Below are 139,577 nucleotides of genomic sequence, written 5' to 3' on the forward strand. Positions count from 1 at the left end.
TCTTTGGTACTTATGGCAAGGGGAAAGGTTCTCAGACTTGACACTAGAAACATGATTCATAAGTGAAAAAAATTAATAAATTGGACTTCATTAAATTAAAAACTTTTCCCCCACAAAACACTCTGTGAAGAGGTTGAAAAGACAGTCTACAGATTGGAATAAAATAACGGCAGGTCAAATATCTGACAAAGGCCTTATATCAAGAATCTATAAATAACTCTCAAAAGTCAACATTAAAAAAAATCCCATTTGAAAATGGGCAAAAGATATGTAAAAGCATTTTGTCAAAAATGACACATGAATTGCATGCAAATGGGCACATTTAAAGATGTTCAACATCATTAGCCATTAGGAAATGCAAATTAAAACCACAATGAGATAATATTATATATCTCTCAGAACATCCAAAATACAAAATAATTATATAGTTGGCCCCCCATATGCGACACTTCTCATTTTATATAAGGGACTTGAACATCAGTGGATATGGTATTAGTCAGAGAAGGAGTCCTGGAACCAATCTCCTGTGAATAGGAAAGGCAGACTGTAATAACAAATATCAGTGAGGATGAGGAGAAACTGAATTTCTCATGCATTGCTGTTGGGAATGGAAAATGGTGCAGTCACTCTGAAAAATAGTCTGCCAGATTTTACAAACTTAAACATGTAGTTATAGTACAACTAGGAATTATTTTGGGGGCATTTATCCCAGAGAAATTAAAACATGTTCACACATTTATTTGAATGTTAAGAACAGTTTATATAGTAAAATACTGGAAATTACACAAATGTCTTTAAATGAGTATATGGTTGAAAAATTCTGGTACATCCATACAATAGAATACTACTCAGCAATAAAAAGTAATGAACTATTGATACTATGAAATAATCTGAATGAACTCCAAGGGCATTTTGGTTACTGAAAAAAGTTAATTTCAAAATATTACATACTGTATTGTTCCATTCACATAATACCCTCAAAAGGACAAAACTACAGAGATGGTGACCAGATCAGTGGCTGTCTGGCCAGAGCACAGGAACAGGTGTAGTGGGGAAGAGGAGACACAAAGAGGTAGTAGAAGGGAGTTCTTTTGTGACGCTCAACAAATCTGTATTTTGACTATAGTGGCGATTACACAAATTTGTACATGGAAAAGGGTGCATAGAAACACACACACATGCACACACACACACAATGAATGCAGATTTTTAAACACTAATGGGTTAATGTTTATTTCCCAGTTTTGATTTTTTACTACACTGATAAAAGATGTCATCATCAAAGGAAGCTGAGTGAAGGTTGCATGGGACTTTCCCAGTTTTACAACCTCTCATGAGTTTATTCTCAGTTCACAACAAAAAGTTTAAAAAATGTGTTTGGTATATGCCAACTCAATGAACCTAAGAAAATTTTATTTTCTTTGTTGGTGAATATTGTGTTGTTTTTATTTAAGCCTGGAAAGCAAATTTTTTTTTTTTTTTTTTTTTTTTTTTTTTGAGACGGAGTCTTGCTCTGTCCCCCAGGCTGGAGTGCAGTGGCGCCATCACGGCTCACTGCAAGCTCTGCCCCCCGGGTTCACGCCATTCTCCTGCCTCAGCCTCCCGAGTAGCCGGGACTACAGGCGCCCGCCACCAAGCCCGGCTAATTTTTTCTGTATTTTTAGTAGAGACGGGGTTTCACCGTGTTAGCTAGGATGGTCTCGATCTCCTGACCTCCTGATCCACCTGCCTCGGCCTCCCAAAGTGCTGCGATTACAGGCGGAAAGCATAAATTTTTATGTGCAATTGCTGATTAGAAAATTTGGCACTTCTGTGCTTGGAGAATAAAGTGGCATTAACCTTGCACTTCCTAACAGTTGATGTGGGCAAGCTACTAGTGGAAGAACAGCATGTGCTGAGGTTGCTCATGGCACTGGCCACCAGAGTAAAAGAGCTGAAAATTGTGATGTCTTCATGTAAACTCAGAGACCCATACAGCCAGTGTTTTGATAAATTATTTTCCTACTGCAGGAATCACTGTTTTAGATTACACCCCTCCAGAAGTCATGGATTCCAAAATGGAGCTTAAACGTTTCTAAGTTACTCTCATTGTATACTTTGTTTAGAAGCATGTGATTCCCATTAGTTCTACTTCCTACTAATAGCAGATAAGTATCACCCTTGTCACCCACTAAATATTCTGCTTTGTGTGTATAGTTACCATTTTTTTCCATTTATACATTTAAAAGTGTAATAATGTTAAAATTATATTTCCAATGGGAAACACATATTGTGATTTAATACAAAAAGTTTGGATCATAAATTTGATATTGGGTAAAATAGGAAAGATAATTTAAAAATTTCAGTACAATCAGAAATCTGCAAAGATTGGAGAGATGAGGCTTTCCCAAAGAAATTGATGGTGAAAAATATCACAGACAATTCTCTTTACTACTGGTAGTAGGTGGATGCCGTCTAAAAATAGTAGATATACTGAGAGGCATATTTAAAACAGCTTTAATATTGTGTAACTGCCAAAGGTTTGATCCTTTATATCTTTCAGTGGATAAAATCCTGAGAATAATTACATAAATCTTCATTTTTTTTGTAGGTAACATAAAAATAAACTATTCAAACAACCGGAAAACATTGTATTAACAAAAGAAAAAAATATTCGCTAGGAATGAAAACCACAATTGAAAAGCCAAAATTACTTGATAATTAACTTAAAATCTATTTACAGTAACAACAATAACAAACCCCAATCAAACAAAAACTTGGTAAATTCCACACTGAAGTTAAGGTCAAACTTGTGTGAAGCTTAACAATAAACTGGTAAAGGCCGGGTGTGGTGGCTCACGCCTGTAATCCCAGCACTTTGGGAGGCCAGGAAGAGGCAGATCACGAGGTCAGGAGATTGAGACCATCCTGGCTAACACGGTGAAAACCCGTCTCTACTAAAAATACAAAAAAAAAAAAAAAAAAAAAAAGCTGGGCGTGGTGGCGAGTGCCTGTAGTCCCAGCTACTCCGGAGGCTGAGGCAGGAGAATGGCGGGAGGCAGAGCTTGCAGTGAGCAGAGACCGTGCCACTGCACTCCAGCCTGGGCGACAGAGCTAGACTCTGTCTCAAAAAAATAAAAAAATAAAAATAAATAAATAAAAAATAAACGGGTAAACTGAAAAAGCCATACTTATTAAATGATACCCAATGAAACAATTCTAACATTGAAGAAGGATAACCTGGAATGATTGGCTGAGAGAAGAATCACCTTGGTATTTATTTTACATTGGAAATAATGGACACAAATAATTTAGGAATGTAGTTATTGATCTTTGTCCACTAATTTTAAAGTGATAATTTATACTGATATAACTGGTAAAAATCATTTTTTAAAGATAAATGAGATTTAAAAAATGAATGTAATAACGCATATAGATGGGTGTATGATGGAAACAAATCTGTGATGCTGACATTGGCAGGAAAGGTGGCATTTCTGTATCCTGCATGAGTCAGCAGCTCTGCAGTCACTCACTAATAATATCTCCTCTCAAAGAGTTTGTCTCTTGGTTTTCTTGTTTTTTTCTTTTTTCTTTCTTTCTTTCTTTTTTTTTTTTTTTTTTTGAGACGGAGTCTTGCTCTGTTGCCCACGCTGGAGTGCAATGGCATGATCTCGGCTCACTGCAACCTCCACCTCCCAGGTTCAAGTGATTCTCCTGCCTTAGCCTCCCAAGTAGCTGGGATTACAGGCACCCACCACTAACTACGCCTGGCTAATTTTTGTATTTTTGGTAGAGACTGGGTTTCACCATGTTAGTTAGGCTGGTCACGAACGTCTCTTGGTTTTCTTTGTGCTTTACTGAGCTGGAAAGAAATGCTGGATTTCGTTTAACATTAGTAGAAAAAAAATTTAGATGCTTATCTTTTTAGATTAATCCATAAGGAAATGGGAGATGAGGCCAGGCATGGTGGCTCATGCCTGTAATCCCAGCACTTTGGGAGGCTGAGGCGGGTGGATCACTTGAGGTCAGAAGTTCAGGACCAGCCTGGCCGACATGGTGAAACCCCGTCTCTACTAAAAATACAAAAAATTAGCCAGATGTGGTGGTGGGAGCCTGTAATCCCAGTTATTCAGGAGGCTGAGGTGGGAGAATCGCTTGAACCTGGGAGGTGGAGGTTGTAGTGAACTGAAATCCGGCCACTGCACTCCAGCCCGGGCAACAGAGCAAGACTCTATCTCAAAAAAAAAAAAAAAAAAAAAAAAAAAGAAAGAAAGAAATGGGAGATAAGTTTGAAAACTTGCTCTTTGACATATGTATTTGCTGGTTTAGGCAGAGAAAAATACTGATCAGATTTTCAATTATTGGAATTACTCTTTTTAAAGTGGAGAACTAAAAAACTTTCCATAACAATGCCTAAAACATAGGTTAAAATGCCTAATTATTGTTTTGCCTAATGATAAACTGGTTCTCAAAGTTGACTTACTCAGCCAAGACATTTTAAGGGTAACTTCTCTGTGAAAGGGAAATTGTGAAAGTTTTCATTAGTGAATTACATTTCACTTTTAATTCTGTGCAATAAGATTGCAACAGAATTAAAGTGTGAGAGCTGTGAAGAGTTTTTATCAACAATAAAATTTTGAACACTTAATTCAACTACACAAAATTAAAGTCTATGTAATTTGTTATTTTTCCTCCTTCAAAAAGGCCCTTCAACTATTGTTTTCCTAAGACAATAGAAGAGACAGCCTTATATTTCACATGTTGCAAGTCCTTTAGCCTTTCGTTATTAATTTAATAATAAAATTCATATTATTTTATTATTAATAAATATTAAATAAATATTTAACAAGATTAAAATCTTTAATTCTTCTTTAATTCTGTTAAATAACAGACTTTCTACCAGCAGTCATCTGAAATGTTACAGTGTGCTATCTCTTTAATAGTATTCTGGTCATCTTGTCTTAGCGATTATATTATAAAAATTTCAAAACAACAAGAAAACAGTTTCAATTTGTGTGCTCATTTTTCAGTGGATTCAGGTTCTGAAAATATGCTGACACCAGAACAGAAATTACTGTACCATATATATTCAGGTCAGCTCAAGTTTTGAAATAAATAAATTTAGTGGAGCAAAAATCCTGCACTCTTAATCCAGCTGTGACTAAATGAAGAGTCAGAGAAGAAAAACATTTTTTTTTTTTTTTTTTTTTTGCTGATAACAAGTAATTAAAATATTTAAAAATTTCATTAATTCACTCTTCTCCTAAGTGGCCTGAGGTGATCTATGAAAAAGGTTTGTTATTCACTTGACCCAGAAAACTCTACAAAATCATGCAAACCAAGAGGTTCAAATCTTTGTGTTCATTTTAAGAACACTCATGAGTCTGGCCAGGCCATCAAGGGTATACTTATATAAAAAGCCACTAAATATGTCACTTTATAGAAACAGTGTTCACTATTCTGATGTTACAAGGATGGAGTTGATAGCTGTGTCCAGGACAAACAGTGGGGTTGGACACAGGGTCAGTGGTCCAAAAAGAGTGCTGAATTTTTGCTGCACGTGCTTTAAAATGCAGAGTTATGCTAAGTGAACCTAAGGTTGTAGCAGAGATTCTCTGGTCATCGAGCATATCCAGGTGAACAAAGCACTCAGGGTGCACCGTTGGACTTACAGAGCTCATGGTCTGATTAAATCCATGCATTAATTCCCCTGCCACACTGAGATGATCCTTACATAAAAGAAACAGATTGTTCCTAAACCAGAAGAGGAGGATCCACTGGAGAAAAAGATATCCCAGAAGAAACTGTAGCAACAAAAACTTATGGTGTGAGAATAATAAAATAAAATACATGCAAACAAAAGTTAAAAAGAAAAAAAGAAATCTTGTTAATTTTTTTTTTTTTTTTTTTAGACAGTTTCAGGCTGGAGTGCAGTGGCACGATCTCGGCTCACTGCAACCTCCCTCTCCCGGGTTCAAGTGATTCTCATGCTTCAACCTTCCGAGTAGCTGAGATTACAGGTGTGTGCCACCACACTTGGCTAATTTTTGTATTTTTAGCAGAGATGGGGATTCAGCATTTTGGCCAGGCTGGTCTCTAACTCCTGACCTCAGGTGATCCACCCACCTCTGCCTTCCAAAGTGCTCAGATTACAGAGGTAAGCCACCGTGCCTGGCTGAAATCTTAATTCATTCAACGTAATCTCTGCTGTCATTTTTCTAAGTGCTTGGCATAATCAGTGAAAGAAGCAGATAGAATCCTGGTTTGTTTATAAACATTTTCAAGTTAAAACCCTTCAAAGTTAAAGAATTTTCTCTTAACAATGGGCTGCTTTAGATACTATCAGAGACCTTTGGAGGACTATTTTTCTCTCCAGTTAGAAAAAACTTTCTGGAAACAGTCAAGAAACACTGATTTAGATGCTCTTTAATTTCTCTGAGGACCTAGGTAGTTAATCTGAAAATCAGAAGGCTCTTAGGATGAGTGTGAAAGAAGTCAGTCGATAGAATTGGGTGACCTGACCTCCAGGGATATCTGTCTGGCACAGATCCATCTGGAGGCATCTCCTGTTCCCACAACAGAAGGAAGTAGCTGTGTGGCAGAAAGTTTGTGTTCTCAGAGCCTGGTCTTTCTCACTGGACAATAGTGGGTCAACACTGGATATTCTTGCTATTGGGGTTCCTTTTCCTGTGGTGCATGCAGCCCATCACCCCACCTGTAGCTGGAGCTCAGGATAGGTCGATTCCATTTCACTGCCTTTACTTATACTCACATGGCATTTCTTTCTCCATGAGACTGTATTTATTCTTACCAATGCAGTACAGGTGTTCCTTATGCTAATCTACTTCATATTTATAATGGCAATTTTGAGTAATTTTATAAGATATAAAAATCGTCCTACTCTTTAATTATGTGCCTATTTTTGATTTTAATTGAAGAAAAATATATTTTCTAATTTTTGTTTTTATTGTCAATTATATGAAAGTATAGATGGTTTATTTTATTTATTATATTATCAGGTAAAGTTTTAGGTTCTGGGGATAGAGTCACAAGAAAATGGCAATAAATGGAAAGTGGAGAGAAAAGAGAGGATCAGTCCCCACCTCATCATCTTTGTATCTTTTCCAGTCTCTCACAGTGAGGCCTCTGATGGTTTCCTATAATTTTTTTTCCTGAAAATATCCCAGATGAGGGCTCAAGCTGCATGGAGCCTCCATTTATTTCAGCTTAGTGGCGATTACTCTCCTAGTTGCCTACAAGAGGGTCCTCATTTGCCACTGTAGTCTTTTTAGGTTCCAACTTTAGTAAAGATGTGATGTGCTGGTAAAGACCTCTCAATTCCTATTTCCAATGGGCCTGCCTCCATACCTCAGGCTGTATCTCTTTTCCTACATGCTGGTCCCCAGGACCGGGATTCTTGATCTTGGATCTTGCATTTGCTATTTTTTTTTTCCCCCTAAACTCTTTATTTCTACCCTGGCCTCTGCAGAGTCAGGTCTCTGCTGTTTTAGGAAGAGATCTCCTTGAGGACAGACTGCGTGTCTGACCTTTGAGCGCCGTCCACCCTGGAGTCCTTGATGTAGTGCTCTTCCCAGCCCCTGAATCTGTCTGGGAAGTCAGGCAGGTTTGGCTTCAATTCTACTATCTAGAGATATTTTGGAAGAGGTTAGAGTGAACTGTGTACATATTTGAGTTTAGATTTCATAACACGCTCAACTTTACTGGAGTTCACTGCAGAAAAGGAGGGAAAGAAAAATGTTCTCGATGTATACAAATGCCACAGACAGTTGTTTTTACGCCTACTTTATTTGATAGCTTCTAATGGCTGAAGGAGATTTCAATATCAAGTAATTGTTTATCACAAATGTGCCTAAAAATAATTTTAAAGATCTTTGTAGGGAAGCAGAAACTCTTTGAAGTCCAGATGTTTTCTCAAGATAACTAAATCTGGTAAAATCACCTATGTAGAAATAAATAATATTTTATGGCCACATCTGCAAAATGAAATATTATCATCTTCATTGTCGATATAAAAACAAATGAAAGTTATGGGTAAGTTTTGATAAAATGAATTACACAAAGCATCATTTATATTTTTATATTTGGCTTTGGGACATAAGGCAATATGGAGAACTTATGTGACACACAAACACAAACACACACTCGCACACACACACAAACACACACAGAAACTCAAGTACTCCTCTCTGCCTCATTCTTATTCCTTTCTGAGATCAGCCCATAATATCAGTAATCCTCTGCTGAACTAAAATAATATTTTTGCTCCAAAAGTCTGCTAGGGAAAACATCTATTAATATATGTTTTTAAATCAAATATTTCCAGAAATGCTTAGAAGCCCCTTTAAATCTAGCAATGATAGCATAATAAAGGGTATATTCTAGGGAAGAAAATGCCCACCTAAAGTAGAAAGTTACCAGTTAAAAATCACAAAACATCAAAAAATATTTTCAAAGATTATTTCCATTTACCCAACAGGTTTTTCTATTTAAAAATTATAAAATATTTAAAAAGAGAAAACAGAACATTCAAATGATCTTAATTCAGTTTTACAATCAACGAGTTGGACTAGATGCTATTTTTTTTTTCTCAGCTCTAACTATAACTTTAGTCAACATAAAAAGATGTTAAAATGTGTCCCACTGGTTCATTCAACTGTTAGTAGAAAAAAGTGGCTTAAAATTTTGAAGCCTGAAAGTATAGCCATTCTAATTTACAGACAACAAAGGCAAGTCCTAGGAAGAAAAGTGATCATTCAAGGGCATCCATCCATTCAGAGATCAATCAATGTCACTGTTTTCAAATCTGCCTGATCATCAATATTTTGCTTTGTTTTGTTTTACTTTATTAATGGCTCTGGAGTCCCCATTCCTACCCCTGGAAATTTTGCTTTAGTGATTATGGGGTGAGATCAGAAATTTCATTTTTTAAAAGAGATCCTCAATATCCTAAGGAAACACAGATCATACCAGACTACTTAGGAAACAGTGGTGGAGAGGAACAGATAGGTTGCACAGTCCTTGGGCAGGCTCTCCACTGTCACACAACAGCATTTTCCTAACACGTCCGTCATTTTATGACCCAGGGTTCCACTTTCCTGGTGTTTTCTCCCCTCTAGCTGGAAAGCATATTATAAGAGTGATATTACTTGGTGTCTAGTTTACTTTCCTTTGATACTCCTGTGGAAAAGGATCTTCCTGAAGGAAATAAGAATTAAAAGAGTAGATTTATAGACCTTAGTTATCATCCAATCCAAATCACTCTAGATCTTTAATTCCATTTAAGTTCCGAAACTGTCCTTACAGTAAAGTATGAATCTACACATCACCATGCTACAGTCTTGAGCCTTTCAAGGAGGTCTGCAATTTGAAAATTATTTTCTTTACCTCAGGTCATGGGGTACAACGAAGTGAATTTCTCTAAATGGTTCAAATACATCATAAGGAGATGGCTCTTGGAATACGTTTGGCATAAGAAGTTCTTAGTAAAAGAAAAGCTTAAATAGAATTAATATCTAATAACATAACATAATTGGTTTTACATAGTGACAGTAGAGAGCAAAGTTCCTTCTAAAATCTTCCATTTAGAATTCCAAGCCCCTCAACATTCATATTTCTGTCAGTTTTCAATATAGATTGTATGTGTTCGCTGTATGCAAACTGTAGCCAAAATATACATTTCTATTCCTGATGCTACTGTGGATGTCAAGGTTTAGTTTAAGCCTTTTTTTGTAGCAAATTATGAGAAGTATAATTCAGCTCTCAATGAAATATTATTCCTGATCTTCCTTGTTAGTAAAAAAGTAAATTATTAGTTTGTTATCTATTAATTTTAAGGAAAAGTTTAGAAAAAAGAAGAAAATAATAAATGACTTACCTCTAAGTATGTATGACTCCATGTTAAAGCAGCTAAACTAAAAGCTTACCACAACTTTAAGAAAAACTAAAATTCAACATAATTCAGTTTCTTTTTGCATCCCATTTAGGAAATGTTTGTCACTGAGGCTGACAAAATAAATTCATTATTTAGTCATGTCATTTATAATGCAGTCTCATGATACTGTCTCTGAGGATCAAATGTTCAGTTAAAGCCATACTAGACTACCAAATAATATATAAAACTTTATGAACATTTTATGCTTGCTTTACAAGGCTGATCTATTAAACTTGTGACATTTTTATTTAAAAAGAATAAACAAGGATATCAATGGTATTATTTTATCCTTATATGGTTTTATGTGTGCCATAATCTACCAATGTTAGATGTGTGCATAATTCTTCTTTTTCAATGTAGCTGGGGGCCAAGGAAGTGGTTAATTAATATTTGTACTGCAAATGCCTTAAGTGGATACCTATTAAAAGGTATACAAAATATAAACAGTACTGTATATTTTCAAAACTTTTAAATAAACACAAAGAATATATAGGTATACATGTTATAATTTCAAAGTCAACACTAGCACATAAGTTTTTCCTATCTAAATACATACTAGGATACTTCCTATTTCAACACATGCACCTACAAACACATGGCCATGCACATAACCTTACTTTCTGCCACTTGCAAGAAAGAATATACAATATTGTACATTGTTTCAACTTATATCATATTGGAAAATTAATGAGGATGGTATTAAAAAATTCTGACCTAAGAAATCAAAATACAGGAAGATAATTATTCCTTAGATTAAAAACACTGAAGACTGATGGAAAGTTAAGATTTAAATTGCTTGTCGGAAGAGAACAGGTCTGCCTGTAAACGCTCAGAATGCTCTGTTTGACAAGTGGACTAGAACTTCTGCAATATAGCAGTCCAGGCCAAAGACTTAAGCCATTGATGCTTCGGATCGCAGAGAAATGGTATAGTTGTGGGTAGATCTTCGCAACGCAGGGGGTGCAGATGGAGATCTGGATGCCCATCTGGAGGGGAGACGACGATTTGCTGGTCTAGCAGGTCGGGAAAATCCTTTTCCATGTGAGGCGTTCACTGACATGGATTCCTAGGACGCAAGTGAAAACATTCCTCACTGTCTGGCCACCAACAATAGGCTTCATATATGATGAGCTCAACTGTAACATTAGTCTGTTAGTAAATTTACAAGAAAGAAAAAGTATTGAAAACTAAAGAAGGTACTTGTCTAATATTTGTGGTTTTGAATGCTTTAAAGCAATTCAATTTTAATACGGAATATGCCATTTGATAATCTTGTCCCTTTCCTCACACTGACAAATTTTAATACAGTTAATCTCTTTGTAGAACTAATGGATTTAAAATTTCAAGTTAAGTAACTTGAATATCATGGAAATACAGATGTTTCTTAGTGGGCGATGAGGAGGTTACAGTGTTACTTAAAAATAAAAAGATAATTTATAGAAGAAACCATTCATGTCAAGTTATTGACACTTTTAGAGGTGATAAGCAAAAGGCACACAAACCAAATGATTAATCTGATGCTTTTTTCCACTCGCACTATCAAAACCTTAAAATTATCATTAAAATGCTTTTAAATACATCTTCATTCTAATTACTAATACAAAATTCCTATCTCTTGGGCATGTTCTGATGGGAGAGAACCTTTTCCTTCACTTTTCTTCTTTTTCTTTTATTTCCTTCCTTCTTTCCTTTTATTTTAATGGAAAAAAAAGCCTTCCTTGGTCCTTAAAATTAAAACGAAAGTACAAAGCTTCCATGACACACTTTATACACTTGGTTCTTATTGACCCTTCTTAGACCCCACAAAGCCTGTGCTCTTTCATATGAGCTAGGCAGTGAGGATGGCCTCCTATTTTTACTATTTTAGCCATGGTCTGACAGTAACCTGCAGTTTCTTTTTCTTTTTGGAGACCTATTTTTTAGATTTGTTCCTACAGGGGGAAGAACAAAAAATGAAAACAAAAGCTGCTCCTAAGGATCTCGAGTAGAGGAGCTCCCTGCCAAACTCCCAACGAATGCAAAAAGGGAAATCATTTAGTATTATTTCTTGTTAGTTAATGAGAATTTTGTTTGGTTATCGTACAGATATATGTATTTCCCATCTTTAGCTACAGGACCTTGCAGGCATTGATGGGCTCAACTAAAAAGCAGAGAAATACAAAAGCAGAATATTTTTTGCACCTTATAAAGACAGGCAAGATTTCTCATAAGATGGATGAAAACTGATATTTTTGCAGAATTTGAAATCCACATAGTAATTTTTTACACCAGAAGGAAGCAACTTGCACAATAGTTTAAAACCATGCTGCATACCCACTGCATTCTATGAAACTAGGAGTGTTGAAGTATTGGTTAATAATAACAATATGTCACCTCATAACTTTTTGTTAGGTTCTTAAACATTATATGAGTAAAAGAGAGTGTTGTATAACTCTTCTTTGTAAATACCAATTTCTTCGACTTCTTTTTCTCCTATAACTGATGAATATTAAACTCTCATAAATAGACAGGAACAAAAAAGATAACAGTTTACTTAAAATGTCCATTTGAGTGGGGGTTTTTTGGTCAATTTCTATGCTAAGAATACATAGAAATAAGAATAACCTTATTTATATATACTATCTTTTAGTTCCACAGATAAGAGGACTCTATTAGGCACTGTTAAATGATGTGTATTTCTCATATTCATATTAATGTGACTAATCCTATGAGAAAGAACATGAGTCAAATGCTGAGAATGACTGAACCAATCATAGTTAATAACTGAAAAGTGAAAATGATTTTTAAAATATTTTCCACACACTTAAAAAGAACCTTTAAAAGAATGAAATTCTACAAATCAAGAAATGTCCATTCTGAATATTTTTTCAAGAAAGAACAAACATTTGATCTTCTTCAGTTTCCTAAATCCACTTACTGTATTTATGTTATCTCATTTCAGAATTTTTCAAAAGTTACAATGTACTATTCTCAGTCTTAAAAACTACACCTTCAAGGTTCGTGTTGAGTTATATTTATTTACAAACAGGGTCAAGAGGCTAAGAAGAGTCCAAAACTTGTGCCCCCATTCTGTTTATATGAATGGCACATATGAACAGAATTCAGAGCCATTATTAATATGGATGCTACCAAATTATGTTATTTGCTTTCTCACCTCTGTTATCTTTTTCCGATCTATTCCTTGCTTCACTTCCTGTCCCCCCCACACAGCTGTCTTTTGCTGAAACTCTTGTTCCATTTGGAGCATTTCTAAATGCTGACTTAATGTGGCACCACCACTGACATCAGAATTACATTTGGTCCAGTTATCCCGGAAGCACGTAGAATTTTGCAGTGCAGACTCTGTTGCTGTCTCATAGGTTTTCAGCAGCTTTTCCACAACACCATAATTTGACCTGGGATCAGCTGACCTTGGACGGCCAGACAAATTACTCGGTCTCCAGTCATGCTCGTGGAGCATATTCCGATAACTGCGAGGACTTAGGTGTCCCTGCATTCGTCTTACTAGGCCTGTTGTGGATTTCTTGGTGGGATTATCAGGCACATTTTCCGTGGGCACAGGCATGTGGGCATTGGTTTTCCAAATACCAGACACATCATTATTTTGTGATATGCTACCTGTGTGAGCAGATGAAGTATCACAGGGCTTGAGATCCTCCGATAATTTTGAGCAGCTTTGATTTTGCTGTATTGCCTGACAATTTCTATCTGTTCTAAATACAGTTCTGTTAAATTCATCAGTCTTTGCTGCCAACTTCTTGTTCCTTGTAGTCCTTTCAAAGCCACAGCTGAAGTTTCTAAGTGGGCTACTGCTGTCTGCCACTGAGGAGTTACAGTCATTACTTACATGAAGATCGGGATGAGATTTAGCAGGGTGATCTGGGATCACCATTTCATATTTTGGATTACTGGGGGTAGAGCAGGTTTTCTGAAACCATGAAGTAGAGGGGCTCCTTTTTGCACCTATCCCAATGTCATATGACCACATGCTAAGTCCAACATCCTCATTAGTTGAAGGCTTGCTATCTATTTTGACTTCTGGTACCAAAGAGGAAAAGATGATACCATCTTTCAAAGTTTTCCCTTCATTTGGATACAAAATAGACATCTCATGTTGTCTCAAAGGGAAGTGAGGGTTGTAATTCCTTTCACTTTGACCCTCATGGGGCACCCAGCTGTTGTGGTCTAACCTTTCCTTCCATCTTTCATAGGCTTGTTCAGAATCTGAGCTGGGAATATTTCGAGAGGTGCTTCTTGGAGGAGGAACTGGTGGAGTTTCATTTATTTTCAAATCGATTGTATCAATTCCACATTTTTTCGCAGGATTGCTCTGGAGCATATTGGTACAGCTCAGATTCTTCCTATTTTTCTGTTTTTCTTTTTCTAAACTACTTGGAAGAATGCACGGGTCATTGCTGATCATGGGGTCCCCATGAGGTATATCAGTTACATTTGGCATTTCCTGGAGAAAAGAATCTGACTTCATCCTAAACAACAATGAAACATGGTGTATTAGTTATAACTTTATTTAGAATAAGCTCTCTACAGCAACCATGGCTAAAGCAATGAGTTTCTGCTATAATAAAAGGATTCACAACTCCCTCATACATCATTTTTATATAAACCTCCCAGTTAAAAACTTCAAGTCCTTTTATGGTAGAATGAAGTCTACCTTTCAGTGTTATATTCAATGCCCTACATACTCTGACTCAAACTCTTTCCAAACTCCTCTCTCATTTTCACTATTACCTGAGACTTCACCTACCCTGAGATTGAACTATGTAGTCTCCTGGGTTTCTGCTACTGGCATTTCCCTTTCTGTAGCTTTTATCTTGCCATTCCCTTACCTCCTCTCTGCCTGCTGAATTCTTATTCATTATGTAATGTGAGCTCAAGGTCTTCTCCTTGAATGTGAAATAACATTTTAAGTAGTCAGATAGAAATCTGAATAAAAGTGCAATGAGGCATGAGTAATTCCAAATGGAAAGTGTCATTTGGGCTTGAAAAAAAAGTAAAATTTTTTTGGATGACTTGAGTAAAAAGCATATAGGATTAAAGTAAAAGGCAAAAGGAGTAAATACTATGGCTATTCGAAGGAAAATGAGTACTTTGATATGGATGAATTATAAAGCAGAGTGGGGAGGATAATGAAAAATGAGAGAGAAACATCAGGTCATGCCAAATTGTAATGTCTCTGAATTACAAATATCTTGAACCTTGTTCTAAAGTCCATGGGGTGACAATAAGAACTTTATATTAGGTGTGATTTGTAAAAGAAAATTGTTAAGTCTTTTCTGGGTTATATTAAATAAGCTAAATATCACAATTCAAACTTAATCACACTGATAAATATAAATCATATTTATACCTCTTCAAATTATAAAAGATTATGGTATAGCTTACAATAAAATGTGGATAAATACCTATTAACAGAGAATAGAAACAAAACTAAATGGGCAAATAGAGGACAAAGTTATGTTTAAAACAAGACTGGCTAAAAAAATCTACTGTAAGTCAGCACAAAAATTCTTTCTGAGCTTCCTAACAACTAATGAAAAATAAGGGAATGCATTTGTGTAGCTTTCTAAATGAAGCATACTGCCCCATGAGGACAGACAAATGTTGATCCTAGAATAATCCATCTTTACTTAACTTGTAGAGAATTCCAATGTATTTGTTCATTTGGCTAAAACTTACTGTTGTAAGTATATATTGTTTCCAAATGGAAACAGCATTTTTTTGTGGCATGTGTACATGTGTACATGTGTACATATTTATAATATGTTGTTCTGAAAAGTATGTAGGCCTCCATTATATAAATACTAATTGAAGTAAAATAAAGTACTCTTAAGCATTAAATATTTTAGAACATGATTATATAAGCAAAATGCCACACTGTTAAATCTGACATCGTTCAATGATACGTTTAACTGAATTAGTCCAGTTGCACACTCTCATTGCTCAAATGCTCAGAATGAGAAAGAACTACTTTAGAGGTTACTTACTGATTTTTTTATAGAGGGTCTTCCTTAATTAAACACCAAAAACAGTAAAGTATTACTAATAGATTACAAAGGGAATTGGAAGATTTGCTTTAAGAATTAGTGAACAGAGAAATAGACAATTACAGTTTCTGGCCTGGTGTGGTGGCTCACGCCTATAATCCCAGCACTTTGGGAGGCTGAGGCAGGGGATTATTTGAGGTCAGGAGTTCGAGACCATGTTGGCCAACATGGTGAAATCCCGTCTCTATTAAAAATACAAGAAAACTAGCTAGGCATGGTGGTGTGTGCCTGTAGTCCCAGCTGCGTGGGAGGCTGAGGTAGGGGAATCGCTTGAACCTGGGAGGCAGAGGCTGCAGTGAGCTGAGATCACACCACTGCTCTCTAGCCTGGGAGACAGAGCAAGATTCCATCTCAAAAACAAGCAAAAAAAAAAAAAAAAAAAAAGAAATTAAAGTTTCTATCTCCCACCCTAGATAATACATTTTAATAACTCATTAATTCTTACATGTAAGGAGGAGGCAGTTTGGATTCATTAACTAAAAACAATATTCTTTTTATTTACCCATCTAAAATAATAATATGTACCAGCCTACCTTCTATGGTTAGACCGCTTTCGAATTTCCTCTTGAAAGCTGCATAATTCTTCACTAACCTTCGCAAGTTCTTCAAGAGCCTTTACACATATAAGCAACAGCCCGTTAGCACTTTGAAATGTAAATATTTCTTTAGAAACAGTTCTAGGCCAATCACATCTTACTTACTGTATTGAGGGCGCCAGAACAGCTCTTACTCTCTTCCTCAGAAGTCCTCAGGACAGGCCAGGCCTCACATTCCTTTTGGTTGTCTGTAGCCAGAGGATCCAGAAACCCTACTTCTGATTTTTTTGTTGCTTTTTGTTCCTTACACATTTGATTTCCTCCACTGACTAAGCTCTGCTCTGTTTTATTTTCTTTTCTCAGACCATCTTCGTGATTTGTCCTTATAAATTCACATTGTCCTAAATCGGAGTAATTTGGGGAAGATTCTATCATTTTGTCTGGAATGGTCTTCTCATGGTAAAGATCAATGATCTTAGCACGTTCATTCATATTGATTTCCCTCCGAAGCTTTACTTCCTGGCAAAGCTGTACGAAAAAGAAAACAAAATTAAAACTTCTTTTCCCTTAATTCACTTTGTTAATATTCTTGATACTAAGCAAACCACTTTGAGTTCTCTTTGCCATATTAAAATATACTTCCTAGGTATTAATGCTTCGGCCTCTAAATAGTGCCTCTAAAATATGGATTAGCTGGAACAAGTTTGATGAAACATAAAGGCTACTTTTATTAGGGCAACACATGGATGCTAATTCTTTCTGACTAGCAATCAATCATTCAAAAAATGAAATAAATCTGTATTTGTATATAAATACAGAAACACTGTCACAAAATTAGAATGACCTGAATCAACTACTGGCCATACTATATAATTGCTTTCAGAGAAAAGCAAGAATTTAACATTCAAGCCATAGTTTCCAAACGTCTGGTCCCACTTGTACACTAACATTTAATTGTCTAAATGCTTGACAATCTCATATAGTAAGTCAACTTACTCTGTTCCTTAAATAGTCACTTGTCAGTCAAAAGATGTTTCCTTTGGTTGGTCAATTACATTGGTGAGGGTTAGACATTACTGAGATTTTAAAAAAATGTCAAGGTGATACACATTTTTAAAAAGTTTCTCATCCAGATTAAAACAAATATGACAAAACCCTACGTGATATAATAGAACTGCAAGGCTTTGATCATCTATTAGTCTGTATTAAAGCAGAACCCAGATGACTTCTTTATGAGATCTTAGTTAAACCTGCACACACTCATTCAGTTCACTTCTGAACAGAGGAAAGAAATGGCTTTCTCTTTAGGCTTGAGTCATGTAAAAGCTTGTCAAACTTCAAAAGACTGTCAGATGACTATCAAAGCAAATGACTCTATATTTAACAGCCACAATCAATATCTACACTACATGTATTATTCAAGTAATATAACAGATTTATTGCTGCTTAATAAATACCAGTAACTCAGTTGAGAGAAGCACTAGAGTTGATGCCTGAAATATATACGGTGCATTTATTTTTCTTATGCTTATAAATTTATTAGTATTTATTGTATGAAATCAGGATAGCATCAAACTGCAGCCATGAATCGATTGTTTGGTCCCTGCCAAATTATTTGTACTGAACTTCTGTGGGCATTATGGTTTGAGCTGACCTTGAGGGTTATAAGAAGCCACCCTAAAAAGTACTTTTTTTTTTTTTTTTTGAGACGGAGTCTCACTCTGTCGCCCAGGCTGGAGTGCAGTGGCCGGATCTCAGCTCACTGCAAGCTCCGCCTCCCGGGTTGACGCCATTCTCCTGCCTCAGCCTCCCCAGTAGCTGGGACTACAGGCGCCTGCCACCTCGCCCGGCTAGTTTTTTGTATTTTTTAGTAGAGACGGGGTTTCACCAGGTTAGCCAGGATGGTCTCGATCTCCTGACCTTGTGATCTGCCCGTCTCGGCCTCCCAAAGTGCTGGGATTACAGGCTTGAGCCACTGCGCCCGGGCTAAAAAGTGACATGTTAAATTTAAGGATGTTGTTGGTGAAACTGTCCTGTTTTTGAGAAGTCATGAGTAAAAACAAAATTGCTTTAGTTGCAAAACCAGGGGAAAATGTGCTATTCCTGGGAAATAAGTTTGCCTTATCATTTGAATTTGAAAGTATATGTACCTGATAATTTTTGTTAGTTACTAGAAAGACTCACTGGTACATTTCATATACGATCCTTCCTCCTGTCTTCAGCTCATCTTTCTATTTTTGTTTTTGCATATTTTATATTATACCTAATTTTATGCCATCTTAAATTTTCTTGCGGACTTATGTGAGGTATGAATAACCAAATAACAATGTTACTGATGGAAAACTATTTTGTACAAAAGTAATCTAAGTTACTTGGTACTCAGCCCTTGTCAATGGTTACCTGATTATTCTACCAACGGATACAGGCAGGAGACTACAGTGTGGGGAAAAAAAAAAAAAAAAAAATCCCAGATGTCTATAAGTTCTATCCAGAATTTCTATCTGGATTATTTCAAATTATTTCAAGTATGAACATTTTGGTTTTGCCATAGCAAATGCAATGACTGTGGATAGTGGCTGAACAGTGAACTATGAGCATTTTAATAGCCAATACTGTATCCTCTCATTAGATATTAAAATCACTGAAGATATATGTGCATACCTGGGAATCTACAAATCTCTAGTACATGACTTAATAATTTACATCTGATTTAACATATAGAACTTTGTGATAAATGTTAAACAAATACAGTCTTTTATGCTTGCGGTATGAGATTATTTTTCCAAGTGTTGATTTCTTAATTTTAGTTTAAAAAATTATCTTGATTCTCTGTGACATGTGAAGAAACTTTCCTCTTGTTTTCCTTGATCTTTCTACCCCAGCTTTGAAGCCTGTAAGAAGGTACCTTTGATACATGTTTGGCATATATATTAGTAAGGGTAGCACAGTGCTGGTATTCAAGTCTTTATTGAAAAGCATCATCTGTAGGCATTAGGGGTAAGCACATTATCTAAACAAATTCCCAGCTATGGAGCTGTATAGCACAGGCAGCAAAACATAAACAGCAGTACAGCTACTCTCCAAGATAAAAAAAAAATGACAGCTTTTCTGTCTCCCTGATACGGAAAGAGATGTTATCTCTCTGAGGTATAATTTGATGTTTAAAACATATTTCGTGCCTGCTAATTGATAAGGCTAATATTTACCTTAGATGAACTCTATAGAATTGTCAGAATCATTATTGGACAGTAATAAATTTAATCAGACAGCAGTTTCTTTTAACTACATGGCTTTAAAAATTGGTAGACTAATCCTGCATCCCTTAGTTATTTTGCTTGGATGCTAGAATTGTCTGAGACTGTTACCAACTGAACTTCCCAAACATTTGGGAGGCAATGACCTAGGACTACGGGTCAGTTTCTGACTGAACTTGAGTTTTGAATTCTGATTTGACCAGGGAATCTCTTTGTTGATCCAATCTGAGTATGGGTAGAGGGGTTAAAGGAGCAAGTAGGACACATTTTCCAAACTATAGAGGGACAAGAAGTATATATTCTCCTATAATCCCTAATCATATACTACATGCCTGCCTTCTCAGCTCTACTTTAGAGGAAGGGCTTAATAGTTACTTTTCTTCAGCTTTCTTCCTACTGTGCCAATTCATATTTTATTCACAGTCAATTACACGGCTGTTAATAAGAAACATGACAGAACTATAAACACATAAAGCACTTACTTTGCCTGCAAAAAAGGTCAAGAAGTCTTAAAGTAACAACTTTGGTAATGCGCATAAAACCATATAAAGTCAATACTATGTATGCTACCAAAAGAAAGCAAGATAAGCATAAATTATTTCCAGTTGGTGCAAAAGCTTGAATATACATCAATGCAAATGCTTGAAGGAAATATTTCAGGGTCAAAGGACTGAGGGAGGGTTAACGGAAACAAAATGACTGTGTCAGAGTCATGTTATTTTTCATAACCCCTTTTCCAATAAATATGCCACTAAATGTGCACACCTTAATATAATAAATCTCATGTCTACTGCCATTTTCTGTTTGATATATGATACTCCTTTTGATTATACTGAGCTATCTAACATGTAATTTCCTTTAATAGACATTACTCATAAATCTTCTTAGGAAAGATCTATGTTCTAATGCCCAATTATAATTTTACTAATCTATGTCCCGCCAAGTATATCTTTCTTGCATTTTAGTCCTGGCCCTGGTATTTGAAAACTCATACAAAATACATACCTCACTTTTGATAAAAAAGCTCTCTCATCAGAAAATAATAAGTTGAAACATTTTAGAGTGACATTTCAAATGCTTAATTTTCATGCAGTGATATAAAATAATCCTTACAATGCCACTGGATAAGATTATGCTATTTTTGTTCTAGTAAATATCACTGAGAAATGCACCTCTTAGGTGGAATAAGGAAAACAAAAGAGTTTCCAATGCAAAACAGTCAACAGAATTTTCATCCTGCACTTAAACATTACAGTACATCCACAACAAATTAAAGTGTACCTCTTCTATTTTCTTCTGCATAATCTTCCATTGACTTTCCCATTCCTTTCTTTCATTGTCAAATTGGTCCAGTAATTCCATCTTTTCCTTATGCCAGTTAGTCTCTGTGTTCTCCCACTGCTTATGTAGGTCCATGGCAACAGTGTAAGTGTCGGTGAAGAAGTGTTTCTGCTCTTCTCTGCCTCCTCTTAACCGTTTCTTGGAAGCTTGAAGTTGTTTTATTTGAAGCAGTCTCACTTGCCTTTAAAATAAAGCCTAATATAAACATAACAAGAGAGAGTTCCAAATCCATGTGCTTTCTGGAAATATATTTATCATTTTGTCGAGCCATTCACATAAACAAACTATAGGAAAATTGGACTCAAAAGAAAAGAGATGACAACAGTCTACTTAAGAAGAAACTAACACAGTCAATAAAGTAAAAAGTATAGTCCAAAGTTTTTTCCCCTTTCTGAGACCAGACAGCAAAATTATAGTGGACAAGATGATTAAATGCACATGTGAGATATAATCATCCCTTTAACCACTTACTCTAAAAGTAGATTTTTTCATGAATATCTAAGAGTGGAAGTATATAATTCAAATGTATGGTCACTTCTACAGACTGTGACAGATTCTGCTGCAATAAAATTATTCTTTCTGTTCTGATGCAACCATACTCTTATGACTTAAATTCCTGAAACAGAGCTTGGTTGCAGTCTTAATTCTATGTTCAGAGATCAAGCCTGTGCCAAATGTAATTACTGTGTTACTTATTAAGACCCCAAAGTTGGTAGTCAACTTGGGACTGATTTATCATCCAGAAACTAATCTAAATTATAAAAAATATATTCATTATGTCACTTCATCAAGGAAAATCTAGAAGCATCAAAACTATCCTGTGAAATATATGTTAAAATTTATCCATGCTCTCTTTTCCTTTGAATAGACTATATACTATAAACTGCTTAGGATATCGAATACAGAGAATTGAAGAAAACATTTTGCTCGGTTTTCAGGGAATCCTCTATTACATTAAGTAGTGACTGAAATAATTAATTTTCTAGCCTTCAGGGATGTGTATTTAAGGTTTGAAGTCACAATTTAAAATACCAGCTATGTAACTCTGGTATAAGTCTAAAATTTCTGAGATTTAGTTTTTTGCATTAAAATGGGGATAGTCATAGAACTGTTAAAAAGATTAAATGGCATACTGAATGCAGAGTAGTTTGAGAAATTTAAGAAAGTTTTCTATTTTTTGCTTTACAAAATTTCATTTTGACTTCAATTAAAAATACTTTTGTATTAAATAAGTCATGTGCCTTTTTAGGAGGTAGAAAAACATGTTTAAAATGTTTGAATCTCTGTTTAAGACAATTGTGCCTATAAGATGTTAACTCTTCAGTCACTAGGCCATTATCAAAATGCTATAACTTACTGGTGGCAGCTAATGCTAATTATGGACAAAGATCCCAACAATCAATAGCTTTGTGGGTGCTGGCATTACCAAATTAAGCCCACATACCCAAGCAGCAAGCGCCAATTTTGTATTCACAGAAGATAACTGCATATTTCATATCCTAAAAGTAAGATAAATATCGAAGACTAATTTTATTTTTGTCAGACTGTTGTGAACATACATATCTGAGTGGTAAACAGTTTTGAACATAGATTTTTTGAGTCACAATCAATGAATTAGAATAGAATAAGAATAAAAAATGTTAGCTATACATGCAGGGTTCTGCCTTCAAAACACCCTAATAATTTAAGGATCTATATTGTTACTCTACTCTCAAACTATTTACTAAAGATACTTTGATAATTTTTTCCTATGTCTTTGGCAATAGTACTATTATGATTAATTCAGTCAAGAAAAATACATAATTTTAGATCCAGCTATTAAAGGTGCTATCATGTCTCACTTGTCTTGAAACTAGCAGACTGCTTTAAAACTATATGTAATTAACTGTGTGGTGAAACTACCTTGCTGACTAGAAAGTATTTGCCACTGTAATTTCTTAGGAAGAATGGTGTGGACTGAGATAATAAGACATAACTGCAGATTTAACCAAAGAAGCTAAAAAAGGATGCAGACTAATTTCAAGCTACCTGGAAAAGAGGAGCTATGATAAATCCATGTTTTATCCCAACTGTCTTTAAACACTGGAAATGTTCCGAAATCACCATAAAGTCTTTTCTACAATTATGTAGCAAATGGCTCCAATTTTTCCTTCTATTCCTAACTCTTCTCGAATCGTTTCCACACTACTGTTGAAAGATGCCAGGCCTTTCTCTTTTTAACCTACCAGAAGATCATTCAGGAATACCCTAAATCAGTCTTGCTCTTGATAACAAGACTATATGTAAACCCAGGTAACAGTCCTGAAGCAGAATGAATCCTGCACCTATCTGCAAAGAGCCAAACTGATCGCTTAATATGGAGAAGGGCCAATGTATGGAGCTTTTCCTTTCCAGGCCCAGAGCACTTGCTAGTGCCAAAATATGTAATAGTTATGGATCAGAAACAAGTCTTTACAAGAACATTTCTATAGAGCAATATCTGTGCCAATTTTTTGTGGAAGGATTTGGCCTCCTTAGCATCTCAGTCTTGTCATAAATATAATGTTAGATGTTAACGTAGCCAAACATATTGCTTCCACCTCTAAATATAAAGGGGGAGGGGCATAAAATTATTTTGGAGATTAAGTGAGCAAAAGGGAAAAATGCTTAAAAGAAGTGCCTAAACCCTGCTCTGGATCATAGCAAATGCCTGATAAATACTTGCTTCTTGTTTTCTTCCTTCTGTCCCTTGTTCCCTCCCTTCCTCTCCTTGTCTTTCCTCCCTCCTTCCCTTTCTCCTCTCTTTTCTTCATCTATCCCTCTCCCTGTTGTTCTCTGGAAAAAAAAAAACCTGATTATTTTGATCTTTATTTAAAAACGAGATAGAAGCAAGTATAATTGTGTGAACTCTCATATTCTCCATGATCTTCTTTTGCCTTTTTCCAAGTATTTTAAAGATACATGTCAAGTATTTAAAGAAAAAGTTTTATTGTTAGTAAAAATGTGAACAAATCTTATGTAAAACTGCTTTTGTTATAAATCTGACTTAAATATTACAAAAAAAAATCAAACTGAAGGGGCAACTTTGTAGAGACAGAATGTTTCATAATGAGAAGTTATGGGGTAAAGTGGTTCAGCAGATTCAAAAACTCAATTTAAGTGCTCTCTACTGGGGCAAAAATAAAAGTTCTTTTTGTTCCTAGTTGTCATTCATTTTCTCCCACAGATACTGGCATCTATGTGGGAGAGAAGGAAGGATTTCTGCTGTCTGTGTCCCCTACCCCATATCTCTTTCGCTCCCCAGTTTATGTTGTTCCTTCTAGAATTCCATTTCAGAATAAAAATTTATTAGAGCAAATGTAAGAGGACAGAGTGAGCTGCAGTACTTAGTCACACACCCCAACTCTAAACCAGCATTGCATAATCCCTTTTAACTTACTTCCCCTTTCCAGGGCTGAAAGCCAGAATTATAAAGAGTTGTGAGTGGGTTGCATAAGTATGGTGATGGGAGGCAAATAGTTTTGCTAGCCTTCCGGCCCTACCAGTAAGCAAAGTTTAAGAGTAACATACAAGTCTCACAAGAAATTTTCATCCCCCAGATTAGCCTCCGTCTGGTCATGGCAGCAATTCTTTCTCCGAGGGGTGCTCCATTCTTAGGAGACCTTGGTCACTACCCTTTCAACCTCCACCTTGCCCATTGAAAACTGGATTGCAGCCAAACAAACCAAACAGCGTTTCTTAGGGGCAGCTGCTCCATTTCTACTTCTCTCTTTTTAGATTATTGTTTAGAGTACTTGTTTCTTGCTCTCCTTATTTCCTTTTGCTAAACATATCACTTTTCATATAATTAAAGATTTTTCATTTATAAGAGGTTACATATTCCAATAGAAATGCCACACACAGTAGGTACTGCTAATCTCACAATTCCCCTAGAAGACTCATTTGGCCTGAAGATGCTTTGCTTCTGATTAACTTTGATGGACTAGGAATTCCCATGCTTATAACCTATCAGAGTAATGTACCATTTACCTCCTAAATTCTCTATCCCTTTCTCCAGGCTATTATAATCACTTGAATTATTTCAATGAATTAATAAATCTCATTCCTCTCTATTGTTCACTTGCAATTGAATCTTTCCGAAGACCACCGTGATTTGACTGTTACAGGGTAAAAGGGAAATTTTTTTCATTGCTGTTTATTGCCGTTTTAGCACATTCCTCATGCTCCAACAAGGTCAAAGAGACACTACCACAATTCCGAATGAATCAACTTTACAGTCTCATTTAATAATCTTCTTTCTTGTTTTCTTTACAGTTATTTACTCAAATTAGAAAACATCCAAGCTGTATGCACACTGATTTTACTTAACTTATAAAATGCAACCTTTAAAGCAAACATTTGGTTTGAGTAAACAATGTCTAAAACTAACCATCGTGAACAAAAGACATAGTGGTAAGTTTCCCTCCTAACTGTAGATTATTCAATTATGAATGGCATAGACTTCAGCTCAAATTACAGAAACACTAACTCTACAGAGAGTCCACCACCACCTTAGATAAAACTAAAATATGTTTTTCACCACAATTTTCAAATACCAACAATCTCAAGGATTGTGAACTTTAATTTGCAAATGTTAAAAGTCTTTATATGAATAAAAAAAATCACATTTGAATAAATATACTTAGTGAAAATCAATGATGGGCAAAGTGCTTTTCAAACAACTGAGAAGCAGTGTTGGAAAAACAGTCTCAAAGAGCGGATGGTACTGTCAGTCCAGAGTTGGGAAATCTACCCTGAGCAGCTGAACAGCCTTTTTCCTAGGAGTCAGTACAATCTGTTAGGCACCCCGCCCACTGTTTTTAAGCCCAGACACAGACAACAGCAGAGACAGATGTTGAAATTACACTCCACTTAAACAGTATCCACAGTTCAAAACATCTCACCAGCAGCCCCTCTGTAGCCTGCCCTAATTAGTCACTTGCTTGTAAACTTGCCGGAAAGAAACATACCTTTCACACTGGGGAGAAATCCTATGGATGCTCGACCACTGGTCAATCTAGCAATGGAAGGAAGTGGATGGCTAGCTGTCTTAAAGAGAAAAGTCTCAACTCGGTGAATCTCAATTCTTTACAAGAAAAGGGGATGCAAAATAAGTCCAACCATTCCACAGAGCAGTACTGACAAGTCCCTTTGAAACCTTCACCACTTTTACAAGTCAAAAAGCTGCTCAGCTTAGTGTCACAGCAGCAGCTGAGACTACAGTGACGTCAGTTACTTGGAGGCGGCCTTCAAGCCACCTCTTCCAACCAGAGCTCTGTAACTTTAGAGCAGCTCCTGCTCTGGGTAAACAACTCCAGGTCCAGGACATTTTTAGCTTTTATAATGGAGCCCAGTATTTTCAAACTTGCCAAAAGAGCTGGTTGTTAACATCATACGATGACAATGGCCAATTTTAGATTTATTTTATTAGGAAAGTAAACTCATTTTTTTTATAGGCAAGAATTATCTCGCTCCTTCCATACTTCTTTCTCCTTCTCAGCTGGTGGTAGGATGTACTCTGCTGCGCCTTTAGAAGTTTGCATCTGGATGTGGCAGAACAGCATGTGTAGCATAATTATAAATACTACATACTCTCAAAAGATCTGTGAAAGTTACCAAACTTCTATCTTCAAATAAAATAGAAATGGGACATAAAGTCCAACCTCTTAGCTCTCTGTGATTCTGACAGTGTGTTGCTTTTATCTACAATAATAGCGATGTCTTTACATTAGAGAAAATCAGAGCCCATGGGAAAGGATGAGATTTCTTACTGTGGGAGGACAAAACACACACACATACACACACACACACATCCCCCCCAAATATGAGATACTTATGGGCTTATTTTCCACTGAAGTGTGCCGCAGCCATAGGAAAAGAAAGCAGCCTAAGCGTATGGAAAAGTTCTCTAAATCATGATCAAATCAGCCTGTTCTGAAATGCTAGGAGATCTTGCCTCCCCAGCGACATTTCCAGGTTTATTGTGGCTTTGTACACACACCCACCTGATGGCATTTGGTTTAATTTAGCCAAAAAAGTCTCTAGAGTAATTTTGTGCCTAACTTAGCAAATATACAAGTTTAAACAATAAGGTCTTATCTTCAGGTCTGAAGAGCGTCCCTGGTGTGGTCTTTAAAGTAATACATATTTACTGATATTATTTTCACCTGCTTCCAGATAAACATTTCATGAGGAGCTAAAGTTTAATAATAGTAACCTGCTCATAGTAGGACTTTAATACATGTAGGACAATCAAATGAAACCCTACTCTGTGTCTGGAAAGCCTGACATCATAATCTCAATAGCAAAAACAACAACAACAACAGTGATATTTACAGTAATAATAGTAATTATTCACTGAGGGGCAACTCTCTACAAGGTTCTGTGCTAAGTACTTTGAACAGACCTTTATCTGAGTTCACCCTCATAGCAATTCTGTCTGTAGATACTGATAATCTGATCTTACTGATAAAACCCAAGGCTCATAGTGGTAAAGCAACCTGCAAAGATTCATAGAAACACACCTATGTGGAGGAAAAGGGTTTGAAACGGTTTTTTTTTTTTTTTTTTTATTGCAAACCATGGAATTTTGTCATAGAGATCTAGGTTTCAGTTCTACTGCCACCACTTATCTGTGTGATCTTGTAGACCCTGATTCTTCCTTAAAGAGATAATTATATTTACTTTAAGAGGCCGTAAGAATATGAGGGAATATATACAGCGCCAAGCAATACAATAATATTGCATACAGCGCCAAACTACAATAAAGGGTAGTTCATGTCTACCTCCATACTTATGAGGCTAGGAAGAAGATTCTTTGAGAGAGGGAGAGGGAGGAGGGAGTTGCACAAAAACATCAATACAGAATTATCTTAACATTGTTTCCGGTCGGGCGTGGTTGCTCATGCCTGTAATCCTAGCACTTCTGGAGGCAGAGGCAGGTGGATCACTCGAGGTCAGAAGTTCGAGACAAGCCTGGCCAACATGGTGAAACCCTGTGTCTACTAAAAATAAAAAAATTAGCTAGGCATGGTGGCGCAGGCCTGTAATCCTAGCTACTAGTGAGGCTAAGGCAGAATTGCTCAAACCCGGGAGGTGGAGGTTGTAGTGAGCGGAGATGGCCTCACTGCACTCCAGCCTGGTTGACAGAGCAAGACTCTGTCTCAGAAAAACAAACCAAAAAACATTGTTTCCTTTACCTTTTCTTCTACTCCAAACGTCTTAACTTCTATGTATCACTTGTAAATCAAATTAAGACTATTTTCTAAATCCTATTGAAAATTCAGATAGTATGTGTCTAAGTTACAAGAGATGTTACGTTGGACTATACTTCCTAAGTGTCACTCAGTAGTACCCATTTCAATCTTTTTTCATGGATGTCCCGGTGTGATTGTCCCAGGGCAATCACAAATAATTGCCCTATGTTTTAGAAAGAATTACATCATTCATACCTGATGACATACTAATCTTATAATTTCAATGTATAACAGATTCAAGTGCTTCATCTGCTTCTTGTCACGGTAAAGCTCATCTTAAATTGTACACAGAATCAAATACTAGTGAAAGTCTTTGATAAAAAGTTTACTCCAAGTTTACCACTTTTTCTAGTATTTACCAACCTTTTCTGTTGAATTTTATATATATATGTAAAATTTATATTATATGTTATTTATGTATAATATATAATTTCCATGCCATATTTCAAACCCCAAAGACAGAAAGTAAGTCAATTAGCTGATACAGTGCAAAGTCAAGAACTGTTCAGCACAGCTTTTGAGATTTTCCCTTGAAAACTTTTTGTTTTTTAAGAAAACTTTTAAAAGATAGTTCCCACAATTATGTACATAAAATGAACAGATTTAAAAGGTTGATGCTGGCATACTCAGCCCTAACAGTTATATTCAAACATCTTGAACTGCCTGAGGTTTTCAAGCAGGTGTCAGAATGACTGAAAACCTTATGGAAAAAAAAATGCAATTTGTTTTGTAAAGCGGTTTATCTCTAAACCATTTGAACATTTAAATCTTCAAATATGAAATTCACAAATGATTGTCCTATGTTTTAGAAAGAATTACATTATTCATACCTGATGACATACTAATCTTATTTCAACGTAAAACAGATATGTAAAGAAATGTACATAATAACACTTAATGGAAAATAAATGTAGAAACACCGCCTGCTGTCAAGAAACAAAAAAGAAAATTCTAAAAAGGATTGGAAAAGATCTATATTAATAATAATATTAAGGCACAAGCAAAAACATTTTGAAAAGCGTAAAAGAGAAATAATGCGTGCATAAATGTCACTAGCAGGTGTTTCCAGACTTACAGAATTTTACAGTCAGAAAGAACTTCTGAAATCATCTAGCTAACCTTCTCATTTTACAGTTGAGGGAAGAGGCCCTGAGGGTAACTCATCTGTTCAAGGTCACAAAGCCACTTACTGGCCATTCCAAGAATAGAATCCCGGTCTCCTCATTCCTGGTGGAGTGCCTTGAAGTTCAAAATTCCAAGAAGTGCAAGGGAAGAAAATTGAAATAAGAATGCTGGATATGAGAGGAGACTGAGAAGTTGACTTCTGGCTTTGGCAAATTTTAAATTCAGTTTTCTTCTATGTCCAAATGAGAGAGATGATACTCTGTCTTCCAAGTATGACCTAAGAATCATATAGCTGAGTATTTATTTATTTATTTATGTCGTTAAAATAAATAGTCTCACTCTGTCATCCAGGCTGGAGTGCAGTGAGGTGATCTCGGCTCACTGCAACCTCCACCTCCCAGGTTCAAGTGATCCTTCTGCCTCAGCCTCCTGAGTAGCTGGAACTACAGGAGCACGCCACCATGCCCAGCTAATTTTTGTATTTTTAGCAGAGACAGGGTGTCACCATATTGGCCAATCTGGTCTTGAACTCCTGACCTCATGATCCGCCCACCTCAGTGTCCCAAAGTGCTGGGATTACAGGCGTGAGCCACTGTGCCCAGCCAGCTGAGTATTTATTACCGTCTAAAGAGGCTTATGTCCTTAGCTAATTGTAAACACTGGGTCAAAATAAAAAGGCAAATGGATTTTATCTTAGCAGTTAAAAAGATCTGAAGATAAACACAGCAACATGGCCTTAAGCATGCCAGTACATATTTAATCTATAGTTTCATTTGCAGAATGATCTTGAAGTATTACAAAGCAGTTACTCATTTGTTCTCTTTATGCTATGACAACCTGGTTGTTATGAGACTGGAGAGCTTCTGATTTCTTGCTTACATCATTTTTCCATTGCTTATTCTTTTACCCTTTAAACATATTTAACAGTAAAAGGGGTACTGTGTTTCTATTTTCATCGGAAAGAAGACAGAAAAGATTTAAAAAACTAAATTTGTTATTTTTTGTTTGTTTTAGTTTTGTTCTTGAGATGGTCTTGTTCTGTTACCCAGGCTGGAGTGCAGTGGTGTGATCATGGCTCACTACAACCTCATCTTCCGGGGCTCAAGCAATCTTCCAGCTTCAGACTCCTGAATAGGGGACCACAGGCACTTGCCACCATGCCCAGCTAATTTTTTGATTTTTTTTTTTTTTTTGAGATAAGGTCTTGTTATGTTGCCCAGGCTGGTCTTGAACTTCTGAGCTCAAATGATCCTCCCTCCTTGGCCTCCCAAAGTGCTGAGATTATAGGCCCAAAACACTATGCCCAGCCTAAACTCATTCTTGTGCATGTTAAAGTTCAAAGGCTACTATAAGGAATGTTATTTTAAGAAATTCTTTCTTCTTGAATAATGTCTTCCTCTTGCAATTGTGAAATTACTTCAAGATCATGAGATCTCGGTTGGTTAGCAGAACTCTTGAATCTCAAATTATCTTCAATTCCTAAGGTCTTGGGTACTTCAATTAACATTCCATGTAACAAATATTTGTGAATACCAATTCTATGCCTGGTTAGACCAAGAGGGCTCAAAGAAGAGTAAGAAGTCCTTGTCTTCAACAGGTCTGGTCAGCTCTGAAGATTCCCTGAAATGTGACATGTAGCATGACTGTTTACATTCTGAGTAGCCCACTACACTGGTATAAATTCACAAATTTGGAGAGTCCCTCCTAGGAGTACCCACAGCATTCCACCAAGGAGATCACGGTTTAGTGTTACTCTCACTCAGCCCTAGCTGCACACTATAATCACACAGCGAATGAAAAAGAAAAATAGCCACGCTGGAACTCTCCCCAGACTTCTGACTCAGACCATCCAGTGGTGAGGTCCTGGCTTCAGACTTTTGATAAAGTTCCACAGCTGATTCTGTCAAATTTGGTCCTGTGTTATTTGAGTTCTAGAATGGCAATTTCAACTGTGTGTTAATAAATATAATTTTGATCCTCCTAAAGTACTGTTTTGGGATATAAAATTATGAAGATAACACACAGAATATTTACTATCCACAGAAGTTACATGTTTGGATTATTACTTGCCAGCTAATGTACTATTTTTCCAGTGGGGGATGTTTATCCTTAGAATCATGGGACACTGGCTCTCTCTTCTATTCTGAAGGCTGATGACACGTCAACAGGTTTTTTAGCCAAGCACATCCATCATGGGGCTTATACACAGGCATTTCCAGATGACAGAAATATTCAAAAGACACACGTTTGAATGATCTGTTCTTTTCAAGTCGTGGTCCAAATTCTGAACCAAACAGTAACATATTTGAGAAATGTGGGCTATTTTAAAACTAGAAACAGAGCTTGCTCACATTTTTCAAATTTGCTTTTAGCATCTCATTGTATTATTTACAGATTCTTGACTTGAAGGATACTGATAATGATGAGAATAAAATCAAAATAATAAAAAGGACCGCTCGAGGGCTACCTTTTCTTTAGTGACCAGAAGAGTTCCGGGAATGCTTGTCCACCACAAGAGGGCCACCCTGAGCCACTTCTCTCTGCTGCGCTGGTTCAGCAGTAAAGCATGGCTCAGGCTTGGTGAGTGTAATTTGAAGGACACAGGAACTAATCTATATTCCCCCAGGGAGTAACTAATCCACCTATATCTTCACGAGAAATGTTAGATTTATCACTACTGGGTGACAGCATTCTATTTCCAATAATTGCCTAGTAAAATACCACTGATAGAGGAAATAATTATTGGCTAGTCACACTTCGGCACAGAAAAGGAGAAGAGGTAGCACATACTAAAGACTAGAAGGAACAAATCAATATGGGTAGGGCTTTGATTAGAGGTCGGGAAAGCCATCTGTTTCATTCACAGGGCATGGAGTAGGGAAACAGGTGGAAGATCTGAATGGGGAACAGCATGGGTGGGTGTTAGATTTTGAGCACTTGGAGTTCAGGTCAAAAGAAATGTGGCATCATCACATAAGAGGGATACGGTAAAGGATTTGGAGGTAAAATTACAGAAAGGGAGGCCTAAATTCACACTTCAGTGTAGCCCCCAGGCCCACTCTAATCAGAAGACTTCTGCAGAACCAGCCAGAACCATTTTCCATGGCCAAGGTCCCTCAGTAAGTCCATATCAGCCTATAAGCACAATACCTTGATGGGTAATTTGCCCATGAACATCTCAAAAATTCATAAAGGAAAAGGGTTTAGGAAAAAAGAGTCACAAAATGGTGATATCGTGCAGGGCAAAAGCTATTCAAATGCAGGAAGGAGGCAGTAGGTATTTAGTACCTCCCCAAAAGCAGCTGTGTCTGACCCTTCCACTGTATTCTGTTGTTGTTGATGCTATCAATATGTATTGCAAAATAAGATTTCTGTAACCTCACTCTTTTTTTTTGTTTGTTTGTTTTTGTTTTTTTGAGACGGAGTTTCGCTCTTGTCGCCCAGGCTGGAGTACAATGTCATGTTCTCAGCTCACTGCAACCTCCACCTCCCAGGTTCAAGTGATTCTCCTGCCTCAGTCACCCAAATAGCTGGGATTACAGGCGTCCACCACCATGTCCAGCTAATTTCTGTATTTCTAGTAGAGACAGGGTTTTGCCATGTTGGCCAGGCTGGTCTCGAACTCCCGACCTCAGGTGATCCACCCAACTCGGCCTCTCCAAGTGCCGGGATTACAGACGTGAGCCACTGTGCCTGGCCAACCTCACCCTTTTTAATCCAACTCTTTTTAATCACCGCTACTACTTTGAATCCAGTCACTTTCTACAAATATCAGGTATCTTCAAACTAATAGCTGCATCTGAATCAAGTACATTCCCTCTGAAGTAAGGAGGCTGAACAGAGGCTTCAGTTTCCCCTCTTGGACAGTTTTTCCACATCAAGATGAAGTCCAAGGCCAGGCAGTCCTCATTTTCCTTGACTACCTCAACTAGCTTCAATGTGGCTTTTTCCACCAGATGTAATCTAAGCTTGTTCACAAATGCTAAGGCCCTCTATGCAGTGGCCCGACAGCCTCAGCAGGTACACATTTCCTTTCAGGCAAAGGCTCAGAAGATACACATTTCCTTTCCTGCTTGGATTCCCAGGAGTCACCTAATGCCCGGAAAAAAATTAATTTCAGTACCTTGTCATGTTGAAACCCAGTTATAAATGACTGATCTAGGCCAATATACAGGATGTTCTATTTAAGAAGTCTCACTCTATTTTGTCTGTTCAGGAGTCAGAGATACAAAAGGAGTAACAAAGAATGTGAAAAAACTGTTTATAAGAAAGAAGGAAGGGAGTTATAAACTACGAACTAAACTGAATGTTCTGACTTTAAGAAATAAGAGTATGTAAGTCATTTCTTTAAAAAAGCTCTTAAATTACCTTCCCTTACTAAATCACTTGAGGCAAGTTAAGTAAACTGATGAGTTGCTCTCTGCCCCTCATACTCTCTTAATATTTGAATACACAGGTTAAAGCAGGTACTTTTGAATAAACTTAAAGAGCTGGCTTTAAAGGTACATCATGTTGGCAACCTCAGAAAGAAGTGATGCCATTTCCCAGCCTTCAATAATCACTTATGCATCATGCTTGTTAACACAAGCAGCTCAACTAAAAGCATTCAGAAGAGACTACAGAAAATAAACACATAAAGCACACTTTCTCAGAGTCAGTAATTTCCACAGTTCCACATCTGGAGTATGCATGATATTATAACTCTTCAAACAGTCAAGATATTGCACCACTCATGAATACCTCACGGTGGTTTGCATTTTCTTTTTTTTTAATTTTTTTTTTGAGACGGAGTCTCGCACCGTCGCCCAGGCTGGAGTGCAGTGGCACGATCTCGGCTCACTGCAAGCTCCGCCTCCCAGGTTCATGCCATTCTCCTGTCTCAGTCTCCCAAGTAGCTGAGACTACAGGAGCCGCTACACCTGCCTAACTTTTCATATTTTTAGTAGAGATGGGGTTTCACTGTGTTAGCCAGGATGGTCTCGATCTCCTGACCTCATGATCTGCTCTCCTTGGCCTCCCAAAGTGCTGGGATTACAAGCGTGAGCCACCACGCCCGGCCTGCAATTTTCTTAAGTGAGTTGGTGTTCTAAACTTTTCTGAAAAGTTCTAGTTTTTAAATTAGTGTAATGCTCTACACTGTTAACTGTTTATTTAATGCTTATTTTCCTAAAAAACAAAAGTTGCTTAAAATCATTTTTAAAATATATCTAAAACTTTACTGATAATTTAAATAAAAATCATCAAAACAAAGGCAAGTTTTTATTATCTGAGTTTAATATATGCTAAATAGGAATTTGGATTCAAAAACATTGAAAAACACCAAATATGCAAGTCAATAAAATTTTATGAACATTTTTGTAAAGGCTGAATAACTGCTAACAACCACTGATTATGTATTATCTTAAACTAAATGTTTGCAATTTTATCTTCAGATGTTGTGTTTTGTTAGTACCTTATTTTGAAAAATAGTTACAGAAAAATACGTACAACTCTGAACTAAACAAGTTTTATAATGGTAACAGTGAAATTGAATAATCAGGAAATGTCAATAGACTTAAGTTTATTAATCATAAATATGTGGGATATAAAAAGATCAGATGGGGCTCTTTAGGACAACATGGCCTGGCTTAACAGCGAGCAGTGCAAGGTAGAAGTTTCTGAGGTTTCTCTTTACATCTAAAAGGTGTTATATTTGCTGCTCTTATTTTTTGATCAAGTGGTTTATAACAGTACTCTACTCAAAAGGTTCCCCAGAAATATTTAAAATACTACCCATAACTTCACTAGGACAGACACAGGCTAGAACTGCCAGTGAGTACAGAAAATACACATTTAAGCAGGGAAGACATGGATGAAAATGTATTTAAGTTACATGGAAAGGACCTTTAGAGATTCTGTGATTTGCACACACTTTCAAAATGGCAAACATGAAAAACAGCCACTACCACTTTCCCTTCTCTCAACTGATCAACACAAAAGTACAGTTCAGAAGCATTTAAGATATTCCCACATTTATTACTGTAACTACAAAGGTGTTCTGCCATCTCCAGGCCATGAAACATTCTATTTTGTATGAGTTTTTATCTGAAATTCTACAAGTAGACTGCTGAGAACGTCAGGACCTACCCATGAAATGTGTTTCATCGAAATGTGAATGATATTACTTTACCTATCGAAAACCAGATCAAAATTAAAACCGCAGAAAGTTTTCTATCTTTCATTAGACCTAATTGGTTTACAACTAGGGTTTAAGCAGTTATGTCTTCATGCATACTATGTTTTAACTGTACCATGTCCCAGTAGTTCAATAAATGGTCGACTTTTCTTTCTGGTACATTCTCCACTACCTTCTCTTCAATCTCTACATTCACTTATAGTGTCTGACACAAAGCATGACTCTGCTAGATGAACTGGACTGTAGTTCTATCAGAATGCAGTTACAAACACTGCATGAATACTTGGAATTAAGGCTGAGCTACCAAATTGACAGTCCGAACGTCGTTGGCAGCTAATTAAATAAGTATATCCCATTCTACCACACAAACTAAAGTTGAAGATTAGAGAATGCAGGCCAAAACACATTCCAGGCTCAGGACTGAATTTTCCTTTGTTTTATGAGTTTAGTTACTTATGCTTAAAAATAGCCAACTGAATTCCTTTTTTTCTTAGATCTAGGCCAAATTAACAAGAAGACACTTCTTCCTATGGCCAAGAATGTGCATACAAGAGAATTTTCTAGAATAAGGCTTGCTCTGTTGAGTTGAGTTTAGTGTGATGTTTAAATAGCACCGCTTCAAAGGTCCAAACAAAAGACAACGCCTTGTCTTAATAATTGAGGGTCTTCTCTCTTGGTGAATGAAGAAGCCTCGTTGTTCCTCTTTCAGAAACAGCTTAATACAACAAAAATAATGCAAGCAACAGGATCAAAGGGGATGATGCTGGGGATTCTCTTTCTGAGGTTTTGGGCACCATCTTTGTTAACTTATAGTCCCAAGTTTATGTTCTATGCTTTAAGGTGCATCCTGGATACTGGGTGCCCGCTGAACAGCTTTAAGTTACAGGGAAAAGACGGCAAGGAAAAAGGTCACTTCGTGCCTGCTGGCAATTTTCTGACCCCACCTTCCACCAACTGGTCCCCAGCATGTCCCCTAAGATAGAGGCAGGTCTGAATGCCCTGACCCTGGATGCATTTCTCATTATACACCGCAGTGTGATGGATCTGTGTGTGTACACACAGGCACAACTGGGAGGCTGGTCTATGCAGTGAGTGGGGCAGAGTGGAAAAGAGCCTCCCTGGAATTCAACTGTTCAGTAAAGTTGATTCACTAACTTCAGAGGAGCTGTTGGAATGATCCCATAGCCCCCAGAATCTGTGAGCAGTAAAGTCAGTCCTGCTTCAGCCGACTTTCCTCTCCCCAATATTTCACAGGAGTTTCACATATGGAGGATCTGGATGAGGTTCAAGAGTCTCATGAAATTCTATAAAATCACTGCCTGTATTAGTCTACTTTCACACTGCTATAAAGAGCTTCCCTGAGACTGGGTAATTAATAAAGGAAAGAGGTTTGACTCACAGTTCTGTATAGTTAGGGAGGCCTCAGGAAACTTGCAATCATGGTGGAAGGGGAAGCAGGCACTTTCTCCACAAGGCGGCAGTGGACAGGAGTGAAGGAAGAACTTCTAAACATTTATAAAACCATCAAATCTTGTGAGGACTCACTTGCTATCATGAGAACAGCATGGGGGAAACCACCCCCATGGTCCAATCACTTGCCTCCCTCTACATGTGGAGATTACAGGTCCCTCCCTCAACCCATGCGGATTACAATTCAAGATGAGATTTGAGTGGGACACAGAGTCAAACCTTATCACTGTTTTAGGAATTCACAGGTAAGATTAATACCACTGTTGCCAGAAGGGCAACATAAGGAACATGACCACAGTTCCTAAAATGAGATCTACAGTTGAGGCTGGTGTTTTGGTTAGCCCAGACAGCTCTCCTTCCCTATTCAGGTCACAAGTTATCACTGAGGTGTTTGCACCACCCTTGCGTATTTATGGTGTCAGTCCACCTAAGAATGCCTAGGGATTTTGTTGTAATAATGTGTTAGATCACTGTCGGATCATCTTGAGCCTGAATTCAGTGTGCACACGTGCCTATGTCTCTCAGTGGCTGTGTGACGCTGTGCCCACACACTATTCACCTTGGTTCTCTTTTCTGTTGGGTACTATTCCTATTTACCTTTGATTCTGTGTTTTTGAGAACTTGTATTAATGCAAGCCAAGTTTTCTGGCACCATAACCAGTGCAGAAATATAACTGCTTTATCACTGGAGGTGATATCCCTTCTGGCAAAGGCTGTACAACTAAGTGGAAATGCTCTGGAGAGAATTCAGACATCCACTGAGCAGCTGAAATTTTAAAGTCGACTCAAACCTAGACAACTAATGATCCTATATCTTAGTATCACATAGTTTACTGTAAGCTTTGTTGGGGCTATATCAAACGTGCATTTTAGACAATTCAAATATCTAAAAGTAGTGGTTCTGGGGTGTTTAAAAAAATACAGATGCCTAGGTCCGTACATTTTATTTCAATTAGTATGGAGTAGGTCCCCAATTAAAAACTTCCCAGAAATTCTGATGTGCAGCTAGCATTGACAACTACGATCTAGTTATTTCATTTTTGATTCATCACATGATAAAACTAAAATCTAAAGCCAGTTTCTTAAAGTCACACAGGGTAGTGAATATGCATGATGCTTCTGAAGTGAGTGAGTGCATGCCATATCACATTTATCTGCAAAGATAATATCAGCAATTTGGACAAGACAATTCTTTGTGATGTGGGATTTCAGGGACCTTGAAGTTCTGATCCCTTCCGTCTAAATGCCAGCAAGCTTCCCAGTCATTGTAATAACCTGCAACACTCCACACACTTCCAAATGCTCTGTAGGTGGCTGAGAGCCTTTTAACAGGTGTAACTGGCTCCAAAGACAATAAATATTTCAGCTAAATTTCAGCCCTCAAACATTTACTTTCAGTTCCTGAAATGGTGGCCTGGAAACTTACCACGGATCTAACAGACAAACTTTAGGTTTTAAAGTGTTTGTTATCCCTGAGATGAAAAATTTTAAAAAGTAAACACCTGAGTTATATATAATTGATTAAACATGGCATTTACTCATTTCATTCATTTTTGTAATGAAGTTTTACCTAGCTCTCTGAATCTCTAAAATGAAAAGCCAGAAGTGCATACTGACAGATTCCAACCATTGGTTAACAACTCCTCACTCTAAGTCTCTCCTCCCCCTATCAAAAAACAAACAGAACCAAAAACCAAAACCAAACAAACCCTGTAGACAGTAAGAGCAGTTATTCTAAACTAAAGTTTTAGACTATTGTGAAGGTTTTTTGTTTGTTTGTTTAATTAATATTCAAATGGATGTGTGGGAGGATGTGATGATAAATAAATCAGAGTCCCTTGAAAGTTAAATTCCTGGAGATTCCAAGGCCCATTACCAATAGCAACTTTTAGAACAAAGTTTTCCACATATTCTTTTTGCAGACGTGCAAGATACTTCACTTTCCACAGATTTTCATATCCATCAACCAGCCTGTGAGTATTTACAAATATGTGACTTCAACAAGTGTGGAGACTGCTGACTCTTGGGTGGCACTGGATAAACTATCAATGAGATGGACAGAATAGGTCTTTTAGGTAGACAGAGTCTATCCAGGCCACTTTCGGTATGAGGAGAAAGGGGGATGCTCAGGTTTACTGAAGTTAGTTTATATCTCGAGAACACCTCCCGCCAGAACTACGCTACCAGTCTTGGATTGTGGTCGAATGATTTCGAGAAAATGACCATATTTTAATGAAATTCTAGAGAATGACTGTATTTTTTCCCTATTCAAAACAATTCATATATCATATTTATAGAGCATTTCCTGCTCTGGAGGCATTCTATTATGGAGGATAGGACGCCAAGTAATAAGTTCAATTAGCAATACATGAATTCAAGTATAACAAGTAAAAGCAGGAATGGCAGGTTTGGTGGGAATCTGGTCAAACAGAGTAGGATGGGGATAATTGTTTCCTAAATGAACTAAGACCTAATCCAATCTCATGCTTCCAAGCATATCTCTGTAGACAAAACACATTGGCATTACAACACATTACTTAGTTTCCATGAGGGTCATATTTATTTCCCATATTTTTTTTCAGATATTTATTGGATGTCAAAATTATCTTGCTAGTTTGATGTAACCTGGCAAAGGTACTTTACAAATGTATGTACTTTTTGGAAACGTGACCAAATTGTGAATGTTCGTCCAGCTTTTGAATAATAATAGTGAGCTACTGAGAAATAATTATGAGACATGTAGTCCATTTTTATATTCAATATGCCAATTATTTATCAAGAGGAGACAAACAGGATGAAAAAGCAGCAAAATTAAAACAATTCATACAGAAAAATGTCACACTTACTTTCTTACCTGAAATATTTTAGTGCTTGGGCTTCTTATTGAATTTGGTCGTGGTAAGATGAGTTGTGTCTTTTTAAAGAAATAAGCAGTCTTCAGTGTTTTTATAGCATTGGTTACTACAGAAATTATACTTCTTTTACTTCTTGTCTTGAAGGGTGAACAAAATAAACAAACTGAAAATACTACAATGAATGGTAGATGGTGAAAAATTTACAGTACAAAAAACAGTGTAAAAAGGAAGACAAGTTTAAATATTGTTGTGTAAGAAAGTGATGAAAATAATACAAGAATGAGAATAAGTAAAATGATAGGCTGGAACATCTGGGAAGGTAAATGCAAAGACAAAGAGAAGAGTTAATTAATAATAATCTTTAAAACTTAAATTCATATCAACTAATTTAAGCATTCATTCAACTTAAGATACAAAAGAACCCCCACCCTCCCTTAAGCCTATATCTATAAAATCTGAAAGCCTAATTTTATACACAGCACTTTCTCTCACTCTAATTTCTATTATTTTCCCTGAGGGTATAATTGAATACATATCAAAATTCAACAAGTTTTATCATAAAACAGTATTTTTCATAGCAAAGCAGAGCAACATGCAAGATAAATAAGCGATAGGGTTGCAATTTTTCTAGCTGTACCAACAGGCAGTTAATCTAAAATCATGCTTCTGTACATAAACTGGCTTTTAAATGTCTTGCGTGTCTTAAAAGCCATGCATGCTGTTGTACTTCCGTGGGTTCTCCAATGGATACAGGACACCAGGCTTGCCAGAGGAAACAGCATTGCCTGTTTTGTTTCATAAATTATCTTTCATGTGGTTAACTCTGATAAAATGCATTGGTCTTTAAATGGCCACCATACCTGGCCAAAGCAGCTCAGTCCAATTCATCCGGTGTGCCTCTACAAATCAGGATGGAGGAAAAATGCTGGTTTTCCCTGTTCTGGAATAGTTATTACTATTTCTCTGAATTAGTGTTGCCTTCAAGCTACCGTATAGACTCCTTCCCCAGTACTGAGATTCTCCACTATACAACTGAGAGTGATTTTTCTCTGGAAATAATGATCATGTTATTTAAACTTATGGTAAAAAAAAAAAAAGTGGCTTTCATTTGTTCCTTTCAGGGGGCTGCAGACACAAAATCATGTCCCTTTACCACTGGTTTCTACATTTACCAACAGTTATCCATCAGTTCTATTTAATTAAATTAATTTTTTTTTTTAAATTGAGACAGAGTCTCCCTCTGTCACCAAGGCTAGAGTGCAGTGGTGCAATCTTGGCTCACTGCAACCTTCCTCTCCCGGGTTCAAGCGATTCTCCTGCTTCAGCCTTCCGAGTAGCTGGGATTACAGGAGTGCGCCACCACACCAGGCTAATTTTTGTATTTTTAGTATACACGGGGTTTCACCATGTTGGCCAGGCTGGTCTCCAACTCCTGACCTCCCGCCCTCCTCAGCCTCTGGGATTACAGGCATGAGCCACAGTGACCGGCCATCAATTCTGTTTTAGCTTTTTTCTTTCTTTTGAGACAAGGTTTCACTCTTGCCCAGGCTGGAGTGCACTAGTGCAATCACCACTCACTGCAGTCTCCACCTGCCTGGGCTCAGGAGATCCTCCCACTTCAGCCTCCGGAGTAGCTTGGATTACAGGTGCATGCCACCACAACCGGCTAATTTTTTGTGTTTTGGAGAGACGAATCTCGCCTTGCTGACCAGGCTGGACTCAAACTCCTGAGCTCAAGCGATCCGCCCTCCTCGGTCTACCAGTCTAGTCATTTTTAAAAAAATCCTAAACTCAATATGGATCTTGACTCGAAAACCACAAATCAGCAGCTAAATATTCCTATTCAGGACCATCTTGCAGTTCATCTGCTAGCAGAGTAACAGAAAAATATTGACCTTCTAAAATAATACTGTGCCTCAAAATCTCAAAATCCTTTACTCTTTCCACAAAAATTGAGGGTGATGAATGGTGTTAACTTTTCCTTTTAAACAAAACACAGGAAGAAATGGTGACTACATGATGGAGTCACAAAAACCTCATCCCTGCAGGACAGTGTGGAAGAACGGGTGGGCCGGCTGGGGGTTTCAGGCCCCACTGCGGCCCTGAGCGGGTGCTTCCCTCAAGCGGGGCGCGGCAGTCCGGGCGCCGAGACGCCCCCCTGGGACGCGGCTCCGCGGGCCAGCCTGGCCACCGCCGTGGCTCGCAATAGGCAGAACTGTACCTGACTCACGGAAATGGGCTCCTCGGCGCCGCGGTCGTCCGCAGACTTGGGCACCTCGAGGCGGTCGATGAAGGTCTGCAGCTCCTTGCGGAAGGCCTTCATCTGCGCGTTGATACGGTAGAGCAGCTCGTGCTCGCGGATGCGGCTGCCGTCGTCCTCCTCGTCCATGAGTCCGAACAGGTCCCCGTTGGCCACGTAGATGCGCGCCTCGGTGATGATGGTGCTCGTGTCGGCGATGAGCCGGTCGATGGTCTTGCCCAGGCGCTCGGCCTCCGACCGGATGTCCTTCATCTGCTGCCGATCGGAGAAGCTCTTGGGCCAAGGCCCGGGCGCCGGGTAGAAGGAGCGCGTGGGCGTGAGGCAGCGGATGTTGCGCACCTCCTCCGAGTCGCTCTCGCCGCCGATGGGCCCTTCGCGCTTGCGGTGCGGCGGCCGCGAGTCGTCGTCGCTCTCCTTCTTGCCTGCGTCGCTCTCAGCGTCGCTGTCGCGGGGGCTGCCGCGGATGCCCAGGTGCGAGGCCAGGTCGTAGCGCTGCATGTTGGACATAAGCACGCGATTCTCGTACTGCAGCTGCATGACCTTGCCGCTGAGCTCGTTGATCTGCAGGCGCGCTGCCTTCAGCTCCTCCTGCAGGGCCTCGGTCTTGGCGTTGTCGTGGTGCCGCGCGCTGTCGTGACCGCCGGACTTGTACTTGTACTTGTTGAGCTCCGCAGTGATGCGCTTGTTCTGCTCCTCCAGGTCGGCCACGTTCCTCCGCAGCAGCTCCGTCTCGTCTTCCACCAGCTGCAGGTGCTGCCGCAGCTCTGACAGGGATTCGCTCTGCTCCCTCATGAGCGGGTTGGCCGAGCCGTTGAAATCATCACCCCTAAGGTCGTCCAGTTCCGCCTTCAGGCCTCTGTTCTCCACCTCCAGTTCGACGATTTTCCTGCCCAGGATGTTGGCTTCTTCCTCCACCAGCCTTAGCCGTAGCTTGAGCTCGGCCTCCCTGGTGCTGGGAGGGCCTCCAGCTTCTCCTTTGGGCAAAGGACTGTCCAGATCCCCATAAAAGGATCTGTACTTCTGAAGCTCGTGTTCAAATCTGTCCTTTTCTTTATCAATCTTGGCCATTTTCTTTCTCATCAAAGCGGCTTCTTCCTTAACGAACTGCAGCTGGCACTTCAGATCTTCATTGTCCTCCTCATTTGGGGGAAAAGAGGGACAAGGATAGGACATCATTTTTATGTAAATCAAGGAAACAACCAAAAGAGGACACCTGGAAAAATAATTTCTTTTTCTTGCAATACAGATTTAATGACAGACAAACAGAAGCAGACACTGACTATTTTCTTCAGATCACTTAAATTCTTTGGCAAATTAAAGATTAGAACAATGTTACATCCTGGAAGCAAAAAGGAAAAGGAATATGAAAAGAGACAAACTGTGGTCATCACTATTCAGAGATTATTATATGTTGTAACTGCATACAACTGTTTGGTGATCATTGCAGCAGTGTTTCTTTTGTTTTGTTTCATTATTGCAGTAATAAATATAAAATCTGTTCAAGGAGCATGTGGTTCCTTTGCATTCGCTGCCACTTTTTTGTCACTTACACTGAGCCAAGTGCTGAAAAGTGTTTTACAAATATGAACCTAATTTAATATTCAGAGTAAATTTAGGAGTAGGTATTAAAGTTCCTGGTTTAAAGATGTTCAGTAACTCTTTGAAGGTTACACAGCTAATGAATAGCAAAGGACAAAGGTGAAATTTGAATCCAGTTCTGTCTGAAACTAATGCTCAGGCTCTTGATTGCTGTGTCACTTAGAAAATAATCTGTCCCCTGTTTTTATTCAAAGGAGAATTGTTTTAGAGGCCTGTAAGTCAGGAAAGTTTGACACTGGAATGGTCCATCCAAGGAGAAATTGTTAGTTTTTCCATCTAGATCACATTTTAAATAGGATGTACTCCCATCAGTCTGAAATGGATAAAGCTGGTGCAGCCTGGCGAAAGGATAGTGGAACTATAGAAGTTCTTCTCACACATTCTTATGACAGCCTCAGAGCCCAGTCATTAACTAAACTGAAAAGTACAAAAGGACTAGTGGAAATCTTTCTCTGAGGGATATTACCGAAGCATGTTATTATATCTATGGACATTTCTCCCAAGGACAATTTCTCAACATTATCTTTTAAGTATGTATTTTGAGCCAATCATGTAACTTCTGTGAACTTTGGTTTCTTCATTTAAAAAAATGAAAATAAAAATTCTTTCCTTACCTAGTACTTAGTCATCTGTGTTTGAGATGCATTCTGGTAAAAAAGGAGCAACCACTGGTGAGAAGGTGAGGAGAATAATGAGCTTCTGCCAGAGACACTCAGTAAATACCACACAGAGCCTTTCAGATGGAAGAGATGGAGAACAGGGGACAGATCTCTTGTCTTCCTATCTACTAATGGGAATATGAAGGGTTTGAGAGCTGCTGAGTGTGCAGAACCTGAACATTACATTCCATATAGTATTGAATCCTTATATCAGCCCTTCAAGATAGGTGATGCGATCTCCCCTTTACCGATGGGAGACATTTATTAATATTGCAGTGCACAAGTTAATAAGTGACAGAGCACAGTCTATATTCTGGCTGAGTCCCAAACTCATATTCCTTCCACTGCACATGCTGCCTCTAGAAAAGAAGCATAAAAGAAAAAAAAATAGAGCAATGTGGTAAAAGCAAAGATATAAGATGTGTTGTCTTGTACACTTTCCTCTAGAAGAGGCTTAGAAGAAAGAAGAGAAGGACTACCAGAAGAGATGAGAGAGCCTTAGTAGCATCCAGAGAGGAGGAGAAGAGGGTATGTCATGGAAAGCTTTGATGGAAGAACTCATTTCACAAGGGAAGAGAGAAGCTGCCTACAATATATTATACTATGTGCTGGGACCCTCCCACTAATTCAGTGAGGATGAGACCAAGGATATGTTACAATGTTTTGGATCACATCAGCAGAGGAATCAAAGATGACCCTGAATTTTTAAGTTGAGGGGTCTCATTGGATTGTATGGCCAATAGCAAGGATAGGGAATGAACAAAGAGGAGCATTCCATTTAAATAACTTTTAAAATAGGATGTACTCTCATCAGTCTGAAATGGATAATGTTGGTTCTGCCTGCTGAAAGGATAGTGGAATGAAACTTACAGAAGTTCTTCTCATACATTCTCATGACATTCTCAGGACAACCTCAAAGCCCAGTCATTAACCAAATTGAAAAATACAAAGGAGAAATGGAAATGGTTTTGTGTGAAGAATATGGGTTTAAGGTTTTAAGAATGCTGTCTGTGAGGTGTTCTGGTGGAGGGACACGAGGTGGAAACATCCATCAACAGTCATGTAGAATGTCAGGCTCATGATTAGATTACTAAGATTACATCTTGGCACTTATAGCTCAGGTCTAGAAGTGAGGACGTGTGGATGAGATACGTAGAGGTGATGGTTGAACCTATCATAATGGTCACAGACACAACCAATGAGGAGAAGAAAAGAAAGGGAGACAGATGGCTGGAGGCGGTGGCTCATGTCTCTAATCCCAGCACTTTGGGAGGCTGAGGTGGGTGGATCACGAGGTCAGGAGCTCGAGACCAGCCTGGCCAATATGGTGAAACCCTGTCTTTCTTAAAAATACAAAAATTAGCTGGGATAGTGGCATGCACCTGTAGTCCCAGCTGCTCGGGAGACTGAGGCAGGAGAATTGCTTAAACCCGGGAGGTGGAGGTTGCAGTAAGCTGAGATTGCACCACTGCACTCCAGCCTGGGTGATGGAATGATAGAGCAAGACTCCATCTAAAAAAAAAAAAAAAAAAAAAAAGGAAGGGAGACAGGTCAAAGGTTTGGGAGGGGAAATCTAAGGTCATGTAGGCCAATAATTAGAACAATGTTTGAACAGAAACATGACCAACAATGTCAAATATGCTTTTATATAGGCTAGGTTTTATTTGACATGCAAGAGTAGATGAGACTGGGAAGCCAGCTAGGGTTGCATGTGTGGTGGAAGTCCTTGATTGCAAGGCAAGGCCTTTATTTGCTAGTATAGTTGGCACATACTGCAAATTGAGTCTAACCAAAACCGCAGTGGTTGTGATACAAGGCAGAAACTGAAGCAGAATAACACTTCACTGGGTTATATTAAGCAAATAAAAAAGAGAATATCTGATGAGTGTGTATGTAAGCTCTCCTGCCCAAAGGAATGAAAACAACAATTATTTTAACACTTGGACAAAGACTGCATGTAATAGAGGCATTATGAGGGAAGGAACTGCATCAAGGGCTAATGGGCATGGTAATTATTTTATTTATTTAAAAATAAATCTTTTCAAGATACAAAATGCGCAGTTTCTGCAATGCCAAGAGTTTACAACCCTGTATGCCAATATGCTTGCATCCTCATCTTGTAACCCAACTATTGTAGGCTGCATTGGAAACTTGGCATAGAAATATCATACATAATTATTGAAAAAGACAGGAGATTGCATGCAAAGTGCCTAGTCTACAGTAATTGAGCAGTAAATACTTGCTCCTATTTCCCACAGTGAACAGTAGGCAAGAAAAATTAAAATGCTCTGAGGTGTGAAGCAAGTTATTTGTTATTTTTGTGTATGTTAAAGACTCACTCAATTTAAGATGCAAATTACATGTGAAGAGGGGAACATAAAGATATGATGAAGGCCAGTAATAAATGAGCTAAGCCTGGCTTTGACTTTAAGAGCCACTGCTAGAAACTAAATTGCATTCTAATTGATTACATATATTAACTCGTTTACTCCATGCAACAACTCTCTATTATGATTCCCATTTTATACATGAGGAAATAGAGGCACAAAAAGAATAAGTAACGGGCCCAAGTTCATACAGTCGGTATATGCCAGAGATTTCAACCTAGGCAACCTGGCCCTAGAGATACAGTTCTTAATTGCCGTGCAATATAAATTCTCTGTAACTAAAGTCACTGTGCTGCTGGAGGATCATGTGAGGAAGAGATCAAAGATGCGGAAGCAAATTAACAAAATGAAATACAAAGCTAAATGAATAATAGAGGTTTGGACCATATGAAATTGCCATTTCTGTAGATCAATAGCATGTTGGCACTTTTGTGTGGTTTAACATAGAAAAAGGAGACATGGGAATATTTAAAAGCATGTATTGAACATGTCCAGAGTGCCAATCACTAGACACAGATGATTCAAAGCTGAATAAGATGAGTCCTGTCTACAAAAATGCCTGGCTAAGTAGGAGAGATGAATGCATAAACAAGAATTCAATAGAATGGTATATTTTCAGTAATTCAAATATGTGGATCAATGGCTTGCAACCTTGACTGAACATTGGAATCGCGTTATAATTTTGTAAAAATGGACCATTTTATAATTGAGATATACCATCGGAGATAGCCTGATCCATCTCCTAGGGTGGGTTTTTGTAAAGTGACAGGTCATAAGCTCTGAAAATAGATGTGTTGGAAATGATAGCAGAAACTTGAAATGCTGCAGTATATATAAATAAGAAGTTTTTGCCCACGAAAACTGGGCGAACTGGGCAAACTGGTGGATTGCATGGCATCCTGACTTTTGTAAGGTCCCAGGCCTCACTGAGAAACTGATTAAAGTTGTGGATGTTTTTGCAGAAAGTTGCCCACATGCATAGTGAGTGGAGGTCCATAAAGCCAAGACTAAACGGTTAAGAATTCCTGCATCAGAGACTATGGTTGAAAAGAATAAATAAACTTTTAACACAGAAAGTGTAAGAATAGGAAAAATGTAGATACAGTGTCTACTCCATAAACAAGGTAGGAAAGAAGATTCATGGCAACACGTGAAATGATTCACAACAAAATATTTAGAGTGAGTTGAATAAAGTGACAGCAAAGACAGAGTGGAAAAGCTGTAGTGACAGAGTATATTTGGACTTACTAAGGGAACAGAGAGAAAGGTACAGAAAAATGATATCATGGTCTTGGCTGTGAGACTCTCTGGGATTCTAAAAGTGCTGAGGTCTATACACATTCTGGTGCAAGTACCAGAGAAAACAGAGCAGGAATAGAGCAGGTACAGAGAGGAAAAAGGAAAATAATATACAGTTAATATGTTATGCTTTAAAAAATGTCTGAGATCAACTTTTTCAAATTTTGAATATTTAAAATCACTTTAGTTAAATTATCTATCGAATGTGAAAAAAACCTTGTAATCATAAAAGTATACTACAGTACCATAGAATCCAATGGACATAGTTTAAAGGTTAATATCCAGCCAAGTGCTTTTGGAGAGTCATAATGTCAAAGACATGTGACCCAGAACAACTACATCTTGAATAGGAGTTGGGTAAAATGAGGCTGAAACCTACTGGGTTGCATTCCCAGATGGTTAAGGATTCCGAGTCACAGGATGAGATATGAGGTCACCACAAGATACAGGTCATAAAGACCTTGCTGATAAAACGTGTTCCAGTAAAAAAGCCAGCTAAAACTCACCAAAACCAAGATGGCCACAAGAGTGACCTCTGGTCATCTTCACTGCTACAATCCCACCAGTGCCATGACAGTTTACAAATGCCATGACAACATCAGGAAGTTACCCTAGATGGTCTAAAAAGGGGAGGCATGAATAATCCACCCTTGTTTAGCATATCATCAAGAAATAACCATAAAATGGGTAACCAGCAGCAGACCTCGGAGCTGCTCTGTCTATGGAGTAGCCATTCTTTTCTTCCTTTATTTTCCTAATAAACTTGTTTTCACTTTACTCTATGGGCTCGCCCTGAATTCTTTCTTGCGTGAGATCTAAGAACCCTCTCTTGGGGTCTGGATCGGGATCCCTTTCTCTTGGGGTCTGGATCGGGATCCCTTTCCTTAACAATAGTGTCACTTTTATCCCAAATGTTTCCCCTTCCATTTTAAAATCTTCTTCATTACAACCATTGGCACCTCTTTTTACCTTGGAAGCAGAGCTAGTCTTTACTGTGGCTGTGTTTCTAAGGTTTTTAACAAGCCCATGTTGAGTACATCTTTCAACTTTCATTTTTATTCCTTTGTCTCCTTTATTTTGCTTCTCCAATCACTGGTATGGAGAATTACTTCATTCCAGGGGTCTCTAAAGATATGACGAGCCTTTCTCTCCCTTCTGACTTCCCTCTGTAACATTCCTTTCTTTACTTTCTCCTGACACTATAGGAACAGCCTTTCTATTGACCTTATTAATTATAAAAGGACAAGATTAGCATCATGAGTATAGTTCTCAAATACAGCAGCGTATAAAGTACGAATGACATTTTTCTGTGTGCTTACAATGTAAAGCAATTATAATAGGGATATTACGGCTGGCTTTATTAGTAAATATCCTGATTTATACTGCCTGTATCCACAACTACATAATTGATAAGCAAATTTGACTTTGTTTTCCATAAGTTTATCTGGACATTATATCTATTTATAAATGTAGCTTATTATTATATACACTTAGAGGTACTTGATGTACTAGTTGAAATTTTATTTCCACATACCTCTGTGGGAGTCTGTTGAGCCTTTTTTTCAGATTTTGGCAAATCTTTGCTTCCTCTTCTTTTTAAGGATAACTGAAACAAAGCACGAATATATTTAGTTGGATAAACTATAATTTTAATTCAATTTTATGTTTTTAAGTATTCTAGTCTCAAATGACAAAACCAAGACAAATAAAAAGAATTAGTTCAGTAATCATAAAAGGAGGAAAAGAATTCTAAACCAGATAGATTTAGATATATTTTTACTTTGGACTAGGATACACATTACAGTAGAATGTAGCTGGCAATTATTTAATTTGAGAAATACAAGAAACCTACTGTGAAAATACAGAAAAACAACAGACAAAATTTAGATTGTTTACTCAATATGATATATAGTTCAAATGTAAACAAATGCTTGTTAGCATTCCACATCACTGAAGGAAAAAAGTAAGTTATTATTTACAGTGTTGGGAGTTAGGTTGCTATAAGCTTATGAACGCACACTTTCAGTGAATTTATGAAGAATTGGAAGAACTTCATTCTCCCTTCACCACACATCACCCCCCTGCCCCTCCCCGACATGTGCAAAATGATAGGGCATGGTAAGGGTTGTAGTGAAATGGAGAAGGCATGCCCCATCTCAAGAAGCAGGTGGACCAGCCACAGCTTCAGCTCATTGTGTGATACAGGAATGTGGGCTTTTACAAGAGAAGCTGGAAATCTGGATTCTTATGTAAAATCTCCCACATTTTACTGGCTGATCCTAATTAAAATTCAAACTAACACTTTGGAAGTCAAAGAATACACAGCTCGTGCCAAACTGTTTCAAGGACAAGCATTATATGATCTCTGGTGCTCAGTTCCATTTCTCACACCAGTATAATGAAGGGTCTCTGTATGTAAATAATAATTATCCATAGATATGAATGTCTACCATATACTAGACATTGAGGGGGAGACTCAAAGTTCAATTAGATACTGCATCTACCATCAGGAGGCTGAAACTTAGCAGGGGAGGAGACAGAGAAGCATCACCACCATAAAAATAGTGCTTGCCACATGGCACTTGGTGAAAAAAATACTCGCCGAACTAATAATATATGAATATATGATACCAAATACGAGGTTAATAATATATGAATATAATATACCAAATACGAGGTTCTGAGGTCAAAGGGGTATAGACTGACAGTAAAAATAGGAAAGGCTTTTCCAAAGAGGAGGCTTCATAAATTTGCAAAGAAATGAAAGTTAAATTCTTCACATGTTAATTTCTAACCCATATCCACTGTTAAGTAAAGGCATATGTTCAAGCACAGAAGGCAGGGGAATACTTTTATGCAATTGCTTTCATTCAGTATGAAACCGAAACTACAGGGACAAATGAATAGCCCACGTGGTTATTCATTTCTAGTTCTTTACAGGAAGAAGTTCTTTCTGTTGCTTGTATAATCTTCTTAGAAAGGAAAGCTTGGGGACTGACTCACCATAACCAAAAAGTAATTTAGGTAATAATCAACAAAACAGTCCCAAGAATACCAAGAATAAAGTGAGCTAAATGGAGAAATCTGGAACATTCTAGGTAGGGGCTACCTACAAGAAGCATTAAATTTGTTTCACTAAATACTTATTGAATGCTTGTATTTGAATTCACTCCATTGTATGTTTATTTACTGACTACTAACACACTTCATAAGACACCTGTGACACAATAATAATAAAACCAATCTTTGTTCTTTTGGGGGTTCCTAGCTTACTTGGCACGATCTGTTCAGTTTGGAATTCAACACAGTGTTATGAAAGCAAAGATAAAACAAAAACAATATTAACTGTCATTGAGCCCTAATTCATGTCAACCCCTTCACATATGTTATCTCAACTAATTTTTAAACACTCCTTTTAGCCTCACTTTGCAGACGCTGAAACTACAGTTTACAGGGGCAAACAAAAGTAGATGAATAAATTATCAAAAGCATCAGTTATCTCTGTGCTCCTCAGAACAGCATCATCAGTGTCACCCAGAAAGCTGTTGGAAAAGCACATTCTTGAGATTCATCCCAGACCCACTGATTCAGAGACTCTGAGGATGGGGCCCAGTGATCTATGATTTAATAAGCTAAAGTTTGCGAATGTCTAAAATCTATGACTTAATAAGCTAAAGTTTGCAAATGTCTAAAATTACTAGTAACAATAGCTTCAGATCTTGACCCAAGTCTTTCTGATATCTAACTGTTAGCTATTAGATCACTAAGGAGAAAGAATTTATCTAATCTGGGGCTGGAGATGTTGTGGGAAGCTAGGGATAATTTCCAAAATGAGCAACATCTTATCTAGAATCTGGTGCATGAGTAGCCAGCCAATGGAAGATGAAGAGGAGGAAAAGGGAAAAACAAGGCATTCCACACAGAAAACCCATTTCTGGGGCAGAAATTTCGTATGGATGTTACAGAGTGAGAGGAGAGGAGTGACATGAGATTTGCTGATGGCATAAGTCAGATCTTGAAGGACATTGAATAAAGATTGAATTTGATCTCATTCAGGTCAAATTATTGTCCTAGGGTCAACTTGGAGCAGTAAATGCTCCTAATTGAGCAAGAAATGTCATAATTAGACGTCACAGAAGACATACAAAGAAGGGTGGCAGTACAAATGGCTGTGAGATAAAGAGATGACATGCAGGGATTTCGAGAAAAGTACGTTCTAGTTCTGGAAATGTTTTTTGGTCTTTGTGTTTCATTCATTTCACAGGTATTTAGTTTCTGGTCTATATGTGGTACTGTATATATGCCAAACACATATGACTAAGAAATATTGTACTCTTTCCCCAAAGAGCTAACTGTTTATTATGATAAAAGGATGATAAACGGTGGGCAGAACTAAATCAGGGCAATAAATGAAGAACAAGGGACTGAGAGAGCAAAGGAAGAAGCTATAATTCCAGACCTGGGGAATCAGAGAAAATCATCCAAGAGAACTGACTTTTGAAGGATATGCAAAATTTCAACAGAAATAAAACTGAACAAACTGTTTTAGGAGTAAAGATATAGAGAAATGAGTGTGCCTTTCAGATGCACTAACTCCTGAAAAGAAGTGATGGAGGTAGGGCCACTGTAGAGATGGGGTAGAAGAAGATGCAGAAAAGATTGAGGTCAGCTTGTGCAGCTGAGAAATTTAGACTTTATCCTGTGGGCAATGTTAAAATGAGACCTCTAAATTAATATAAGAGAAATGCTGAAATTAGGGCATTCTTTCCTAAGAGGCATTTTCTATTTCACTTTTATTTAGATATCACTGAAGTGGGGTGTTAAGCTCAAATAAAGCTCTGAAGTAAAGCCTTCCCCTTGAATAAAGATACATTAGCTTTCCGGTGCCTTTAGGGCTGCTAGTACCTGTAAGTATCACATTTGCATTTTCAATAAATATTTCATCATATTTTCATATTCCAGTAAGTTTTTATTAGCTTTCTGAATCCTATGAAACAAAGATGAGACATTTATATGTATAAAGAAAGTTAGAGAAATAACGTGAGTCCAAGTAGTCCCTTTCCTGTGAGGATGAAACTGTGTAACCTCCCCCCTTGTCGTCCTCCCCCACCATCATCCACTAAATCTTGTAACCTCTGCTAGGGGAGCAGTTTGGGAGGCCACAATGGAATCTCAGATTTTCATCTTTGCTGGCAAAGCAGGCACTTCTCTAGATGGTTCTCTAGATAAATATGTTGAAAACATTTCTTGTTCACTTCTTAATTCTTTACATTCCCAGCCTCAGCTTGTCCAAAAGAGGCTGCTGTTCTTTCTGACCATGAGAAGGCCAGGAATTAGAGAGTTTTGCCAGTAATTATTTTTGCACAGCAATGATATAAAATGGGTTGTTTGTTTTCTAAAAATGTTTTGAGATTACCTTCCTTTTCTCAGTTGAAATTTACTCCACTTAAGATGTAGCATCTCTATGTTTTCAGCAATTAAACAACAGAGAAGAATGTGCCTAACATGCTACCAAAAGACGTATTATGCATATAGAAGTCACCTATGCTGTTGATAAAATTAAAGAGAGATTCATTTGTGTGGTAATTAAATCAAGAAGGAAACTATAGACACATTAATATTTAGATTTTTTGAGCCCTAAATATGTGTCATGCACTTTTCTAAGCACTTTATATGTATCTACTCATTCAGACTGACAACAGCCTTATTGACACCATTGTCTGAAGCACACAATGGATTTGTCACTCAGCTAGCTAGTGTTAGAACCAGGATGCAAATTAGACAGTTTCAGAGTTCCCACTCTGAACAACTACATTATACTGTTACTTCAAAGGAAAAAAGGTGCAATTTAGATAGCAGGCTTATATGATTTCTGAGCATATCTTTTATGGTAACAGAACATGACTGCAAGGTTTGGGGTACTAGGTTACATATATGACATATGTGCAGGAGTTTTAATATTTTCATCATAGGGATCAGCAGAAGTGACATACACCACTTACTGGTTCTTAAATCAATCAGTAAATACTGTGACTAACACTGGGAGGGAGGCCCAGGGATTGCCTGCTGGAAGCAAACTGAAAAAGGTAGGAGCTCTGTCTCCAACTTGTCTTGGAAGGGGACAGGAGGGGCTTTTGTTCCTAGAAGTCTTCCTTTTTTCCTTCTATTACATCCTTGACACTTACCCAGACAACCTGGCAGAGGCAGAACAGGTGAAGTGCCCAGAGAGCTTGCTTAGGTCGCATTCACTCTCTTCTCTAAAAGGGTGAGGAAGGATCCCAAGCTTCATACTAAGGCATGATCGTAAGGTCCAGAGGGGAATGTGGGTGAGGAAGAGGCACATGCCAGGGTGATCAAGCTGTGTCATTCTGTGCAAAATCTTTCAGTGGCTTGCCCTCTCACTCAGAGTCAGAGCCATGCTTTATTTACTAAGGTATACCAGACCCTGACTACACACTAGATTTATTCTGGTAATGTTTTATAAAGACTTGACCAGATTTCAACCCAGACCAATTAAAACAGATTTTGGGATTGGGCCCAGACATTTTTTCAAAGCTCCCAGAGTGACTAGAATGTGTAGCTGGCTCTGTCAACCACCAGCCCACTCTATGTGGTCACCCCACCTGCCAACTCCACATCCCAAACAAGCCCTTCAACCTCATCTCCCACCACACTCCTCACTGCTTTCTTTGCTCTAGTGTCACAGGCATCCTTGCAGTTCCTCAAACATGCCAAGCATGCCCCTGTTTGGGGCCTTTGGACTATGGCTTCCTCTGCCTGCAACATTCTTCCCTCATACACTCTCATGACCCACTTCCATAGTCTCTTCAGGTTCCCTAATCAGAGAGACCTTCCCAGGCCATTTCATATCAAAAAGCAAATCCTTCCCCCATTCTCTTCCTCTGCACATTCCTTGTCTTCCTAATTCTGCTTTTCTTTTTCCCCATAGCTCCTCTAATCTCACCAACTTACTTGTATATTTGTTTGTTTCATGTCTGTTTTCTCATTCTGCAATGTCAGCTCCACAAGAGCAGGCTCCTAGAATTGGTCTCTGTTAGAGCTCCTGCTCTTGGAAATATACCTGACACAAAGTAGGTGCTCAGTCTATGTCAGTTCAATGAGGAAACAGCTACTGGAGCTTTATTTCTTACCTAGATTTGTTTTGGAAACAAATTTGTTTTGGAAACAAATTTGTTTTGGAAGTGTTACTAAAAGTTGATAAATGATAAAAATGGGTAAACAAATAAAAGCCCATTTGAAAAGATCAACTTTAAAAGTAGACCTTTAAAAAGCTGGAATATAAAATGGAAAGAAGCTGGAAAAATAAAAATGTCTTAGGCTTTTCAACAAAAAGACTAAAGAGTAAAAATTGTATGAGCCGAAAAGTATTTAAAACAGGACATATCACATATAGCTGGCCCTCTGTATCTACAGGGTTCACATCTGTGGATTCAGCCAACCATAGATTGAATTTTTTTTAAGTACAATAATAAAAAGTAATGCAAACTTAAAAATGATATAGTAAAACCACTATTCACATAACATTTACATTGTGTTACGTATCATAAGTAATCTAGAGTTGATATAAAGCACAGGCATACCTTGATTTATTGAGCTTCACTGTATTGTACTTCACAGATACCACAATTTTTACAAATTTAAGGTTTGTGGAAACTGCAGTGAGCAGGTCTATTGGTGCAATTTTTCTAAAAGCATGTGCTCATTTTGTGTCTCTGTTACATTTTGGTAATTCTCCCAATGTCTCAGACTTTCTCAGTATTATTATATCCATTATAATAATCTGTGATGAATGATCTTTGATATTACTCTTGGAATTGTTTTGGGGCACAATGAACTGCGCTGATATAAATTGGCTAACTTAAATGTGTGTGTTCTATCTGCTCCACCAACTGGCTGTTCTCCCATCTCTCTCCCTCTCAGGCCTCTCTATTCCCTGAGACACAACAGTATTGAAATAAGGCCAATTAATAACCCTATAATGGCCCCTAAGTTTTCAAGTGAAAGTAAGAGTCATACGTCTCTCACTTTAAATCAAAAGCTAGAAATAATTAAGCTTGGTGAGGTAGGCATGTCCAAAGCTAAGATAAACCAAAAGCTAGGCCTCTTGTGACAAACACCTAGGCCTCTTAGCCAAGTTGTGAATGCAAAGAAAAAGTTCTGGCCGGGCGCGGTGGCTCAAGCCTGTAATCCCAGCACTTTGGGAGGCCGAGACGGGCGGATCACGAGGCCAGGAGATCGAGAGACGATCCCGGCTAACACGGTGAAACCCCGTCTCTACTAAAAAATACAAAAAAACTAGCCGGGCGAGGTGGCGGGCGCCTGTAGTCCCAGCTACTCTGGAGGCTGAGGCAGGAGAACGGCGTAAACTCGGGAGGCGGAGCTTGCAGTGAGCTGAGATCCGGCCACTGCACTCCAGCCTGGGTGACAGAGCAAGACTCCGTCTCAAAAAAAAAAAAAAAAAAGAAAAAGAAAAAGTTCTATAAATAAATTAAAAGTGCCACTCTAGTGAACATACAAATAATAAGAAAGCAAAACAGCCTTATTGCTGATTTGCAAAAAGTTTTAGTGGTCTGGATAAAAGATCAAACAACTCACAACATCCCCCAGGGCAAGGCCCTAACTCTTCAGTTCTATGAAAGTGAAGGAAGAGAGGTGGGGAAGCTGCAGAAGAAATGTTAGAAGCTAGTGGACGTTGGTACATGAGGTTTAAGAAAAGAAGCCACCTCCATAGCACAAAAGTGCAAGGTTCAGCAGCAAGTGCTGATATAGAAGCTGCAGCATGCTATTCAGAAGATCTAGGTAAGATGATTGGTGAAGGTGGCTACACTAAATAATAGATTTTCAATGCAGATAAAACAGGCTTCTATTGGAAGAAGACGCCATCTAGAACTTTCATAGCTAAAAAGGAGAAGTCAATGCCTAACTTCAAAGCTTCAAAGACAGGCTCTCTTGTTGGGGCCAATGTGGCTGATAACTTTAAGTTGAAACCAATGCTCATTTACCATTCTGAAAATCCTAGGGTCATTAAGAATTATGTTAAACCTATTCTGCCTCTGTTCTATAAATGAAAGAACAAAGGATTTATGATAGCATATCAATTTCTAGCACAGTTTACCAAATATTTTAAGCCCACTTTTGAGACCTACTGCTCAAAAGAAAGGATCCCTTTCAAAAGATTACTGCTCATTGATAATGCACTTGGTCAAACAGGAGCTCTGATGGAGATGTGCAAGGAGACTAATGTTGTTTTCATGCCTGCTAACACAAAATCCCTTCTGCAGCGCATAGATCAGGGAGTAACTTTAACCTTCAAGTCTTATTATTTTAAAAATGTATTTTGTAAGGCTACAGCTGCCAGGTAGTGATTCTTATGATAAATCTGGGCAAAGTAATTGAAAGTCTTCTGGAAAGAAATGGCATTCTAGATGCCATTAAGAATATTCATGATTGGGCCAAGCGCAGTAGCTCACGCCTGTAATCCAAGCACTTTGGGAGACTGAGGTGGACAGATCATGAGGTCAAGAGATTGAGACAATCCTGACCTACCTAGTGAAACCCTGTCTCTACTAAAAATACAAAAATTAGCCTAGTGTGGTGGTGAGTGCCTGTAGTCCCAGCTACTCAGGAGGCTGAGGCAGGAGAATTGCTAGAACCCGGGAGGTGGAGGTTGCAGTGAGCTGAGATCATGCCACTACACTCCAGCCTGGGTGACAGAGCGAGACTCCATCTCAAACAAACAAACAAAAACACACACAAAAAATAATAGTCATGATTGATTGGAAAGGCAAAAACATTAACAGGAGTTTGGAATAAGTTGATTCTAACCCTCAGGGGTGACTTGAGGGGTTCAAGACATCAATTGAGGAAATAAATGCAAACGTGGTGACAATAGCAAGAGAACTACAAGTATAGCCTGATTGTGACTGACTTGCTGCAAGCTTGTGATAAAACTTTAATGGATGAGGAGCTGTTTCTTATGGATGAGCAAGTGATTTCTTGAAATGAACTGTATTCCTTGTGAAGATGCTATGAACTTTGTTGAAATGACAACAAAAGATTTAGAATATTCTATAAACTTCCTTCATAAAACAGTGGCAAGGTTTGCAAAAATTTACTCCAAGTTTGAAAGAGATTCTACTGTGGGTAAAATGCTGTCAAACAGCATTGCAGGCAATCTTTCATAAAAGGAGAGTCAACTGATGTGGCAAATAACACTGTTGCCTTATTTTAGGGAATTGTCATAGCCACCCCAACCTTTGGCAACCACCACCCTGATCAGTCAGCAGCCATCAACATCCAGGGAAGACCTGCCACCCAACAAGATGATGACTCGCTAAAGGCTCAGATGATCCTTAGGATGTTTTAGCAATAAAATATTTTAAAATTAAGGTACATACATTTTTTTTTTAGATATCATGCTATTGCACACTTAACAGACTACAGTATAGTATAAACATAACTTTTATATGTACTGGGAAACCAAACAATAGTGTGACTTGCTTTATTGCTGTGGTCTAGAACAGAGCCTGCAATATCTCTGAGGTATGCCTGTAAATGGGAATATGTGAATAAACCAGCCTGGGCAATACAGTGAGACTTTATCTCTACAAAAATTTTTTAAAAGTTAGCCAGTCATGGTGGCATGCAGCTAGTCCTAGCTACTTAGGAAGCTGAGCCAGGAGGATAGCTTGAGCCCAGGAGTTTGAGACTGTGGTAAACTATAAACCCACCACATACTCCAACCTAGGTGACGCTAGACTCCAGCAAGACCCTGTCTAAAAAAAAGAAAAAAAGAAAAAAAAAAAAAAAGTGGAGTCTACTTCTGTACCTCTTCTGAGCTGGCCTTGTGACTTGCTTTGACCTGTAAAATGTGGTGGCAGAAATGGCATGCTGGTTCTGAGTCTATCCTTGAGAGATTATACAATTCTGCTCACTCTCTCTTGGAAATCTGCTACCTTGTGTTTTAAGTCTGGGCTGGCCTGCTCCATGAAAAGTCATGTGGCCCAGTTGCTACTATTGCCCTAGTGAACAGCCAGTTAATCCTCAATGCAGAGCCTTCTAGCTGTTAGCTGACCATAAATACATGCATGGACCTACCTGAGACCAGAATGGACCATAGAATTATGAGCCACATAAATGTTGTTTTAAGCCACAAAGTTTTGGGATGGTTTGCTACGCAGCAAAAAACCACTGACACATCTACCAAACATTTTTCACCACTGGGATTAAAAAATACATTAAGCTAATGAATTTAGTTCATATTTATAAAAAATATCCCTTATTCAAATTCCATAAAAGCAAAAAAACGTGAATGTAAAAGGCTAAGAGGAAGAGTTGAGGTTATCAAACATAAGAAAAATAAAGCTTAATGTATTTTCCTTGTTTTTATTTCTCCCCTGCCTTTGCCACTATTTTCATTCCAGAAAAAAATTTTAATGAAACTGAGCTTAAAGAAATTATTTTTAGGTAGGGTGCGGTGGCTCACGCCTGTAATCCCAGCACTTTGGGAGGCCGAGGCAGGTAGATCACAAGGTCAGGAGATCGAGACCATCCTGGCTAATACAGTGAAACTCTGTCTCTACTAAAAAATACAAAAAATTAGCTGGGTGCAGTGGCGGGCGCCTGTAGTCCCAGCTACTGGGGAGGCTGAGGCAGGAGAATGGCGTGAACCCGGGAGGTGGAGCTTGCAGTGAGCCGAGATCGTGCCACTGCAGTCCAGCCTGGGCGACAGAGCGAGACTCTGTCTCAAAAAAAAAAAAAAAAAGAAAAAGAAATTATTTTTAAAGTTCACTTTTCCAGTTCTAAATTGTAGATGCTTCCCTTAATAATAGCAGGTGTTCAATTAGCACCAAAGGTATATATGAGTTAAAAGCTAATAAATTTCATCCTAACATTTAAGCTTATTATTGGGTGTGAATCAGCACATTTTTGAAGTGTTTCTTCTATTTGAACTTAGCTTTTATTCTTCAGTTTTAGGAAGAAGTGATATATACATCTTCACAATGCCTTTATCTATGCTTCTGATTTATATTTGTCCATCCCACCCTTAGTTTTAGCAAATTTTATCATTCTGTTTCTATAGTTTTTCTAGGCAAGAGAAGAAAAATAACTTTAAATTTTCCAAAATTCCCTACTTATGTAAATTTATAGAGTTGAAGCACAAAGACAAATACAAAGGGAACTATACCCAGGAAATTCTCAATTTTAATTTAAGAATTAGATTTTCCAAACTTACAGTGATAGTTTAAAAAGCCAGACTTTAGAAAAGAATAGAAGCTGGTAGTGGTGGCTCACACCTGTAGTCCCAGCACTTTGGGAGGCCGAGGTGGGTGGATCACGAGGTCAAGAGATTGAGACCATCTTGGCTAATACAGTGAAACTCTGTCTCTACTAAAAATACAAAATATTAGCCAGGCGTGGTGCCTGTAGTCCCAGCTACTCAGGAGGCTGAGGTAGGAGAATGGCTCGAACCCGGGAGGCGGAGCTGATACTCAGTCTCAAAAAAAAAAAAAAAAGAATAGACAAAGGAAGAAGAGAAACATTATTAATTCATTAATTCTAATAAATAATGTTGGAAGATATGGGAAGGAAAGTTGACTGGCAATTTAAATCTGGAAATTGTTTCCAGACGTAATAATAAATTTTAAAAGTCCTGGATTTTTCACTCTGACTCCCTTCTAAAGATGATCACAGAGGCACATGTCAGAGGTGAGGAGGTGTATCTGGCATACAGATGTTCATGTCATGAAGGCAGAGATCTGAATTTGCCAATAAATCAACCAACCCTCTTCTGCTAGACAGCGAAACCCTTTCTCCATTCTGTAAGTCCAGATACCATTCCTATCTTCTGAGTTATGAGGCTGCCAAACTTATTTTATCCTATCTCCAGTGAATGCCTAAATAAAAGCAAATTTTAAAAGCTGAGAAAACTATTTTTCTGCTCTAAAAACTAATACAATGCCAAACTAAAATAGCTGTGATCAAGGTATTATTATTATTTTTTCAAATTAAAGAATGCAATAAATTTTCCTTTTCTTAGTTCCTCTATTCTTTTCCCATGTGATAAAGTAGATACGTACAGCAGAGGTCAGATTGACTACAGAGTTATGTGAATTCTTTATTGTTAAGGAATATTAGTGAATCAATCTGTAAAGCATACCCTTGAATCAGGCTACAAATAAAAGAGAAAACTTTTAAGTCTTTCTTGGTATGGGAATCAGAATTGTCTTCACAGGGTCAAATAGGTTTGAATGACCCTTCAACTGTACGGTGTCTTTTTAAGCCATTCTTTGGTGCCAGTAATTACTTTAGAACATCTCTGCCCTTTTCCTAGTGCATTATTTGGTAATAATGCTTAATGTCTTTAAACTGGAACCCATGTTTTGTAACTATTAGTGGCATTAAACATTAAAATGGCAAAACCACAATTACTTTTGCACCAACCTAAGAGTACAGTGAAATTTAGGCACATCAGAAACTTAGAAAGTAAAATGCTGAACTTAACTCCAGAAAATCTAAGACAGCTTAAAAACCATGGGATATCAGAAAGAAGGGGAAAAAAAAAAAAGTAGAGGCTTCTCTTGTTAATGGGATGTGGTTACAATAGAACTGGAGGAGATAGCATTGATCAGAAACTGTAATAGTTGAGGCCTACAAGATCTTTGTGAAAACATCCCCTTTAAAAGTCAGGTTAGAACTCAATATTGGCTGTCTTCCATTATGTAGTTCATATCATATGATGAAAACATTTCCTGGATCCTTAGGAAGAATTGGCCTCTGTATTTACTAAGCTTCTCTGGGATTTGTCAAGGGACTCAAGGCTACCACTGAAATAGTGTATGATACAAGTAATCCTTTCATCATTGTAGAACCTTCTTTTGGAGCAGGGTATGGGTTATTAGAGGGTCTGTCAAACTGCCAATAATAAACTGATCACAAAGCAACACGACCTTGCTTTAAAAAATCAAAGCCAACATGCTAAGTGCTTCTTTAATATATCATGTATTACACTTGGATGGCACCATGCAAAAGCCTCAGGGAACTCCACCCAAGCAAATGGATTTAAGACTGGGATATTTCTCAGCTTACAGTTTAAAAAATCTGAGAACCTGGTGGTTCACGCCTGTAATCCCAGCACTTTGGGAGGCCGAAGTGGGTGGATCATGAGGTCAGGAGATCAAGACCATCCTGGCTAACACAGTGAAACCCTGTCTCTACTAAAAATACAAAAAAGTAGCCGGGCGTGGTGGCGGGCGCCTGTAGTCCCAGTTACTCAGGAGACTGAGGCAGGAGAATGGCATGAACCCGGGAGGTGGAGCTTGCAGTGAGCTAAGATCGAGCCCCTGCACTCCAGCCTGGGCAATAGAGCAAGACTCCGTCTCAAAAAAAAAAATTATTTTATATCTTAGATCCACAGTAAAGATAGGTTTATTAAACTATGGATGATAACAACAAATGCAGATATGTATTCTAATTCACTCTTGTTAATGGATTGGGTTCTAACCATTATTGCATTGAGTAATTAAAAGACATTTAGAAAATTATGTCTGGGTAGTGACCACAGTTCCTTAAGGCCTTTGTTTATAATTGAGGCAAAGAAAAAAACTGTGGCCAACATGTATAAAGTAAAAGGATGAGCTGTCCAGTCTATTCTACACTGCATCTCAATCAGCTTCGAACTCATTAATGCAGTGAAATTAGCAACATTGTTCTATCAGGTTTAGAATCTTGTAAGAAATATGCTTGAATGTGCCATTACAAGATGGCAGGACACTAAGGGGTGGGCATTATGTGAGTGTTTAAAAATTGTTCTTTACACAATTACATAATTAAGATATTTCATAACACAAATTTAAAGGTCAGAGTATTCATTAATTTCCAAAATGCACTAATAGGATGTAGAAGCAAGTTTCTGAGGGTAATTCCCGGACTAGGTTAAATGTGATAGCCCACAATTATGCTTTAAAATTTTTGGAATTAGTTACCAAATTTAAAAATGTAAACCATTTACATTAGAAAAATCCAAATTTCCAGTTTAACTTGAAACATTTGAAGAATGGGTAAAGTTGGGTTGAGATTATGGCATGGCAACACTGGGTTAAAATTGAATATTAAGACATACACTCTCGGCTGGGCACGGTGGCTCATGCCTGTAATCCTAGCACTTTGGGAGGCTGAGGTGGGTAGACTGCCTGAGCTCAGGAGCTTGAGACCAGCCTGGACAACATGGTGAAATTCCGTCTCTACTAAAATACAAAAAAAAATAGCTGGACAATGAGATCACTTGGACACAGGAAGGGGAACATCACATACCGGGGCCTATTGTGGGGAGGGGACAGGGAGGAGGTATAGCATTAGGAGAGATGCCTAATGTAAATGATGAGTTAATGGGTACAGCACACCAACATGGCACATGTATACATATGTAACAAACCTGCATGTTGTGCACATGTACCCTAGAACTTAAAGTATAATTAAAAAAAAAAAAATAGCCGGGCGTGGTGGTGGACACTTGTAATCCCAGCTACTCGGGAGGCTGAGGTACGAGAACTGCTTGAACCTGGGAGGTGGAGGTTGCAGTGAGCCAGGATCATGCCACTGCACTCCAGCCTAGGTGACAGAGTGAGATTCTGTCTCAAAAAAAAAAAAAAAAAAAAAAGACACACACAACCTATGCTCTCCAGTTGGCCCCATCACTTCCAATATAGACAGCTTCACTCATTCATATACACTGCTTGGCCCCTAGTGACACCGGAATGTTCAAACTCTGCCCTGGACTGCTAAGGTCATGTATGTGGAAAGAGTCCAAGAAACACAACCTTCCGTACAGTGCCTTACAAGAATCTTTCCTACACTACCTACACCCTACCTGTGTTTTCCCGGTAACCAGGAGCTTGCTTCTCTATGAGGCAGGTGATGCATTCCCTTTACAGATGTCTCTAATGAATAACAAAGTCTTTATTTTGATCACAAATCTACTTAAAGTAAAAAACCACTTAAAGTGATTTTAAAAATCTAATTTATCTTCTATACGTGGTACATCTCTTCAAACATTGGAAGAGAGCAATCACATCTCAAATATTTTCTTCTTCAGGCCATAAACACTCCCCAGTTCTTTCAAACATTCCTCATATAATATGAATTAGTACCTAGTTTATGATCAACTAAACTTCCTAAGCCTTTTTTTGTGTAAATACCTATGAATGTATTTCACTCCTCTTGTATTTGTGTAAATTAAAAAAAAAATCAAATTTCAAGACATTGCATTAATTCATATTAAATTTCATTTTGTAAATTCAGGTTTATCACTCTAGTATGTCGACAACATTTCGATTTTTTGTTCTATTCTTGCTTGTATGTTCCTTGGTTCCTAGTAAGAAGAATCCTGCCTAGATATTTTTTAATTAGCATTGAGTAGGTATTTACTAGGGACATAATTGAACTAAGCTGAAAAAAAAAAATCACAAAAAGAAAGACTGACTTAACTTTTTGTTACAAATGTATGAAAACATCATCAATAAAGCATGACAATCACAACTTCTGTAATCTCTGTCCATGTACCATTAAGTAAAAATCATGAATAAAGTAAGATTATAGAATATTTTCTCTGCAATCTTAAATGGATTAAAAAAATTTTCTCTTCATGATTTGATTCTATATTAATTAGCTATTCTTGGGGATAGTTGATCTTCTTTGGCCTTTTCCAATTTTTATGATAAGGAGAGTAGAGACAGAAGTAATTAGCTTTATTTTAAAAATTGAGAGTACATTTAAAAGGGCAAAGAACAAAGTCCATCTTTTAAAAGCAAGTAACACATCCATGAAGTGTGTTTGCTTATGTGTACATTCACAGAGCAAATGTGCATAAGTGTATGTGCCTATGTGCATGTGTCTGCATTTGAATATTGTATATGTATGCTGAAGCATATATGTGTCTGTGAATGTGTATATATGTATGTGTTTTAGGTTCTGAAAAGAATTTCAGTGCACTTTAAAAACTACTTAGCAAATTCTAAAACAAAAGGGTAATCAGAATCTCTGACATCTCTATCCATATACCAAACAGGTAATTTTGAAATGTATCACAAATATTAGAAGACATGGCCACTGAAATAAGTTATAATTTGATTTTACTTCATATTAACAGGCATCTTGATATCCTCTGGAATTGTACTGGTATGTGTTCAAGTCAGTCGGCTCATTTCTAAGTTATTTTAGAATAAATGGACAATCACTAAGTTTCTGAAAATTTAACTTGAACAAAAGTAAGTACCATATTCTAGGCTAAGGAAATTCCTTAGTCTCTTGATATAATGCTAACGAATACACATACATGCACATACATCTTTTTTAGATATGAGAGCAACTTAAGAACTACATATATAGTAGTGCCTTAATAAATAAAAAATAAGTACCTGGGGGAAATAAATGCATGTACACAAGAGCATGAGATATCACTGCCATAGGAATAAAATATTCCACATATTAATGAAGTTAAGGAAAGTAATCAAAGATGAATCAGACTTATTTCCTAAAGTATTATTTTTTAAAGAAAATTTACCCCATTCATATTGTTACTCAAATTGACAGAATTCTGAGTTAATATAGTATGAAGCTATCATTTACTTCTGATTAAAATATATCTGAAGGCAAAGACAAAAATGTAAACACAGTAATATCAAAAACTAAGGTGGCAATCAAGCATTAACCAGAATCTGAGAAAATTTTCTCTTAACAATAACATCAGCGGAATTCAAATGAGAAATATAAGCCATCTAATATATAGCCTTTAATGTCTGAAACAGAAGGATTGGACATGCAGACCAATAAAAACTAGACATCTTGTTTCTTCAAAGGTTAAATGTAAATTTGCTATATAACCCAGCAATTCCAATCTTAGGTACATACCCAAGAGAAATAAAAACGTATACCCACAAAGGACGTGCACAGTACTATTCCTAGCAGCATTGTTCATAATAACCAAAAGTTGGAAACAACCCAAAATTCCATCTACTGGTGAATGAATAGATAAAATATGATATCTGTCCAGTGGAATATTATTGGGCAATTTACAAAAAGAATGAACTACTGATACATGATATGACACAGATGAACTTGAAAAACAGTGTATTAAGTAAAAGAAGCCAAACCTAAGAGACCACATACAGTGTAATTCTAGACATTATATGAAATGTCTAGAAAAGGTAAATTCATAGATAAAAGAAGTAGATTAGTAATTGGCTGGAGGTAGTCAAAGGGAAGGAAGAAATAGGAATTAACAGTAAATGAGCATGAAGAATCTTACTACTATGGTAATGAAAACGTACTAAAACTGATTTCTGGTCATTGTTGTACAACTTGGAAGTTTACTACAAAATCACTGAATTGTACCATTGGAATGGATTAATTATATTATATGTAAAATATGATTCAACAAAGTTATTTAAAAAATCAGGCAACTAAAACTTCTGCATCCCAATCCTATTTTCCCCAATACATAAATAAGTATTGCACAGACAATACTGTAGCTCTCTGGTGGTTAAATATTCAAACAAGTAGGAATTAGGCAAGGAAAAAAAGGTAGGTGACTAGCTGTGCAATGAATCATGAGATATATTCTTTCCTTATCCAAACATTCAGGGGAAGAAACATAGGTAGAAAAGGCTTGGGAGCACCCATGTTGAGGTTTATTGTTTTTCATATATTAAAGGTAGGTAAAGAACAACTACACACTGCTTCAAATATTTCTAAGATATGTCTCCCTCAGAGTCAGTGTACCTGAGTGCTGCAGTAGCAGCCTTTCCTACTTCAAACAGGCCAGAACTAGCTGAATGTTTACAATCATCAGTAATTGAGCTGGAATTGTGCACATCAAGCTGTTCTATACCTTTGGCTCTGAGAAGGGACAACTAATAGCAAGTGGATAGTGAGAGGGACTAAGAAAAAAAGCCACATAGTGAGTATATAAAGCCAACATTGAATCTATAAAGAATGTTTGACATTCAATGATGATATCTTCTAAGAGAAAGAAAAAGAGAAAAAATCAATTCAAAAAGGAAAGGATAGTCTTTCTGACAAACGGTACTAGGGCAATTCGAGATCCACATGCAAAGGATGAATTTAGATCCCCAACTCACTCTATACATGAAAATGACTCAATTTGGATTGTAGATCTGAATGTAAGAGCTAAATCCACAAAAGTCTTAGGAAAAAAACATTGAAGTGAATTTTCCTGTAGGTTAGAAAAAGACATCTTAGATGTGACACCAAAAGCGTAAGTGATAAAACAAAAAAAATATAAATTGGACTTCATCAAAATCGAAAACTTTTGCACTTCAAAAGACACTATTAAGAAAGTAAAAAGACAAGCCTAAGAAGACGACATTTTCAAATCATGTATCTGATGAAAGACTTATATCCAAAATACAGATAGAGCTTAAATTGGAACTCAAAAATAAGTAGACAACCCAATTAAATATGGGCTAAACACTGCCAATGCACATTGCACAAAATAAGAGATATGAGTGCACAATAAGCAGATGAAAAGATACTCAATATCATTAGGGAAACAAATTAAAACCACAATGATGTATCATTTGATACCAAGTAGACTAACAATAATAATAATAAAAAAGATATACAATCAGTATTGACAAGGGTGTGGATAAATTGGAACCCTCATCCATTGCTGGTGGGAATGTAAAATGGTGCAACCCCTTTGGAAAACAGTTGGCAGTTTCTTTAAAAAGTCAAACACAAATTCACCATATGACCCCCAAATTCTAATCTTAGCTATCTACCCAATAGAAATGAAAACATATATCCACACAAAAACTTGCATGTGTATGTTTATAACAGCATTATTTATAAAATTAGAAAGTATCCAATGTCCAAAAGCTGCTGAATGAATAAACAACATGTGGCATATATATACAATTGAATATTACTTGGAAATAAAAAGAAATGAATTACTGATACACGCTACAGGGATGAACCTCAAAAACACTGGTCTAGGTGAAAGAAGCCAGATACAAAATATGACATATTTTATGATTGTAATTATATGAGATATTCAGAAAACAAAAGCTATAGATTCCAAAAATAGATTAGTAGCTGATTGGGGTTAGAGCTAAGAACAGAAGGTGACTGCAAATGGACATGAAAGATCTTTACGAAGTGATGGAAATGTCCTAAATTTGGGTTATGGTGATGGTTGCATAACTCTGCATATGTACTAAAAAACCATTAAATTGTACAATTAAGTGAATTTATGGTATGTAAATCAAACCTCAAAGCTGTAAAAGTAAAATGCATCAGGATGACTTAAAAAGTCAGCTAAAAAAAGAAAAAGAGCCCCCAAACATTTCTGAAAACTATTTGCTATGAGAAACAGAAGATAGTTTTATAAAATATTGTATTCTTAAAAGGATAACAAAGATGGCCTCTATGAACTAACAAGAAAGTTGTAAGAGGAGATTAAGCTCTAAAGACTAGGAAGGTGTCAGGAATAAGAAAACTCAAAAAGGTCACTAAAATTCAATGCAAGAATGAAATTTTGCACTGATGTCTTTAAGGAGCACAACTGACATAGCAGAAAATTGATTCAATAGTATTGAAAACAAACTTGAAAATTTTCCAAGGCCACAGAGGAAAAGGACTAAAAAATGAAAGGATGAGAAGGTAGTAAGGAATACAAAGTGAAGAAAATGCTAAGAAGAAAAAAAGAGCACATGATTATCAAATCTATGATACAAGAAAGCTTTTCTGAAATAATGAATAAACAAGTGTTAATCTTCTGTATGTTCTGGACATGTTATAAACAAAGACCATCACTTAGATATGCCCAGGTGGTATTTCTGAACTGGGTATTCTTCTTTAGCTACTCAGATTCATGCTCGTTCCTTCTCTGCCCTGCTCTGTGCTCCAGGAGGCTGACTTCTGCAAACTTTACCCAGGCTTTCTCCCCACCAGTTGACGACTCCTTGGGTTTGGCCAATACAAGGCACTGGCAGGCACGCTGAGGGATGGAAGGTGGGAGAAGAGATGGTTCAGAGTATTTCTCCTCACTTCCTTTCTTTTATAACACCACATTTTTAGGCAGTAGCTAAGTCCCCTTCAGGCGATAGATCCCACTGGGAGGACCCTACTCCACGGTTAGTTTTCACTGGCCTCTACAATACTATTTCCTTAGCTATGTCTTCATTTCTCAGGGTGGTGATGGCTTCCAAGAGCAGCAAGTTTTTTCTGAATGCCTTGCCAGCCCTGGTTTGTTCCCATAATCCTGCCCACACCGCTGTAATAATCTCTTTTCATTTGAACCATCTTGGGTGAATCCTGTTTCCCACTGGGGAACTCAGATTAATATAAATGATGAAGAAAAATATCCATAAATACGTAGAGAGAAAATAATCTGACCTACAAAGGAATACAAGTCAGACTGATCTCATACTTCGCCATTGCAAAATGAATGCCAGGGCTAATATATAATAAGACAGATTTTTTTGACTCAATAATTTTATTCTGCCATTCCTGTGTGAAATCAATCAAAGGCTATTTTCAAAAGTACGAAGGTTCAGAAAATATTTATAAGCTTTTTTCCTGAAAAATAATGTCAAGTATTATCTAATCAATGAAAGATTATTTAAAACTATGATCTCAGAATTGTAGAAGTTGTGGTTTAAAATCATTGATAGCATTGAATTGTTTGAATACCTATAATTTTTAAAAAAAAATTTTTTTAACTTTTGTTTTAAGTTCAGTTGTACATATGCAAGTTTGTTACATAGGTAAAATTGTGTCATGGGGGTTTGTTGTAAAGATTATTTTATCACCCAGGTATTAAGCCTAGTGCCCATTATTTCTCCTGATCCTCTCCCTTCTCCCACCTTTTACCTTCCCACAGGCTTTAAAATGGAAAGTATATAACAATGAAACATTTAGTATTAATAATTTTGTCTATAATCTCACATTAAATTAACAATGAACAGGCTGTAGTGTAAGGAGTTAAACTAACTGAAAGATTTTTTTTTTTTTTTTTTTTTAAGACGAAGTCTCACTCTGTTCCCAGGCCAGAGTGCAGTGATGCAATCTTGGCTCACTGCAACCTCCACCTCCTGGGCTCAAGCAATTCTCCTGGGCTCAAGCAATTCTCCTGCCTCAGCCTCCCAAGTAGCTGGGATTATAGGCACACGCCATCACGCCTGGCTAATTTTTCTGTATTTTTAGTAGAGACAGGGTTTCACCGTGTTAGCCAGAATGGTCTCGATCTCCTGACCTCGTGATCTGCCCGCCTTGGCTTCCCAAAGTGTTGGGATTACAAGCATGAGCCACTTCTCCCAGTCAATAATTTTCTAAGTTTCATTTTTGATTTTAACAGTTGGGAAAATTGAGAATTGTATATGTATTACAGAATAAAATTAACACTAGTAGAATTAAAAATAGGATAACTACTTTCAGAATGACTCTAGAACACAATTATTCTAATTTAAACTTAGTCATACCACTAAATGAATAAACCCAATAGCTATATTTTACCCTTGATGGATAATACTTTCCATATAACAGATACTCCTAAATACACACAAATGGATCACTTGATAAAGTTCTATGAAAATTTTTCTTTTCTTCATATGCAAAGAGGCAGTGGATACAACCACATACTAACGTATTAGTTGCTCATTATATACCTGAATAAGTAAGCAATTGGTCTAGTTATTTCTACTATTATTCAAGGTTCTTGTGTAATGTAATGGTAAGAAACTCTTCCTTTGTGAAGGAAAGAGAAAATTAACAGTTAATTGTATTAACCACTTACCCCCATGATTAATTGGCGACATAAACTTAAATAACTGAGCTAGCCAGCAGATCAATGTAGAATACTCCGAAGTTTTAATTTTAAGTGCTTCTAAGTTGAATCATGCTGAATATAAATGCTCCAATTAAGTGAAATATGTAAGTATAAAATAGAAAATGTCACGAAAGGCTAAATGACAACTTCAAATGTCATCTTCAAATGTCATTTACCATCTGGATAAAGATCAATTGAACTGACCCTGAAATGTAAAAATGGAACTAGGACAGAAGCATCAAATAAATAATTGTATTTCCATTCAAATTCAGTCAAGTCTAAGGTCTTCAACATATAACTGAAATTTTAATTTGGAAAATACTTTCCAATATACAGCAAAATTGCACATTATATTTACTCAAAAGTAATACCACAAGTATTTGAAAACAAAAGAACTGAGTAAATTATAATTTAAGAAGCTAAAGATGAGCTCCTATGACAGCAATCTTATCTTTCTAAAGCTCTTCTCTTGCCCAAACTTTTATTGATAATTTTTATACGTATCACTGTGTGTGTATTTGAATTAAATAGAAATATAGTTCTTTTTTTTTTTTTTTTTTTTGAGACGGAGTCTCACGCTGTTGCCCAGGCTGGAGTGCAGTGGCGCGATCTCGGCTCACTGCAAGCTCCGCCTCCCGGGTTCCCGCCATTCTCCTGCCTCAGCCTCCTGAGTAGCTGGGACTACAGGCGCCCGCCACCGCGCCCGCTAATTTTTTGTATTTTTAGTAGAGACGGGGTTTCACTGTGGTCTCGATCTCCTGACCTTGTGATCCGCCCGCCTCGGCCTCCCAAAGTGCTGGGATTACAGGCTTGAGCCACCGCGCCCGGCCAGAAATATAGTTCTTAAATTCAGAGAACATTAAATTTAGCTGTGGAGTCAATAAAAACTACAATGCAATCTAAATTATCTTGTGCTTGACAACTTTTGATCAAAGAACAGTTCTTCTTTCTCTGCTACTCTGTTTCTTTTCAGGAAGCATATTTATCTAGCAGTACGTTAGGAGAGAGCCATTTAATAGGACAAATCAACATAGTCAGCCCTGTTGCCCTGTTGATGAATGCCGTGGCAGGTAATGCAGCGGCAGGTAATGCAGCCAGATTATCTCCCTGTCCATCAAAACACTTGCAAATGGATCATGAAGCAGTAAGGACTAAATACAGGCCTAGTGGAAGAGGCAATGGATCAGATGGAAGAAGTTAGCATGGCTTTATAATGAAGTGAGATTTAAAGGAGAATTTCAGAGACTAATAGACATTCATGAAAAAATGGAAAGCAAAAGCATTTCAAAGTTCCGTAGAAAAAAATGGGGTCCTAGATAGCTCCAAAATTTTATTCTTCAAAATTAGACTTCAAAATTCTTTCTAGGAATTTTCTTAATCAGCCAACCTACAGCTATGTGATAATAATAACAATAACATCTGATATGGTACTGTTCAATTTATAAAGCACCTTCACATATGTTATCTCATGTTACCCTTGTGAATAGACTGGATAGGAAAAATATTTATTTTCCTTTAAAAGGTGATTAAGTTGAGAGTCAGCTATTACGTGGCTTCTCTGAAGTAACATATCTATTACATTTGTAAAAAGTGAGATAGAATTGACAGACCTGAAAACATTTTTCTAGCCCTTTGTTTCTAGTTTTTTTCTCCAAAGATTCCCTTTCTGTGAGATAAAATAGATTTTCCCTACAGCCACCTTGGAAGTCTTCTCTCAGTGTTTACTCAAAACATTCTCTGATAGACCCTAGAGTATTATAGAGGATTATAGATTCTAGGAGTATTGAGGTTCCCTAAAGAGGGTAGGTTATTTGTGGGTCAGGAAGAACATGAAGGTTATTTGTGGGTCAGGAAGAACATGAAAGTGGCAGGGGCAGCCTAGTCTTTGCAGTGAGGCCACGCAGCACTGACTACTGGAGACCACGCATTGGAGGCAGACAGACTTAGGTGTGGGCCTGGCCTCTACTAACTGGTGACATTAACCTCTCTGAGCCTTGGAGTCTTCATCTCTAAAATGAGGCTATTAGCAACATAATTATACATAAACTATCTAGTTCAGCCACTGGCATGTAATTAGCACTCAACACTGGTGGCTACTGAACCACTGCAGCCCTGGGGTAATTTTCCATATCTCTCCAGCCAAATTAGCTGCTAAATCAATTGTCTCAGACATTGAAGATATAAAGCAAATTCCAATGGATAGTCTTTGGGAGTGACAGGATCTGCAGTCTTCTCTCATTCCTTAAACTCGCATTTTACATTTTTTCACCAAAGCACAAAGAAGTTAAACTGCAGAGCTGATGCCCAAGATGTCAGAGTCGTCTTCTTGTTCTTGGGTTCCCGTCCTCATTCCCTTTCTCAAGAATCCAATGGTACCTTGTTTCAGGGAAGACCTGTTGTTTCTGTGGGATAAATGGAATCTGAGAGATGCAAAGTGAGTGCTAGAAGTTTCTAGAAGGTAGTAAGGTCTTGGGAGACCTCTATTTCTGGAAGTGGGGTGAGGCTGGAGTTACCCATCCACTTCCTTTTCATAATGTTTGGATTGCACTAAGCACCATAAAACAGCCCTGGTTCACAGCCACTTTTTTTTTTTTTTCTTTCTGCAAAATCAGGCATGAACACCTTGCTTAATTACGATTTATTCTCTTTTCAAAATTACTTATTGTTTATCAACTTTGTGCCCTGTTCTCTTTTGGTTGTTATAGACACAATTAATAACACGGACTCAGTCTTTAATCTCAAGGAGTTTACAGTCAAATGCAGGAAAAAAGTTATATGCAAATCAAGTAAGAAATAATTATTGTAATATTACAGAAAAAGGTGGTCTCATTGCCTATATGCTGGGAACTGAACTAGATGCTGAGGGTGACACAGTGACCAATGTAAGAGGGGCTCTTGTCCTCTTAGAACTCACAGTCTGGTTGGTCTTGTGAGGACTTCATGAGAAGTATTTGGTACAGTAATGTATATGTGCAGCTACAGTCGAAGTACTTTAGCTGTCTTTCCTATTAGAAAATAATTAACTTGTGGGCAAGGACTACCCACCTGGTGACATTATCTGTTATTCCTTATACACATTATATATATGCTTCATAAATAGTTGCTAAGTGAAAGTCAGATCCAAGTTTATATGTTTTAATTTTTTTCTAAAAGGCTGAGACAGAAATAAGATGTTATTTCTGCCACTAGTGGGAGCAATGTCATTCACAGGCAGCCAAGGGTGGCCACGGTAGAGGGGAGTGGTGGAGAATAGTGTCGTTTATTACTGCCCCAAAGCCTGAATGCACCACATGGACTATTTAGTTACAACTGTGCCCTGAGAATCTCTTAAGGAAGGGATTGAGGTTGTTTAATTGATGTCTTTTCTGCATGAGGTTGATGTCTGTCACACATACAAAGGCCAAGTAATCTCAAAAAAAATTTTTATTATGCTCTTGAAAACATAAAGACTTGCATCTTCAAAAAACATCAGAGAAGTCATAGGGAATAAAAATAAATTTCAAAAATAACAAAATACAAACATTTGGATGTTTAGCTGAGGATCAGCGCTGGTTAACGGCCACATTCTGTGGTGAGGGCCTGGGAGCCTTCCAGGGGCAGGAAGCATAGGCAGATTTCATCCTAAGAATCATATGGTTAAAAACCCCACCTCAAGACTTTCTGCAGAAATTAGAATGTTTAGTGGCCATCATTCAACACATTGGTTTATTTACTGGAATAGATGATGAATTCTTTGGTTACTACATAGTCTTTATAGCTTCCTAGAGTGTAGAGCCAAGGCCACATCAAAAGGCATGGCTGGATTATTAGAGAGGTTCAACTTGTACTCATTCCCACATATCAGGTCTTCAGTTGTAATTTCTACAGCACTAGCACAGGCCCTGAATGCTGAGTAGCAACAGAGAGATAACTGTGTGTCTTACTTCCTGTGTTAAAAAATGGAATCAACCTAAATGCCTATCAGTTATAGACTGGATAAAGAAAATGTGGTACATATATACCACGGAATACTATGCAGCCATAAAAAGAAACAGATCACATCCTTTGCAGGGACATGAATGGAGCTGGAGGCCATTATCCTTAGCAAACTAACGCAGGAACAGAAAACCAAATACTGCATGTTCTCACTTACAACTAGCACTAAATGATGAAAATGCCTGGACACATGGAGGAGAACAACACTCATTGAAGCTTTTCAGAGGATGAAGGGTGGGAGGAGGGAGAGGATCAGGAAAAATAACTAATGGGCACTAGGCTTAATACCTGCATGATGAAATAATCTGTACAACAAACCCCCATGGCACAAGTTTGCCTATGTAACAAACTTGCACTTGTACCCCTAAACTTAAAAGTTAAAAAAAGACACATGTTCCTCAAATGTCCACTTTTTTCAATTAAAAAATGTGTTATCTGGAAAAAAAACTTTCAGTAGGGACCTTCAGTGGGTGCAAACTTGGAGTTTAATGCAACATTTTGCCATCTATATCTTTATATCTTCTGTGTTATCTACATGGCCACACTACACCAGGCATTCAAAAAACAGCTGTTGACTGACTATATGAAAAAATAATTACAGTATTTAAATAATAGTAATGAAACTGAATTTTACACCTGACTATGAAACGTTCAGGGAGAACAGAGATGGATAACTGACAAAGTAGAAAATGGTACATTTATAGGAAGCTTCGAGAGCACTCAGTTTAATTTCTGCATTTACATATTAAAAGCTGAGGCCTATACATTTTAAGTTGTTTCTTCAAGGTAATAGGGAATGACAAATGAGGTCTCAAAGCTAGCTTCTAGACTCCATGATATGTGTACTTTCTAACAATCACACTCAAATTCATGGCTAATGAAAAACTGACTATTCTCTTTTCTGTAAAATTTTAACTCATAATTTGTTGATTCTATAGAAAAGACCTGTCAAGTATTTAGAAGGTTCATTTATCCATGATGGTTGCACGTAAAGTCTGTGTATAACTACAACATTTTGTTGTACTATATTGATTTTCTTCATGATTGCCCCAGAGGCCTCACATAAAACTCAGTGTTGCTTCTACATCTGGTCATAGCTAGGAAATGACTTCTTTCAATATTTGGTCCCCAGGCTTGAGTGATACTAAACTCAGAGCTGTTTCATAACAATGTACATCCCATGGATTAAGTTTTTCTTCATCTTCCCAGCGTTTTAACCTAATTTGAAAACCCTTATTTCAATAGTTTTATGGCTTTATTGTGAACCATTTCAAATTCCCCCCACCCCCCCGCCTTTATTTTACTTTATTTTATTTTATTTTATTTTATTTTATTTTTTGAGATGGAGTCTCCCTCTGTCCCCCAGGCTGGAGTGCAGTGGCGCAATCTCAGCTCACTGCAAGCTCCGCCTCCCGGGTTCATACCATTCTCCTACCTCAGCCTCCTGAGTAGCTGGGACTACAGGTGCCCGCCACCATGCCTGGCTAAGTTTTTATATTTTTAGTAGAGATGGGGTTTCATCGTGTTAGCCAGGATGGTCTTGATCTCCTGACTTCGTAATCCGCCCGCCTCGGCCTCCCAAAGTTCTGGGATTACAGGCGTGAGCCACCATGCCCGGCCTCAAATCCCCTTTTAAGGTAGGTTGGATACAGAAGTCAGAGAAATAAACAACACTTTAGTAACTATATAAGTAATATACTTCCATGGAGATACTTAACATGGATAAATTGCTAATCTCACAGAGGTGAGTCACTCAAAGTTCAGTCTTGAGCCCTTGGACCAAGTCAAACTGGCCTCTAAGAGTTCAGGGTTGGAGACTTAACTCTTATTAATATGCTTCATCAGCAAAAGCAACAAAAATTTAAATATGCATGTATTAAACAATTTTTTTAGAAAGCCCATTACATTGCAAACATCCAAATCAATAGATATTTTAGATGCAAACTGGAAATGTACTTAATAGGAGATGCTTAATCAGGTAAAAGCCTGTATTTGTTCAGCACCTTACAGTTTCAATAATATGAAGTGCAAAATTTCAGCCAACAAAGGAACTGGAATCTGATCAACAATGTGGGGGTGTGCCATGCTGTCCTGTATTTTTATGTAAATAAGAAATTTGAAGTATATAATAAAAGTTCATTATATTGCACAAAAATAATCCACCAATTTCTGATCTGTGTACTACTTTGCTTCTGATGGGGGCTTGGCATCTGGGTAAAAGAGTCATTTACATGCGACTGAATATTAAAGATCACTTCAGAGTACATGGAACTGTATATCTAATTTCATTAAAAAATCCAATAAAATTTATAATGCCTACATAAATACATCTTTAAAATGCATTCATAACACATGGCAACTTCCTGGAAGACAAGCTTTTCTATGCTTACCTGACACACTCTTCCTTGTTTTTAATTTAGTCTCTTATTCCTGCCCATGTTATTCAACAAACTATTGGCTCTGAGAAGATATGACTAAAATAATAATGTTTAATTGATGCATCTAAATATATGTATGGCCATTTCATTTTAAAATATCAATGACTAATGTTTTATTTTAAAATGTTAAGTAAACTACCAGAACCAGGGGAAAATATTTGCAAGAAATGCCCCATCAAACTGTCTCTTGAAATGCTTCTTCACTGATTTATCATGCAACATTTCTTTTTCACATTTTATTATTCAGGAAAACATGCCCTATGAGAACCAAGTGTAGTTATGATCAGTTCTTTATTTTATATAAGAAAATAAATAGGTAATTATAAACATGTAGTACAGAATTTGCCTATTAAAGTTTTCCATTTGTAAAGATAATCTGGGTATACAGATATACCCTCAAGGGACTCTAAAAAACAAAAAAACAGAGATGCTGTTAAATTTATAGTACTAATTACTTTTGTGTTCTAGAATGAAAGTTCATTGTAATAGATAAGATCTATTATACCAAGTGCACAAAAAATAAAAGTCCAAGATAGATGGTGCTATTTCAGTAGGCCAGTTAAGAACCTTCTGGAGCACAGACTGAAAAAAGTTAAGAAAATTATTTTCTTTTAAGAATCTTGTGTATGGGTGAGGTATGAGACAATATAAGGAGTACAGATTCTGAAAAGAAAAAAGATCTGATAAACGGTTCTCATCATCATCATCTTACTCTTTCTTTTCCTTGCTCCTCTGTTGGTGAATTCTTTGCTCAAATATCTGTTATCAACACTTCACCAAGCAGCAGACCTTAAAAGTGACACAACATGACCCTTCTTCTGTTGATGATTACAAGGAGCTTCAAAGCTTTGAAAATAAAGTTCACTGCTACAGCAGCAGAACCTCATGACAGACAGTGATCCTCAATTTAATTGGAGCAAAAACTCACCTCTCACAGAGAATCCATTGTCTAAAGCCTCCTTCATAACCTCACTTTATCCTATTTGTGCATGAACCCATTCTGGCATTCAAAGAGCTACTTGTTGTTTACATGACATAACTTTAACAAAAACCTCTGTCTCTTTGATCATTTCCAATGTTGAAAGATAGATTGCCATTTTCTACAGGTTACAGAAAGGTAAAGGCATTCTTCTACAGTAAGAAAGCATACTGCTGGTAGCAATCAATGTTTTATAATTGGGATGAAAATGCTATTAAGATTCAAAGGCAGCATTTGAAGAGGTCCCTCCTGTTTGTAGTTGATCAAATATCAGCTATTTCAATACAAGCAATGAGATGCAACAGATGCCGCTAATTACCTCCATTCTGCCTCTACTCAATTCTTCTTACTCCCAGGTGCCTACTCCATCCTCTCAGGGGCAGAAGATAGGCAGATAGATGTGAGGAGGTGCACAGGACCTTGTGCAGCCACCAATCCTGAGAGCAATTGGTCAATACCTTTGAAGCTAGTTAAATTTTTAGTAAACAGTTCTAAACTCTAGCAGATGGTCTATTGGTCCCAGTGGTGCTGTTCAACATCTATATGACTCCATATAAAGATCTAAAATCTTGGAATTGGAGGATTGCTTCTCTCAAGTATATTCTACTTAATATTTTATTATTTTACTCTATAACTAGTGTCTTTTCTCTTAATGGAGAGCTTGGCCTGGTTCTACTTTTCTCCTTTAAAAGAATGACATGAAGGGATAACAATTCATCTCTGACCAAATTAACCAAGTTGGTTAACACTCACCAAGGGCTTGAATATGTTTTCATTTTACAACCAATGAAGCAGATGGTTAACTGAAGTTGTTGCAAGTCATCCAAGGAGAAACTTACAACCCTTAGCTACAGAGTAAGCCAGTTATAATTGCAGCTCAGTTTTAATATTTATCTTCTTAGAGCATTATAAAATTATCATTGCAAAAATATTATCTAAATGGAACATTTCTGATTTCTAAACATGTTGTTAAACTACTCTTTCTATTTCTGACATTTTTCTGAACACTATGAAGGTCAACCTCAAATGGGTAATTATAGAGCACTCCTACAAGAATATTATTTGGTTTTCCTTTATTGTGTTAAGTATCCTCCAGATCTTTATCTTCCACTCTTTCTCCCTTCCTCTGTTTTTTTTTTTTTTTAAATTTCTGTTCCCCACCACCTTCCATCTTCTCAAATCATGAATGCCATTTTCTTAATAAAAGATTACTTTAAAGGCTGATGTTCTGCATATATACTCCTAAATTATTTTTACTTTTATTGTTGTATTCCCTAATCAGGCATTGGCATTTGGTTTTTTATAACTCTAAGGAGAATTAAATTTCCTCTTTGGTACAAACATCTATACCCACATTGCTTGGTACTGGAATAGCATTTTCCCAACCCAGAATTAGAGCCCTGAAGGAAATAGTCACCGGGAAGAGTGTGAGCAAAAGAATCAAGGAAATGCATCCTTACAATCTCCTGAGGACATTCCCAAGTTCTACCCTTTCCTCCTGGTGGCCAGATTATTTTGGCTTTTATTATAAGATGGGAGAGGTCCCATCGTTCTGGCTAATGGATAGACAGTCTATGCATATTTTCCCCTTTAATAGATGTAAAATGAAAATCAGAAAGCTCTTATGCCATTCTTAAGTACAATTTTCCAGGTATCCACTTAAAACATTCACATGACACCAAATTACAAGGCATTTCTTTTTTATCTCTGGTAATCAAGCAAAGTTTGTTTGTTCTTGAATGTTTTAAATTGTATAAACAAGGAATATGAGAGAGTACAGTAATGTATGAACAGGGAATGGCGCCTATGAGACTGACGATGAACTTTCTCTTTGCTTGCTCACAGGAAGCTATCAGATTGTTGCTCCTGTGGGTTGAATTCTGTTCTCTCCTTCTACCCTCCCTATCAAATTCATATATGGAAGTCCTAACCCCCAGTTGCTCAGGATGAAATCTCATTTGGAGACAGGGTATTTAGAGGTAATCAAATTAAAATCAGGGTTGGGTGCGACGGCTCATGCCTGTAATCCCAGCTCTTAGGGAGGCAGAGGTGGGAGAATAGCTTGAGCATAGGCAGGTCAAATGAGGTTCTTAGGGAGGACCCTAATCTAATATCACTGATATTCTTACAAAAAGGGGGAGTCTGGAAACAGAGAGCTACAGGGAGAAAGGCATGTGACCATGAAGATGGTCATCTACAAGCCATAGAGGGAGGCCGGGAACATATCCTGTCTTTACAGCCCTCAGAAAGAACCAACCCTACTAACGTCTTGATTCCGGACTTCTAGAGTACAGAACTGGGAGACAATTCATTTTTTTCTGTTGTTTAAGCCACCCAGTTTTTGGTATTTTGTTACAGCTACCCTAGAGAACTAATACAGTTACCTACTTTACTTTTTTTTCTATAAATGAAAGTCAATTTTTGACATACCTTCAACTGTACATTATTGTTGAAGAAATATATACTTATATCTGTATTAATTTCATATTTGATCTCTTAACTTCAGGGAAAAATCTTTGCCATCCCTTAAATGGCAATGTTCTGAATTTCATGAGAAAAAGTCTTATATACCAGAAAAAAGATGTTGAGAATCATCAAAAACAACCTTTCAGTGTAGAACTGGATAAAAGTAGACAAGTAGAAGTTACAGGTCTTTTAAAGTCATCCAGTTACTGGTGAAAATAGATCACACAGTTCCCAGTCTCCATATTTTTCTACTATAGCACAGAGCAACTCCTAGCTAGTAGCCAAGGATTTCATATCATTAAAAATTTTTTTTTTACTATTTTGTTATGTTAAAAAATGTTTAAAGTCAGGATAATATAAGACAGATGACAAAAAAAATAGTTTACTCCACTGAAACTGTATTCTGCAAAGTCCTAACACATATTCTTAATCAGACTGTTGATATTTTCACTGCTACATGGTAGATATATTTTTGTACCATTTTGAGATAAGCACAGCAATGACAGGTGGGTCAATACCTCAGTCTGTGGAAAGATTAGAATTTTCTTTAGAATTCTGCTGATTCAAGCAGAGGAAATTTTTCAGAAGACAACTTGTGCATTTGCTAATTCTCAATGGTAGTTTTCACAAGTTGCATTGTACATGTTCAGGTAGCTATCAAAGAAAAGTATAATTTAATTCTAATTAAATTGCTATTTATCTTAAAGCTAATCATTTCTTGATAGATGTTTCTGTCTCTTTTCTTCTCCATTTCTTTATCCTGATTCTATTCTTTTAGAAGACTCATGATAAATACATTTGGAATCTTCAAATAGCTGACATGAAGGAGAACTTTGACTCTTCTACCCTAAAGGGTATAACTAAGATGAACTGGCTAAAGTTACAATTAAATATATCTCATGTAAAAAAAGAAAAAAGGAAAATCTTTAAACAGAGCTATGATATGATACAATTGGCTGCTGTGAAATATCTTCAGGGATAGTCACTGGTGATATTCTAAGCATTAGAACAGTGTGGGAAGGGGTGGCTTTGCTATAGACAGACTTCAAGCAATGACTGAATTAGATCAAATGGACCTTAGAGTCTTTTCCATCCTAAAAATTCATGGTTCTATGAACTCAATAGTAATCTCATGGGGCTAATTATTCCCCTCAACTATCACAAGGCTCATTCCTTGACACTCTTGACACTCTTGGCATTTAGTATGCTCTGGAATTTATTTAATTAACATACATTTAGAAGACACAGAGATGAAACACAGAGATCAGTCAAAGCTCGTACATGTCGAGTTAGACACAGTGTTTAGGTCAGAATCTTTTGTCGCTACTCATTTATTGGTAAGAAATGATGTATTTTTTACTATTTGGGAAAGAGTAAAAAATTGTTCTGCAATCATAAAATAAATTTTTTAACAGTCATATTAGTCCTTGGGATTCTTTTCTAATGGGCTAAAAATACATAGTACAACATGAAATAATCAAATACTAACCTCTTTCATTTTTTCCAGTTCATTCTGTAAAGCTTGCTTTGCAATTTCAACTTCTATGAGCTGTTGCCTCAATTTCTCATTTTCATCTTCTGTTGTTGTTCTCTTTTCTTCCACATTTTCTAATTCATGATGAAGTCTCACAGATACATCCTTTGCAACCTGAATTAAGGTGTTTGTAACAATAAAATATAATTAATGACTATATAATAAGGGCTAAAATTTTATTCCTATTGAATGCATTAAAACCCAATATTTATATAGTGCTTACCATGTGCCAGGCATTATTCTACAAACTATACATATAAGCCATTTGCATATATCAATCATTTAACCCTATAAAAATCCCATGAGATAGGCACTATTACTCCTGTTTTGTAGATGAGGAAACTGAGTCTCAGAGAGGTCAAGGTCACACAGCTAACGAGTAGACACTGCGGGGCTAAGAGGCCTAGCAATCTGGCTCTAAATTTTGTTCCCTTAACTTCTGCACTACCCTGTGGTAACAAATGTTGCACTGGATTTTATCACATGTAGAGAAATTTCACAAATCTCCTTTACTTCAACAAAACTATGAGGTAGATGTTTCTATTATAATCTATGTTAAAGAATGAAAAATTGAAGTTTTTACAAGTAGTGGGTTGGGCTTGAATTTCAATCTTATAACTAGAATTCCAGTTGCTTAATGTTAGGAAACATTTTAGTCCTTGCGATTATTACTTTTTGAATGACTGTGCATTTTTGCCTCATGTTTTGAGATTATCCTGGAAATTCTAGCGTTTGGAAGAAAAGTGGAGCAGCCTGGTATAGAGGCTTAGGACACAGGTTGTGATTTTGGACTGAGTGGAGAGTGAGCCTGGCACCTATTAGCTGTTTTTCAGGCCTGGGCACTTAACCTCTGTAAAAGGTGTAGCTTCTGCAGCTGGAAAATGGTGACTGAATAATCCCTACATTGTAGGATTTTTTTCCCTTGAGAATTACATGAAATAATAACGTATGTAACAGTGTTTGCCACAGTGCTTAGTACATACTAAACACTCAACAAATGTTAAGAAAAAAGTCATACGTCTTTCATAAAATGTTTACACATAGCTTTCTTTAAAATAAAGAAAAATTACATGTGATCTTTAAATCTTGATGAAGTTAATGCAATGAACAGTATACTTATTTGGTGCAAGGAGATTAAGTTTGCATTGTCAATGAATCTGCCTACAGTCAGACTGAACTGGAGACCACACCTGTCTAGAAAATGCACTTGAAGGTTGAGATTTTTCCACTGGAAGAAATTCTGAAGGAGCGACTTCACTTTAAAAAATGAAATTCTTTCATTTACCTCACACCAAACAGGCTGCAAGTTGGTTAGTTGGGGGGTTTTTTTGTTTGTTTTTGTTGTTGTTTTTATTTTCTCAGGGAGTCACCTAAGTGGCAAGTGCAGAAAAGAAGTAGTCCTGGAAGAAGGTGGTGGAGTGGACACTTGCTGAAATAAATCTTAACTCCAGAATCTCCCTAGTGCAGTACCTATTTTGGGTTTCAACTCCCCCCAGAGGAGTCCTTTTAGTGGCTCCTGACTGCCCGATTCCACCGGCATTCTCTCAGTAGACAGACTAGGGCAGATCAAAGGCTAGAGCCTGCGCTCTGCCACGCCCTTGCTTCTGCCCAGAAGGGAGCCTTCTTCTCATCACCTCTTGAAGAGCCACCTTGCTCCCAGGAGAGCACACTTAGCTCCTTTGCTGCCAGGCCCTCCACACACTCTGCACTCTTTAGAGCCACCTGCCAGTTCTCTCCCTTCTGAGACCCTAGTATTTTGTGGTTAGCGCTACGAAACTGTGTCCCTAAGGCTCCTTGCCAGTCGCCAGTGAAGACTTCTCAGCCTAAAGAGCCCTTGGCCAAAGTCCCCACCCGCCGCCCCTGCCGCGCGCCACTGAGCCCCCGCGCCGCAGACCTTGAGGTCCTGCTCCAGGCTGCGCAACAGCTCCCCGTCGATTTCCCCGGTCTGGGCGTAGCGGAGCCTTTTGCGCTCGGCTTTGCGGAGGCGGTACTGCAGGATCCGGCAGTTTTTGTTGGCTCTCTCCAACTCGTGGCGCATTTCCTGCAGTTGACAGGCATCCTCCTCGAAGAAAGTGTCCCTCATCTCATCCATCTCGGTTCTCAGCTCATCGATCTCGTTCTGAGGTGGTGACAGGCCGCGTGTCAAAATCAAACTCGCTTCCAGCCCTTTCGACACACACCATGCACACCCCATTCCAATTTCAAATTCTCAGCTTTAATTGCCCTCTCTCCACGAGACAGGAGTGACAAGGAGCTGAGTGTAGAAGAGGAAATTGGGAAAAAAGGCCCACTTTAGGCCCTCTCTCATTCTCTTACTCTACCTCTCTCCAGGAAAAAGTGTGACAAACCATTATAATTAAAGAAACGGAGGCCCAGATTAGAATTTAAATGAAAACCTTGTGTTACTGAGAGCAGATTCAGTTTCAAATTTGGACAAGGCCTAGGAAACCCCCTCCCTCCTTTCTTGTTCTCCTCCCTCTTCAAGGCTCCCTAACAGGTTAGCAGCCTCTCACCCCCGCCGGGACACGCCCTAATCCTCCCAGGCCCACTCTTCCCATCCCCCAGCCGGATACCCCCACCCTCCTCACCTTCAGAGTCTCGTTTTCCTCTCGCAGCTTCTCCATCTCCTCCTGCATTTCTTCCTGCTCTTGGAGCTGCTGCGGGTGCGGCTGCGACGAAGGGGGCGCTGCCGCTTGCATGCCCCCGCCGCTCGCACTGCCCTCTGAGCTCTGCTGGGGGCCCTCCGCCGCCGCCGCCATTGGGGAGGCGGAGGGGACTGCCAGGGTCTCACAAATGGAAGGGGCACCAGAGACCGGGGAGCTGCGGCTACTGCTGCCGCCGCCGTTCTTAGCGTGCATCTGAGCCGCGGCCGCCGCCGCCGCTGCCCGCTCCTTCTTGAGATGGAACTGGATGAGCTCAGACTGCAGACATCCTTCCTTCCAGTAGCTCCCTCCACTACCGCTGCCGCCCCCCGCAACGCCGCTTCCGGAGTTTCTGCTGCCGGGTCCTGGGGTTTTGCCCGCAGAAGAGGAGGATGGCGAAGGGGAGGCCCCCTCCCCGCCGCTGCCGCCCCTCTGCTGAGCGCGTACGCCTTTCCCTCGCCAGCCCCTGGGCGGCGGCGGCTGGGGAGCGCCCCCCTCCCTTTCCCCGGAGCCGCCGCCGGCTCCTCCTCCTTCCCCGCCCCCTCCTCCCCCTTCTCCTAGCGGAAGGGGTTCCCCGAGTTTCGAGGACACGGACTCTAGCTCCCGAGGCGGCTCCTCGGGCGGTCCGGGCCTCTTGCCGCCCAAAGAGGCCAGGGTCGCGGCTGGGGCCGCTTCAGCACCAGCAGCGGGCTGGACAGCTCCCGGAGCGGCCCCTTTGGGCGCCAGGGGCGTCGCCTTGTCGGCCCCGCCTCCGCCTCCTCGGGCGCCGGCGGGCGGTCCCGTGCGGCTCCCGGTCTTGTTACCCTGCTGTTGCTGCTGCTGCAGCTGCTGCTGCCGAACAGAATTGAGTTTAGTGCCGGCCCCCACTGGGGACCTGGTGGCCGCGATTGTCTGTCGCAGCGAATTGTCCCTCGGTCTAGCGGGTGACTGAGCTCGCTGCTGCTTTCTGCTGCTGCCCTCCGGGTGCAGACGAGCCTCAGTGGCTGCAGCGGCGGGAGGAGCTGCTGCTGTGGCAGGGGCAGCGCCCCCAGTCGGTGGCTGACTCATGGCTAGGAAGAACCTACCAGATGCTATTTGGAAGAGCCCATTTCTAGATCATCCTCTTCCCTCTTCACCGCCGCCAACCTTCCTTCCTAAGCTGGGACAGAAACAAAAGGAGAGAAGAACACAACATGTCTGCGTTGTTGCACAGCAAAGGGTGATATTGCTGTACAAGAGAAGCCCTCAGAAAATGATGAGATTTGGATGGCGCTTAGTAGAAGCTTTGACTTTAGGAATAGGACGCAGGGCTGTCTTTAGGAATAGGATGCAGGTATGCCAATTCTCATTTTGCCCAGGGTGGCGCTGTCTCCATCTCACTCCACCTTAGCAAAATGACGGATCTGAAAGCAGCTGAACCTTACATTCTTATGGTAGCAGGCTTTGGAAAGGGTGAGATACAGAGTCAGACAGGAATTGGTGGGAAGGGAGATATAAAAGAAAAGAGATAAAGTCGAAAAGAGGCTTCAGAAAGAAAAGATGTCCATATATTAGAGTTGTCAAATCTCTGCTTTTACAACGTTGGCTTTCCTCACCATCAAATCCATATGTAAAGCCTAGTTTAGTGGAGAAAGTTTTCATTTAATTAGTATTCCCAAGTTCAATTAGAGGAAAAGAGTTATGATGTAGGGCTCCTAGAGAAAATTTTCTACGGATAAATGACACTTTCCCAAGCCGGTTCCAACGTTGTTTTTGGGGAAATGCACCCAATTTCCTTTGTAATAGAACTAAAAGAAAATATAAATAATGAATGCCTTTAAATCAATCTCAGTTTCAAGAAAACAACAGCATTAAGAATTGTGTATATGGGTTAGTTATTAGCAACCCCAAAGCTTATCTTTTCCCTTTGGGGAAATAATTTTTAAAATACATTTGGAAAAGTTGATGGTCAGTTCTGCAGTTTCCTAAGTTTCTGGTGATGAATTTTCCTATGCTCATCCAATTTTGTAGTCCTTATGAATCATTTTAGTTTTAAGTGTAATTGCTAGACAGAAAATATTTTCATTCTTAGCCATCTTCTTACATTGCATATCATAGGCAAAGTTGTACTTTTTAAAGTGCCCATTCCCTCCTATGTAGCCATATTCTGAGACAGAACCCAGAAGGCTGGTGCATCTTCCCTCATAGTGGTAAGATCAATTTCCAGTATATATATTTCCAAGATAAATCCATCACTAGCTTCTTTAATCTGAAAAACAGCAAGCTACTGCCTCATAGGTTCTTCTCCCTAGGGATCCAGGCAGCTAGTCAATTAGTTGCCTTTTCCTTAAAATTATTTCTGTCTAAAGCAGTGAAAGGGCATGACTAGGCATAAATTTCTGCTTTAAAAATATTTGTCCTATACAGAGAGGAGGTTACCCTACTGCCAGTTATTTTACTTGCATAATTCTTGTTAACATCTATTTTTAGCATCACAACTTAGCATGCAGTAATTCCTCATTTTATAAAGAAATATTACCAGAGGATTCCTAATCCACCTTCCTTTCTGTTTCTGGCATCTCCTTCCAACTCACTTTGAAATATAAAGGTGAACAAAGAAGACATCAGGGGAGAAATTTGCCCATCAACTTATTTTCTACATCTTCTCTCCCAGCCACAATAATACTAGAACGTCTGGCCTAGTTTATCATCTTGGGTGACACTAACATGGGCTATCTAACTAATTTATATTGCCAATGCAAACTTATTTTTGTTTTTAATCAGGCAGAATAATTCCAGAACTGAGAAGCCAATGTTTAAACTCAGCCCCCAGACAGCATTAACCCAGGTGAAAGCTTGTGTTCCAGTAACTGGGCTCCACAATCAAAGGTATCCGGCTGCTGTCACGTGGTTCCCACAAAGTGACAAGATGCTGCATCTCTTCAAGGCTTTCCCGGTGAAAATTGCCACCCAACCAACCCCGGCACGACTTAGACCAACACTTTTAATCTCAAGTTTTATCCGCCCGCTGACCCACCCCATCATTCATCCCCAACCCTTTAGAAATCCAGAACTTGCTCACTTCTTAGCAGAGGCGAGGTTTCCAAGTAGTTGAGCAAATCAACAGCACTTTCCTTCTGATATTCCGGGGATCTCAGGGTTTATTATTGTGCTTTTCTTCGCTGAGAGAAGTTCAACTTCATATTATTGTATGCGACTTTCCGGGTGAGCATGACTTTAGGCTCGCTCGCCGCAGTTCCACACCCACTCGATTTCTCCAAACAATGGCGGTAACGTCAAGATTCAGCTGCCCCCAGAGCTGGTGACTTCTCGGAGGTCCGCGGCTGGGCTGGAGCTGCAGCTCTCAGCAGGCTAACACGCGAGGTACCAAGCTGGGCCAGACGCTCCCCAGGAAGTGCAGAGATATTCATGAGCTGACCTCACCGAACTGGGCAGGGGAGAGGGCGGGATTGCAAGGGACGATAGGGTAGAAGTAACCAAAGAGAGGTTACTTTCAAGAGGAAAGAGAAGGCGGCGGGGAGGGGGACGGGGTCCGGGGGTGGGGAGTGGCGGGATAAAGAGACAAAAAGGCCAGAGCCACGCCCGAGATGGAAAATTGGCAGCAGCGCTCAAAGTCCTTGCTCTATTCTCTTATCCCGTACTTGGCAGAGGATTCCAAAACCGCTCGAACACGGATGCACTCGTTTTCTGCAAAGCTTTGTCCTGGATTCCATCAATCTCCATCAATTATTTACTTGAGCTCCTTTTCCAAGGAGGCGGACTCGAACAGCTTTCCGGGCGTGACTGACGTCTCCTGATGCAGCTGCGAGACGCTGGCGGGCGGCTGATGGGAGTTCTCTTTGTTCACTCACTTTAATTCTCAGTCGAGCTCTCCACGCGGTGCTCCCTCCCCACCCCCAGCCCGGGCGGAGTCAGCAGATGTCGTTTCCACGAATAGATAATGGTTGCCATGATGGGACCCACCGTCCCACAGACAAAGGGTTCTTGCGAAGCCACGACTAATTTAGTGCAAACCGAAATAAATATCGGCCCATAGAGATCCTTTACAGACGGATTTGCCCTCTGTACATTTTCCTGTTTCCTATTCAGTGCCGGTTTCTACCGTGAAAATAAGGAGTAATTGCTGGGATCCATAATCTTTATAGTAGTGCATGCGAACAATAACAGAAAGCAGGAAGAATATATTATATCAGCGTGAAAGGGAATTCATTTAAAAAGAGGAGTTCAGAACATACATGTCTTTACAATTTACACTAACCCATACTGTTTCACAGTAATAATATTTTTAAAAGTTAAGTGGAAATTTCTCTTTTTCTTTTCAGTTTCTTTTTTGAGTTGGGGGAGCGGGGGGCATGGGAGCCTCCCTTCTACCTCTAAGAATTTCTTTGTGAGCTTGAGTATGAGAATAAAAGTAAGCACTGCTTTTGAAAGAGCATTTTACAATTTAATTTGTCTTACATTTATATGGTGATTTTGTAAGTAAAATGAAGAAGATATCTTGAAATAATAATAATTTTTGTGCTAACATGAATTTTAGCTTAAGAGATTCAATTTTCCAAGTGTTGATCTTGCATTAAAAGTGAAATAAAAACAATTTAGAAGTAGTTTGCATAAAAGCAATTATTACAGCAAAATAAAAACATGCTCAAGCTCTGGTGATTGTTATTTTTAGAGACATATAAAACAAGTATGATATCACGACAAAATCATTCATGTTCCAAAATAGGTATTAAAAGCCAATTTTGAGCCTGCCACTGTCCAAGGTGCTGGGATGCAAAGCTGAATCAAGAAATTCCCTGTGCTGGGGACACTCACGCATACTGGTGAAAACTGAGATAATGTCCTTATTTTCTTTCAAATACCTTTGGGAAAAGGAAAAGTGACATCTGTGACATTTATAATAAAAAGCTCACACCTCGACTAGCATACCAAAAATAAAGGGGAAAAAAAAAAAAAAGCAAGTGAAGATGTAATCACAAGTTGGTTTGAATTTATATTAGGAAATTTCTTATTATGTACCCAAACTTGAGCTTTAATACCCTTAAGAAATATCAAGATGCACATGTCTTATCCAATCAAAATGGATAAAGTAGATACAAATATTTTTCAGTTCAATCTTTACCAATAAAATACTGATATTATAAACATAGTCTAAAGACACAAAATATACATAGTCCTGCTTCTCTAAGAATTTTTACTCTTCTCAGGCATCTATGTTTTGATTTTTTTTCCTAAAGCGGTATCATTTATTTCAGTGCAAATAGTAACTTTAAAAAGTAAAAGAAAAACTAAAAATGGATTATTATGTATCCTTAAATCAATGTGTCTAAATATTTCATTTTATAATTTAGTATTATGCAATTTTAAGGCTTGAAACTAATAATACAGAATAAGTATAAGCAATATTTAACATGCTTGTTTACCCATAAGTATGCCATAAGAAAAATAACTTTTGAATTGGAGATTTTTCTGATTTATTCCTTTATTTGCTGCTTAAAATTATATTGTTGCAATTAAGCAAAACCTAAAGATGATTATTCAAAGGCTTTTCCAAGATTTACAAAGATTTCAGCAGTATTTTTACTGTGTTTCAGAAGCAGACCGGCCAATCAGCCTTCTAATGTTCGCTTATGATAAGGAGTTATCCCCTTCATAGCACAGCAAAATGTGGATCTTCAATCAAGGGAAGAAGGCTAAAGTCTCAACTTGGAAACCCTTAAGAAATATGTAGTTTAAAATCTCCAACCTTCTATTCTCATGACTTTACATCACACTATCTTAATTTACATAGCTTTATATTTTGCAAAGCCCTTTCATTTTGTGTGCTCAAAACAAAGTGTGTGAAGTAGATATTATCTTCTCCACTAAACATGGAATAACTGAGTTTCAGAGATGTTGTGACTTCCTCTAGTTAAATTTCATAATCGCAACTTAAACTTGGTTCCTCTTCTCCATCAATTGTGCTTATTATATTGGTCTCAAGTGCCTCACCTCTTTTTCATAGCATGTCGTAAAACTCTGCATCTCAAAGCCAGATTTTGCACCTGTATCCTAGTTCAATCTTTTCACCAATGCGTAGAATATCTACATTTGGAGATAACATTATCACCTCACTCATATAATTTTTTCTCTTTTTTCCATCTCTTATCTATTTCTATTTATCTTTTAGTAAAGTAAAACAATATATTCTATATCTATTTTTCTTTCAGTGAAACTGTCATTTGATATACTTTCCCACTAAACATGGGCTTATTCATTGCTTTATCTTTTCCCTTCACTTCTATAATCATATTTTCTTTCAAAATATCTTATATTCATCATTTCTTCTTTATCTCCTTTGCAATCAACTATCAAAATGCAGACCCTCATAATTCTAGTTTAGACTTACAAATGCTTCCTATGTTAATGATAGGTTTTTTTCTGTCAGATCTGCACTGCTTAATGCTGCCTGTTTACACCTTTATTAAACAACATTTTCCTCATGTCATTCTGTTTTCAGTCATGTCTACATTGTTACATCATATCCAAACTCTTTTTCCTAGACTGCAAGGAACTGTACTGTCCACATTCTATAAGGTGTACTCTCTAATACCTCACTCCCTGTCCTAGTCAGACTTACTGTCTCTTTTTCCCACTAACATCCAGGCTTATTCTGCTTCTGCACCTTTCCTCTTTCTAGTCCCCATACTTGGTATTTCCCTCTTCCTCTCTAGCCACAAATCTGCTCCTATTTTCAGGTTTAGCTTAAGTTTCAAATCTTTCTGTCTCATGAACTTAGGCAAGTTATTTAAACTTTCTGAGCCCCAGTTTTTTTCACTTACTACTTCATTTGTTTATTCATACATGTATGATATATCGTTGACTTTTTGTCATTAATAATACCTAGTTTATGTGATTATTATTATGAAGTGGTGACGTTAATTTTTATCACAGTGCATGGAACATAGTAATCACAACTAATGGTAAGTGATGATTACTATGTGCCTGGCATTGTAGGCTATCAGCATGAAATAACTATTATTGTAGTTATTAATTGTTATCATTAATTTAACCACATTTTACCATTCCTGAATTTCTACAAAACTATGTCACACTATTTAAAAATACTTGGTTAGTCTTGGCTGATGTTATAATTTTTCATCCAGAGAGTAAATATTTTAAGATAATATTTCTGTTTTTCTCATTATCTCCAGCAGAGAATTGGACACATAGAAGCTAGTCAATACAAATTGATTAGTAGAGTCATAACTGAGAAAAGCTGATGTGTTTGGGTTCATCTTATTTTTAGAGAGTAACTTAGCTTGGAGATGTGCCATTGTCCTGACCTTTATTGATCTATGTATGCAGTCACACACTGTATTTGTTTTCTGGATGACACTTTAGATAATCATCAATGAATCATAGAGTCCTCGAGCTGTAAACATCATGATTCATCTTTTTATCACTAGGCAGGGTGCCCAAACCATATTATATGTTGGGATTAGCCTAATTTCAACTGTCTCAATAAAGGCTATTCTACAATCTCTCTGAGTACATGTACACACGTTACAACTTAACTTTATGAGCAATAACTTATGGTTTAATTCATGTATTGGATTAAGGATGTTTTGTGAATGACAGAAATTCCTATTTTATCATGGCTGCCTTAGTTACTCATGCCTTTACTGTTGTATAAATTTGCAGTTAGGCTTTGAATAGGCTTCTATTCAAGACTGTTGAGTAGTATTGAATAACTTCTGTTGCATGACATCTGTAAGTACTCTTGGTAATTCAACCCAATGTCTAGCCACTAATTATAGCCAACATATTGTTGGATTCCTGATTTCAATCTAAACTCATTCTCACTCTAGTCTTAATCTTAGTGAAAACTTTTTAAAACTCTGGTACTTATTATATAAATGCAATATACATATTTAGAATCACCATTAAACTTCCCCCAATATCTCTACTTTAATAACTCAGAATCATTAAATTGTCTATATCTGCATTTTAATAATCTTTTATCTTACCTATTGTGGATCCTCTTGCTAGTTTCAGAATTCATCACTAATTATTATGCCTTAAAATGAGCACAGTAGATGAAGTTTCATTATGCCAGACCAACAAGGAGGGCATCCTAAGGTACAAACTTTACATTTCTAGTTCCTCTCTTCCCACATGCTGTCTGAAAAAAAGTCAAATAGTCCTCTGCATAGACATAATCTAAGGAAGATCTTAGTAACTGTAAATGGATCTGACAGATATTTGTATTATCATATACTATAAATATCTGTTAAGCAAACTTCAAATGTAAGGTCTTGATATTCAGTTGATCGAGTTATGAAAATGTAAGCAAACTGCCACTTATATGTTATACTTTAATATCTTGCTTTTCTTGTTATTGTTCTTAAATATCAGTAGGATTTAAATTCAACTTGTAGTCACTAAAGTTTTGGATATCATAACATGCTACGCAAAATAAGAGTACTTTTTTCTGACAGGATGCTAGATTGCTTTGACTTGATTCATTCTTCACCCAGTGATATTTATTATACATAAGTAATTTTTAGGGTCCTTCAAGGAAATACATAGCACATTCAATGTAAAATAATTTGAAAAAGGTTTATTTTACAAAAGGACTACTTCCAAGATGTGGATCAGATGTTGGATAAACCACAATGGAGAGTTCAGTAAACTGGAGTTAAGTACTAGGATGGTGCTATCACCACACTTACACAGAAGAAAAAGACACTATTGACAATGGGATTAAAAAGATGAGAGAACAGAGTGGTCACTGTACCCAGAAAAAGATGTGTAGAGCATGCTACTTTGAGAAGGGTGATTTCCTATTGGATGACATAGCTAGTCCAAGATTATCTTGCTGTGAGGGATTGAGTGTTACAATTGTCATTACTGCAATTCTCATCCCTGTCTCTGGTGTCCTGCTGGTACTGTCCATTGCTTGGTCCCTTGAAGTCCAGAAGGCTATAGAACCATCTGATGTGGCCCATAAAGGCCACCTCCTGGTTTGAGATTAGATCTTAAGCTGTGAAATGTAAAATATTCAGCGCAATAAACAACAATATGATCGATAATGCAAAGTCTTTAAATTTACAATGTCCCTCACAAACTCATTTTTATATATGGTGGTAATCTAAAAATTTCAGTAAAAGCAGGCATATTGAGTTATTTCTTATAATTCTGGTAATGAATTTTCTCTGTGGATATTTTAATTGGAACTGCACATTAATCAATTGGAGAATTACAATTTTGTGGTATTAAATTTATCTATATATCCACATGATACGTCTTTTTATTTAATTAGGTTGTCTTTCTAAATATCAATATTTTTTCTCAAAGATCTGGCAATCCTTTGCTAGATTTGTTCCTAGGTGTTTGATATTTTTATGCTGTTGTCAAAGGTGTCTTTTAAAGCACGTTTGTTATTTATTTCTTGTTAGCATATAGAATCACAATGGACTTCTTTGCAATGATCTTATGTCCACTAACCTTGCTTTATTCTTTGATCATCTCTGGTAATTTTCATGAAGATTAATTTTTAAGTAGATATTTATATCATGTGAAAATAATAACATCCATTTCCTCCTTTCCAAATTTTTTGTCTTAAATATATGTTTCTTGTTTTACGGTACTAGCTAGGATCTTTGGTACCATATGTATAGAAATAGTAGCAAATGTCTGTATTAGTCTGTTCTCATGCTGCTAATAAAGACACACCTGAGACTGGGTAATTTATAAAGGAAAGAGAGTTTCAATGGACTCACAGTTCCACATGGGCTGAGGAGGCCTCACAATCATGGTGGAAGGTGAAGGAGGAGCAAAAGCACGACCTACATGGCAGCAGGCAAGAGAAGTGCTGAGCAAAAGGGGGAAAAGCCCCTTATAAAACCATCAGATCTCATGAGAACTCACTCACTATCATAAGGATAGCATGAGGCTAAACGCCTCCATGATTTAATTACTTCCCACCCGGTCTCTCCCATGACACGTGGGGATTATGGGAACTACAATTCAAGATGAAATTTGGGTGGGGATACAGCCAAACCATATCACTGGTTATTACTAAATTAAGAATACATGAGAACTTTCTTATCATAAAACGGTATATCCACTAAAAGTATCCAGAGTAAGCAGCATACTTTATGATTGATTAGAAACATGCTGTTTAAAATTAGAACCAAACATGGACACATTCTCTCACTACTTTTATTCAATATTGTGCTGAAGGTTCTACAGGGAAACAATGAAAATAAAAGTTTAAGGATGGAAATGGAAACAAAATTGGTTTTTTATTTTAGATGCTATATTGGTATGATTAACTATCAAAAATCTTGAGGATCTGCAGATAAATTATGAACACTGGAATAAGGAAATATTACTATATAATAAAAAATCAACTTATAAGTCATGCCAATACACCAATAAGAAACAAAAATATGGTTTTAAAAGATATATTATCATAACTACAAAAGAGTTAATGTATCTATAAAAATCTCTAACAAGAAATGTATTTTTTTGAAGAAAGCAATAAACTCTTATTCAGAAAAGTTAAACAAGGCCTAAGTCAACTAAGACATTGATGTTAATAGATGTTATTAAGCGAACTTGTTATCCAAAAGGTGCCCATTTTTTCCTAGTTGATTGATAGGTTCAAATAATACCAATCAAAATCTCACAGGTTTATTTTTTGAACTTTAGCATATGAGTATTAGTTTTGTACATAAGTCTCGAAGGCCAATGATAGCCATAACACAAAATGAGTTAACAGGCTGTACCAGACATTTATATTTAAACTATAACACTCAGTATATGTATATGTCTCAGGGATAAAAAACCTAAAGAAACAGAGATGGTAAAGTAACATGGCACCTTAAAATCACCAGAGAAATGATGGATTATTCAATAAATAGTGCTAAGGCAAATGGTTAAGTCTACGAAAAGAAAAGAAAAGAAATAAGTCACTATGTTACATCATAAAATACTATTTGACAATGGATTTGTGGCTTAACATGAAGGACAAAACTTTAAAACAGTTAAAAGGAAGATCAGGAGAAAAATATTTTTTGGTCTCAAATAAAGAAGGAAGTTTTAAAAAATAAAATTCAAAAATTGTATAAGACAAATGGGCACATTAAACTATCAGACTTTGCTAAATATAATTTATATTCATCAAAAGATAATTTTTTAAAAGTGCAAATATGGAATGGTAGCTTTAAATTTGTAACAACAAAGGATTAATATCCAGAAAATTTCAGTGTTCCTACTAATCAATAAAAAATCAACAGCGTAACACAAAATTATCAAAAGACATAAATAAGCAATGGATGTCTCACAAAGATAGAAAATATTTTCAATCTTATTAGTAAAAAAGGAAATGTTAATAAAATACTTGAACTAACATATTCCCATCATATTTTCAAGATATTAAAAAGTCTGATAAAACTAAATGTTGAAATGAATATGGAGCAACATTAAGCCTTTGTATGGCTGGTAGGATTACATATTTGTGCAATCACTCTGGGAAATATTGTAATGTTATACAAAAATATTAAAGGCAATAGGTTCTTACAATCTGGGATCTTCAATCATAGGGATAGAATTTCTTCCATGTTTTCCAGTGTGTGTGTGTGTTCATGAAGACATTTGTAATATCAAAAACCCAGGAATTACATGAGTAATAAAATTGTTACATATTTATTCAATGGATTGCTATATAACAGTCAAAATGAATGAACTGTAGCTACAAACAATGTAAATAGTTCTCAATATTGCTAAGTAAAAGAAGTCATTCACAAAATACATGAACAAAACATTTACTCACATAATTTTAAAACACACAAAATTAGGCTGGGCGCTGTAGCTCAAGCCTGTAATCCCAGCACTTTGGGAGGCCGAGGCAGGCAGATCACGACGTCAGGAGATCGAGACCATCCTGGCTAACACAGTGAAACCCGTCTCTACTAAAAATACAAAAAATTAGCCCAGCATGGTGGCGGGCGCCTGTAGTCTCAGCTACTTGGGAGGCTGAGGCAGGAGAATGGTGTGAACGGCGAGACAGAGCTTGCAGTGAGCTGAGACTGCGTCACTGTACTCCAGCCTGGGCAACAGAGCGAGACTCTTTCTCAAAAAAAAAAAAAAAAAAAGCAAAATTAAGCAATATTATTTAGGGATACATGCATACAAGTGAATCTAGAATGAAAAGCAAGGAAATAATAACAAAATTCAGAATAGTAGTTAACTCTGAGTGCAAGAAAAAAGTAGTTCCAAGGTAGAACTGGCTTTCGTGACACCTGATAAAACTGAATTTAAGCGTTTAAAGCACATCTTCAATTTGTCATTTTCCCCCTGTATGTCTGCTTTCCTCTGTGTTGGCTTCAATCTCAGACAGGCTCTTTGTCTGTGGGGAAACACCTGCATTTCCAGGCTTATCAACCTCAGAAAAATAAGAACATCTGTTTTTTTTTCAGTTAGCTTTAGTGAAATTCCAGACACCACTCTCCTTGTTCCACGTTGGGTCTTAAGTTCACCCTCCAGTGGTCCTGGGAACGTGTAATTATCACTACTAGATCTAGACCATGTGTCAGATGCTTAAGCTAGGTTGTAGGGTAAATCTCATCAGTCCATATGGCAGGATGGAAGATTCAGGTCTTCCAAAGGAAAGTTAAGTCTTTGTTATCAAAGGAATGAGATACTGATACTGAGATGCCCAAATAGTAGATATGTACTTCAGTCTTGAGGCAAACAATAACTCTCTGAATCAAGGGTCAAACAACCTTTAAATGGTGATTGATTATGTAGAGAGTCTCTAAGATACCTAGTTGAGTTCTGACCAGATATTAGCAGTTGGGAGGAAAGACCACTATATATGTTTAAAAAGACACCATGCCACTGTGCAATACCCTCTGGAAAGTCTGATTCTTTTGGAGCAACTTATGGATAAAAGTTGCACCAACTTGTTACTGAGGAAGCTGAGACTTCGTTAAAGATCCAAAGGACTACCCCAAATTCTTACCATTTATGTAGTTATTACTGTAAGAAAGGAAACCAAATTGGATATTCTCAGGTAACAGAACTAAACTATGGGGTGAGATTTGAGTTATAAATTCATGTTTGGAAAACTGGAGCTCATACAACCTTTACAAGTGGAATTCCCAATAAGCGTAGGCCCAAGGAGTGGACACTGCTAATAAGAAGGGTCCTGAGTGGAGACTTTCAGAGTGGGGGGTCTGGGACTCAGACAGACAGCTGGGACCACTTACACACACACTTCTAGCTTTCCCCATCTCTCTTATCCACATAGAGCAGAGATAGAAAAAAAAATTCAATATAATGTTTTAACTTTAAACCTGTTCATTGAAAATACCACATGCTGATTTGTTTTGGTTATGGTGGGGTGTGTGTGTGTGTGTGTGTGTGTGTGTGTGTGTGTATACATATATATATAATTATCCCTGGGACTGCCTAACTCTGGAAATCTACAGGTAAAAAATATTCTAATGTATATAAAATATGTTTATATATTAGCATAGTATATATTAATATATTAGGTTATTCTATCATATATTAGTTATATTAATATATGAATATATAATTAAATATTAGCTATATTAATATGTTATATTAATACATATATTAATACATATTACATGTTAATATAACTAATAATATATTAATATATTAGTTAGATATGAATATGTATTTATTATATAGTAATTTATTATGTATTAAAGAAATATCTATTTATTTTCTATTACTATATAACTAACAAATTAATATATACATATATAGTATGTTTATACACTAGCATATATCAAATATATGAATATGTATTATGATATTTTTTACCTGTAGATTTCCAGAGTTAGGCAGTCTAGGGAAAATTTTATAGCTCAACAATGTTAAGGTTTTGATTCCCATTTTCTAATATTTCCTTGGCTTTATATCTTGAGGTAGTGGATCATTGTCCTGGCTTAAAGAGTCATGTCCTCATAGTACAAAATCTAAAAGGAAAAGAAGTGAGTTAAGGGTTCTTCAGTGGGTAGTCTATTATAAACGTATAATGTTAGTGGTACCAAGACACCTTCAGTGTAGTTATGAGACATCTCAACTAAATGCTTTTAAACAAGGGATTATACTACAACTCTGTATTTTCACACATTGGATTTCGAGTACAAAATGGGGCAAAGTTCAATTGTTCTGCATTATAGTTGGCAGAGGAGGGAGGTTAAAGTTCCTTGGGTGGTAGAAAATCTTAGAGATATAGAAATCAGTGAGGCTGGGCATTCTGTGGTGTATTAGTTCATTTTCTGTTGCTTATTATGTAATACCTAATACTGGATAATTTATAAAGAAAAGGAATTTATTTCTTATAGTTATGAAAGCTGAGAAGCCTAAGGTTGAGTGAGTGCATCTGGTTGAGGGCCTTCTTGCTGGTACGGACCCTTTGCAGAGTCCTAAGGATGCACAAGGCATCACATGTTGAGGGAGTTGAGCTTGCTAGTTTGGGTCTCTCTTTTCTCATAAGGCCACTAGTCCCATTCCCATGATAACCCATGAATCCGTTAATCTATGAATGGATTAATTCATTCTTGAGGGCAGAACCCTTATGACTCAATCACTTCTCATGACTCAGTCACCTTTACAAGGTCCCACGTCTCAGGCCGGGTGTATGGTGGCTGACACCTGTAATCCCAGCACTTTGGGATGCCAAGGCGGGTGGATCACCTGAGGTCAGGAGTTCAAGACCAGCCCAACCAACATAGTGAAACTGTCTCTACAAAAAGTACAAAAAATAGCTGGGCATGCTGGCGGGTGCCTGTAATCCCAGATACTCGGGAGACTGAGACAGGAAAATTGCTTGAACCAGGGAGGCGGAGGTAGCAGTGAGCCGAGATCACGCCATTGTACTCCAGCCTGGGCAACAAGAGGGAAACTCTGTCAAAACAAACAAACAAACAAACAGAGGTCCCACGTCTCAATACTGCTACACTGGGGATTAAGCTTCAACATGAATTTTGGAGGGGACAAAAATTCAAACCATAGCAAAATATCATATAATCGACTGAAAAGGAGCCTCATGTGATAGGGGTGTCTACTATGGATTCTTTATTTTATTTACATAAGTGATGCCTACATATTTTACTGTGAAACATTTTTAAAATAGAGAAATATAGACTAAAAACTGAAAGTCTACTTTCACATCTCTCTTGTTTCATTATTCAACACAGAATTGATCATTGTTGAGAGTTTAGTGCATGCACTTGCTGGCCTTTCCTATGAATTTGTATTAGAAGTAAATGAATTAAATATAAAATGTGAGCATACCACTTGTATAGTCCTGCAATATGCTTTCTTTTAACTTAACAATATGAGTTGGGTATCTTCTCCTATGAGTCATACTAATTTGCCTTATTCTCTAGTTGCTGCTTAGCACACCATACTAGAAATATTCCAATATATTTAAGACATTTATATTGTTTGTGACTTTTTATTGTACGTAAAAATATAAAAAGCCCACTTTGTACATATGCCCTTGTGCACCTCTGTTTTTCTGTAGAGTAGACATTCAGAAATGAATTACTGATTGAAGTATATGCTCCTTTAATATTTTAAGAATTTGCCCTTTTACTTTCTAGAGCATTATTAATGCATTTTCCTACTAACAGTGCATGACAGGACTTGTTTTTCCTCTTTTTGTCAAAACTAGGTTATCTTTTAAATAGTTTACAATATATTTGATCAAAAACTATACGTAGTGGGTGTGAAGCAAGGGGAGGGAGAGCATTAGTAAAAATACCTAATGCATGCAGTGCTTAAAACCTAGATGACGAGTTGATAGGTGCAGCAAACCACCATGGCACATGTATACCTATGTAACAAACCTGCATATTCTGCACATGCGTCCTAGAACTTAAGGTTAAGAAAAAGTAAATAAAAGCTATATATAATTTTTATTCAATATATGTTTTCCTGATTATTAGTGATATAGGGCATCTTTTTATATCTCATTGGTAGGTGAATTGCTCTTCATCTCCTTTGCTTATTTTTCAATTAGATTCAAGTTTTCTTATTAATATTTAGGATTTTTAAAATACTCTAGATAATATACCTTTCTATAATCTACTCATAATTTTTTCTCCAGACTCTCCTTTGCTCCTTGACTTTATAGTGTTTTGGACGAAATTTAAAATTCATATGCAAGCACTTTTCAAATCATTATATTTATAGTGCTTAAGTTTGCATCTAGCTTAGAAAGGTCTTCTCAATAAAAAAACAGCTTAATTTTATAAATGGGTAGATACTGTTATATCTCCTTTTTATATATATCAAAATTTAGGTTGAGATTAAATAATTTTTTCAAGGTGACACAGCCAATTAGTGTCAGGATCAAATTTGAACACAGGCACTCTGGCTCCATAATACGTGCTCTTAACTGTATACTAATTATTTAATGTTCTAAATTCCAATATTATTACGAGTCTTTTTCATACTATTTAGTCTGTTGATTAATCTATTATTATGCTAACATATGGTATTCTAATTACCATGAATTCATACACCATGTTGATATCTGGTAGGGCATTCCCTCTTATTTCTTTAAATTTTTTCTTGTCTATTTTCATTTTATCTTACAAATGAACTTTAAAGTTTGTTGTCAAGTTTCATGAAAATCCTGCTGTGATTATCTGACTTTATACACTTGTTTAGGAAAATTCATGTCCTTAAAATATTAGAACATTTTTGCTTAGGAATATAATCTATACATTGATTTTGGCTTTTAAAAAATGGTCCTTAATAATGTTTCAGGTTTTTTTGTTATAGTGTTGCACTTTTCTTCTAGTTTTATGTCCAGTATTCCAGAATGTTTGTTTAAATGATAAGCAGCCTATTTTTCAGCTTTATTTTCCAATTATTTAATGCTATGTATGGAAACTAAAGCTAGTTGATTTTTATCTCTATCACATAGCTGAATGCTTTTATAAATTCTAATTCTAATTATTTCATGTATTATATTAAATTGCTTTTACAAATAAAGAATATTAAAAGCCTTTTATACTTCCTTTAGAAATGAAGAATATAAAATGGTTACAAAAATGAATAAACAAAGGAAGAAGGCAGAGAGAACTATAATGTTCACTGCATCTACCCATCAAAATAACTAACTACATTTTTTGTATTTTCAGCTATTTGATCTGTGTTTGAAGCAATTTCCTTCACTTCAATGTTTTTTCTCTTTGTTATCTTTTTTTGGCTTTCTCTTTTCCTTTTGCATAAAAAGTACAATAAAAATGATATGTCAATTTACATTATGATAATCTCAAATATTGCTTAAGAAACTCAAGTGTGGCTGACAAATGGAAAACATCAGCATTGTGCAATAATTTCTCTCATCACGTTTTGTCAATCTTGGCATCTTTAAAAACAAAAACTTCATACTATGAATGTCACTGATGACCTGAGACAACTAAAGGATATTTTGTTTGAAATGCACACACACACACAATTCCTAAAGTATGAGAAACAAAATCAGCAAAGTAACAAACTGCTGTCTGCCATTTTAGATAAATGCCCCATTTTGACCAAAAGCATCTCGCCAGAAAACAGAACTGGCATATAGCAGGTTTTACTGGTAAACAAAAATATTCTACTTTTGTAGAATGCTTCACGATTGATAGTGTTTCTATAGATGGTTATTATTATTTTTAAACTTTTCATCACAATCTAGTGCTATGTGACATAGGCAGGGTTTAGTAGCTCTGTGTGATAGATGAGAGAGCAAATCTACTAGTCTGAGTTAACCAGGTGCAGATGAATGAGCCACAGAGTTGGAACAAAATATAGATCTGACTTCACATTAACTGTAGTTTTCACTCCCACTGAAGAGGCTTAGAAAAATCAGTCTTCAGTGGGAGTTTAAATTAGAAATATTTTAGAAGAAATTAATATAACTTGCAGTTCCTGATGAAAGGAATCTTTACATCACACATCTCACGATTGATTGAAATTATACACAATATGTGGAAATAGTACCACTTCCTGGATTAAAATCTGACAACTAAAATTAGGGAACGAGTACTTGACAGATTCTGTTGAACATTGAGTGGATTCCTATCTTTGGCTGCAAAAGATATATGTATTCCAAAAGAAGGAAGTTTTATAGACTTTTGGAAAGAATCCCTACTCCCTCCCCCTTTTCCAAAAGCGATTTTAAGTAATGTAAAACATTTTTTAATATTCAAGTATGTGTTGTAACTTTTTCACAATATTTATTTAGCTTCTCTAAAGCTCAAAGGGAATTAAATAAGATGAAGCTCCTGCCATCAAATGGATATTCTAGAGCATAACTAATGTATACTTCTAAGCAAACATAAACATAAGTGAAAATCAGACTAGTGCTGATTGTATGTAAGTATAGAGGAAATTTGCTGGAGAAGGATTTAGTTAGAGAAAGCATCATGAAACAGTAAGATGCAAGCTGGTATTGCAGGAACTGCAGGTTTGACCTATTTATTTAATTCCCCTGGCTGACAATGATCTCTTCCCACTTTAGTTCTGGTGTTTCATTTTTTCATTTAATGCATTTTGAAAAACTGTTACATTCCAACCAGGAAACATGGATATCACTTATTGAACTTTCAGCGTATGTTACAAACTTCTTAAGAGCAGTAATTTCTTGTTCATAGTTATAGCCCTACTGTATGTCTGTGGCTATTCACTAATTTTTGCTCATAAAAGGCTATTTATCCAGATAATTTTGCATACGTGAATTATATTTTTATATTATTACAGGTAAACGTTATTTTTCTCACATAGATTCTTAGAAACTTGTGGAGTCACATAATATATTTTGATGTCCTTTTCAGTTTCTAATGCAGGGCTTTGAAAATTATGAGTGGCTTATAAATGTTCTTGATTGATTGAGAGTGTTGTGGGTAGGCAGATGAATTTTAGCAAAGGAAATGAGAGATGTAGAGTAAGTCTAGGAAGGAGGCCAAACTGAAACACATAGAATCTTTCTATTAAGGAGTAGTTGGATATCTTCTGTAGTTCTCCAATGTCAGTTAGTGAAAACACCATCTTTCCAATTATTCAATTAAAAATGTGTGGCTCCTCTCTTCCTTTTCATATCCTACTTCAGCTCTTCAGGAAATCTTGCCAGCCCTATATGCAAAATAATTCTCTAATAGAAGAGATCCTTTTTGCTTTCACTGTTACCACCACAGTCCAAGGGGAAAACTTATGGTGCCTGTAAGAGTCACCCCACTTCTAACTTTGCCCTCTTTCTCATATAAGTGAAGCTTACATGGTGACCAAAGTCATCTTTTCAAAGGTTAGTCAGATCATGTTGCTCGTAGCTCAACCTGTACAATGGCTTGGGATCTCTCCCATAGCAAACTCAAGGTATATATATTTATCCTCATAAAGCCCTCCACATTGGTGTATATATTGCTTATTAAGCCCTACAAATTCTGGCTCCTGCGCTCTCTCTGACCTTCTCTGGTCTTCCTTCACAGTGACCTCCTTCCTGTTCCTCAAATACTAGATATACACTCATGACTCATGATTTTTGAAGCATCATTTCCCATTTGATAGGAATTCTCTTTCCCCAAATAGTTGTTTGCTTCAACTTCACACTTCCTTATGGTCTTTTTTCAAATGTCACCTTCTCTGATTGTCAGGATATAATCTTAATTCTTTACATACATTTCCACCCATTCAATAATCTCTACCCTTCTTACATTGCTTTATATTTTTCCTCATAGCAGTAATCTCCACCTGATGTACTGTTTCTTGTCTGCTACTTCACCTTACAGTGGGAACTCTATGATGGTGGAGTTTGTTTTTCTTCACTGCTGTATCCCTAAGACTCAGGATAGAGGATCTTAGTAAGCACTAAAATTATTTTAACTTATTTGAATAAATGAATGCATCCATGAGTAAAGCATAAACGTATGAATAAATAAAAAACATTAATGGAGATTTTAAACGCCAAAAGGAGTTTTGTTTTGGTATGAAAATCAGCAAGAACACACTGCAGATACCTGAGGAAGGGAATAGAGATTATCTTCAGTCAAAAACTGCATAAATCTGAGGGAGACAAGAAAGAGTAAAGAAGGGACTGCTATAACCCAAACTGAGATCAAGTTTAAAGAAATAGTTATGGAGGCCGGGCGCGGTGGCTCAAGCCTGTAATCCCAGCACTTTGGGAGGCCGAGACGGGCGGATCACAAGGTCAGGAAATCGAGACCATCTTGGCTAACATGGTGAAACACCGTCTCTACTAAAGAATACAAAAAACTACCCGGGCGAGGCGGCGGGCGCCTGTAGTCCCAGCTACTCGGGAGGCTGAGGCAGGAGAACGGCGTAAACCCGGGAGGCGGAGCTTGCAGTGAGCTGAGATCCGGCCACTGCACTCCAGCCTGGGTGACAGAGCCAGACTCCGTCTCAAAACAAAACAAAACAAAACAAAACAAAGAAATAGTTATGGAAATGAAGAAAATTTTACAATTTTCATGTGGGAGAAAATGTGAATTGGCCAGATTAACTATAGTGGGTGGATGAAAACGGTATTTCATAGACATTCCCAATACTGAGATCTTTGAGAACTGGAAAATGTGAGTCCACTCACAACAAGGAGAACTTGGGAAGTTCCGTTTCTTTGGGGAAAATGACACTGTTGTGAATGGGAGTGGGGTGGGCAGCCATGGCTTATTGATAATTTCCTCTTTAACCGTTTCAAACCCATAGTATTCTTTATTTCAATGACTTAGTGAAGGGTGAATGGACACACTGGTAAAAGACTGTCCCTTTTAAACCACGTTCTTACTTTTTATACTTCAAATTTCTCCTTCACATATCAGGCAGCTGCCATTTGATCTGTATACTAGCTAGCAGAGGAGTGGCTCTGTACAGATCCAAATAAGCTTAGGGTATGTTCCTGCTGGGTCTAAAGGAGTCATAAAACTAATAAATGAATCCTGAGGTTCTCTGTGGCCCTACTCTGCTAGCTGTGTCTCCATTTTAGGATATTCTGCTTTCATAAGCAGCTCATTGCCATAACGGACTCCAAAATCCAACATTTTTCCAGAGAGAGAGAGAAAAGACAGAGAAATAGAAACATTGAGAAAGAGAAAGAGGTAGAGAGAGGAAGGGAAAGAGAAGACAGACAGAGAAGGGGGAGAAGAAAAGAGAGAGAAAGAGAGAGGAAAGAAGACAGAGAGATTGAGAGAGGTAGGAGTATCTCCAAATTGGCTTATTGCTTTGAGGTTCTGCACTGGTTTAGAACCCCTGGTAATTTCTGCTAGGTATTTTAGTCTTGGATTTCTGAAAATTTAGGTACCTGGGAAATATATGTTAACACTATCAGTTTATTCTATTTTTTAAAATGTTTAATTAACATAGTTTTAGTTTCATTATTATTATTTTTTGAGACAGAGTCTCATGCCACTGCACTCCAGATGCCTTGCCCAGGCTGGAGTACAGTGGCATGATCTTGGCTCACTGTAACCTCTGCCTCCCAGATTTAAATGATTCTCATGCCTCAGTCTCCCGAGTAGTTGGGACCACAGGCGCATGCCACCACGCCAAGCTAATTTTTATATTTTTAGTAGAGACAGGGTTTTGCCATGTTGACCAGACTGGTCTTGAAATCCTGGCTTCAAGTGATCTGCCTGCTTCAGCCTCTCAAATTGCTGGGATTACAGGCGTGAGACACTGCACCCACTCAACACCATCAGTTTATAATCATCAAATTAGGACCTCTATAAGTTAATAGAATAAAGTTATAGCACTCACCTACCCTCCAAAACTGTTAAAATCCCCGCTAGTAAAATGTCTGGAAGGACTGAAGTATCTAGATTTTTAGGATTGAAGTTATGGTCTTAAAAGGCAATACCCATTTGTAAAGTCCTTGAGTTTTCTAGGTCTCTCTCTCTCTCTCTCTCTCTCTCTTTCTCTCTCTCTCAGCAGTTTCGCTCTTGTCGCCTAGGCAAGAGTACAATGGCGCGATCTCGGCTCACTGCTACCTCCGCCTCTGGGTTCAAGCAATTCTCCTGCCTCAGACTCCTGAGTACTAGGAATATAGGCACGCGCCACCACGCCCGGCTAATTTTTGTGTTTTTAGTAGAGACGGGGTTTCACCATGTTGGCCAGGCTGGTCTCCAACTCCTGATCTCAGGTGATCCGCCCCCCTTGGCCTCCCAAAGTACTGGGATTACAGGCGTAAATCACTGCACCCGGCCCGTGTATCTCTTTAAGATTCTCGCTGCTATAATCCCAGCACTTTGGGAGGCCAAAGCACGAGGATCTCCTGAGGTCAGGAGTTGGAGACTACCTGGCCAACATGGCGAAACCTCGTCTCTACTAAAAATACAAAAATTACCCTTGGCGTGGTGGCGGGTGCTCTGTAATCCCAACTACTCAGGAGGCTGAGGCAGCAGAATCACTTGTGCCCAGAAATCAGAGGCTGCAGTGAACTGAGAGCTTGCCACTGCACTCTAGCCTGGGCGACAGAGCAAGTGTCTGTCTCAAAAAAAAAAAAAAACAAAAAAAAAAAAAAAAAAAAAAAGAGATTCTAATTAGTTCTAATGAGCCAAAACTTTGAACTTCTCCTTATTTTGTCTTCTACCTTCTTTGCATTTTTCCTCTTTTGGTGTTAAATGTATAGCTGAGAGTTAAACTTGAAATAGACCACGTGGGTAAGGACTTAAACAGCTCCACTATTCCTCAATAGACAGAATGAGTGAGCAGCTTCCATCAGCGCTTAGTTTATCAATGTGAATAAAACTGCTCCCATGCTGGCATTTGATACAGGAATGGGAAATTAAACTAATTTTTAAGAGCTACAGTAGTATCTCTTTCTCACCTGGGGAAGAATTGGTAAGAATTGCACTGATTAAAGTAACTAATCCTAGTCAAAGTAGCTGGGGCAAAAGTGAATATTTATTAGAGAAACGCCTTATTATCAAGTTTGATTAAAGAAGTACAGGAATGTGGCCCCGAGCGGTGGCTCATGCCTGTAATCCCAGCACTTTGAACGGCCAAGGCAGGTGGATTACCTGAGGTCAGCAGTTCAAGTCTAGCCTGGGCAATATGGTGAAACCCTGTCTCTACTAAAAATACAAAAATTATCTGGGTGTGGTGGCGTGTGGCTGTAATCCCAGCTACTCGGGAGTCTGAGGCAGGAGAATCGTTTGAGCCCAGGAGGCAGAGGTGCAGTGAGCCGAGATTACGCCATTGCACTCCAGCCTGTGCAACAGAGCGAGACTCCATCAGAGAGAGAGAGGGAGGGAGGAAGGAAGGAAGGAAGGAAGGAAGGAAGGAAGGAAGGAAGGAAGGAAGGAAGGAAGGAAGGAAGGAAGGAAATGAATGAATAATCAACTCCTGGAAGCATGACATCATGGCTTCCAGGAATAGCTGGAACCAGGGACATCAGCCTGGTCAGGACTCTCTCCTACTGAACCCTCCCCTCTCTACCTCAGTATACTGTCTGTGTTCCTCTCTGCTTTTCAGTTTCTTTTTTTTTTTCTGCTCAAGGGCAGCTTCCTGCCCTGCTTCCTCCAGCACTTGCATTTTACATCTTGCTGCTCCCACTACCAGGGATGTACTAGCTACTCCTAAGTACAGTTTGAACAACCCTGGGGAAAGATTCTGAGTCACTTATTAGGTTATAGGCTTACCTTTGATATATTCAGGTGACATCAAGAGGCTACAAGGGGAATTGTGCACCGCACTTCATAGATGAGGAAACTGAGGCACAGAGAGGATAAGAGGCTTGTCCAAGATCACTTAGTTACTATAATATTATTTGATCAGTGTCTAGATATTAGACAGAGAAGATATTAAATATTAGTTGTAATTAAGTCTGTGATCATTAAAAAGCCATTTGGAAAGAGCTTGAAGCAGAGAACAGCACAATCAGGGGAACAGAGCGTATTGAATGTTATATACTACCATCTAGTGATAAATCTAGAGAATTTCAGCATTATACATTAAATATGTATTTAATATTTGAAGTTTTATTTTTCTTAATGTAATCTTTACAAATGTATCATAAATTGACAATAAATGTATAACCACATATTTATATACTTTATGGGCCCAGTAAGAGAATAGCAGCCATTTAAAGAATCATTTCAATTAATGTTTTCAAAACCCACCTTTTTAATGTTGATGTCACAATAACTATGAAATTTAGAAAATTTGGGATAAATTCGCTTGCATAAAATATTCATTTGCTCTCATATAATGGTATGACATGAACCAGATGTCAAGGTTTGCAACAGATAGTCTGGTATATGATCTTTCTTCCTAGGAGACAAACAGGTGCTCTTGAGAACGAGGCAAAACATAGTTAAGTAAGTGGTCTCATTAGCCTAGCATCTGGAGGGCATGCTTGCTTACTCCAGGGCCACCCCTGAGAGCTGCTGTGCCACTTTGGTACTAGGATAGGAAAAAAGGGAGTCACAGGGCTCTGAGCCGGCAGTCAAACTGGTTCTGAATCCACGTGTTCACTCTATACCCACCAGATATTTTAATACAATGTATTAAAATACATTTTGTTTTCTTTCTTTTATAGATGTGTGATTTACAACAGTGGGATTCCAGCATTTATCAGGTCTGCATAGCACAGCATAATTTTAATGTGAGGGATTCCTGCAGGCTTCTATAATAAAAAATTGAGCACTCAACCATGAATATTTTAAAGACTATATTTAGTCCAACATTATTTGATGATGCTTAGTATAAACTGACATTCACTTAGCAGATACAGTATTTCATAGTGCATGTGATAAATAAACTTGTACTGGGAGCACTAGGCATGTACCAAGGTCTTTTACATATCTTTAGAAAATTCATCATATCATGACCCGTATGCCCAGGATCTGGCTAATATTTACAAATCCTCAGTTATTTGATGAAGTTTTTCAAATCTTGATACGATCAACAAGGGAAAAAGTCATGAGAAAAGAGGTAATTTGAACATATGTTCTTCCCTTGATGTAACAATATTTCCTGGTGTGTGGGAATATTATTCTATCCATCCTCAGGTGAGAAAAAACTGTTACTCCAGCTTGTTAAAAATTAGTTTAATTTCCCATTTCTGTATCGAATGCCACCATGGGAGCAGCTTTTAGTCACATTGTAAACTAAAGACTGATGAGTGCAGTCCATTGAGTGGTAAGGTTTAAAATCAGATACATTTTGAATATAAATCACAGTTTTACTGAGGTAAAAGGGTTTTTTTTTTTTTTTTTTTTTTTTTTTTGAGACGGAGTCTTGCTCTGTCACCCAGGCTGGGGTGCAGTGGCCGGATCTCAGCTCACTGCAAGCTCCACCTCCCGGGTTTACGCCATTCTCCTGCCTCAGTCTCCTGAGTAGCTGGGACTACAGGCGCCCGCCACCTCGCCCGGCTAGTTTTTTGTATTTTTTAGTAGAGATGGGGTTTCACCGTGTTAGCCAGGATGGTCTCGATCTCCTGACCTCGTGATCCACCCATCTCGGCCTCCCAAAGTGCTGGGATTACAGGCTTGAGCCACCGCGCCCGGCCAAAAGGGTTTTTTAAATGGAGTCTTAAAATATAAAATGTATATATGTAGTCATTAACATATTTTCTATAGTATAGATGTGTGGGTGATATATTTTAAGTATATCTGGAATATTTATTGAAATCATCTGGCTTCTTAGCAGTTATTTAAAGATGTACCACATTAATGACAATTCTAAGAATGTTTCACTGGAATATAGAAAGCAATATTGCTCCCCTCCACCTCATTCCTTCCTTCCAGAGTAATCCAGAGGTGACCTAGAAATCAAGATTCATCAAGAATCAACATTCACACACGCAAGGCTCAAGATCTGGGGGAGCCTGAAAGAGTGGCATTTGGTCACAGTCCCCTGATTGAGGAAAGTATACTGGGGGGTTTTCCTACATCCAAGCAGGATGCAGGATTCCTGGGCCTCCTGTAGGCATATTTCCATGGGCTTGCATATTACAACCGAATGAACTCTCTTTTTCACCAATTCTTCATGACAAGACATAACTTACACTGTTCTTGGCAGTAACCAGGAACAGCTTTGCAAATTATTCAGAGATGCTAAGAGATAAATCAGCTCAGGTGTTGCTAAAGCATTATTCAAGCAGACATATTTAAGGCACCAGTATGTCTGCTCATCTTTGCCATACTGTAAAGGGTCCTCCACCCCCAAGATCTAATGCAGTGGAATCATCTTCACCAGGTCAGCCTGGGAAAGCAGTGGCTAGGCTTGTTTATTTGGAAGCACAACAGCCTCCATGAAACTTCTACCTCAGGGGTAACCTATAAAAGGAGAGATGAATCTCCGATGCCCGGAGGACCCTGGCCCTTAGTAGACTTGGGTTTATAATGAAAATCAGATAAACGAGAACAGTCTTGTTTCACAGAAACTATCTAGAGTAATTTAAAGAATGGAAATGGGGTGAAGAAGATGTGCTTTAATCCATTTTATGGACCAAATCTTTGGTTCCATGTAGTTTTTTATCCCCTCCATGGAGGACCATCCCAATGAGTGAACTTTTCAAATGGATGCCTTCTGAAGGGGCCTCTAATACTGACAAAATCCCCCACCCTCACCCTGTGGACTTTGCATAAGAATCAACTCCAAACTGCCATGTTCTCTACATACATTTCCCACATTTTCTTCAGTCATCAGCTTCCTGCTGAAAACACACAGAACCAACACCCGCTGGAGAACTTGCCGCTATAAATTTGCACACACCTATCCAAGCTTTCTGCAGCACCACAGCTTTCTATTCCACTCTATTACCTCTTCTCTCTCTTTCCCCTTATTTGGCATCTGGATTCCTTTCTAAATGTGTCATTTACCAGAAGTGAATCCACCAAACCTCTTCCTCACCTGGGGAGTGTTGCCGATGGAGAGACAAGTCTCTTTGTTAAACTGCGGTTTCCACTCCCTGAGCCTGAGATTGGTATTTCTGCAATCCTTGATGACCGTGTTTCCTGTATGTACCTTTCTTTCTAGGGCTAAGTTTAAGACAAATCTTGGATAAAAAGGCAGCTTTTGGAAATACAACATAAATCACAGGAAGAGGCAGAGACAACTTTAGCTTAATAACTCCAGGAGACATGACAGGAAGAGGCCCTCTTAGGTCCTCACTTTCTACTCACAGCTTCACTCCTATCTTCAGGACCTTGGAGATGGATGATATCAGAACACTTGACAATCCGAAGCAGGACACATTGAAGAGAAGAGGCATAAACCTGTGGCAGGAGCAAGAGGGATCAAGGGACACGTGGAGTTGAGAGCAGAGGAGAGGAGCGATAGTGGGCCAAGAGGGAACATTTACTTATTGCCTACTAGTCACAGGGTAGTGGCCATGCTTAGCGGCCCTAAGGCCTTAGCTGAGAGGCCCTGGACCCCTTGATGATTTGGACATGATTCGTATATGGCAGGAAAAAGTATTTCTGATACTTCTAGTATAGTTTAGAAGATGTAATTTAAACCTAAATCATATTATTGTTTTACATATTCTTCTGGCCTCCTAGTGAGTGTGATGAGGAAAGAGAGGTTCAATATGGAACTCCATTGCCCTCCTTTCTACCATGCGTAGTCCCAGGTTGTATGTCTACCTCTATGCAACACTGTATCAATCACATGCCATCAGTCTCCTCTGGGGCTCATCCAGTGCATGTTATGAAGAAGAAAATTGGATAACTACATTTCCAACATGTTTTCTTCAGCCTTAATGCATGGCCATGAGAGACCACTGCTAACATTTATCAGTCCTTTCCTAGCCCTGATCTCCACAAAGCCAGAGCTTTGGAGGACATACATATCTGAGAAATCAATGAAGAGAAACACATTTTCAGAGATTCATGAGTAACACCAATTTCTGCTTATGTCTTTTATATTCTGGTTTCTTCTGCCAACTGATACACTAGAATCTGCACAACCTTGTGAAACAGTCAGTACCATTAGTTACCTACGTAATATATTCCACTAATCTGTTTTGCATTGTCTCAGGTCCAAGTATTTCAGGGCAGATTATAGCAGTACCATATTTGTTCCAAAGCTGAGAAACATGTATATGGAGGCTTGTAGTAGAATTTCCTGGAAGTGTTTCATCTGCTAAGGTCACCTGCAGAACACCAGGCTTCATCATTTACTCTGAATGGGAGGGGCCCCAACATTAAAGACATCCAATAAATTCTAGATTTCAGTGGGTTTCCCTATCCCATTTTCTCACCTTCACTTATTCTGTGTGTGTGTGTGTGCGCGCGCATATATATATATGTGTGTGTGTGTGTGTGTGCGTGTGTGTGTGTGTGTGTGTGTATGTATATATATTTGGCTGAGTAAGGTAATCCCAGCACTTTAGGAGACTGAGGAGGGCAGATCACCTGCGGTCAGGAGTTCGAGACCAGCCTGGCCAACATAGTGAAACCCTGTCTCTACTAAAAATACAAAAATTAGCTGGGAATGGTGGTGAGCGCCTGTAGTCCTAGCTACTCGGGAGGCTGAGGCAGGAGAATCTCTTGAACCCAGGATTCAGAGGTTGCAGTGAGCCGAGATCATGCCACTGAATTCCATCCTGGGTGGTGCAGAGAGACTCCCTCTCAAACAAAAACAAAAACAAAACAAAACAAGACAAAAACAATTTTTTTAATGAAAAAGAATCTTCTTTACAAATTAATCATTGGTTTCTACATTTGGTTACATAACTGGATAGTTTTCTCCTCAATCTGGGATTATTCATTAATATTTTATTCTAGCATTTTATTTTATATTTACATGTTTTCGTTAACTTATTAACATGGGTTTTTCTTTTCTTTTTAAACACCTTTCAATTTTTTGCTCTGATGTAGAATCTATTTCTCTGAGGTAGTGGTCTACCTTGATGTTTAGTCACTTAGCCCAAAGCATTATTCGAAAGTCAAACTGATTTAAAATTATACTTCTAACATATACCAAATTATTTCAAATGCTTGAGTGAATTCCTTGTCTTTTTTTCTTCTTCTATTTATCTGTTTGTTTTTAAACTGTTAACAAATGTCTTATTTACTTTTCTAGTTTCTTTCCTTTTTTTTGGTTTGTTTTGTTTAGGGAGACAGGCTCTCTCTCTGCCACTCAGGCTGGAGTGGCATGATTATGGTTCACTGCAATCTCGAGCTCCTGATCTCAAGTGATCCTCCTGCCTTGGCCTCCCAAGTAGCTGGGATTGCAGGCATGAGCCACCACACCTGGCACCTCTTTCTTTATTTTTCTCAAATATAAAAAAGTCTTTTATTTTCTATTTTTTTCCAGAAACACCTTGCCTTTCTAAATTCTCTCATAGACACTGACAGTTCTTTATTTGATTATCTTGGATTTTCTAAATAAATAATCTTATTGCTTGTACATAATAATAAATTTGCTTTTTTTAAAATTTATTTATTATTATTATACTTTAAGTTGTAGGGTACATGTGCATAACGTGCAGGTTTGTTACATATGTATACTTGTGCCATTTTGGTGTGCTGCACCCATCAACTCGTCATTTACAACAGGTATAACTCCCAATGCAATCCCTCCCCCCTCCCCCCTCCCCATGATAGGCCCCAGTGTGTGATGTTCCCCTTCCTGAGTCCAAGTGATCTCATTGTTCAGTTCCCACCTAGAGTGAGAACATGAGGTGTTTGGTTTTCTGTTCTTGTGATAGTTTGCTAAGAATGATGGTTTCCAGCTGCATCCATGTCCCTACAAAGGACACAAACTCATCCTTTTTGATGGCTGCATAGTATTCCATGGTGTATATGTGCCACATTTTCTTAATCCAATCTGTCACTGATGGACATTTGGGTTGATTCCAAGTCTTTGCTATTGTGAATAGTGCTGCAATAAACATACGTGTGCATGTGTCTTTATAGCAGCATAATTTATAATCCTTTGGGTATATACCCAGTAATGGGATGGCTGGGTCATATGGTACATCTAGTTCTAGATCCTTGAGGAATCGCCATACTGTTTTCCATAATGGTTGAACTAGTTTACAATCCCACCAACAGTGTAAAAGTGTTCCTATTTCTCCACATCCTCTCCAGCACCTGTTGTTTCCTGACTTTTTAATGATCGCCATTCTAACTGGTGTGAGATGGTATCTCATTGTGGTTTTTTTTTTTTTAGATGGCGTCTCGCTTTGTTGCCAGACTGGAGTGCAGTGGCACAACCTTGGTTCACTGCAGTCTCCGCCTCCCAGGTTCAAGCAATTCTCCTGCCTCAGCTTCCCGAGTAGCTGAGACTACAGGCATGCGCTGCCACACCTGGCTAAGTTTTTTGTATTTTTTGTAGAGACGGGGTTTCACCGTGTTGGCCAGGATGGTCTTGATCTCCTGACCTCGTGATCCGCCCGCCTCGGCCTCCCAAAGTGCTGGGATTACGGGCGTGAGCCACCGCGCCTGGCCTACTCTTTTTTTCATAATTATACTCTATTGATTTCCTTTCTCCTTCCATCCCTCCCTCCCCACCCTTCCTTCTATCCCTGTTTCTCTTTTTCTCTTTCTCTCCCTCTCTCTCTTTCTCTAGGTTAAAGCTTTCTAAACAATGTTGAAAAAGATTAGGTAATGGTGCAGTGTCATTTATATCACATTCTTCATGACTCTAATGGAAATAGTGGGATTTGGCTTTGCTTTTGTTTTTCAATCAAACATAATAGTTGCTATTGGATTGATTACTAATACACTATTTGGGCCAAGTGCAGGACAGGATGATAGCCTGTGAATAAGCCTCCATGCACTTTCATAAGATGGATGTAAGGTAAGATTGAGAACTCCCTTTACCCTTCTCACCCATCATCCCCTTCTTTAGGCTAGGCTTGCCTGTATTCCTTGTCAAGTAGAACTTCACTGTGTTTTCAGATCTTTCTGAAAACTGTCCATTGGCTTTCCAGGTGGGTTAGTAAACTGCTGGGTGGTTTGCCATTCATTAAGTTTAATCTCATCAGTATAATGTCTTCCAGAAATTGCTTGAAGTCACACTTCTTTGATTTCCCTTAACTTTTTGGCAGTTCTTTTGAATTTCAATGAGAACTAAGTAAAAACAAAAATCAGCTCAGCCAACCAACTTGAAATAGTGCCTTTAAAAATGAAAATCATTTTTAAATCTCGAGTGTTAAAATATAAATGAATCCTCCCTTAAGTAATAATGACAGATGGAAATACTATATTAAAACTCAGCTCCTATCACATATCTGCAATGGTAACTCATTTAAAAATGTTATCCTGCATTGGATTAAGTGGTTTCAAAATGAAAATATGAATATGAATAAACTGTCTTTCTCCAAAAGAACTGAAAACTAGCATGTATACTGAAAAAGTGCTTCTTCAAATTAATCTATGAATTATTTTCATTTTTTATGTTGACAAAGAATCTTGCTTAGAAACAATGTTGAATTTTGTATCAACACTGAATACTAATCAGGAAAAGAAAGCACCCTTATTATTCTCTCTGAATAACAAGTATTTTTCCAGTTGGATCACTGTACGTTTGCGCATGTTAATGACTTATTTTTCTAAAGATTTACCACTCTGATGTATGTTTTGCAGTAGTAGATTTCCTCGTGTCCCCCACAGTGAAATATCATCATTGTTTGAATCACATTTTTGGCAGGATGATGTTCTTTTACGTTTTGGGGGAATCATAGGAGCCTGAGAGAGGAGGGAGACAAATCTTATCTGTAAAACTTATTCATGAATTTTTGTTTTGGCGTAGGAAATTTGCCCCTGTGTATAACAAGGGCATTTAACAAAATCTGTAATGCTTGTTTGAACTAAATTAGTTTCTTACAGCAAAGCTGTAAGAAGCTCTTTTTTCAGTTGTTAACATGCTTTTAGACTAAGTTCCAAATTCAAAATGAATTTGAATGCCGCCTCCAATCTACGCCACTTGCACCTCATCTTTGTTCTTTTTTCTTCCTTTCCCAGACACCGTATATTCTCATTTTATTTCTTCAGTGGACATCCATTAGCACTTTAGTCCCTAACCCAGATTAGTTCATCAGCACCTCATGCTTGGACTTTTTCTTATTTTCATTGTTTCACTCTACTAGTCCTCTGATTTCCCTGACCCACTTCCCTGATTTCCAGGGTAAAACCTGACTGATCTGTCAGACCAATTCTAAATCTGTCCATAGTCGTTTTCTCTATGCTATACTCTCACATCAACCCATTATTATGACTTTGTGTTAAAGATGTGATCGTATGAAAGGTTACGTTATTTTTCAGGAACTGAATACTTGGTTTAACGTGACTCTGCCCTGGACAGCCTGGCCAATTACCCTGACTCCCCTACTTTCAATCATACTGAAGATGTTATATAACGAATGTGTTATTAAATATATTTTTAATGTCTGCAAATGCCCTTCTTCTATAGCTATCAAATCAAAGAAAGTTATCTCAGAATTCTGCAAAGCCTCAGAATAGATAGTCTTCAATGACACACATTGTGGATGCTAAGATTTACCAGCTCATTAACTTCTTGGACTGACTGAATTTTTTTTCGAGAAGGCAGCTGTGCACCTCCTGCTGGTGGGTTGGTTGCCTCACTGGTGCAGCCACTCTGCTGGTGGAAAGGCCCACGTGTTCCTTAGAACAGTTTCTTCTACTATATGGCCAGAACAATCCTCTGCTCACCCTCCTAATTGGTACACTGATGCAACCATTTATTTATTTATATTTTTAAAGACTGGACTGTGGCAGAGGGTAGGGGACTGGCTTTGCTGTGTTGCCCAGCCTGAACTTAAACTCCTGGGCTGAGGTTATCCTCCTGTCTTTGCCTTCCGAGTACCTGGGACTATAGGCTTGTGCCCCAGCACAGGGTTGATGCAGTCTTTTACACACAGGGCACTACCCTTGCAAATAAAAGTGCCAGATAAAAGAACTGTACAATCTACCTTCTAGGTCTGGTTCTATTCCTGATCCAACATGTGATTCTGGGCAACTTGTCTCTAGGCTGGACCTCAGTATTCTAGGAAGTAAAATAAGTGTTTTGGATTATATATTTAATGACATTTCCTGTTCTAAAATTTAAAACCTTCACTCATCTCAAGGTTACCTTTCTGTTTGTCTATGACTTGCTGTCCTGGCCCATTGGCTGTTGAGAGAAGTAATGAGGCAAGTCGGGTATCAGAAACTCAAGGTTTCTAGGAAACGAAGTCCTTGTGCAAGTATGCATTTCATTTTTCTCCATGTAACTTATCCCCACCTAGTGGTTAATAGTTAAAATAGCAACTCATACTTGGAGAGAAAAGGGATTTTATTTATCACAAGCAAATGAAGTTTTCTTAGGGGAAATGATACATGGTGTATACATGTAGGCCGTGTTTTTTAACATCAGGTTCAAGATGATGGCTGACAATCCTCCTGTATCCACCCTGCATGATAATTACAAGGGCTGGAGTTACCAGAAAGGCAGAAAAAGAATTTTTAAAAGGTTGTTTCTAGATGCTGCTTTGAAGACCTTTATACCTCAAATGACTAGGAATTTTTTGTGTGCCTTGGTTTTTTTTTACAGTTACTTTGAGTAATGAGATTTGAAGACAACTAATCCCTGACAAAATCAGATACCATATCAGAGAACAAGTCATTTGTTTAAAGTTGACACACAGGCAGGGCAAAGTTTATTTATTCATTTTTCAATCCTGGAAGGTGTATGCAAAAGGGAACTATAATACCTGATTGTCTGGAACACACCCCATTTGAACAGTTGAGTGGAGTTTCTGTTTTTCGCCGCTTCTTTTCATTTGTTCAGGCTGCCCCTGTGGGCCATGGAACGAGTAGGCTAGTTATAGAGCCCCTGGGAAGTTCAGGAACCTGGGTGAAATTTTGGAAAAAGGCAGTAGCATAAAATGAGGTCCCAGGAAACAGATGTACAGAATTCTGAAGCACAAAACACCTTGTTATAATAGTTGGGCTCAGGTTTTTTGTTACGGATGAGGATAAAAAAGTGGAGGAAGAATCTTTGCTATTACTCAGAGTCTTCTTGTTTGAGCTCTTCTAATACTGTTAGGCCACTTTTGTTAGACCAATTTTAATCAGAAGCCAACAGTTAAAATTTAGGCCAGGATCTGTGAGATCATTTAAATTCCATGTAATTCACCAATTTGAAGAAAGAGTTACAATAATTTTCACCCAAACTATTACATAAAAGATTCTTTATAAATTAATGATATGACTTGGAATTCACTCTTTTACTTTGTCTTGGTTAAGCTTGCTGGAAGTTTATGCATTTTATTGATCTTATCAGAGAATCAGCTTTTGTCACTGTTTATTTTCTGGAGTGCTTTCCCATTTTCAATGTTTTAAACTCGTGTTCTTATTTTTTTTTTTTATTTTTTTCACTTCTACTTTCTAAATTTAATTTGTTAATCTTTCTCTAGCTTTCTAAAGTGGAATGGTTATTAATTTTAACTTTTTCAAACTTCTTTTTAAATATGTGTATTAAAAGTCAAACATTTCCTTTGAAGCACTACTTTTACTAGCTATAATTTCATTCAAAATATATTTTCATGCTTTTCAAGGCTTATTCTTTGACCCTGGTTTTATTTAGAGATGTTTTGTTTAATGTCCAAATATTTGGAGATTTTCCAGTCAACTTTCTATTATTACAATAAACAAGTAGGCTAGTTATAGAGCCGCTGGGAAGTTCAGAAGCCTAAGTGAAATTTTGGAAAAAGGCAATAGCATAAAATAAGATCCCAGGAAACAGCTTAATTCCACTGTGGTGTGAGAACATACTTTGTCTTAAATCTATTACTATAAATTTGCCATGTAGGGAGATAATAAAAATGTAAGCATCAATTTGTTTTCTCATTTTCACAAAGTTGAAAATGAGAAAACAGGATGGGTTGGGTGGCTCACACCTGTAGTCTCAGCATTTCAGGATGCCACAGAGAGGTGACTGCTTGAGGGTAGAAATTTGATGCCAGCCTGAGCAACATAGCAAGACCCAATTTCTACAAAAAATAAAAAATAATTCAGGTGTAGTGGCAGGTGCCTGTAATTCCAGCTATTCAGAAGGCTGAAGTGGAAGGATTGCTTGAGCCTAGGAGTTTGATGTTACAGTGAGCCATAATCATGCCTGGTTGATAGAGCAAGACCCTGTCTCAAATAAAATAAATAAAATAAAATGAAATAACAATATAGAAAATACATAACGCCAAAGGTAGTTATTTGAAAAGATCAATAAAATAGGTAAACCTCCAGCAAGGCTTACCAACACACAAAAATGTAGGGAGAAGACACGAATTACCATTTCACAAATGAAAGAAGGATCGTTACAACAGACTTCATGGACACTCAAAGGAGAAAGAGGGAATACTGTGAATAAATGTGTACCCACAAATTTGATAAGTAGATGAAATGATGAAATGGACCAATTTTTTAAGAGACACACACTAGCAATATTTACTCATAGGGAAAAATAATAACCTTAATCTCTCAGTATATATATTAAAGAAATTAAATCAATAATTAAAAAATCTTTCAAGAAAGAAAGCACCAGGGCAAGATGACTTTTTAGGTGAATTCTATCCAGCAATTAATGAAGAAATAATAATTATTTGCATTTCTTCCCAAAATAGTAGTAAATACTTCGTAATTCATTTTATGATGCCAGCATCACTCTAATACAAAAACAAGATAAAGACATTGCTAGAGAAAACAACCTAGAGGCCAATATTTCTTGTGAATATAACACAACAGTTTCTTAACAAAATATGAAAAAACTAACTCACTCTACTGGATTTCTGAACTCACTCTATTGGAGTGAGTTCAGAATTGAATAATTAAGTAACTGGATAGTAGATCATGAGTCAGATTTCTCACTTATGGAGTGGGAGGTTACAGACCAGCAAAAAAAGAAGGCTAGAAAGTCTAAGTTGCAATAGATTAGAATTGGAGACATCAATATGAACTCATGTTCAGCTTAATATAGGTATAGATGGCCATTTATAGTAATATTTATAAAAAACATAGGTTAGTATATATACATATTTGAGAAGGCCTAGAACCAATGATTCCCCAGTAGTAGTGAAGACACCCAGTACTCAGACCTTGGTTTCCAATACCATTTTCCAATACAAACAATCAGGGCTCTTTAGAGAAATGGCTGGTTCTACGACCAAGGCACAAGTCTAAGGGATGAGCCTGGAGCATTATGTGGTGCCAGAAAGCAAGAAAGTGCTGAAAACAAATAAAATATCAAACAAATGCACACATACACACAAACAAAAACAAAAAAGCTTGCATAAAGCATAAAACACTACAATGGGGTACGTCCATGAGGCGTGAAAGCTCACCAAAAGAGCTCTCTATGGCCAAAGCTGGAATAATCTGAGCAGCAAAATAGCATGGTGTTGGAGTAAACGCAAAGTATAAAACAAATATCCATGATTCCACACTGATATAAATAAGTGATTGAATAACTAACTCTCCACACCATCAGTGTAGGCTGTGCACAGCAACTTTCACAGACAGCAAAAGAGAAGGGGGAAAATAATAATTTTACATTGGAGAAGTCTGACAAACACTATCTCAGCCAGGTGATCCTAGTTAACATCAAGAGTGATGTCATGTTCCAACAATAAGTAATGAGACTGGAGCCGTAATGAAAAGCCTCCCATCAAAGAAAAGCCCAGGACCAAATGGCTTCACTGTGAATTCTACCAAACTTTTAAAGAAGAACTAATACCAATTCTACTCCAATTATTCTAAAAAATAGAGGAGGTGGGAACACTTCCAAACTCATACTGTGAGGCCAGTATCACCCTGATACTAAAACCACACTAAAACACATCAAAAAAAGAAAGCTATAAGTCAATGAACAATAGGATGTGTTTTATCTAGTTATGTGCAGATTTACATACTAATCCTCCCCTTTGCAGGATACAAATTTCAATTTTTTTAATGAACTTAACTACAATAAACATCTCCTTTCTCTCACATAAATGCTTCTATCCATCAGAGGGCCACTCAGGGAAGTTCTTCACTGGGCTACTTTGTCTTGCCTGAGCAAGCAAGGAAATTCAGTTTTTATATTATTGATGGAAAGTCTTTGACACTCCTTTAAAAAAAGACATCCTACTGAATGAACCTGTTAGCTTTCCTTCATCTAGATTAAGGTTTCTCTCTCTCTCTCTTTTTTTTTTTTTTTTTTTTTTTGAGACAGCCTCGCTCTGTCACCAGGCTGGAGTGCAGTGGCGACCTTGGCTTACTGCAACCTCCGACTCCCGGGTTCAAGCGATTCTCCTGCCTCAACATCCTGAGTAGCTGGAATTACAGGTGCGTGCCACCACCCCCGGGTAATTTTTGTATTTTTAGTAGAGATGGGTTTCACTATGTTTGCCAGTCTGGTCTCAATCTCCTGACCTCATGATCTGCCTGCCTCAGCCTCCCAAAGAGCTGGGATTATAGGCATGAGCCACCATGCCTAGCCTGAAGTTTCTCAACCTTGGCACTATTGATGTTTCAGGCTACATAATTCTTTGTTGAGGGTGGGGGTGCTGCTATGTGCATTGTAGGATAATTAGCCTCCTCCCGGGTCTCTGCCCTCTAAACATCAGTAGCACCTTCCTTTCCAGTTGTGACAATAGAAAATGTTTCCAGACATTGTCAAATGCCCTCTGGTAGGCAAAATTATCCCTAGTTGAGAACCTGTTGTTTAGATCAGCAAAGGACTTGAAGGTCATGAGAGGCCCTCTTGAGTTTATGTTTCTGGGGTCTACTGTTTCCAGTGGTCAGTAACTCAACAATGACACAGTTTTTACTGTCCTCGCTTACCTTAGTTTGTAATGTAGCCAGCAGTCTTCCGTGAGTGGTACACAACGCCACTATGTTGTGCCCAGAGCTGGTTGATTGAGCTCCCATTCATTGTTTGTGCTTTGTCCACTACATTTGTACAGAAAATGAGAAGTATTTGTTGTCAAGATTTGGAATACATAGTTAATTGGATCTTCACTGAATCTGTAACTCATCTACCTGCCTTTGTGTCTTTTCCCAACTTCTTTAACCCGTATGTAGACCATCATTGTCCAAAATATGGGCTAAAACTCAGGTGGAAAGTTGCTCTGTGTCATTCCTTGCACATTATCTTTGTCATATTTGGCTTACTTTCCTTGAATCCTATGACAAACACGGGACCTCTGAGCTCAAAAGAGTGAACAGTCTGAAGGGAATCCCAGTTTCTAATGGTATATTCATTATAATGCTAATTTCTGTGCTTATTGGTTTATAATTACAAATATATTGCTGATATCATTTTGAAAAGGAGAAACTGAAGGATTTCTAGAGAAAATGTAATTCTATATTATTAAAATATGTCAATTCCTTAAGAAAAAACTGTTTTGCTAAAGTTTATAGTACAAATAGAAAGACTTTAACTTCGAGTCAAGTTAATAGCCACGCCTACAATGTTACTATGTAAGAGTTTATGTCAAACTAGAAAAAAAGACCTGCTAACAGAACTGAAGGCATTTAGAACAATTTAAAAATTGTAGTAGGTGGCATAGAAATGTAACAAAAGTTCAAGAAATATCCTAAAGTTTGGTAAATACTTAGACACTAGGTTTAATATCTTCTTTATTTTATCATAGTTTCAAAATGATATTAACATAAAGGTTAACACAAAAAACATAATGTTAACATAATAGTATAGTTTTTGCAAGGCATGAATTTGCTTACTATGGAATTCCCAGACAGATAGGTTAACATTAATTTGGTAGAATTTTATAATTATGAATATTCCAACAGCTGTTCAAGCAAACTAAATTATAGTACCCAATATCCTTATGAAATGGGTTGATTCATTTAATTTGTCTAATATTTTAAAATAACAATTATTCTTTTATTTTTTGACATCTTAATTCTCTAAGAAACTATTTATATAATAAATTTACCTGTTAGATTTAATGAAGACATAATTGCATCAGAAAAATTTAATAATCCTTGTAGTTAAGCCAACATAATCCAAGTTGAAATATTTGTCTCATATTACAAAGAAAATTTTAATGTCCAGACCATGTTTTGTAAATGGGTTTTGTAAGTCATTAACAAAAAGAAATAACATAAAAATAGCTAAACGAGTGAACAGTCAATTTGAGAGAGAGAAACTGGCTAAAAATGATTTGTAAAGACTGTGGATCTCACTAAAGGAAGAATACAAAAGAAAACAACTAAAATTTTATTTTATCAGGCAAACATTACAGTGATTTATAATAGAATTGTTGAGAGTTAGTGAGATGTGCAAATTTTTTTCATAAGAGAGGTAGTATAAATTAATATATCCTTCTTGGAATTCCATGTGATACAGTCTCTCAAAATTTAATTTCAAGTGATATATATTTTAACCCAAATAAAGTTTTTCTAATGTAGATGCACATATTTTCTTAAGTAAACATTCATGGTCACCTTTTATGTGCCAGGCACTATGTGAGATACTGGGAATAAAATAGCAAATAATATTTACTTACTGCAGGATCATTTTAAATACAAAAATTTGCAACCAATTAAAATTTCCATGCTAAGAGGTTTATTATACGAACTTACAATGTAGCATTGTGCCAACCTTGGAAGAACAAAGTAAGTCTGTAAGAACTGATATTTTAAAAAAGTTATCAATATCTCTGGATAAAACATAAAGGATTAAATTATATGTAAATAAATGTTGACAAACTGTGGGAAATCCCAGAACTCAGGAGTGAGGCTGAGAGATCCGCTTGGACCACTCTAGTGAAAAAAACCATGTTCAGGGGATCAGAGGAATCATTCTCTTTGATTGCACCACCCAAACTCCAAGACAGTACAGTGCCACACACAGAGAATTCCCATGGACTCATGGTTTCTACAGTGAGAAAAATGAGTTGGAAGAAGACATTCAGTTTCCACACAATTATGGGACCCTTCATAGAAAGCTCACTCCTGTTGGCCTATTGGAAACATTGGAAGTACCAGCAGGATTACACCATGACTAGCCAACAGCATAGTGCAATAGGAACACAGTCCACAAGTTTGCCAGGCTTGAGTCCCTAGCCAGCTACTCCATATAGCCTTGGTACTCACAGAGAGAGCATGTGGCCACACTCAAAGCAAGCTGAAGAGCAGTGACTCCAAAAAGCCTGGGTGCTCTGCTTAAGCCCACCATAGAAAGGAGGCAAGACTACATGTGTATCTGTGAAACATGGCCTCTGGCCCTGTCCATCTTATGTGGCTGAGCCACTTCATCCAGTCTCAGAGCCCAGCATATAATCCTGCACAACTACAGATTCTGAGCAACAGAATCACCCAGCCAAGGAAGAAAATCTACAATCCTGCCCATTCAGAGACAATCATAGAGTCCAGCCAGAAGCCCCACTTGACAATAGAGTCCAGTTAGTGAGCTCACCAAACCAGAGAGTACAACAAGCAGTACCATTAGACCTCAGAGCACAGGAAGTGACCCAGTCCAACTAGGACACCTGAACCATGTTTAGCCTCTCTGAGGTTGCTATAAGCTGATTACTCCAGATCCCAGGCTAGAGTATATGGTAAAGGTCTATCACCACCAAAGAACACTGGAAAAGGCTGGAAGAAGTGGCTGTCTGCTAAAACACACAGGTGTCAATATAAGGACTTAAGGATTATGAAAAATCAGGAAAATATATGATACCACCAAAACAAAACAAAAAAACTAATAAAGCTCCAATAATAGACCTGGAAGAAATGGAGATCTATGAAATGACCAAAAAATAATTCCAAATAATCAACCTATAAAGAAATTCAGAAAGCTCTAAGAAAATTTAAATAGAAACATAAAATTTAGAAAGCAATGCATCAACAAAATAGAAATTTAACAAAGAAATGTAAAAAATAAAAAATAAAAAGCCTAGAGATAAAGAATGTAACAACTGAGAAAAATCCAATAGGTAGCTTAAATAGCAGACTTAATCCAGCAGAAGAAAGAGTAATGATCTCAAAGACTGGGCATTTGAAATTATCCAGTCAGAGAAATGAAAAGAAAAAAAGAATGAAAAATAATAAAGAAGACCTACTCAAATTATGGGACACCATCAAGCAAAAACTATCCACCACATAATAGGAGTGTCAGAAGGAGAAGGGAGATATAAAGGCCTGGAAGGCATATTTAAGAAAATAATGGCTGAAAAATCTCCAAATCTATGGAAAGATGATGATATTCAGATATAGAAGCTCAGAGACTGCCAGTAAAATTCAACCCAAAGAGAAGTTCACCAAGATACATTATAATTAAATTGTCAAAATTTAGACAAAGAAAGAATACTAAAAATAGCAAAACAGATCACATTCAAAGCTTTCAGCAGATTTCAGATGTTGTGTACAGCCTAGGGACTTAGTGCCCTGCATTCCAGCTGCTTCAGCCTAGCTAAAAGGGGCCAAACTACACCTCAGTCCATGGCTTCGGATGGCACAGATGCCAAGCCTTGGTGGCACCCATGTGGTGTTGATCCTGTGGGTGCACAGAAGTTGAGAATTGCGGTTTGGGAACGTCTGCCTATGTTTCCGAGGCTGTATGGAAATGCCTGGATGTCCAGGAAGAAGTTTTCGGCAGGGGTGCAGCCCTCATGGAGAACCTCTGCTAGGTTAGTGTGGAAGGAAAATGTGGGATCAGAGTGCCCATACAGAGTCCCTACTGGGGCACTATCTAGTGAAGCTGTGAAAAGAGGGTCACTGTCCTCCAGACCCCAGAATAGTAGATTCACTGACAGCTTGCTCCATGCACTGGAAAAGCTGCAGATACTCATCATCAGTCGATGGGGGCTGTACACTGGAAAAGCTACAGACACTCATCACCAGTCCTTGGGGGGCAGTACACTGCAAAGCCACAGGGGTGGAGCTTCCCAAGGCCGTGAGAGCTCACCTCTGGTTTCAGTGTGACTTGGATATGAGACAACAAGTCAAAGGAGATCATTTTGGAACTTTAAGGTTTAATGACTACCCCATTGGGTTTTGGACTTGTATGGGGTCTGTTGCCCCTATGTTTTGGCCAATTTCTCCGATTTGAAGAGGGTGTATTCACCCACTGCCTGTACCCCATTGTATCTAGGTGGTACCTAATTTTCTTGTGATTTTACAGGCTCATATGTGGAAGGAACTTCCCTTGTCTCAGATGAAACTTTGGACTTGGACTTTTGAGTTAATGCTGGAATGAATTAAGACTTTGGTATACTTTTAGAAGGACATGATTGTGTTCTGAAATATTAGGACATGAGATTTGGAGGGGGCTGGGGCATAATGATACAGTTAGGTTGTGTCCCCATCCAAATCTCATCTTGAATTGTAGTTCCTTTAATCTCCATGTATCGTGGGAGGGACCCAGTGAAAGGATATTGAACTATGGGAGCGGTTACCCCATGTTGCTGTTCTCATGATAGTGAGGGAGTTCTCATGAGATCTGATGGTTTTATAAGGGACTTTTCCTCCTTTTGCTTGGCACTTCTCCTTGCTGCCACAATGTGAAGAAGGACAGGTTTGCTTCCCCTTCCTCCATGATTGTTTTTCCTGAGGCCTCACCAGCAGTGTAGAATTGTGAATCAATTTAACCTCTTTCCTTTATAAATTACCAGTGCTTGGCTATGTCTTTATGAGCAGCATCAGGACAGATTAATACACAAGCTCTAACCTATCAATAATTACCTTGAATGTAAATAGATTATAGACTGGCCAAATGCATTAAAAAATCATACAACTATATGCTACCTACAAGAGAACCCCTTTTCTAGTAAGGGCACACATAGACTATGAGTAAAGAGATGGAAGAAGATATTCCATGAAAATGGAAATCAAAATAAAGCAAAGGCACCTGTATTTATATAGACAAAATAAACTTTAAATCAAAAACTATAAAAATAGACAAAGAAGGTCATTACATGATAATAAAAGAGGTTAATTCACCAACGGGAAATAACAATTGTATATATATATATATATATATATATATATGCCCTCAACATTTGAGCACCTAAATACATAAAGAAATTATTAAATGATTAGGAGGGAGAAACAGAGTATACTATTATACGAGAGGATCCAGGATGTAAGGGTAGTTCAATACATGCAAATCAATAACACCATGTTAAAAAATGAAAAATAAAAATTATATGATCATTTCAATAGAGGCAGAACAAACATTTGACAAAACTTAACATGCTTTTATGATCAAAATTCTCAACAAATTAGGTATAGAGGAAATGTACTTCCACATATTTAAAGCCATATATGACAAACCTATAGATAGTATCATTCTCAATGGTGAAAAATTGAAAGCTTTCCCACTAAGATTAGGGACTAGATAAGAATGCCCACTCGCACTACTTATTTTTTAAATACAGTACTGAAAATTATAGCCAGAGTAATTAGGCAAGCAAAAGTAATGACAGTCATCCTAATTGGAAAGAAAGAAATTTTTTCTTTCCAACTGCCTGTATATGCTGATGATAAGGTCTTGTACATAGAAAACCCTAAATATTCCACCAAGAAACTGTTAGAACTGACAAATTCACTAAAGTTGAAGCATACAAAGTCAACATACAAAAATTACTTGCATTTTTACATACTAATAATGAGCTATCTAAAACAAATTTTAAATCACATTTACAATAATGGCAAAATAATTAAATAATTAGGTGTAAATTTAACCAAAGAAGTAAAAGACCCATATACTGAAAACTCCAAAACACTGTTGGAAAAAAATTGAAGCAAACACAAATTAATGGAAATATATCCATGTTCATGGACTGGAAGAATTAATATTGTGAAAACGTTTATACTACCCAAAGACATCTATCGATTCAGTCCTATGAAAATTCCATAAGGCCAAGTGCGGTGGCTCACGCCTGTAATCCCAGCACTTTGGGAGGCCAAGATGGGCAGATCATGAGGTCAGACTTTTGAGAACAGCCTGACCAACATGATGAAACCCAATCTCTACTAAAAATACAAAAATTAGCTGGGTGGGATGTGCCCGTAGTCCCAGCTACTTGGGAGGCTGAGGCAGGAGAATCGGTTGAACCCAGGAGATGGAATTTGCAGTGAGTCGAGATTGCATGCGACTGCACTCCAGTGGGGACAGAGCGAGACTCTGTCTCAAAAAAAATTCCACAATAATTTTCACAGAAATACAAAAAACAACCCTTAAATGTATATGGAGCCACATATGACCCAAAACAAAACACTCTTGAACAAAAAGAACAAAACTGCAGGCATGAAATGCCCTAATTTTAAAGCATATTGTAAAGCTATGGTAATGAAAACAGCATGGTACTATTAGAAAATCCAGAAATAAACTAATGAATTTCTAGTCAATTGATTTTTGACAATAGTGCTACGAATACACAATGGAAAAGGATAGCCTCAAATAAATGATGTTGAGAAGATTAGATATCCATTTGTAGAAGAATGAAACTAGACTCTTTTCTTATTGCATATACAACAATCAACTCAAAATGGATTAAAGACAAATAAAAGACCTGAAGATGTAAAACTACTGGTAGAAAATATGGAGGAAATCACTATGCCATTGGTCTGGGCAACAATTTTTGGGATATGACACATAAAGCATAAACCACAAAGCAAAAACAGACAAATCAAATAGCAGCAAACTAAAAAGTTTCTGCACAGCAAAGAAAACCATTAACAAAATGAAGAGACAACCACAGAATGGGAGAAAATATTTGCAAACTATACAACTGATTAAAGGTTAATATCCAAGATATATAAGAACCTCAAATAACTCAATAGCAAGAAAATAAATAACCCAATTACAAAAATAACAAATGACATTAACAGACATTATTCAGATATACAAATGGCCAACAGGTACATGAAAAAATGCTCAGCATTACAAATTATGAGGAAAATGCAAATTAAAACCACAATGAAATATCACATCTGCTAGAATGGTCTTTATAAAAATGATAAAACAAGTGTTGGAGAGGATGTGGAGAAAAAGGAACCTTTCTTTACTGTTAGTGGAAATGTAAATATAGCCATTATGAAAAACAATATAGAGGTTCCTCAAAACACTAAAAATAGAGCTTACCATGTGATTTAATAATCCCAATTTCGGGTATATATCCAAAGTAACTGAAATCAATATATTGAAGGCATATCTGCATTCCCATGGTAAGCATTAGTCATATCAGCCAAGATGTAGAATCCACCTGTCTACCAGCAAATAAAGAAAACGTGGCATATATACACAATGAAATGCTATTCCACCTTAAAAAAACAGGGAAATTCTGTCATTTGTGACAGCATGGATAAAATTGGAGGACATCATGGTAAGTCAACTAAACAAGGCCTGGAAAGACAGATAACATTATTTCATTTATAGGTGGAATCTAAAAATGTTGAACTCATACAAGTAGAGAGTAGAAGGATGGTTAGCAAAGTTGGGGGTGGTGGGGAGGGAGGGAATAGGAAGTTGTTGATCAAAGGATGCAAAGTTTCAGAGAAACAAGAGGAATAGGTTTTGAGATAAATTGCAAAGCAGGATAACTATACTTGATAATAATGTGTTATATATTTCAAAAATAACTAAGAGAGTAAATCTCAAGTGTTTCACCATAAAAAATGATAGGGAAGCAAGGTGATGGGTATGTTAATTAGCTTGACTTACTCATTCCACATTTTATACATATATGAAAACATTACACTGTATCGATAAATGTATGAAATTATAATTTATCAATAAAAATAATATTAATAATAATTTTTAATACCAAAATTATTTCCCATTACTTGTCGAATTAAGGTCAAATTCCTTGAATGATGATATGGCTTGGCTGTGTCCCCACCCAAATCTCATCTTGAATTCCCACGTGTTGTGAGAAGGACCCAGTGGGAGGTAATTGACTCATGGGGGCAGGCCTTTCCCGTGCTGTTGTTGTGATAGTGAATAAGTTTCTCAAGATCTCGGAGTTTTATAAAGAGGAGTTCCCCTGCACTAGCTATCTCTCTTTGCCTGATGCCACCCATATAAGATGTGACTTGTTCCTCCTTCCCTTCTGCAGTGATTGTGAGGTTTCCCCAGCCACGTGGAACTGTAAGTCCATTAAACCCCTTCCTTTTGTAAATTTCCCAGTCTCAGGTATCTCTTTATCAACAGCGTGAAATTGGACTAATACAGTAAATTGGTACCAGTACAGTGGGGCATTGCTGAAAAGATATCCAAAAATATGGAAGCAACTTTGGAACTGGGTAACAGGCAGAGATTGGAACAATTTGTAGTGCTCAGAAGAAGACAGGAAAATGTGGGAAAGCTTGGAATTCCCTAGAGACTTGTTTAATGGCTTTGACCAAAATTCTGGTAATGATGTGGACAATAAAATCCAGGATAAGGTGGTCTCAGATGGAGATGAGAAACTTGTTGGGAACTGGGGCAAAGGTGACTGTTGTTATGTTTTAGCAAAGAGACTGGTGATATTTTGCCCCTGCCCTAGAGATTCGTGGAACTTTGAACTTGAGAGAGATGATTTAAGGTATCTGGCAGAAGAAATTTATAAGCAGCAAAGCATTCAAGAGGCGACTTGTGTTCTGTTAAAGACATTCAGTTTTTTTTTTTTTTGTCTAGAATTAATTTCTTTTTCTTTTCTTTTTTAATACTTTAAGTTCTAGGGTACATGTGTACAATGTGTAGATTTGACACACAGGTACACACGTGCCATGTTTGTTTGCTGCACTCATCAATTAGTCATTTACATTAACTATTTCTCCTAATGCTATCCCTCCCCCAACCCCCTGCCCCCCGACAGTCCCTGCTGTGTGATGATCCCTGCCCTGTGTCCAAGTGATCTCATTGCTCAATTCCCACCTATGACTGAGAACATGTGGTGTTTGGTTTTCTGTCCTTGTGATAGTTTGCTGAGAATGATGGTTTCCATCTTCATCCATATCCTTGCAAAGGACATGAACTCATCCTTTTTTATGGCTGTGTAGTATTCCATGGTGTATATGTGCCACATTTTCTTAATCCAGTCTATCATTGATGGACATTTGAGTTGGTTCCAAGTCTTTGCTGTTGTGAATAGTGCTGCAATAAACATACGTGTGCATGTGTCTTTATAGTAACATGATTAAAATACTTTGGGTATATACCCAGTAATTGGATTGCTGGGTCAAATGGTATTTCTACTTCTAGATCTTTGAGGGATTGCTACATTATCTTCCACAATGGTTGAACTAATTTACACTCCCACCAACAGCGTGAAAGCATTCTTATTTCTCCACACCCTCTCCAGCATCTGTTGTTTCTAGATTTTTTAAATGATTGCCATTATAACTCATTTGAGATGGTGTCTCATCATGGTTTTGATTTGCATTTCTCTGATGACCAGTGATTATGAGCATTATTTCATGTGTCTGTTGGCTGCATAGATGTCTTCTTTTGAGAAGTATCTGTTTATATCCTTTTCCCACTTTCTGATGAGGTTGTTTTTTTCTTGTAAATATGTTTGAGTTCTGTGTAGATTCTGGATATTAGCCCTCTGTCAGATGGGTAGATTGCAAAAATTTTCTCCCATTCTGTAGTTTGCCTGTTCACTCTGATGGTAGTTTCTTTTGCCATGCAGAAGCTCTTCAGTTTAATTAGATCCCATTTGTCTATTTTGGCTTTTGTTGCCATTGCTTTTGGTGTTTTAGTAATGAAGTTCTTGCCCATGCCTATGCCCTGACTGTATTGCCTAGGTTTTCTTATAGGGTTTTTATGGTTTTAGGTCTACAATTTAAATCTTTAATCCATCTTGAATTAATTTTTGTATAAGCTGTAAGGAAGGGATGCAGTTTCAGCTTTCTATATATGGGTAGCCAGTTTTTCCAGCACCAATTATTAAATAGGGAAACCTCTCCCCATTTCTTGTTTTTTTTTCAGGTTTGTCAAAAATCAGATGGTTGTAGATGTATGGTGTTATTTCTGAGGTCTCTGTTCTGTTCCATTGGTCTATATATCTGTTCTGGTACCAGTACCATCCTGTTTTGGTTACTGGAGCCTTGTAGTATAGTTTGAAGTCAGGTAGCGTGATGCCTCCAGCTTTGTTCTTTGGCTTAGGATTGTCTTGGCAATGCAGGATCTTCGTTGGTTCCACATGAACTTTAAAGTAGTTGTTTTCAATTCTGTGAAGAAAGTCATTGGTAACTTGGGATGGTGTTGAATCTATAAATTACCTTGGGCAATATGGCCATTTTCACAATATTGATTATTTCTATCCATGAGCATGGAATGTTCTTCCATTCGTTTGTGTCCTCTTTAATTTCATTGAGCAGTGGTTTGTAGTTCTCCTTGAAGAGGTCCTTCACATCCCTTGTAAGTTGGATTCCGAGGTATGTTTTTTCTCTTTGTAGCAATTGTGAATGGGAGTTCACTCATGATTTGGCTCTTTGTTTGTCCGTTAATGGTGTATTGGAATGCTTGTGATTTTTGCACCTTGATTTTGTATCCTGAGACTTTGCTGAAGTTGCTTATCAGCTTAAGGAGATTTGGGCTGAGATGATGGGGTTTTCTAAACATACGATCATGTCATCTGCCGACAGGGACAATTAGACTTCCTCTTTTCCTAATTGAATATCTTTTATTTCTTTCTCTTGCCTGGTTGCCCTGGCCACAACATCCAACACTATGTTGAATAGGAGTGGTGAGAGAGGGCATCCTTGTCTTGTGCCAATTGTCAAAGGGAATGCTCCCAGTTTTTGCCCATTCAATATGATATTGGCTGTGGGTTTGTCATAAGTAGCTCTTATTATTTGAGATATGTTCCATCGATACCTAGTTTATTGAGAGTTTTTAGCATAAAGGGGTGTTGAATTTTGTTAAGGGCCTTTTCTGCATCTATTGAGATAATCATGTGGTTTTTGTCATTGGTTCTGTTTATGTGATGGATTATGTTTATTGATTTGCATATGGTGAACCACCCTTGCATCCCAGGGATGCAGCCAACCTGATTATAGTGGATAGGTTTCTTAATGTGCTGCTGGATTCGGTTTGACAGTATTTTTGTGAGGATTTTTGCATCAATGTTCATCAGAGATATTGGTCTAAAATTCTTTTTTTGTTGTGCCTCTGCCAGGCTTTGGTATCAGGATGACGCTGACCTCATAAAATGAGTTAGGGAGGATTCTCTCATTTTCTATTGATTGTAATAGTGTTTAGAAGGAATGGTACCAGCTCCTCTTTGTACCTCTGGTAGAATTCGACTGTGAATCCATCTGGTCCTGGACTTGTTTTGGTTGGTAGGCTATTAATTATTGCCTCAATTTCAGAGCCTGTTATTGGTTTATTCAGAGATTCCCCTTCTTCTTGGTTTAGTCTTGGGAGCATGTATGTGTCCAGGTATTTATCCATTTCTTCTAGATTTTCTAGTTTATTTGCATAGAGGTGTCTATAGTATTCTCTGACGGTAGTTTGTATTTCTGTGGGATCAGTGGTGATATCCCCTTTATCATTTTTTATAGCATCTATTGGATTCTTCTCTCTTTTTTCTTTATTAGTCTTGCTAGCTGTCTATCCATTTTGTTGATCTTTTAAAAAAACTAGCTCCTGGATTCATTGATTTTTTGAAGGGTTTTTTGTGTCTCTATTTCTTTCAGTTCTGCTCTGATCTTAGTTATTTCTTGCCTTCTGCTAGCTTTTGAATTTGTTTGCTCTTGTTTCTCTAATTATTTTAATTGTGATGTTAGGGTGTCAATTTTAGATCTTTCCAGCTTTCTCTTGTGGGCATTTAGTGCTATAAATTTCCCTCTACACACTGTTTTAAATGTGTCCCAGAGATTGTGGTACATTGTGTCTTTGTACTCATTGTACTCATTGGTTTCAAATAACATCTTTATTTTTGCCTTCATTTTGTTTGTTTACCCAGTAGTCATTCAGGAGCAGGTTGTTCAGTTTCCATGTAGTTGTGTGGTTTTGAATGAGTTTCTTAATCCCACGTTTTAATTTGATTGCACTGTGGTCTGAGAGATAGTTTGTTGTGATTTCTGTTCTTTTACATTTGCTGAGGAGTGCTTCACTTCCAATTATGTGCTCAATTTTAGAATAAGTGCGATGTGGTGCTGAGAAGAATGTATATTCTGTTGATTTGAGGTGGAGAGTTCTGTAGATGTCTATTAGGTCTGCTTGATGCAGAGTTGAGTTCACGTCCTGGATATCCTTGTTAATCTTCTGTCTTGTTGATCTCTCTAATATTGACAGGTCGGCATTGAAGTCTCCCATTATTATTGTGTGGGAGTCTAAGTCTCTTTGTAGGTCTCTAAGGACTTGCTTTACAAATCTGGGTGCTCCTGTATTGAGTGCATATATATTTAGGATAGTTAGCTCTTCTTGTTGAATTGATCCCTTTACCATTATGTAATGGCCTTCTTTGTCTCTTTGATCTTTGTTGGTTTAAAGTCTGTTTTATCAGAGACTAGGATAGCAACCTTTGCTTTTTTTTGCTTTCCATTTGCTTGGTAGATCTTCCTCCATCCCTTTATTTTGAGCCTATGTGCATATTTGTACATGAGATAGGTCTCCTGAATACAGCACACTGATGGGTTTTGCCTCTTTATCCAATTTGTCACTGTGTGTCTTTTAATTGGAGCATTTAGCCCATTTACTTTTAAGGTTAATATTGTTTTGTGTGAATTTGATCCTATCATTGTGATGTTAGCTGGTTATTTTGCCCATTAATTGATGTAGCTTCTTCATAGCATCGATGGTCTTTACAATTTGGCATGTTTTTGCAGTGGCTAAACTTTTGCAGTGGTTTTGCAGTGGCTAAACATGGGAAGGAACAGTGGTTGTTCCTTTCCATGTTTAGTGCTTCCTTCAGGAGCTCTTGTAAGGCAGGTCTGATGGTGACAAAATTTCTCAGCATTTAGTTGTCTGTAAAGGATTTTATTTCTCCTTCACTTATGAAGCTTAATTTGGCTGTATCTGAAATTCTGGGTTGAAAATTCTTTTCTTTAAGAATGTTGAATATTGGCCCCCACTCTCTTCTGGCTTGTAAGGTTTCTGCTGAGAGATCCACTGTTAGTCTGATTGGCTTCCCTTTGTGGGTAACTTGACCTTTCCCTCTGGCTGCCTTTTATATTTTTTCCTTCATTTCAACCTTGGTGAATCTGACAATTGTGTGCCTTGGGGTTGCTGTTCTCGAGGAGTATCTTTGTGGTGTCCTCTGTGTTTCCTGAATTTGAATGTTGTCCTGCCTTGCTAGGTTGGGGAAGTTCTCCTGGGTAATATTCTGAACAGTGTTTTCCAACTTGGTTCCATTCTCCCCGTCACTTTCAGGTGCACCAATCAAATGTAGATTTGTTCTTTTCACATAGTCCTATATTTCTTGGAGGCTTTGTTTGTTTCTTTTTACTCTTTTTTCTCTAACCTTGTCTTCTCACTTTATTTCATTAATTTGATCTTCAATCTTCCGCTTGATTGAATTGGCTATTGAAGCTTGTGCATGCGTCACGAAGCTCTCATGCCATGGTTTTCAGCTCCATCTGGTAATTTAAGCTCTTGTCTACACTGTCTATTCTATTTAGCCATTCATCTAACTTTTTTCAAGGTTTTAAGCTTCTTTGTGATGGGTTCGAACATGTTCCTTTATCTCAGAGAAGTTTGTTATTACCAGCCTTCTGAAGCCTACTTCTGTCAACTCATCAAAGTCATTCTCCATCCAGTTTTGTTCTGTTGCTGGCGAGGAGCTGGGATCCTTTGGAGGAGAAGAGATGCTCTGATTTTTAGAATTTTCAGCTTTTCTGCTCTGGTATCTCCCCGTCTTTTTGGTTTTATCTACCTTTTGTCTTTGACGTTGGTGACCTACAGGTTTTGGTGTAGGTGTCCTTTTTATTGATGTTGATGCTGTTCCTTTCTGTTTGTCAGTTTTCTTTCTAACAGTCAGGTGCCTCAGCTGCAGGTCTCTTGGAGTTTGCTGGAAGTCCGCTCCAGACCTTGTTTGCCTGGGTATCACCAGCGGACGCTGCAGAATAGCAAATATTGCAGAACAGCAAAGCTGTTCCTTCCTCTGAAGCTTTGTCCCAGAGGGGCCCTCACCTATATATCAGGTGTCTGTCAGCCTCTACTGGGAGGTGTCTCCCTTTTAGGCTACACAGGGATCAGGGACACACTTGAGGGGACAGTCTGTCCATTCTCAGAGCTCAGACACCATGGTGGGAGAACCACTGCTCTCTTCAGACCTGTCAGACAGGGACATTTAAGTCTGCAGAAGTTGTCTGCTGCCTTCTGTTCAACTAAGTCCTCCTCACATAGGTGAAGTCTAGAGGCAGGAGGCCTTGCTGAGCTGCGGTGGGCTCCACCCAGTTTGTTTCCTGGCTGCTTTGTTTACCTACTCAAGCCTCAGCAATGGAGGACACTCCTCCAGCCAGGCTGTCGCTTCGCAGCTCGATCTCAGACCGCTGTGCTAGCAGTGAGCAAGGCTCTGTTGGCCTGGTACCTGCGGCGCCAGGCACGGGAGAGAATCTCCTTGTCTGCTGGTTTCTAAGACTTTGGGAAATGCACAGTATTTCAGTGGGAGTGTCCTGTTTTTCCAGGTACAGTCTGTCACGGCTTCCCTTGACTAGGAAAGGGAAATCCCCCAACCCTTTGCACTTCCCGGGTGAGGTGATGTCCCGCCCTGCTTTGGCTCACCCTCCGTGGGCTGCACCCATTGTCCAACCAGTCCCAAAGAGATGAACCAGTTACCTCAGTTGGAAATGCAGAAATCACCTGTCTTCTGTGTCGATCATGCTGGGAGCTGCAGACGGTAGCTGTTTCTATTCGGCCATCTTCGAATGGATCCTTTCTAGCATTCTATTTTGTTTTGTTTTGTTTTGTTTTTTCAGAGTCTCTCACTCTGTCACCCAGGTTGGAGTGCAGTGGTGTGATCTCAGCTCACTGCAACCTCTGCCTTCTGGGTTCAAACAAGTCTGCCTCAGTTTCCCGAGTAGCTGGGACTACAGGCACATGCCACCATGCCCAGCTAATTTTTGTAATTTTAGTAGAGACGGGGTTTCACTGTGTTAGCCAGGATGGTCTCAATCTCCTGACCTCGTTATCTGCCCGCCTCAGCCTCCCAAAGTGTTGGGATTACAGGCATGAGCCACAACACCCAGCCTATGCATTTAGTTTTAAAAGGGAAGCAGAGCATAAAAGTTTGGAACATTTGTAATGCAATAGAAAAGAAAATCCCAGTTTCTGAGGAGAAATTGAAGCTGACTAGAAATTTGCTTTAAGTAACAAGAAACCCAATGTTAATCCCCAAGACAATGGGGAAAATGTCTCCAGGTCATGTCAGAGGTCTTTATGGCATATCATCCTGTCACAGACCTGGAGACCTAGGAGGAAAGAGTGGTTTTGTGGGCTGGGCCCTGGGTCCCTGTGCTGTTTGCAGCATAGGGATTTGGTGTCCTGTGTCCCAGCTGTTCCATCCATGGCCAAAAGAGGCCAATGTAGGGCTCAGGCAATGATTTCTGAGGTTGCAAGTCCCAGGCCTTGGCAGCTTCCATGTGGTGTTGAGCCTGCCAGTGCACAGAAGTCAAGAATTGGGGTTTGGGAACCTTCACCTGGATTTCACAGGATGTATGGAAATGCCTGGATGTCCAGGCAAAAGTTTGCTACAGGGGTGGGGCTGTCATGGAGAATATCTGCTAGGGTAGTGCAGATGGGAAATGTGGGGTCAAAGCCCCCACACAGAGTCCCTACCGGGGGACTGTCTAGTGGAGCTGTGAGAAGAGGGCCACTGTCCTCCAGACCCCAGAATGGTAGATCCACTGACAGCTTGCACCATGCACCTGGAAAAGGTGCAGACACCCAATACCAGCCCATGAAAGCAGCAGGGAGGGAGGCTGGACCCTGCAAAGCCACAGGGGCAGAACTGCCCAGACCCTGGGAACCCACCTCTTGCTTCAATGTGATCTGGATGTGAGACATGGAGTCAAAGGAGATCATGTTGGAACTTTAAGATTAGACTACTCTGCTAGATTTTGTACTTGCATGGGGCCTATAGCCCCTTTGTTTTGGTCAGTTTCTCCCATTTGCAATGACTGTATTTACCCAATGCCTGTATCACCGTTGTATTTAGGAAGTAACTAACTTACTTTTGATTTTACAGGCTCATAGGCAGAAGGAACTTGCCTTGTCTCAGATAAGACTCTGGACTGCGGACTTTTGAGTTAATGCTGAAATGAGTTAAGACTTTGGGGGACTCTTGGGAAGGCATGATTGGTTTTGAAATGTAAGGCCATGAGATTTGATAGGGACCAGGGGCAGAATGATATGGTTTGGCTGTGTCCCCATCCAAATCTCATCTTGAATTCCCACGTGTTGTGGGAGGGACCCAGTGGGAGGTAATTTAATCACAGGGGCAGATTTTTCCTACGCTGTTCTCATGATAGTGAGTAAGTCTTTTGGTTCTGATGGTTTTAAAGAGGAGTTTCCCTGCACAAGCTCTATTTTCTTGCTGC

The 139,577-nt window shown here is 37.9% G+C and overlaps 2 protein-coding genes across 4 annotated transcripts; both read right to left on the reverse strand.

The window, feature by feature from the left end:
* Positions 1 to 7,766: 7,766 nt before the first annotated feature.
* KIAA0408 (KIAA0408 ortholog) lies at positions 7,767 to 40,340 on the reverse strand. Of its 2 annotated transcripts, none has more exons than XM_074037014.1 (6): positions 40,026 to 40,340; positions 21,068 to 21,322; positions 16,698 to 17,060; positions 16,530 to 16,609; positions 13,086 to 14,418; positions 7,767 to 10,997 (listed from the first exon to the last, which is right to left on the reverse strand). In XM_074037014.1, the coding sequence occupies exons 2-6, from the start codon at positions 21,200 to 21,202 to the stop codon at positions 10,824 to 10,826; spliced, it is 2,085 nt and encodes a 694-aa protein (XP_073893115.1). In that variant the 5' UTR covers positions 21,203 to 21,322; positions 40,026 to 40,340; the 3' UTR covers positions 7,767 to 10,823. The 2 variants fall into 2 exon arrangements, with proteins under 2 accessions (XP_073893115.1, XP_045247498.2); XM_045391563.2 differs by lacking the exon at positions 40,026 to 40,340 and adding an exon at positions 26,116 to 26,323.
* On the reverse strand, positions 21,076 to 88,895 carry MTCL3 (MTCL family member 3). 2 transcript variants are annotated; one of them, XM_045391559.3, is made up of 8 exons: positions 88,172 to 88,895; positions 85,078 to 86,269; positions 84,384 to 84,608; positions 82,445 to 82,603; positions 49,765 to 49,836; positions 42,248 to 43,423; positions 40,026 to 40,337; positions 21,076 to 21,322 (listed from the first exon to the last, which is right to left on the reverse strand). In XM_045391559.3, the coding sequence occupies exons 2-7, from the start codon at positions 86,176 to 86,178 to the stop codon at positions 40,227 to 40,229; spliced, it is 2,844 nt and encodes a 947-aa protein (XP_045247494.2). In that variant the 5' UTR covers positions 86,179 to 86,269; positions 88,172 to 88,895; the 3' UTR covers positions 21,076 to 21,322; positions 40,026 to 40,226. The 2 variants fall into 2 exon arrangements, with proteins under 2 accessions (XP_045247494.2, XP_045247495.2); XM_045391560.3 differs by having other exon boundaries at positions 85,078 to 86,264; positions 88,172 to 88,228.
* Positions 88,896 to 139,577: the final 50,682 nt, after the last annotated feature.

Source organism: Macaca fascicularis, chromosome 4 (genome assembly GCF_037993035.2).
Source record: "Macaca fascicularis isolate 582-1 chromosome 4, T2T-MFA8v1.1".
Lineage (NCBI taxonomy): Eukaryota > Metazoa > Chordata > Mammalia > Primates > Cercopithecidae > Macaca > Macaca fascicularis.

What these genes read in the sequence shown, in the direction of transcription:
- KIAA0408 (XM_074037014.1), bottom strand. Translation starts at nt 21,202, where the DNA reads ATGGACCTACATAAGCAGTGGGAGAACACAGAGACTAACTGGCATAAG. An exon ending in GTTCTGGCGCCCTCAATACA is followed by an intron (nt 16,610 to 16,697) that starts GTAAGTAAGATG and finishes ATATGTGTAAAG; the next exon opens with GCTCTTGAAGAACTTGCGAA. An exon ending in ATCGGAAAAAGATAACAGAG is followed by an intron (nt 10,998 to 13,085) that starts GTGAGAAAGCAA and finishes CTTGCGTCCTAG; the next exon opens with GAATCCATGTCAGTGAACGC.
- MTCL3 (XM_045391559.3), bottom strand. Translation starts at nt 86,178, where the DNA reads ATGAGTCAGCCACCGACTGGGGGCGCTGCCCCTGCCACAGCAGCAGCT. An exon ending in AGGAAAACGAGACTCTGAAG is followed by an intron (nt 84,609 to 85,077) that starts GTGAGGAGGGTG and finishes TCACCACCTCAG; the next exon opens with AACGAGATCGATGAGCTGAG. An exon ending in GCCTGGAGCAGGACCTCAAG is followed by an intron (nt 82,604 to 84,383) that starts GTCTGCGGCGCG and finishes ACCTTAATTCAG; the next exon opens with GTTGCAAAGGATGTATCTGT.